General features: G+C 46.6%; 1 protein-coding gene across 1 annotated transcript; it reads right to left on the minus strand.

The window, feature by feature from the left end:
- Positions 1-24,315: 24,315 nt before the first annotated feature.
- LOC144508223 (CD177 antigen-like) lies at positions 24,316-65,579 on the minus strand. The gene is made up of 6 exons (XM_078236035.1): positions 64,773-65,579; positions 55,093-55,209; positions 42,991-43,122; positions 36,171-36,287; positions 33,283-33,423; positions 24,316-24,669 (listed from the first exon to the last, which is right to left on the minus strand). The coding sequence occupies exons 1-6, from the start codon at positions 64,819-64,821 to the stop codon at positions 24,614-24,616; spliced, it is 612 nt and encodes a 203-aa protein (XP_078092161.1). The 5' UTR covers positions 64,822-65,579; the 3' UTR covers positions 24,316-24,613.
- Between the last annotated feature and the right edge of the window lie 44,834 nt (positions 65,580-110,413).

The following is a 110,413-nucleotide window of genomic DNA, read 5'->3' on the forward strand; positions in this document are numbered from 1 at the left end:
ACACTCGTCAGGAAGGTCGCCGCGAGGATCATCCTCCAAGTGGTCCACATGGTTCTGGAGAGGGGTTGGGGGAGGATATATAAAACCTGGTGGCCGCCAGTCGTTAGGTTCATATTAGGTGATGAACTTGTCTTACTTATCTTTTCTTATTTCTATCTACATATATACATTCATGCCTCGGTTGGCATATAGTTCCTTTAGTGTTGGAAAATAAAGGTTGTTATTTCGATTTCCGCTGTAAGGACAAAGATGGTTAAGGGCCAATACGTGGAGTGGACGGAGCATCCTCTGTCCTTTCAGTCAGTCTGCTCTGTCCTCTTTCCCCGTGGTGATAGGATTTTAATTGCGACCAATGTTTCCATCGGCCTTTTCCTTTCACATCGACACACGCACATGTATCGCTGGTAAGGATAACCTCGTGGGGTCCCATCCATTTCGGTGCAAACCCGGGTCGGTCTGGGGCAATCCGAATCAAAACCCTATCCCCTACTCGAGGGAGGGTGGGGGTATGACTGACATTTTCCTTTTTAGCCTGGTCTCTAATGGCTTGCTGGTCCCTGGCTGTGTGGTGCAGGTCTCGGAGTTGTGAATCTAAGTGTTGCACATATCGTTTGAGCTTGTCCCGGAGGGGTGTCATTTCTTCCTCTCCCACGGCGATGTTTTCGGGGAGTCGCATTGCTCTCCCGGTCATTAGTTCGAACGGGGTGAGCCCTATGGTTTGACCTGGGGTGGCCCGTAGGCGCATCAGGATACAGGGAAGGACATCTACCCACCCCTGACCTGTTTCTGCGATAGTTTTTGCTATCGTGTTCTTGAGGGTGCGATTCATTCTCTCTACCATTCCAGCACTCTGGGGGTGGTATGGTATATGGAACCGCTGTCGGATCCCTAAGGTTTTACATGCGTGTTTCATTACCTTGCCTGTGAAGTGTGTCCCCTGGTCGGAGTCCAGTTGTAACGGGACTCCCCATCTGGGTATTATCTCATATGCTAAGATGTGGGCTACAGTGGTTGCCCCGCAATCCCGGGTTGGGAAGGCTTCTACCCATCGGGTGAACTGGTCAATGAGGACCAGGCAGTACTTCTTCCCACGACTGGTGGGTAGAGGGCCGATGAAGTCAATTTGGAGGTTTTCCCAAGGTCCCTTTGGTCTGGGTTAGTTTGCTAGTTTAACCTTCAGGGGCCGGCCAGGGTTATGCTGTGCGCATATGATGCATCTTTGGCAGTGCTTAGCTACATCCCGCCCCATCCCTGGCCACCACCAATCTCCTGATAAACGAGCTAGGGTCCCATCCCGTCCGGAGTGGTTTGGTTCGTGGTGGAGTCGAAGTAGTTCCGCCTGTATGAATGAGGGGGCGACTACTTGATGTCCTTTCCTCCATATACCATCTTCGTCTAAGGACGCCCCGGTCTGTTTCCACCGCGCCACCTCGTCTGGGTCAGCGCTACCCTGTAGTTTATGAACATCCATCTCTTCCATGGGGGAAGAGGTGATGGCAGCTATCTGTGGGAGGGCTTCCCCTGCTGCAGCTTTAGCAGCGGCATCTGCTAGTTGGTTCCCCTTCTGCTCTACAGTCCTTGTCTTTTGATGGGCTTTTATTTTAATTACGGCTGCTTCTGAGGGTAGTCTGGATGCTGTGGCCAGGTCTCGAATTATATTTTCATGTTTTATGTGTCCCCCCACTGCGGTAATGAATCCGCGCCTATTCCATGCTATCATATAGTCGTGAACCACCCCGAACGCATATTGACTGTCCGTGTATATGTTTACCCTTTTGTCCCTTCCTGCGCTAAGGGCCTTTGTTAATGCTATAAGCTCGGCCACTTGAGCAGAGGTCTCCCCCCCCATGGTGCCCTTTGCTATTAGTGTTCCTTCCTGATCTACCACTGCCCATCCTGTGCGGTACTGTCCCTCCACCTGCCTTCGGGACCCGTCTACGTATAGTATTATATCGGGGTTCTCCAGTGGCTGATCACTAATCCCATCCTCTGTATCCATGTCTGGGTTAATCGGACAGTGATGTGGACTGCCGTCTGGAAGGAACCCCTCTGCTGGGTTTCTTCCGGTATCTCGTACGATTTTAATAGATTGGTCCTGAGGAAGGAGCACTGCCTCCCAAGTTGCCCTTCGAGCATCTGAAACAGTTCGGAGTCGACCTGTGTTTAATAATTCTACTATTGTATGTTTTGTGTGCAGGATGATCTGTCCTAACATAGTAATGGGTTCGCACACCCTGACTGCCCATGCGGCACAGTCCAGGGCTGCCACACATTTGTGTAGTCCTTTGGCTATCGGGGACTGCCGCACCGAATAATATGCTACAGGTCTCATGGTGCCCCCACTTTCTTGAGTCACAACGGAGCTATAGAATCCGTCCTCCGCATTATAAAAAAGATGGAACGGTTTCGCTATGTTGGGCAGGCATAAGGCTGGGGCCGCTAATAATTCTGATTTCAGGTGGGAGTATGCTGTTTCTTGTTCGGGTCCCCATTCAATGATTTCTGCCCCCGGCCTCCCCCCTTTTACCAATCGCTGGATAGGTTCTGCTATGGATGCAAACTGATCGATGAAATTCCGACAGTAATTAAAGAGTCCCATTACCCTACGCACCCCCCTAACTGTGTTCGAACGGGTCATGTTGGCAATTGCTGTTTTTCGGTCCGTGGGAAGGGTTTTCTTTCCCTGACTTATGTAATGCCCCAGATATCGGACCTCTGGTTTTGCGAGTTGTGCTTTGGTTGGGTTAACCTTAAATCCTGCTGTTTGTAAGCCCCGCAGGATTACTGACAGGGCTCCCAAATGCCCCGTCGGGTTAGTGGAGGCGATCAAGATGTCATCCACATATTGGAGAAAAGCGCTCTCATAGGGGGATAAGTTACAATTTTCGAGGGCTTTGCTCATAACCCGGTGGAATATGTTGGGGCTATTGTGGAATCCCTGGGGGAGACGGGTCCAGGTGTACTGTCTACCTCCACAGGTGAAGGCAAACTTCTCCTGGGAGTCTGGGTGGAGTGGAATTGACCAGAATCCGTTTGCTATGTCTAGCACGGAGAAGATACAATATTCAGGTCGCAGTCCGTTAAATATAGTGGCCGGGCTCGCAACGATAGGGTGTTCCTTTGGGGTGACCTTATTCAGGGCGGTATAGTCGATGGTTAGTCGGTAGTTCCCGTCTGGCTTACGGACGGGCCACATCGGGGAATTTGTGTGGGACACGGTGGGTCTCAGGATGCCCCGTTTAACCAAAGCCTGGACGATTGTTTCGGTTGCCTGTAACGCCTCGGGTTTTATGGGATATTGTTTATGAGGGGCATGGGCTGGTCCTTGCATTTGTAAAGGAAGGATTGTGACGAGACCGCAGTCTTGCTTGCCTGTAGCCCAGACCCGGGGTAGTGCTTGACATAAGAGTCCCACTAGTCCCTCCTTCTTCCAGTCTCGGGCCGTCGGAGCCGGAGCCCCCATGCCTATGGCTGCTACGTTCTTATTAGGGACCCAGTATCCTTGGATCCCGCTCTTGTGTTCTTTCCTTGCCGTCCACAGCAGGCGCTTATTGAAAGCGTCCACCACTGCTCCTAACTCTCCCAGGAGGTCTATTCCCAAAATTGTCCCTTCTTCATTTGGGCCCACCCAGAAGTGTACGGGGAGTATGATCCCCTCTACCTCAAGTAACACTGCTTCGCTCTGATATGCTATAGTCCTATCCCCCCCTATTCCTACTACTACTATGGAACGGTGGGTGGTGGGTAGTGCCATGTTGGTGAGGGATATCGAAGCCCCCGTATCTATTAATATTTTGCATCGCCGGCCCCCTAACGATGCATTCACCCAGATACGGGGGTCCGTTCCCGGGGCGGGGGCCGATGCCACTCATGCAGATTTTTGTGCCGCCAAGGTTTGTATAATGTCCAGCAGCTGCTGGTGGCTGAGGTGCGCTGGGTCCGAAACCACCTCATTCTCCCTTATATCTGGGGCGCTTGCCGGGGTTTTCTCCAGTCTCTTCGGGGGCGCTCCCTTTCTCCTTGGGATCCTTCTGTCTTTGCAGGTAGATTCGGTGTGTCCGATTCTGCCGCACTTATTACATGTATTAGGAGGGTGCGGGATTATAGCTCGGCATTCCCTTTTGAAATGGCCTAATTCCCCGCACCTGTAGCAATTTCCTCCTTCAGTTCCTACCGCTGATATCCCTGCTCTGGCGCCCTGTGTTTTCCTTTGCTGGTTGTCTACAGTGACAGCCCAGTTTTCTAATTCATCGAAGGTGTTAAAGTTTACCAATCCTGTCTTTAGGATAGCTTGGTGTGCTGGGCTCAGCCCATCCCTATATAACTGGAGGAATGCCGGGTTCTGTCTATCTGCATCTGGCATTCCTCCGTGGGCTACAAAGGCATCGAATTTTCGTCGCCCGTATTCCTGAGCCCCTTCCTCCTTTTTCTGCGTTACTCCTACTATTACACTCCAACTCACGGGGACCTCCCCCATGGTCAGGATGATATCGTTTTTAAAGCCTGTCAGAGCCTGTTCCTGCTCCCGGCGGCTCCCGTCTAGGTCTGCACACCAAGTCCCATTCTGGTGTTCTGCCCGGAGCCGAGCCCAGTGATTCTCGGGCATCTTGGCTCTTACTAACCCTGCTATATCTCGGTTGTGTAAGTTGTGGCACAGTTGCATCTCTTTCATCTTTTGCCAAAAAATTGCGTTACTGTGCCTGGGCTGCAGGGTTGGGAGCTTTTCTAGTAATTTCATAGTGTCCCCTGGCGAGAGTGACACATAAGTCATTTTAATTTGGGCCTGCCTTCCTCGCCCGTCTCTCCCTTGTCCCCCTGGGATACATTCGATCTTAAGAGGTGCTGCTTTGGCGTTTGGGGGATCGGTGGTTACCGGGGGACTCCCCCCTGTTGGGCACCGAGGACTTGTCTCGTCTATTAAGCACTCCCAATCGGGACATTCCTCGTATGGGGCTTCACGGGAGAAGTCGGTCAGTGCCGGCAACACGGGGTTAATAGCCATCACAGCAGCATGCTTTTTCTGTTCAGCCTTTTCTTGTTTATCCTGAACGTATTTATGGACTCGCCCTGCTAGGGTGAGGTGTGCCTTCAGTATGAGGATCCAAGCCTTATCATCCTTGTTCCTCTTTTCCGTTGCCCACCATTCCCGTTGGCTCTCAAGGGGGTCTTGGGGTTTCCACCCTGTTTTAATCATGCTTTTAATTAGGTTCTTGTTTTTATCTGCTAGATAGCGGGTGAGGGACCCTTCCGGCCCCCATTCAAAAATGGTCTCAATGCTATCCATGTCGAATCTCTTAGCTAAGATCAGTGGTGTACTAATCCTGGTTTGGTGCTTCCCACAGATACTTGTGTAGGTATCCCTGGGGTTCCTGGTTTGGTGTTTCCACTGTCAGTACCTTTAAACCTTCAGCAGTAACACGCAGAGCCCGTCCTGCATGTAACGGGGAGATCACCGCTCACAGAGACAGGGGGGGGGGGGCTCTGACCACGACTACAGGGGCCGGGGGCCACTCTTTCCTGACCAAATCCTACCGCTAAATCAATCCACAGAGGCTCGCCGTTTCCCTATCTCCCCGGGAATCACCCTGACCTGGGTGCGGACAAGCGTGGGATTGACCGCAGGTAGGAGTTCCCCCGGCGTGTAGCCGTTCTTTCGCGCTACCAGAGGTCTCCTGCTTGTAGTGCCCGAAGCACTCACAGAGGCTCCAGACTTAGTAGCGCCCGGACATGTAGCAGACTCCTCGCGGATCTGTTTCCAGTGGCCCAGACTTTCGCGCCTGCAGAGGTCCTACCCGACTTGCAGCGCCCGGACTTAAACCGAACTTCGTGAGTCCGCGTTCATTGGCCCTAACCCTGGACGTCCTCCCGGCCTCCCGGCCACTTAACCCTTGTCTTCCTTAGGTACCTTTTGGGTCAGCTAATGTCTGGTCGGGTCCGCTGTCAGGGATACACGGAATGCAACAGTACACAATCAATTACAATTCGCGACCCCGCTCACCCGCCCAAAGAAGAACCTACCCCGCTGTGCAGCTCTCGATCGGGCTCTGTTCACAAGTTCAGATCGCGGCAGCCGTGGAACACCGCTGGCACTGGGAATTCCCGCGGACTTTAAATGAGTAAAGATACTCACCCAGTGTTTGAGAGGCGATGTTCCAGCGGCGGTCACTATCCCGGACGAGCCCCCAATTGTTAGCACGAGTGAACAGATACCACACCACTCGCACCCAGAGCCAAGATCGATAACAGCACAGTTTATTATAGTTTTTTACGTCGACGGAGGTACAATCAGGACACAGACAAGACAGTCCCGCAAAGTACTCTGCCTGCCTGCCAAAACGGAGTATAGTTATAGTAACGATCTGTTTTGATATGTAAATGGTTTGTGAGTGGTTTCCTGATATAATCATCCTGTTTCAATAGGTTTGTGGGTGTGGAGTTTGATGTGTAAATGGTTTTCTTTTATAGTTATCCCGTTAATGGGTTTTCTGGTCTAGAGTTTTAATATGTAAAGTTTGGTTTAAGAGTGTGATAATTGCTTTATGTCTCTGAATTCCTTTGGACAATGGGTGTTTGATGGGATGTCAGGAAGTTTTCCAGGTCTCAAGATATTTTCTGAATAGCATATTGATGCGAGTTCCTGAGTCTTTGTCAACCTGGTTTCTGTGTTTAAAAGATGCCTGCTTGCCTTACTCACACCTTTCTGGCTGAATGCTGTCCTGTTTTGCTTCATTTATCGAGTTATAGTTTAAGAAATATTCTAATCCTAATACCCACAAAATTTATGCCCGCCTACAGATTCATGAAAGAGATAGATAAATATTTGATCAAAAGTGAGATAGAGGACTATGGGAAAAAGGCAGCGAACTGGAGTTAGGATAAGATGGAGATCAGTCATGATCATACAGAAGGCGCAGCAGGCTCAAAGGGTTGAATTGTCTATTCTCACGCTTAATTCCTATGTTCTCTCGAGTTCCTATGTACTTTTTCATTCCTGAGTAGAGTCATAGTGGACTTGAAACATTAACTCTGTTACTCAGTCCTCAGATGATTCCAGACCTGCTGAGTTTTCTCAGCACTTTGTTTTGAAGACCAATGTGACATTTGTCTTGTTGTAAGCTGACCCCATTCAATCTAGAGCTGCTATCACCTCCCACACCTTAACCATGGAGCCAGCTAGGTGAGATTGACTGATACCTCTTCCTTCCAGTCACCTTTACCTGTTTCCTCACTTCCACTTTTTTCACTAGCTGCACATCCCAATTTCTGCCTTATCAAATTATGCTGAGGATGAGACATTACTTCATGAAGCTCACTGCAAGATGCAACATGCAGTAGTCCAGGGCATCTTTATAACACCCTGCACCCTGTGCCATGATTCATCTACTACTACATCAGAATAGCAAGATTAATAAATTCAGTTGTCTCGGTAGACACAAGGCAGCAAAAGGGAGAGGGAGATGGACTTCATCACTCAGAGATTGGAACATTGGCTGGAAGAGAAGAGACCTCAGGGAGAGTTAATGAGAAAGGAACTAGCATGACAATGGAGAAGAGGGAATGAAAAAGGGGTAAGACTGGAAAAGAAATATGTTAATTGGGATGGGGCTAAATATAAAAACAATCAGACCAGATACTCTGTGGAAAAATAAGACTAAGGGAATGATATAATGAGTCACAGAAGAATTGTAGAAAAGTGGAAAGACACATTTGGACTAAAATTGGTAATGCTCTGGGGACCTGGGTTTGAATCCCACCTTGGAGAAGTTGAAAGTTCAATTCAGTTTTAGACTGCACATCATGGTTGGAACTGCTGCCTCACAGCACCAGGGATCCAGGTTCAATTTTGGCCTTTGGTGACTGTCTGTGTGGAACTTGTACGTTCTCCCTCTGTCTGTGTTGGTTTCCTGTGGGTGCTCCAGTTTCCTCCCAAAGTCCATAGATGTGCCAGTTAGGAGGATTGGCGATGCAAAATTGCCTCTTAATGTCCCAAAATGTGTAGGTTAAGGGATTAGTGGGGTGGGTAAGTGGGGTTACAGGGAAAGGGCCTATTTGGAATTCTGTGTTGGAGAGTTGGTTGGGCTGAATGGCCTCCTTCGGCACTGTAGAGATTCTATGAAAATCATGATGTGGAGATGCCGGCGTTGGACTGTAAACACAGTAAGAAGTTTAACACCAGGTTAAAGTCCAACAGGTTTATTTGGTAGCAAAAGCCACAAGCTTTCAGAGCCTTAAGCCCCTTCTTCAGGTGAGTGGGAATTCTGTTCACAAACAGGGCATATAAAGACACAGACTCAATTTACAGAATAATGGTTGGAATGCAAATACTTACAGCTAATCAAGTCTTTAAGGTACAAACAATGTGAGTGGAGAGAGCATTAAGACAGGTTAAAGAGATGTGTATTGTCTCCAGACAGGACAGCCAGTGAGACTCTGCAGGTCCAGGCAAGCTGTGGGGATTACAGATAGTGTGACATGAACCCAATATCCCGGTTGAGGCCGTCCTCATGTGTGCGGAACTTGGCTATCAGTTTCTGCTCAGCGATTCTGCGCCGTCGTGTGTTGTGAAGGCCGCCTTGGACAACACTTACCCAAATATCAGAGGCCAAATGCCCGTGACTGCTGAAGTGCTCCCCAACAGGAAGAGAACAGTCTTGCCTGGTGATTGTCGAGTGGTGTTCATTCATCCTTTGTCGCAGCGTCAGACCATTGTCCGCAGCAAACTACCCAGCCTTCAGGAGAACAGTGACCACGACACCACTCAACCCTGCCACAGCAACCTCTGCAAGGCGTGCTGGATCATCGACACAGATGCCATCATCTCACATGAGAACACCATCCACCAGGTACACGGTACATACTCTTGCAACTCGGCCAACATTGTCTACCTGATACACTGCAGGAAAGGATGTCCCGAGGCATGGTACATTGGGGAAACCATGCAGACGCTGCGACAACGGATGAATGAACACCGCTCGACAATCACCAGGCAAGACTGTTCTCTTCCTGTTGGGGAGCGGTCATGGGCATTCGACCTCTGATATTCAGGTAAGCATTCTCCAAGGCAGCCTTTACAACACACGGCGGCGCAGAGTCGCTGAGCAGAAACTGATAGCCAAGTTCCGCACACATGAGGACGGCCTCAACCGGGGTATTGGGTTCATGTCACACTATCTGTAACTCCCACAGCTTGCCTGGAGTCTCACTGGCTATCCTGTCTGGAGACAATACACATCTCTTTAACCTGTCTTAATGCTCTCTCCACTCACATTGTTTGTACCTTAAAGACTTGATTAGCTGTAAGTATTTGCATTCCAACCATTATTCTGTAAATTGAGTCTGTGTCTTTATATGCCCTGTTTGTGAACAGAATTCCCACTCACCTGAAGAAGGGGCTTGAGGTTCTGAAAGCTTGTGGGTTTTGCTACCAAATAAACCTGTTGGACTTTAACCTGGTGTTGTTAAACTTCTTTCCATGAAAATCAGCAGGACAGCTTAAAAGATTAGTGACACTACGATGAAAGAAGAGAGAGAAAGAGGTTCAAAGATACAAGAGCATGAGAATGAATAACAGGAGGCCGAGCAGATTAAAAGGGAAAGAGAAATTTAGCGCCAAACAGGATTGTAAAGTGTCTGGTGAGACAGACTGAGAGAAGTGAGAAACAACATTGGGAGTTACATAATGGGAGGTGCCACACACAGAGGGGGAAGTTTAGCAGGAGAGTAGAATTAGAGGCAGGATTAAGCAGAATCCTAAGGCATTCTATTCATACGTTAGGAACAAAAGAGTTGTCAGGGAGAAAACGGACCTCTCAGGGACAAAGGAGGGGAATTATGCTTGGAACCCAAGGGAATAGGGGAGATCCTAAATGAATATTTTGCATCGGTATTCACGAAGGAGAGGGGCGTGTTAACCGGGAGTGTCTCGGAGGGAGGTCTTGACCCATTAGAGAAAATCTCCATTACAAGAGAGGAAGTGTTAGGTTTTTTAGGGAACATTAAAACTGACAAAGCCCCAGGGCCTGATGGCATCTATCCTCGACTGCTCAGGGAGACGAGAGATGAAATTGCTGGGCCTCTGACGGAAATCTTTGTCGCTTCTTTGGACACGGGTGAGGTCCCTGAGGATTGGAGGATAGCGAATGTGGTCCCGTTGTTTAAGAAGGGTAGCAGGGATAACCCAGTAAATTATAGGCCGGTGAGCTTGACATCCGTGGTAGGGAAGTTGTTGGCGAGGATTCTTAGAGACAGGATGTATGTGCATTTAGAACGGAACAATCTCATTAGTGACAGACAGCATGGTTTTGTAAGAGGGAGGTCGTGCCTTACAAATTTGGTGGAGTTTTTTGAGGAAGTGACAAAAACGGTTGATGAAGGAAGGGCCGTGGATGTCGTCTATTTGGATTTCAGTAAGGCATTTGACAAAGTCCCACATGGCAGGTTGGTTAAGAAGGTTAAGGCTCATGGGATACAAGGAGAAGTGGCTAGATGGGTGGAGAACTGGCTTGGCCATAGGAGACAGAGGGTAGTGGTCGAAGGGTCTTTTTCCGGCTGGAGGTCTGTGACCAATGGTATTCCGCAGGGCTCTGTACTGGGACCTCTGCTATTTGTGATATATATAAATGATTTGGAAGAAGGTGTAACTGGTGTAATCAGCAAGTTTGCGGATGACACGAAGATGGCTGGACTTGCAGATCGCGAAGAGCATTGTCGGGCAATACAGCAGGATATAGATAGGCTGGAAAATTGGGCGGAGAGGTGGCAGATGGAGTTTAATCCGGATAAATGCGAAGTGATGCATTTTGGAAGATATAATGTAGGGAGGAGTTATACAATAAATGGCAGAGTCATCAGGAGTATAGAAACACAGAGGGACCTAGGTGTGCAAGTCCACAAATCCTTGAAGGTGGCAACACAGGTGGAGAAGGTGGTGAAGAAGGCATATGGTATGCCTGCCTTTATAGGACGGGGTATAGAGTATAAAAGCTGGAGTCTGATGATGCAGCTGTATAGAACGCTGGTTAGGCCACATTTGGAGTACTGCGTCCAGTTCTGGTCGCCGCACTACCAGAAGGACGTGGAGGCGTTAGAGAGAGTGCAGAGAAGGTTTACCAGGATGTTGCCTGGTATGGAGGGTCTTAGCTATGAGGAGAGATTGGGTAGACTGGGGTTGTTCTCCTTGGAAAGACGGAAAATGAGGGGAGATCTAATAGAGGTGTACAAGATTATGAAGAGTATAGTTAGGGTGAACAGTGGGAAGCTTTTTCCCAGGTCGGAGGTGACGATCACGAGGGGTCACGGGCTCAAGGTGAGAGGGGCGAAGTATAACTCAGATATCAGAGGGACGTTTTTTACACAGAGGGTGGTGGGGGCCTGGAATGCGCTGCCAAGTAGGGTAGTGGAGGCAGGCACGCTGACATCGTTTAAGACTTACCTGGATAGTCACATGAGCAGCCTGGGAATGGAGGGATACAAACGATTGGTCTAGTTGGACCAAGGAGCGGCACAGGCTTGGAGGGCCGAAGGGCCTGTTTCCTGTGCTGTACTGTTCTTTGTTCTTTGTTCTTTGTTCTTAGAGACATCAGAAATACGAAAGGATTTGAGTGAACCTGCACTTTTTGCTCACTATACTCCTACTCCAAATGTGGGAATTCGCTATAACTGTCGTGGACATTCTATTGATGAGAGTATGTTGTAAAAGAACTTACAGCAACGTTACAAACATTCTAATTCACATTTATTAAATTGCGTTCAGTAAATCACCAGGAAAAGATTGAAATTGGAAATCCAACTTTGCCTTTAATTTATGTCGTAGTCTACTGAATATTTATATACATGAAGAACTTTCATTTACATAGCATCCTTAATATAGTCAAATATTTCAGGCTTTTCAAAGCCTCTTTATCAGCTAAAACATGAGACTAAATTACATAAATGAGATGTTAGGATGCTGGATAAGGGTTGTTGGCAGAGGAAATATATAAGACGCACTGTCAAGAGGAAAGGAAGGTATGGAGCTGGAGACACTTGTGAAGGGATTCTGGGGGCTGTGTGTCGAGGCACCTGAAGACTCAAGCACCAAAGGTAGAGCCCATAAAATCAGCATTAGACTAAAGGAAAAAAACCTAGAGGATCTTCAAGTTTGCTGACGACACTACCATAGTGGGTCAGATCTCAAACAATGACGAGACAGAGTACAAGAATGAGATAGAGAATCTGGTGAACTGGTGCAGTGACAATAATCTCTCCCTCAATGTCAACAAAATGAAGGAGACTGCCATCAACTTCAGGAAGCGTATTGGAGAGCATGCCCCTGTCTATATCAACAGAGATGAAGTGGAAAGGGTCGAGAGCTTCAAGTTTTTAGGTGTCCAGATCACCAACCTGTCCTGGTCCACCCCACCCGCCCCTCCACCACCCCCCACCCCCACCCGCCCCCCACCCTTTGCTGACACTATCATTAAGAAAATCCACCAATGCCTCTCAGAAGACTAAGGAAATTTGTTATGTCAGCTACAACTCTCACCAACTTTTACAGATGCACCATAGAAAGCATTCTTTCTGGCTGTATCATATGTTGACATGGCTCCTGCTCTGCCCAAGACCTCAAGGAACTACAAAAGATCGTGAGTGTAGCCCAATCCATCACGTAACCCAGATTCCCATCCATTGAATCTGTCAACACTTCCTGCTTCCTTGCCAAAGCAGCCAGCATAATTAAGGACAGCATGCACCCCGGACATTCTCTCTTCCACCTTCTTCCATCAGGAAAAAGATACACAAGTCTGAAGTCATGTACCAACCAACTCAAGGACAGCTTCTTCCCTGCTACCGTCAGACGTTGGAACGGACCTAACTTGCATTAAGTTGATCTTTCTCTACATCCAAGCTATAGCAGTAAAATTACATTCTGCACTTTCTTGTTTCCTTCGCTATGAATGGTATGTTTTGTCTGTTTAGCGCACAAGAAATAATACTTTTCACTGTATGCACTGTTTTCACATATGACAATAATAAATCAAATCAAATCAAAACTAATTGTTTTACGGGTAGAGGATATTACAGAGACAAGACACACAGGGATAAGAATCCTTTCTGACAGTTGGAATAGAGAATTAAGAATACTCTGAGCACTCAGCAACTGCTAAATGGAGTCAGTGAGAAGAAATATAGAAAAGAGAAATGGTTAGGGCTAAGGTAATAGTTAAAAAATGGAGTGTACAAGCTTACTTTTCAATGTCTAAGTGTTGTACAGCAACGGTGCAGTGCCTTCACACAGTTGAACAGGAGATGATGACAACTCTTCTGATTCTGTTGAGAATTCACAATGATCCTTGCCTCTGGTTTTCACAAGACACACTATCTTAAAATTGCACAATCCTCAGTCTTTGTCCCACTCGGGGAGGTAGTAAATTGGATTAGACACTGGCTCAATGGAAGAAGCCAGAGAGTGGTTGTGGAGGATTGCTTCTCTGAGTGGAGGCCTGTGACTAGTGTGTGCTGCAGGGATCGGTGTTGGGTCCATTGTTTTTTTGTCATCTATATCAATGATCTGGATGATAATGTGGTAAATTGAATCAGCAAATTTGCTGATGATACAAAGATTGGAGGTGTAGTGGACAGTGAGGAAGGTTTTCAAAGCTTGCAGAGGGATTTGGACCAACTAGAACAATGGGCTGAAAAATGGCAAGTGGAATTTAACGCAGACAAGTGTGAGATATTGCACTTTGGAAGGACAAACCAAAGTAGAACGTACAGTGTAAATGATAGGACTCTGAACAGTGCAGATGAACAGAGGGATCTGGGAATACAGGTACAGAATTCCCTAAAAGTGACATCACAGGTGGATAGGGTCGTAAAGAGTGCCTTTGGTACATTGGCCTTTATAAATCGGAGTATCGAGTATAAAAGTTGGAGTGTTATGGTAAGGTTATATAAGGCATTGGTGAGGCCGAATTTAGAGTATTGTGTACAGTTTTGGTCACCTAGTTACAGGAAGGATGTAAATAAGGTTGAAAGAGTGCAGAGAAGGTTCACAAGGATGTTGTCGGGACTTCAGAAGTTGAGTTACAGAGAGAGATTGAATCGGTTGGGACTTTATTCCCTGGAGCGTAGAAGAATGAGGGGAGATTTGATAGAGGTGTACAACATTTTGATGGGTATAGATAGAGTGAATGCAAGCAGGCTTTTTCCACTGAGGCTAGAGGAGAAAAAAACCAGAGGGCATGGGTTAAGGGTGAAAGGAGAAAAGTTTAGAGGGAATATTAGGGGGGGCTTCTTCACGCAGAGAGTGGTGGGAGTGTGGAATGAGCTGCCGGATAAAGTGGTAAATGCACTTTTAACATTTAAGAAAAACTTGGACAGGTTCATGGATGAGAGGGGTGTGGAGGGATATGATCCAAGTGCAGGTCAGTGGGACTAGGCAAAAAATGGTTCGGCACAGACAAGAAGGGTCAAAAGGCCTGTTTCTGAGCTGTAATTTTCTATGGTTCTATGGTTCTATCTATTGTGCCATTTATGATGAGTTCCACCAACCAATTGTGAGTTACGCACTTCCTAGGAATGGGGAACTCATCACATTTTTTTGTATTAATTTGTGGGACATGCGGGACTGGCTGGCCAGCATTTATTGCCCATCCCTTGTTAGCATTGAAAAGGTGGTGGTGAGCTGCCTCCTTGAAACACTGCAGTCCACATGCTGTGGGTTGACCCTCAATGTCATTAGTGAGGGAGTTCCAGGATTTTGACTCAGCAATTGTGAAGGAATGGTGAAATATTTCCAAGTCAGGATGGTGAGTGGCTTGGATGGGAACCACCAGGTGATGGTGTTCCATGTATCTGCTGTCCTTGTCATTCCAGATGGAAATGGTCATGGGTTTGAAAGGTATTGTCTGAGGATCTTTGGTGAATTGCTGCAGTGCAAATTGTAGATACTGCTACTACTGAGCATAAGTGGTGGAGGGAGTGGATGTTTGTGGATGTGGTGCCAATCAGTGGGTTGTTTTGTCCTGGATGGCATCAAGCTTCTTGAATGTTGTCGGAACTGCACCCATCCAGGCAAGTGGGGAGTATTCCATCACACTCCTGACTTGTGTCTTGTAGATAGTGGACGGGCTTTGAGGAGTTAGGAGGTGAGTTACTCACCGCAGTATTCCTAGCCTCTGACCTGCTCTTGTAGCCATTGTGTTTACGTGGCGAGTCAGTTGATTTCCTGGTCAATGGATGCTGACAGCAGGGGGTATAGTGATGGCTACACCATTGAATGTCATAGAGTAGTGATTAGAATGTCTCTTATTGCTGATGGTCATTGCCTGACATTTGTGTGGCACGAATGTTACTTGCCACTTGTCAGTCCAAGCCCGGATATTTTCCAAATCTTGTTGCATTTGAACATGGACTGCTTCAGTATCTGAGGAGTCACGAATAATGCTTACCATTTGCAATCATCGACGAACATCCCCACTTCTGACCTTTTGACGGAAGGAAGGTCATTGATGAAGCAGTAGAAGATGATTAGACCTCGGACACTACCCTGCGGCACTTCTACAGAGATGTCCGGAGCTGGGATGACCTATTCCCCACAACCACAATGCAAGGTATGACTCAACCAGCAGAGAGTTTGACCCCTGATACCCATTGATTCTTCATTTGCTCTGCTCTTTGATGCCACACTCAGTTAAATGTGGCCTTGATGTCAAGGGCTGCCACTCTCACCTCATGTCTGGAATTCAGCTGTTTTGTCCTTGCTTGAACCAAGGCTTTAATGAGGTTAGGAGCTGAGTGACCCTGGCAAAACTCAAGCTGAGCATCACTGAGCAGGTTATTGCTGAGCAACTATTGCTTGACAACACTTTTGATGACCCCTTCCATCACTTTACTGATGATTGAGAATGGACTGATGGGCAGTAATTGGATGGGTTGGATTTGCCCTGTTTCTTGTGTAAAGAACAGACTTGGGTAATTTTCCAGATTGTTGGGTAGATGCCAATGTTGTAACTGTACTGGAAGAGCTTGGCTAGGCACATGGCACTTTCTCGAGCACAAGTCCTCAGTACTATTGCTGGAATGTTGTCTGTAGCCTTTGCAGTATCCAATGCCTCCAACTGTTTCTTGATATCATGTGGAATGAATTGATTTGGCTGGAGACTGACATCTGTGATGCTGGGGACCACTAGAGAAGGCCGAGATGGATCATTCACTTGGCACATCTGGCTGAGGATTGCTGTGAATATCTCAGCCTTATTTTTTGCCCTAATGAGCTGGGCTTCTCTATCACTGAGGATGGGGATGTTTGTCAAGCCTCCTCCGCCAGTGAGATTTTTGATTGTCCACCACCATTCATGAGTTGATGTGGCAGGAGTGCAGAGCTTGGATCTGATCCATTGGTTGTGGGATCGCTTAACTCTGTCTATCACTTGCTGTTTTTGCCATATGGCATGCAAGTAGCCCTGTTTGGTCTTCACCAGGATGACACCTCATTTTTAGGTATGCCTGATGCTGCTCCTGGCATGCCCTCCTGCACTCTCCATTGAACACTCGCTTGATTGTAATGGTTGAGTGGGAGATAAGCCTTCCCATGAGGTGCAGATTGCTGGAGTACAGTTCTGCTGCTGTTGACAGCACTTCATTGATGCCCAGTCTTGAGTTGCTGAATGTTTTTGAAGTCTACCCATCTAGCACGATGATAGTGGCACACAACAAAATGGAGGTTATTCTCAATGTGAAAGCAAGACTTCACAAGGACTGTATTGTGGTCAAGCTCACCAATACTGTCCTGAACAGATGCACCTGCAGTGGCAGGTTGGTAAGGATAAGGTCAAGTATATTTTTCGCTCTTGTTTGTTCCCTCACTACCTGCTATAGGCCAGTCTAGCAGTTATATCCTTTAGGATCCAACTTACTTGATCAGTAGTGCTGCTGCCAAACCACTTTTGATTGTGGACATTGAAATCCCCCACCCAGAGTACATTTTGCAGCCTTGCCACCTTCAATGCTTCCGCCAAGTGTTGTTCATAGAGGGGTACTGATTCATCAGCCAAAGGAGGATGGTATGTGATAATGAGTCGGAGGTTCCCTTGCTTATGTTAACCTGAAGCCATGAGATCTCATGGGGTGACATAGGCTTCTGTGAAAATGACTGTCAGGCTGTTGCTTGACTGGTCTGTGAGATAGTTCTCCCAATTTTGGCACTAACCCCTGATGTTACTAGGTGAACTTTGCAGAGTCGACAGCTGTTTGTTTTACCATTGTCTTTTCGGTGCCTCAGCCGAAACCTAGATGTAGCGATTGATACAGCTTAGTGGCTTGCTAGGCCATTTCAGAGGGAAGTTGAGGGTCAACCACATTGCTGTGGTTCTGGAGTCACATGTAAGCCAGACCAAACAAGGAGAGCAGATTTGCTTCCTAAAGAAATTAGTGAACCAGATGGGTTTTTCTGACAATCAGCAATGGTTTCCTGGTCATCAGTAGATTCTTAATTTCAGATAATTTTTATTGAATTCAAATTCCACCATCTGACATGGCGGGATTCAAACCCAGGTCCCCAGAACATTAGCTGAGTTTCTGGATTAATAGTCTCGTGATAATACTACTCGGCCATCACCTCCACGTGGTGTTCCAAAACAATGTTCTTACATTGTAACTTCTTGTCCTCTCTGTGCTATTCCCAGTTAACATAATTGATTCAGAGTAAACCATTGAGTCGGCAGCCCCTTCCTGAATCCGTGCCACTCTGTGACCTATGAGCTTCAGAGTTGTGCATCCACACATCCCCTGCATAGCTGTTTAATTTAATTTAATTTTGAATTCAATCGCCTCCATCCATTCATCCTCAGAAATGTGTCCTTCACATTTCTTTCTATTTACATCCATGTGTCTGCTCACTTCACCAGTCTATTCATCTGAACCCCATTACTGTCCTCTTTGCTATTTTTGACATTTCCGTGACTTGTGTTATCTGAAACATTTACAGTTATGCTGGTGATAAATCAATATAATTCACGTTTAAGAAGTCATCTAAATACTGATGGCAGGAAGTGTCACATCACAGCCCTCAGACCAGGTCATGACTTGCAGCAGCTTTATGACCTGTTTGATGATAACTTGATCAACATTCCCAGCATGCTTAACTCTCAGTCCCCAACTTGCAATTTAAAGCCAATGTCACAGTTAGAACATAGAACATAGAACATAGAACATTACAGCGCAGAACAGGCCCTTCGGCCCACGATGTTGCACCGACCAGTTAAAAAAAAAAACTGTGACCCTCCAACCTAAACCAATTTCTTTTCGTCCATGAACCTATCTACGGATCTCTTAAACGCCCCCAAACTAGGCGCATTTACTACTGATGCTGTTTTTGTTATCATTGTTGTAGTCAGGCCTCCGACCACACCATCTGATCATTGAAAGTATTTTAGTACGTGGGGTATTATTGTGTATCACTCCATGTCCATTGATCAAATTTCTGTTTGTGGGAATCTTTCTGTGGTTCACAATCTGACCTGCTGTGCATTGCGATCTGATCAGAGATCAAACTCCAGTTTATAGAATCTTCAGATCCACAGAATCAGAATAGGGTGCTGAAGAGGTCTTTCAGCCCATCGAGTCTGCACCAACATGTGAGAACACCCAAACTACCTGATCGCATTTACCAGCACTTGACTCATAGCCTTGAATGTTATGACGTGCCAAGTGCTCATCCAGGTACTTCTTAAAGGATGTGAGGCAATCTGCCTCCACCACCCACCCTGCAGGCAGCGCATTCCAGACCGTCACCACCCTCTGAGTAAAATTAGCTTTCCTCACAACCCCCTTAAATCTCTTGCCCCTCACCTTGAACTTGTATCCTCTCATCACTGACCCTTCAACTATGGGGAACAGCTGTTCCCTATCCACTCTGTCCATGCTCCTCATAATCTTGTACACCCTGATCAGGCCACCCCTCAGTCTTCTCTGCTCCAATGAAAACACAAGCCTATCAAACCTCTCTTCAAAACTTAAGTGTTCCATCCCAGGCAGCATCCTGGTGAATCTCGTCTGCACACCCTCCAATGCAATCACATCATTCTTATAGTGTGGCGACCATAACTGAACACAGTACTCTGCTGTGGCCGCAACAAAGTTCTATACAACTCCAACATGACTTCCCTGCTTTTGTAATCTATGCCTTGATTGATAAAGGCAAGTGTCTCATATGCCTTTTTCACCACCACAATAACATGCCCTTCCACCTTCAGAGATCTATGGACAAACATACCAGAACCCCCTGGTATCATGCTGTTCATTGAATACTTCCTTGTCAAATAACTCCTGCTAAAGTGTTTTGCCTCACACTTTTCAGAGTTAAATTCCCACCAGTTAGCAGCCGATTTGACCATCCCATCAATATCATCATCTAACTTCACTGTTAACCACCCTTACTGTGCATCACTATTTGATCAATGATCATATTCCTGTTTATGGGATCGTGCTGTGCATCTATCTGATGATTCATCACATTGCTGCTTGTGGGATCTTACAGTGCATCACTATATTGTGGTTAATCACACATATATTTGTGGGATGTTCTTGTGTACCACTAACTGATCATTGATTATATTGCTGTGCGTGGGATCTTGCTGTGTATCACTATCTGATCATTGATCGCCTTGCCCTGCATGGGATCTTATACAGCAACATAGAAAATTGAATCAGGAATAGGCCGTTCAGCCCTTCGAGCCTGCTCCGCCATTCATTACGATCATGTCTGCTCATCAAATTCAATATCCTGATCCCCTTCCCCTCCCCATATCCCTTGAGAATTTTAGTCCCAAGAGCTACATCTAATTTCTTCTTGAAATCACACATTTTGTCCTCAACTACTTTCTGTGGTAGTGTATTCCACACATTCACCACCCTCTGCATGAAGAAACTGCTCCTCACCTCAGTCCTACAAGGATTACCCCTTATCCTCAACCAATGAGCCCTAGTTTTGGAACTCCCCTACATTTGGGAACATTCTTTCTGAATCTACCCTATAATCCTGTTTGAATTTTATAACATTCTATGAGATGTCCCCTCACTGTTCTAAACTGCAGTGAATACAATCCTAACCATCTTAGTCTCTCCTCATATGACACACCTGCCATCCCAGGGATCAGCATGAAAACTTTGGTGCACTTCCTCTAAAGAAAGTACATTCTTCCTCAAATAAGGACACCAAAACAGCATACAATACTCCAGGTGTGGCCTCACCAGTGCCCTGTTCAGTTGCATTAAAACATCCCAATTCCTATAAATAAATCCTCACGCTATTTGCCTTCTTTACTGCCTGCTGCAACTTCGCGCTTACTTTCAGCAACTGATGCATGAGGGCACCAAGGTCTTGCTGAGTATCCACCTCACTCAATTTACACCCATTCAAATAATAATCTGTCTTTCTATTATTGCTACTGAAATAGATAACGTCACATTTATTCATATTATACTGCATCTACCAGGCAAATTCTCACACATTGAGCCTGTCCAAATCACATTGAAGCATCTCTGCATTCTCCTCACAGATCACACTCCCACTCAATTTTGTATCATCTGCAAATTTGGAGGTAATACATTTGGGGTCCCAGCACAGATCCCTGTGGTACCCCACTAGTCAATGTCTGCCAATCAAAGAAAGACCCATTTATGCCAAGGGGACAATAGAAGGGCAAGGGCAGCAGATACCTGGGAACACCATCACCTGCAAGTTCCCTTCCAAGCCACTCACCATCCTGACTTGGAAATATATTGCCCTTCCTTTGCAGGCACTGGGTCAAAATCCTGGAATTCCCTCTCGAATGACATTATAAGTCAACGCACAGCACATGGACAGCAGTGATTCAAGAAGGCAGCTCACCACCACCTCCTCAAGGACAAACAGCATGGGCAATAAATGCTGGCCAGCCAGTGATGCCCATGTCCCACGAATGAGTTAAAAACTCTTTGCTTCCTATCTGCTAACCAGCATTCTATCCATCTCAAGACATTGTTTGCAATCGCATGCGCTTTATCTTTACATAGTAGTCTGCTATGTGAGACCTTGCTGAAAGCCTTCTTAGAACACACAACATAGAATAGTACAGCACAGAACAGGCCCTTCGGCCCACGATGTTGTGCCGAGCTTTATCTGAAACCAAGATCAAGCTATCCCACTCCCTATCATCCTGGTGTGCTCCATGTGCCTATCCAATAACCGCTTAAATGTTCCTAAAGTGTCTAACTCCACTATCACTGCAGGCAGTCCATTCCACACCCCAACCACTCTCTGCGTAAAGAACCTACCTCTGATATCCTTCCTGTATCTCCCACCACGAACCCTATAGTTATGCCCCCTTGTAATAGCTCCATTCACCCGAGGAAATAGTCTTTGAACGTTCACTCTATCTATCCCCTTCGTCATTTTATAAACCTCTATTAAGTGTCCCCTCAGCCTCCTCCGCTCCAGAGAGAACAGCCCTAGCTCCCTCAACCTTTCCTCATAAGACCTATCCTCCAAACCAGGCAGCATCCTGGTAAATCTCCTCTGCACTCTTTCCAGAACTTCCACATCCTTCTTATAGTGAGGTGACCAGAACTGCACACAATATTCCAAATGTGGTCTCACCAAGGTCCTGTACAGTTGCAGCATAACCCCACGGCTCTTAAACTCCAACCCCCTGTTAATAAAAGCTAACACACTATAGGCCTTCTTCACTGCTCTATCCACTTGAGTGGCAACCTTTAGAGATCTGTGGATATGGACCCCAAGATCTCTCTGTTCCTCCACAGTCTTCAGAACCCTACCTTTGACCCTGTAATCCACATTTACATTAGTCCTACCAAAATGAATCACCTCACATTTATCAGGGTTAAACTCCATTTGCCATTTTTCAGCCCAGCTTTGCATCCTATCTATGTCTCTTTGCAGCCTACAACAGCCTTCCACCTCATCCACTACTCCACCAATCTTGGTGTCATCAGCAAATTTACTGATCCACCCTTCAGCCCCCTCCTCTAAGTCATTAATAAAAATCACAAAGAGCAGAGGACCAAGCACTGATCCCTGCGGCACTCCGCTAGCAACCTGCCTCCAATCCGAAAATTTTCCATCGACCACCACCCTCTGTCTTCGACCAGACAGCCAGTTACCTATCCAATCGGCCAACTTTCCCTCGATCCCACACCTCCTCACTTTCATCATAAGCCGACCATGGGGGACCTTATCAAACGCCTTACTAAAATCCATGTATATGACATCAACTGCCCTACCTTCATCAACACACTTAGTTACCTCCTCAAAAAATTCTATCAAATTTGTGAGGCACGACTTGCCCTTCACGAATCCGTGCTGACTATCTCGGATTAATCCGCATCTTTCTAAATGGTCGTAAATCCCACCTCTAAGGACCTTTTCCATCAATTTACCAACCACCGAAGTAAGACTAACCGGTCTATAATTACCAGGGTCATTTCTATTCCCTTTCTTAAACAGAGGAACAACATTCGCCATTCTCCAGTCCTCTGGCACCATCCCCATGGACAGCGATGACCCAAAGATCAAAGCCAAAGGCTCTGTAATCTCATCCCTTGCCTCCCAAAGAATCCTAGGATACATTTCATCAGGCCCAGGGGACTTATCGACCTTCAGTTTATTCAAAACTGCCAGGACATCCTCCCTCCGAACATCTATTTCCTCCAGCCTATTAGCCTGTAACACCTTCTCTTCCTCAAAAACATGGCCCCTCTCCTTGGTGAACACTGAAGAAAAGTATTCATTCATCACCTCGCCCATCTCTACTGACTCCATACACAAGTTCCCACTACTGTCCTTGACCGGCCCTAACCTCACCCTGGTCATTCTTTTATTCCTCACATAAGAGTAAAAAGCCTTGGGGTTTTCCTTGATCCGACCCGCCAAGGACTTCTCGTGTCCCCTCCTAGCTCTCCTAAGCCCCTTTTTCAGCTCATTCCTTGCTAACTTGTAACCCTCAATCGAGCCATCTGAACCTTGTTTCCTCATCCCTACATAAGCTTCCCTCTTCCTTTTCACAAGACATTCCACCTCTTTCGTGAACCATGGTTCCCTCACTCAGCCATTTCCTCCCTGCCTGACAGGGACATACCTATCAAGGACTTCCAGTATTTGTTCCTTGAAAAAGTTCCACTTTTCATTAGTTCCTTTCTCTGACAGTTTCTGTTCCCAACTTATGCCCCCTAATTCTTGCCTAATCGCATCATAATTACCTTTCCCCCAATTGTAAACCTTGCCCTGCCGTACAGCCCTATCCCTCTCCATTGCAATAACAAAAGACACCGAATTGTGGTCACTATCTCCAAAGTGCTCTCCCACAACCAAATCTAACACTTGGCCCGGTTCATTTCCCAGTACCAAATCCAATGTGGCCTCACCTCTTGTCGGCCTATCCACATATTGTGTCAGGAAACCCTCCTGCACACACTGCACTTCTTGTTATGCATTGGGATATAATCATTGGTCGTATTGCTGTTTTTGGGGTCTTGCTGTGCATAAATGGGTTCCTGTGTACGCTGCATTACAGCAGTGACTACAGTTTAAAATTGCTTTATTAAATATAGTGTTTTGTGATATGCTCGACAAAAATGGGAGGATTTTCCCCCTCTTTGAAAGTGTATCAAAAATTCTGTCTTCCATTTTTGTTTCTATCTTGGTTCATTCTTTATTCCACATTCACTCCCTCTCGCCATCATCAGTGAATTAGAGCTGAGAGATATACACAAACCATAACTTTCCCTACTTCATCCTAATCTGCTTGAGCTCATCGCTGAGCAATTGTCATTGGGCCATCAGCCATTGGATATTGGTGATCAGGAAGCAAATTATGTGACTTAATCCTGAGCAAGGTAGAGGCTGCATGGTGACACAGTGGTTAACATTGCTACCTCACAACGCCAGGGACCTGGGTTCGATTCCCGGCTTGGGTCACTGTCTGTGCAGATTCTGCACGTTCTTCCTGTGTCTGCGTGGGTTTCCTCCCACAGTCGAAAGATGTACTGGTTAGGTGCAGTGCCCATGCTAAATTCTCCCTCAGTGTACCCAAACAGGTGCTGGAGTGTGGAGACCTAGGGGATTTTCACAGTTACTTCATTGCAGTGTCAATGTGAGCCCATTTGTGACTCTGATAAAAATACATTTTAAACAGCGGGAATGGAAGATCAGACTGAGTTCAGGCAATCAGTAAGACAGAGAGAGGGAGATAAGACAGTGCTCAGCATCACAGGCGTGTGTCACACTTTCATTCACAGCTTCATATCTCCAGCAACAACCAACAATTCATATTCTCAAACAAAAGAAAGGCACATTTATTTCATTCTGGGAATTTGCAAGTGAATCTGTGTATTACAGAGTAGAGTGAAATATTACAAAATGCATAATCAATATAGCCCTATTACAAGTCACAGGAACATCCCCCACCAAATTAAGCACAATAGGAGAGAGGACATGATGCTCCTCTAAGCTAGATCATTGATTTGAATTTATAATTTTAAAAAGCTGCTGTAAGGAGTGAAATTCCTCCTGCTGCAAGCATGAGTCCCTCAGCAATCTGCTGCTTCGAAGGAAGTGTCACCATCAAATCGCCATTCACAGAAATGATGGAGCTACGAGGATGAGTGGGATAAAAAGAAGAATCCAAGAACCTGGAAGAAATAAACACTTAAAAACATCAAGTAGAAAGAAATCACTCCAAAAGATTAAACACTGAACTCCAACTACTATATAATTACAACTTGAAATTATGCATCACCTTTAATGACAGAGGTGTTGGAAAGCAGAGTAACACAAGAAAGGTTGTCACTGGGCCAGAGTGAAAAAATAACGGGAACAGGAGAAGAAGTGTTGAAAAAGATTAGCCTTAACACATTGTGCCTTAATGCGCAGAGAATTCGCAGTAATGTGAATCATGCAAAGATGTAAATAGCAATGATCATCCGCATGGTGGCACAATGGTTAGCACTGTTGCCTCACAGCGCCAGGGACTAGAGTTCGATTCCCGGCTTGGGTCACTGTCTGTGCGGAGTCTGCACGTTCTCCCAGTGTTTGCGTGGTTTTCCTCTGAGTCCTCTGGTTTCCTCCCAGAGCCCACAATGTGTGCTAGTTAGGTGCATTGGCCATGCTAAATTCTCCCTCAGTGTACCCGAACAGGCGCCAGAGTGTGGTGACTCGGGGATTTTCACAGTAACTTCATTGCAGTGTTCATATAAGCCTACTTGGTTCAACAACAGACACATTTTAAAATGATATAGTTGGGATCAGGGAGACATGGCTCAGGGCTAGATAGGACATTCTATATGGAAAAGGCGCTCGGGTTGCATTGCCGGTTAAAGAGAGAAAATTAACACAATAGTGAGGAAGGATATTAGCTCCGACGATGCGCAATCTGTATGGGTAGACCTGGAAATAATAAGGCCAAAAACATTACTGGCAGTTATAAATAGACAGTAGTGATGTTTGAATTGGCATTCAACAGAAATTAGAGACTTATGCAATAAAGGAACATCTGCAATTATGGTTGATTTTAATCTGCTTATAGATTGACAAATCAAATTAGTCACAGCATGCTGGAGGAGGAATTACTAGAGTGTGCACAGGATGGTTTTCTGGACCAATACATTGAGGAACCAACTAGAGAACAGGCCATCCTAGACTGGGTTTTGTGAGAGGGAGGTCATGCCTCACTAACCTGGTGGAGTTTTTTGAAGAAGTGACCAAAATGGTTGACGAGGGAAGGGCCGTGGATGTCATCTATATGGACTTTAGTAAAGCGTTTGACAAAGTCCCTCATGGTCGGCTGGTGAAAAAGGTTGGATCTCATGGGATAAAGGGGGAGGTGGCTAGATGGGTGGAGAACTGGCTTGGTCACAGAAGACAGAGGGTGGTAGTGGAAGGGTCTTTTTCCGGCTGGAGGCCTGTGACTAGTGGTGTTCCGCAGGGCTCTGTATTGGGACCTCTGCTGTTTGTGATTTATATAAATGATCTGGAAGAAGGTGTAACTGGGGTGATCAGTAAGTTTGCGGACGACACAAAATTGGCAGCACTTGCAGATAGTGAGGAGCATTGTCAGAAGCTACAGAAGGATATAGATAGGCTGGAAATTTGGGCAAAGAAATGGCAGATGGAGTTCAATCCTGATAAATGCGAAGTGATGCATTTTGGTAGAAATAATGTAGGGAGGAGCTATATGATAAATGGCAGAACCATAAAGGGTGTAGATACGCAGAGGGACCTGGGTGTGCAAGTCCACAGATCCTTGAAAGTGACGTCACAGGTGGAGAAGGTGGTGAAGAAGGCATATGGCATGCTTGCCTTTATAGGACGGGGCATAGAGTATAAAAGTTGGGGTCTGATGTTGCAGATGTATAGAACGTTGGTTCGGCCGCATCTGGAATACTGCGTCCAGTTCTGGTCACCACACTACCAGAAGGACGTGGAGGCTTTGGAGAGAGTACAGAGGAGGTTTACCAGGATGTTACCTGGTATGGAGGGGCTTAGATGTGAGGAGAGATTGGGTAAACTGGGGTTGTTCTCCCTGGAAAGACGGAGGATGAGGGGAGACTTAATAGAGGTGTATAAAATTATGAAAGGCATAGATAGGGTGAACGGTGGGAAGCTTTTCCCCAAGTCGGTGGTGACGTTCACGAGGGGTCATAGGTTCAAGGTGAAGTGGGGGAGGTTTAACACAGATATCAGACGGACATATTTTACACAGAGGGTGGTGGGGGCCTGGAATGCGCTGCCAGGCAAGGTGGTGGAGGCGGACACACTGGGAACGTTTAAGACTTATCTAGACAGCCATATGAACGGAGTGGGAATGGAGGGATACAAAAGAATGGTCTAGTTTGGACCAGGGAGCGGCGCGGGCTTGGAGGGCCGAAGGGCCTGTTCCTGTGCTGTATTATTCTTTGTTCTTTGTGTAATGTGCACTGAGAAAGGAATAATGAGCAATCTAGTTGTGTGATGTCCCTTGGTGATGAGTGACCATAACATGATAAAATTTTACATCAAATTAGAGAGTGAAATATTTGATTTTGAGACTAGGGTCCTGAATCTAAATAAAGGGAACTACAGTGGTCTGAGGCATGAGTTGGATATGATGTTTAAAATTACATGCTGATCATTTATGTGGGACCTTACTTAAAATGTTACTGAAAGGGATGACCGTGGACAGGCAATGGCAAAGAGAGTGCATGGGTGAACTGCAACAATTGTTTATTCCTGTCTGGCGCAAAAGTAAAACTAGAAAGCTTGTAACACCATCGCAAGGAAAATTTGAGATAGTATTAGAGAGAGAGGCATACAAATTGGCCAGAGATAAACAACAGACGTCAGGATTTGGAGTAGTTTAGAATTCAGCAAAGGAGAACAAAGGGATTGATGAAGAGAGTAAGCCTTTGGGGAATATAAAAATAGTCTGTAAAAGCTTCAATAGGTAGGTGAAGAGAAAAGGATTGCTGAAAACAACTGTCAGTCAGAAATGTGGGAATTTATAGTGTGTGTTTGTGCGTTAGTATGTATGTGAATAAGTGTATGTGCAAGCTGTCTCTATTTATAAGTATGTGGGAGTGCGCGTGTGCAGGATTGCACGTGTATGCAAGTTGCCTCTGTTTGTAAGTGTGAGTGTCAGTGTGTGTGCACATGCATGTGTGCATGTATGTGTGTATGTGCAATTTTATGTATATGTAAATGCGTGTTTGTGCATACATTGTATGTGTACAAGTGCCTATCTGTGTCTGTGATTGACAGTGCATGTAAATGTGTGTAACCTATTTGTGTGTGTGTACGTTTGTGTGCATATGTGTCATGTATGCGTGTAAGTTGTATATGTAAGGACATTTCTGTACAAATGTGTGGGCCTGTATGTGTGTATAAGTGATGTGTGTAAGTTGTGTGTAAGTGTATGTGATTGTCCATGTGTGTAGGTTTGTGTGTGTGCATGTGTATAATCATTTGTGTGTGTACGTTCTGTCTGTGTAAGTGTGTGAGAATGTCAGAGTGGGTGTGTAAGCATGTATGTATACATGTGCATTTCTGTAAGTGCATGTGAGTGTCAATGTGTGTTTGTGTGGGTGTGTGTATAAAATGCTGCGTGTGTAAGTGCTTGCAAGTGTCAGTGTGTGTATGCAAGTGGGTTTGTATATAAGTGCATGTGTAAGGGTGTGCAAGTCTGCGCATGTAAGTTGGCTGTGCGTGTAAATGTGTGTGTCTAAGTTGTTTGTGTTGGTAAATGGTTCTTAGTGTCAGTGCTTGTGTGTGTATATTTGTGTAAGTTGTCCATGTGTATAACTGCCTGTGAGTGTCAGTGCATATATGAGTGTATCTGGGCATACCAGTGTGTGTGCGTAAGTATGTGTGTGCATGAGTGTGCGTGTGTGTGTGCGGGAGTGTGCATGTGTGTGTGAGTGTGCATGTGCCTAAGTGTGCATGTGCGTCAGTGTGCATGTGCCTAAGTGTGCGTGTGCCAAAGTGTGTGTGTGTGTGCGTAAGTGTGCGTGTGTGAACGTAAGTGCGTGTGTGAGCATAAGTGTGCATGTGCGTGAGCGTAAGTGTGTGTGCGTAAGTATGCATCTGTGTGTGTGTGTCCATGTGCATAAGTGTGTGCAAGTGTGCGCAAGTGTGCGCGTGCATAAGTGTGTGTGTGCATAAGTGTGCCTGTGCATAAGTGTGCATGTGCATAAGTGTGCGTGTGCCCCTAAGTGTGCATGTGCGTAAGTGTGCATGTGCGTAAGTGTGCATGTGCGTAAGTGTGCATGTGTGTAAGTTTGTATGTGCGTAAGTGTGCGTGTGCGTAAGTGTGCGTGTGCATAAGTGTGCGTGTCGTAAGTGTATGTGCGTAAGTGTGCATGTGCATAAGTGTGCATGTGCGTAAGTGTGCATGTGTGTAAGTGTGTATGTGCGTAAGTGTGCGTGTTCGTAAGTGTGCGTGTGCGTAAGTGTGTGTGCGTAAGTGTGCATGTGTGCGCGTGTAAGTGTGTGTGTGTGTCCATGTGCATAAGTGTGCACAAGTGTGCATGTGCGTAAGTGTGCATGTGCATAAGTGTGCATGTGCATAAGTGCGCATGTGCGTAAGTGTGCATGTGCGTAAGTGCGCATGTGCGTAAGTGTGCGAGTGCAGAAGTGTGCATGTGCGTAAGTGTGCGAGTGCGGAAGTGTGCATGTGCGTAAGTGTGTGTGTGCATGTGTGTCTACAAGTGTGTGTGCACGTGAGCGTACGTGTGCTTGTGCGTGTGTGCGTAAATGTGCGTGTGCATAAATGTGCTTAAGTGTGCTTAAGTGTGCATAAATGTGCATAAGTGTGCATAAGTGTGCATGTGCGTAAGTGTGTGTGTGCATGTGCATAAGTGTGTGTAAGTGTCCGTGTGCGTAAGTGTGCATGCGCGTGCGTAAGTGTGCATGTGCATAAGTGTGCATGTGCATAAGTGTGCATGTGCGTAAGTGTCCGTGTGCATAAGTGTGCGTGTGCATAAGTGTACATGTGCGTAAGTGTGCATGTTCATGTGTGTAAGTGCGCGTGCGTGTAAAACTGTGTGACCGTAACATCATAAAAATGTGTATGAGTGAATGCATGGATGTGAATGTCGATGGCTGCATGTGTGAGTATGTGGGTGTGTTTGTAAATGTGTCTGCGTGTTTGAGTCTTTGATCTGTGTATGTGTGTGTTTGCATGAGTATAAGCATTTGTGTAAGTGCATGTGAGCGTCGGTGTGTGTATGTTTGTGAACAGTGCCTTTAATAGCGAGTGTCAGTATGTGTATGTAAGTGTACGTGTGTTTGTGAAAGTGTGTGAATGTGCATTTGTATAAGTGTGTATATGTGTCAGTGTATGTGTTTGGGCATAACTGTGCATACATGTGCGTAAGTGTGTGTGTGTGTAAATGTGTCTGAGTGTCAGTTTGTGTCTATAAGTGTGTGAATGCAAGTTGATTCTAAGCGTAAGTGCAGGAGTGTGTGTTTGTGTATAAGTGTGTAGGTTGTCTCTGTTTGTAAGGGCGTGATCTTATGACCTCTTCCTGCCCGACGCACCTGGTTTCTTGCCTCCGCTGATTGTACCAGCCTAGTTTTGCCAGCGAAATCAGCTTCGTTCCACAAAAGGGCAAAATGAATGACATAATTTAAATATCATAAACGAATCCCGGACACAATCGTCCGGGCTCACTTACCTTAACCACCTCGCCGGTCGAGCTTCTCACCAGCGAGTATCTCAGATGGTCTCCACCTGCAGAGACCAGATGAGATGGCTATGCCGGGGGGGGAAATTGGAGGCCATGGGTGGTCAGGGGCAATGCCAGGCAGTGACCCTGGGGCAGTGCTAGACTGGCAGTGCCAATCCAGCATCCTGACACTGCCCATTTGGAACCCTGGCACTGCCCATTGGGCACCATAACTGTGCCACCTGCAGTCCCAAGGGGTGGGGCTGAGAGGCGACAGAGTATGTGGGGGTGGAACTATGACAGGGGGAAGGGAATGAGAATTCTGCAGGGAGGCAATCAGGGAAGGAAGGGAACTCTGCACTCTGCAGGGAGGAGTGATCAGGGAGGGAGGGAGGGAAGGAACTCTGCCTAGGTGGCAATCTGGGTGGGAAGGATATCTGCTGGGTGGCAATCAGTGTGGGGGAGTGGAATTCTGCCAGGATGGCAACAAACGGGATTAGGGGGAAACTCTGAAGATGGGTGCTATCGGCGGAGGGCAGATATGGTGATGTGGGTTCGGAGAAAGAGTGTAGACTGGTAGGGAGCGTAGGGAGATGAGGGGCCCGATGTCCATGTGCGGGGAGCCTGCAAGAGACCACTGGGAGACTGGGGTGCCTGCGCAATGGCACAGCAACCAGCTTCCCCAGCAAGCCCTGACTCTCTGCCCCCTACTGGTGAGAATCGCATCCTCTCACTTTTCTTTGCACTAAGTGCAGTAAGATTGTGACTCACAGCTCGCCCAAAAAAACAGTGTGAATTCTCACTCGTTCAGCATTGAGAATTATTTTTTTAAGATCACGCCCTAAGCGCGTGGGACTGTTATGTGCGTGCAAGTGCGTGCGTGTGTGCGCGCATGTGTGTGTATGCGTGCCAGTGTGAGAGAATGCCAGTGTGTGCATGAGTGTGTGCGTGTGCCAGTGTGTGCATGTGCGCATGTGTGTATTTGTGTAATGTGTGTGTGTTTGTGCCTAAGAGTGTGGGTTTGTGTCTAATTCTCTGTGTGTGTAAGTGAAAGTGTGTGTGTGAAAGTGGGTGCATAAGTTGTCTCTGTTTGTAAGTGTGTGCCAGTGCCAGTGTCTGTGCAAGTGTGTGCACGATATCTGTGCATGTAAGGGCATTTGAGTGTCAATCTGATTGTCAGTGTGTGTGAGTTTCCATATGTGTAAGTTGTGTGTAACTTGTCTCTGTTTCTAAGTGAGTGGGAATGTCAAGGTGTGTAAGCTGTCTCTGTAAGTGAGTGGGATAGTCAGTGTGTGCAAGTGTGTGTGTTTCTGTGTGTTCGAGTGACTGTGGGTGTAAGTGGATGTGTAAGTTGTCAGTTGGAGTGGCTGTCAGTGGGTGTGTATGTGCAAGTATGTTTGTAAGCTGACTGTGCATAAGAGTGTGTGAGGTTCCGTGTGTGTCTGTGTGTAAGTTTGCTGGTGTGTGCACGTGTGTGTGCGTGTGTGCATGTGTGTGCATGCACATGTCAGTTTCTGCGTGTAAATGCATGAGAATGTCAGTGCTGTGTGTTTGTGGTTTGTTTTAATATGTGCAAGTCTGTGTGGGTAAGTGTGTGAGTGCCATGTGTGTGTGTGCGTGAGTGCCGTGCGTGCATGAGTGCCGTGAGTGCCGTGCATACGTGAGTGCCGTACGTGCGCGAGTGTCATGCGTGCGTGAGTGCCGAGCTCAAGTGCATGTGATTATCTGGGTGCACAAGTGTGCATGTGTGTGAGAGTTTGTATTTGTGTAAATCTGTGTGCGTGTGTGTGACAATAAGGCCATAGGTATACAAGTATGTATGAGGTTGCAAGTGAGCATGGGCTGTGTGCGTCTGTGTTTGTATGTGTATATCTGTGTGTTTACATGTGTGCTTGTGATCTGTATATGTGTGTGTTTGTGTGTGTATATATGTGAATTTCTGTAAGTACTGTGTGTGTCTGTGTGCAAATGTGTGTGTAATAGTGTGTGAGTGTCAGTGTGCGTGTGCAAGTTGTCTCTGTTTGCAAGTGCGTGGGAGTGTCAGTGTTTGTGTTATTGTTTGTGTGTGAGTGAGGGTGTGTGTAAGTTGACTGTGTGGTTAAGTGCATGGGAAAGTCAACACTTGTGTGTGTGCGTGTGTATGCAAGATCATCTGTGTGTTTTGTAAGTATTTGTTTAGTTGCATGTGAGTGTCACGTTGTGTGTGTTTGCATGTATGTGTGTTTGTACATTGTTTGTATGCACGTGTCTGTGATTGTCAGCGTGTTTGTGTGTAGGCATGTGTGAATGTGTGTAAGTTGTGCATGAAAGTTGTCTATATGTGTAAATGCATGAGTCTCCATGTGTGAGTAAGATGCGGTGTGCGTGAGAGCAAGTGTGCGCGCGCAACTGGGTATGTAAGTGGTCTCTGGTTGTAAATGGGTGAAAATATCTGCGTGTGTGTGTGTGTGTGTGTGTGCATATGTGTGTGTGTGTGCGTGTGCATGTGAAAGATTTGTGTATGTGTAAGTGGATGTGTATGTGAGAGTGAGGATGCGTGTGCAAATGTGCAGATAAGTGCATGTTAGTATTTGTGTGTGTGCACGTGCGCGAGTGTCTGTGATTAAGTGTGTGTACGTGTGTAAGTTGTCTGTGCGTAAGTGCATCTGAGTGTGTGTGTGTTAGTTGTTTGCGTGTAATTGTAAGTGTGTGTAATTGTGTAAGTCTATGTCTATGTCTAATTACGTGAGTGTCAGTTTGTGTGTGTGTGTCTTTGTGCAAAATTGTGTGCACAAGTTGTTAGCGTTTAAGGATGTATGATTGCCAGTGTATATGTGTGCATGTGTGTGTGTGTGTAAGTTGTCTGTGCATGCATATATGTGTGTGTGTGTGTGTGTGTGTGTGTATACATGTGTTCATATGCCTATGTGTGTGCGTGTTGTGCATGTATGTATTCCTCTGCATGCATGTGTACGTGCATATTAGCGTGTGTGCTTGTGTCTTAAGAGCTAGACAGGGTGGGTGTCTGTTCCTATATGTTGGTAAATGTACTGACAATATGAAGATTCATGTTTAATAAAAAGTTGCGGTCGACAAGGATATTAATCTCCTGCATGTTATTATTACCTGGAAGTTTTGTGCCTTTATTGCACAGGCCGTTTTCACAGCAGTTAATAGCAGAATAGATTTCCATTCCAATTGTTGATGTATCAGACATCTGGCAAAGGTTCTTTGACCCACAACCTTTAACTTCAATGGACGTGTCACCTGTTGGAAACACAAACACAGTATCATTTATAACACACTGGAAATATTTATTCAGTTTGAATAAACGTCTGGTTTCAATTCAGCTCAGCCTCAATTCTGGGTATCAGTAATTTCACAATGCTGAACTTGCTAATAAATTGAATTAAAGAATCCCAGAAACTGGGATTCCAGCTCCAGTCTAGCTACCAGTTATAGGGTGACACATTCCTCACATTTTCTCACAGATTATCTGAATTGAAGTTAGCTGCACTTCAAATAAAAAATATTCAGATGGTTTCAAACTGGCTTCACACTGCTGCTGTAGAACGAGAAACAACTTCACTCTCGCTATCTCTAGATGTGCAAAGATGCAAGGGAAGAGGGTGAGGGGGAAGGTAATCAGGAGACAGAGAGGAAGGGGAAATGGTGGTTGACGATATGCGGAAAGAGAAATGAGTGGAAGGGGAGGGAGGGGGAGTGGCGATGTGAATCAGGATATGGATGGAGATGGGCAGGAGGAGGGATGGGGTGGTGTTGGGGAAGTGGGGGTAATGGGGTAGTGGAGAGGATAGGGGGAAGCAGATAGGAGGGAATGGCGAGAGGGAAGGGAGGGAATGGGGCAGTTGCGGATGGGAAGGTGAGGGATGAGAGGAATGGGGCAGTGTGAAGTGAGGGATGAGGGCGCGCGTGAGGGGAAGCTGAGGGATGGAGTGGGAAGGGAGATGACGGGTGAATAAGTAGGGAGGAGAATGCCAGGGAAGAGGGAGTGGGGGAGGCGGGAGGGGGAAAGGGAAAGATAGGGGAATGGGAAGGGATAAAGGAGTGGGCAAGGGTGAGCTGAATGATGACATGGCAAGGGAGGGGAAATTGAGGGGTGGAGAGGTTGCTGGTGAGAGATGCAGAGGGAATGGTGCTAGCAAGGTGGCCATTCTAAAGATATGTAGGTTAAGGAGATTACTGGGATAAATACATGGGGCTAACGGGATAGGGCCTGGGTGGGATGCTCCTTTGGAAAGACGGTTGATGGGATGAATGGCCTCTTTCTGCACTCTAGGCATACTACTTTGACTATTAAATGGAGGATAACAAGTGAGAATGTAGAATAATGAGTGAGAATGGGAGATAATGGGTGGGATTTTACAGCCTCACTTACCCCGAAACCAGAAAATCCCACCCAAGGTCAATGGACCTTTTCATGGTCCGCCCTTCACCCGCTCCTATTCCCATGGTGGGCAGGATATTAATTTTGCAGCCAATGAGTTGAATGATCGTTGTGAGTGAGAAAGAGGGTTGATGGATAATGAGTGAGAATGGGGGTAATGAATGAGAATGTGAGATAACGATTGAAAATGTTCGATAATGAACAAGAATGGGAGATACCGATTGAAAATGTAGGTTAATGAGAGGGAATGCAAGATTGAGGGTGGATTGGAAGTATTGAGTGAAAATGGCAGACAGCGAGCAGGAAAGGGAATTAATGAGTACATATTGGAAAAAAAAATGGTTATCTGTCAATAATTTGTAAGAATGGGCAAATATTCTTACAATATGTGGGAATTGGATGTAATGTATGAGAATGAGGGAACATTGAGTGAGAATGGGTGAAACGAGTTGGAACAGGGCTTGATAAATTAGATTGTGGATGGTGGGAGTGAACAGGGGCTGATGAAAATGAATTAGGGTAATGGATGGAACAGATGAAAATTGGAAAGGATGAGAATGAAGGAAAAGATCATGGGATGAGGAGGATTGGAGGTGGTGCTGTAGAATGACAATGTGGTTAATGGTGAGAGTGAATGAAATGGGGAGGACTGGAGTGTATGTAAATCTGCTACTCTTGATCAATGATGCTGAAGTGTCAGGGGATAATCTTAGAATCGCTATAAAAATGCTTTTATTCATAAGCTGTACACACTGGGCTGATCTTAGAATCTCGGTACTTACATTATTTAGTTGCACAATTAATTTCCAACACTTATTACCTTGATTCAATGGATTCATAGAATCCCTACAGTACAGAAGGAGGCCATTCAGCCCATCGAGACTGCACCAACAACAATCCCACCCAGGCCTGATCCCCATAACCCCACGCATTTATCCTGCATTAATCCCCTTGACACTAAGGGGCAATTTAGGATGGCCAATCCACCTATCCCACACATCTTTGGACTGTGGGAGGAAACTGGAACACCTGGAGGAAACCCATGCAGACATGGGGAGAACGTGCAAATGTCACACAGTTGCCCAAGGCCGGAATTGAACCCGGGCCTGGCGCTGAGGCCGCAGTGCTAACCACTGTGCCACCATGCCGCCCGTTTGATAAGGCAATATTTGTTTCTGCTTGTCAATGAGGGCTTGCATATAAAATGCCATCTACAATCTCTTTATAGTAAATCCAATAAGGTTTTAAAAAACATTTTAAAAGGGGAAGAGTGTTAATTCACTCATGAGTTTACTCTACACATGCTGTGTCTGGCTAGATTGTGAGACAGTCAATAAATATTGAACACAACCAATTTAAGCAGTTGGAATTCAAGGGATCAGAGTTCACTAAAGATCCTTTGTCGAACAGTCCTGCAGTGGATTATAGATTCCCCATTCTTTCCATCCTTACTGCGCTACCTGAAATAACTGAGATGGGAATCACAGTGGAGTTTGATTTGTATTTGGCTCAGTGGCGTCTCAATCATCAAAGGAGTTATCTCCCCTCATCATCAAAGCAGTTCAAGCTGTTACCATACTTCTTTAGTAGTTAAACTGATAGTTACCAGCTTTGATAGTGAATTTCAAGCAGCGATCCTGAATGCCTGAACATTTCACAGTCGATGGATTCAATCCATACATTTCCCCATAACATGTGAGACCATTAGGTTGCTCATTTTTATCTGAAATGTGACAAAAGAACATTGAAGTTGACAAAAATTTTGATATGGAGTTGAAACATTTCCAGATCCATTGATTTTTTGAATTCAAAATGAATGAATCTAAAGCACACATTTACATTGAATCTGTTCGGAACCAGATTGGAATATCCAAAGTATGTCCCAGAAATCCTGAAGGGGGAGGGAGAGGAGCCGAAGGTCGTGATGCATATAGGTACTGCTGACATAGGTAGGAAGAGGGAAGGGGTCATGAAAAGAGAATATAGGGAGTTAGGTAGACAGCTGAGAAAGAGGAATGCAAAGGTAGTAATCTCGGGATTGCTGCCTGTGCCGCGGGAGAGTGAGAACAGGAATCGGTGGAGAATGAATGCGTGGCTGAGGGACTGGAGCAAGGGACAAGGATTTGGGTACTTGGATCATTGGGACGTCTTTTGGGGCAGGTGTGACCTGTTTAAAAAAGACGGGTGGCACTTGAATCCCAGGGGGACCAATATCCTGGCGGGAAGGTTGGCTAAGGCTACTGGAGAGACTTTAAACTAGAAAGGTTGGGGGGAGGGAATCGAAATGAGGGGACTGAGAGCGAGGAGGTTAGCTCGCAAATAGATAAGGAATGTAAACAGGGTAAGAGGGAGGTTAGACGAGTGATGGAGAAGGGAAGTGCTCAGGCTGAAGGTCTGAGATGTGTCTATTTTAATGCCAGGAGTGTAGTGAATAAAGTGGATGAGCTTAGAGCGTGGATTGCTGCTTCGAATTGTGATGTGGTGGCCATTACGGAGACTTGGATGTCTCAGGGACAGGACTGGGTGCTTCAGGTGCCGGGTTTTAGATGTTTCAGGAAGGACAGGGAGGGAGGCAAGAGAGGGGGGGGAGTGGCACTGTTGATCAGGGATAGTGTCACGGCTGTAGAGAAGGTGGACGCCGTGGAGGGATTGACGACGGAGTCTCTGTGGGTGGAGGTTAGGAACAGGAAGGGGTCGGTAACGTTGCTGGGTGTTTTCTATAGGCCGCCCAATAGTAACAGAGATGTTGAGGAGCAGATGGGGAAACAGATCCTGGAGAGATGTAGGAATAACAGAGTTGTCGTGATGGGAGATTTTAATTTCCCAAACATAGATTGGAATATCCCTAGGGCTAGGGGTTTGGATGGAGAGGTGTTTGTTAGGTGTGTCCAGGAGAGTTTCCTGACACAGTATGTGGATAAGCCTACTAGAGGAGAGGCTGTACTTGATCTGGTGCTGGCTAATGAACCTGGACAGGTGGAGGATCTCTCGGTGGGTGAGCATCTTGGGGATAGCGATCATAATTCTATCTCCTTCATGATAGCATTGGAAAGAGATAGGATCAGGCAGGCTAGGAAAGTGTTTCTCTAGAGTAAAGGGAAATACAGTGTCATCAGGGAGGAAATTAGACGGGTAAATTGGAAGGAGGCATTCTTGGGGAAAAGTACCGAAGGAAAGTGGAGGATTTTCAAGGAATGTTTGTCTGGAGCTCTACATGACAACGTTCCGATGAGACAGGGGGGTGTTGGTAGGGTACGGGAACCGTGGTGCACGAAGGTTGTGATGAACCTGGTGAATAAGAAAAGAGAGGCGTACAGAAGGTTCAGAGAGCTAGGAGGTGTTAAGGATTTAGAGGAGTATACGGGATGTAGGAAGGAGCTTAAGAAGGAAATTAGGAGAGCGAGAAGGGGTCATGAGAAGGCCTTGGCGGGTAAGATTAAGGAGAACCCCAAGGCTTTCTACAAATATGTCAAGAGTAAAAGGATGAGATGTGAAGGCATAGGACCCTTAAAAGGTGAAGGGGGAAAGGTTTGTGCGGAACCGTTAGAAATGGCGGAGCTGCTTAATGAATACTTTACCTCGGTATTCACGGTGGAAAGGGATCTGGGTGGTTGTACTGCTGGTTTGCGGTGGACAGAAAGGATCGAGCATGTGGACATAAAGAAAGAGGATGTGTTGGAACTATTGAATGGCATCAAGGTTGGTAAGTCGCCGGGACCGGATGGGATGTACCCCAGGTTACTGTGGGAGGCGAGGGAGGAGATTGCGGAGCCTTTGGCGATGATCTTTGCATCGTCGATGGAGACGGGAGAGGTTCCGGAGGATTGGAGGATTGCAGATGTGGTCCCTATATTCAAGAAAGGGAACAGGGACAGCCCGGGAAATTACCGACCGGTGAGTCTAACCTCAGTGGTTGGTAAGTTGATGGAGAGGATCCTGAGAGACAGGATTTATGATCATCTAGAGAAGTTTAGTATGATCAAAAGTAGTCAGCACGGCTTTGTCAAGGGCAGGTCGTGCCTTACGAGCCTGGTTGAGTTCTTTGAAAATGTGACCAAACACATTGACGAAGGAAGAGCGGTGGATGTGGTCTATATGGACTTCAGCAAGGCGTTCGATAAGGTCCCCCATGCAAGACTTCTTGAGAAAGTGAGAGGGCATGGGATCCAAGGGGCTGTTGCCTTGTGGATCCAGAACTGGCTTGCCTGCAGAAGGCAGAGAGTGGCTGTGGAGGGGTCTTTCTCTGCATGGCGGTCAGTGACCAGTGGAGTGCCCCAGGGATCTGTTCTGGGACCCTTGCTGTTTGTCATTTTCATAAATGACCTGGATGAGGAAGTGGAGGGATGGGTTGGTAAGTTTGCTGACGACACCAAGGTAGGTGGTGTTGTGGATAGTTTGGAGGGATGTCAGAAGTTGCAGCGAGTCATAGATAGAATGCAAGACTGGGCGGAGAAGTGGCAGATGGACTTCAACCCGGATAAGTGTGTGGTGATCCATTTTGGCAGATCCAATGGGATGAAGCAGCAATATAATATGAAGGGTACCATTCTTAGCAGTGTAGAGGATCAGAAGGACCTTGGGGTCCGGGTCCATAGGACTCTTAAATCGGCCTCGCAGGTGGAGGATGCGGTCAAGAAGGCGTACGGCGTACTGGCCTTCATTAATCGAGGGATTGAGTTTAGGAGTCGGGAGATAATGCTGCAGCTTTATAGGACCCTGGTTAGACCCCACTTGGAGTACTGCGCGCAGTTCTGGTCACCTCATTACAGGAAAGATGTTGAAGCCATTGAAAGGGTGCAGAGGAGATTTACAAGGATGTTGCCTGGATTGGGGGGCATGCCTTATGAGGATAGGTTGAGGGAGCTTGGTCTCTTCTCCCTGGAGAGACGAAGGATGAGAGGTGACCTAATAGAGGTTTACAAGATGTTGAGAGGTCTGGATAGGGTAGACTCTCAGAGGCTATTTCCAAGGGCTGAAATGGTTGCTACGAGAGGACACAGGTTTAAGGTGCTGGGGGGTAGGTACAGAGGAGATGTCAGGGGTAAGTTTTTCACTCAGAGGGTGGTGGGTGAGTGGAATCGGCTGACGTCGGTGGTGGTGGAGGCAAACTCGTTGGGGTCTTTTAAGAGACTTCTGGATGAGTACATGGGATTTAATGGGATTGAGGGCTATAGATAGGCCTAGAGGTGGGGATGTGATCGGCGCAACCTGTGGGCCGAAGGGCCTGTTTGTGCTGTGGCTTTCTATGTTCTATGTTCTATGTTCTATGTTACAAAGTTAGCCTACACCTGAAATTTATTGACATTGTCACCAGGGCGAGAATAAAATGTTTCGCTCCAGATATGATTCAATTGACCCACTGGGAACCTTTCATTAAAATAAACTTCATTTAACACTGTTAAAATATAACAGAAAATAATTAGCAATTTTTACCAATTGAAGTAGTTAAACATGACAAGATATAATTCTTAACATATCTCTATAGTTCCAATGTATGCAATAACCCTCAGACATAAATCCCTCTTCAGACTAAGTTAGTACAAACAAAATATAAAGGCTCAAGTGGTTGCTAAACTTCCAGCCTTTTAATTCCTCTGGACATTTGCAGAAAGACACCTGTCTTCTGATTTCCATATAGCAGCCTCCAGGGAAAAAGACTCATTTCCTTGCAGATCCTAGTCTTCAAATATGAGAGAAAGGAGAGAGGCACTTCTCTCTGACAATTCTAAACAGCAACTGAGCTTATTTCTCTGTGTAAGCCTAGTCCCACCCAGTTACATGATTTTTCCTGTCAATCAGCCTAATCAAACCATATCCTGCAAAAAAAACTAAGGGAAAACACTGAAATAACAGTACTGCATTAGTCCAGATTAAAACAAACACTTTAGCAATTAAGATCAATTATGCTGCTGCAGTAACAATAGAGACTGCCAGTTACAGACAAATCAGTGCTGGTTAATGGATCTGATTGTTAAGACAAATCCTGCACAAGAAACATGACACAAATACATTTCTTAAAGGCACAGTACTGACATACAGCATACGTACAGCATACAAACACATTATACCCACACAGTATTAACGCATAGTATATTCACAAAGTATACTCACACAGTATAAACACGAGTCAAACCCATACAGTGCACTCACACAGTATGCACCCAGTATATTCAGACAGTGTACTCACATAGTATGCTCACAAAATACACTCACATATCATATGCACACAGTGTATGTACATAGTACACCCATAGATTATATTGTCACAGTATGCTCACACAGTATACACACACAACATACTCACACAGCACACTATGGTTGGAGAGATGACTACACCAACAACTGCAACAGCAATGGCAATATTGGCTTTCAAGAGCAATTGGAGCACTGAGAGTTAAGCATGCTGGGAATATTGGCCAAGTTATAATCAAAAAAGCTGCAGCTCATAAAGTTGCTGCAAGTTGTGACTGGCCTATGAACTGTGACCTGACACTTCCTGTGCTGACCAAATATGGGAGGACGGGGGGTTTGGGTAATGCTAGACTCTGTGGTTCTGAGATTTCCTGCCATACCCATATATGCGTTAAGGCTAGGTGATCTGTATCCAATTTGGATTAAGCATTATGGAGTTGTTTGTGAGTAACTCCATTGGCTGTGATCGAACAATGTAATTGGTTTTCAATGATATAATTGGCTGAGTGCCAGAGAATGTTCTAGCAGTTTGGGACAGTTTGGGGATAAAAGGTATGTTTCAACCTTTATCTTCAGCAAGAACACGAGACCAACCATCACAAGCATGCCCTAAAGGAACATCTTAAGAGAAGACAAAGAAGTATGAGGACGAATCTACATTGGGAATCGGCTTTGCCACTTCATTCTGAACCAAGTAGTATCCGCTTTCAGATAGAGTTTCAGTTCACAGTTAAAGTTGAAGTGTAAGAGTTACAGTGTTGCAACTGATGTAAATACCTAAAGTGTTAAAGAAGCAGAAGTTTGCTTAAGAGAATGAGTGTCTATTCCCGCCCTTTGGTCTGTAATACTAAATATCTGGAAAGTAGTTTAGATTTGGAATCGAATAACTATACTCACAAAGTATAGTTACGCCACAGGTGCATGCGGCATAATCACACAACTGTGAGTGTACACACACACAGCACCAAAATGGCACTCAGGGAAAGATGTTCAGTATGTACACACACACACCACCAAAATGGTATTGAGGGAAAGATGTTCAGAGGGTAGACACACACACCACCAAAATGGCATTCAGGGAAAGATGTCCAGAGTGTACACACACACACCACCAAAATGGGATTGAGGGAAAGATGTTCAGAGGGTACACACACACACCACCAAAATGGCATTCAGGGAAAGATGTCCAGAGTGTACACACACACACCACCAAAATGGCACTCAGGGAAAGATGTTCAGTGTGTACACACACACACAGCACCAAAATGGTATTCAGGGAAAGATGTTCAGAGTGTACACACACACAGCACCAAAATGGTATTCAGGGAAAGATGTTCAGAGTGTACACACACACAGCACCAAAATGGTATTCAGGGAAAGATGTTCAGAGTGTACACACACACAGCACCAAAATGGTATTCAGGGAAAGATGTTCAGAGTGTACACACACACACCACCAAAATGGTATTCAGGGAAAGATGTTCAGAGTGTACACACACACAGCACCAAAATGGTATTCAGGGAAAGATGTTCAGAGTGTACACACACACACCACCAAAATGGCACTCAGGGAAAGATGTTCAGAGTGTACACACACACTGCACCAAAATGGTATTCAGGGAAAGATGTTCAGAGTGTACACACACACACCACCAAAATGGTATTCAGGGAAAGATGTTCAGAGTGTACACACACACACCACCCACACACACCACCACCACACACACCACCACCACACACACAACCACACAGCACTGAAATAGTATTCAGTGTAAAATATTCAGATTATACAAGCACTGCATCAAACTGTTCTCCAGCATACAATGCTGAGTATACATACACTGCACCAAAATGGTATGCAGTGTAAAGTGCTGAGTATACGCACACAGCACCAAAATGGTATCGAGTGTACAATGCTGCGAGTATACATACACTGCACCAAAATGATATCTATTGTACAATGCTGAGTATACATACACTGCACCAAAATGGTATCCAGTGTCAGATGTTCAGAGTATACACACACTGCACCAAAATGGTATCCAATGATATTCAGAAGCTGTATGGTAGTAATATTGTTGATGGTATATGTGTTACAGCATTGTTGAATTATATGATTGAATGAAAATTAAAGTGATGTGCTTGGATTATTTTGTTAGTTGTGGGAAATGCCATGAAAGGTAATGCTGGGAAAATCTCGACTGCTTCAATCAGTAGACTCTGTATCTCCTTACCATAACTCTGTTGATTGTTGCATAAATCAGAACTGCAACATTTTCCGGATGTTTGGACAAGACCAAAGTTCATCGAAAATTCTCCAGGACAACCATAGCAACCTTTAACAAATGAGTTGTTCACAATCCCACCTGAAAAAAACCAGAAAATATATTTCATTTTCCAACATTGTGGGCATAGTTTACACTTTATTTTTTGACATCAACCCTTCCAAATTTCCATCCATTTATTTATCCATGTGTTTATCTGTCTATGCATTAATTTATTTATTCACTGATTAATTTTTCAATTCATCAAATTAATTCACCAACCATTGACAAATTATGTACTTCTGCTTCCATTCATAATTTGCCGAGGTAAGCAGCAATCTATGTATTTATATATCCATCCCTCATTGTGTTTATATATCTAATGACTCTGCTATCATATATCTATCCATGTATTTCTAGGTACATCTGTACGTTGATTTATCTACACAAAGAACAAAAAATAAAGGTAAGTACCGCACAGGAACAGGCACTTCAGCCCTCCAAACCTGTGGCGATCATGATGCCCAACTAAACTAGAAAACAAACCTTCTGCTTACTTGGTCCATATCCCTCTATTCCCTCCCTATTCACGTACCTATCCAGATGCCCCTTAAATGTTGCTAATGTGCCTGCTTCCACCACCTCCTCTGGCAGCGCATTCCAGGCATCCATCACTTTCTGCATGAAAAACCTCCACCACACATCTCCCTTAAACTTTCCCCCTCTCACCTTGAACCTGTAATTGTAATTGACACTTCCACTCTAAGAAGAAGCCTTTGACTATCAATCCTGTCTTTGCCTCTTATAATTTTGTAGACCTTTATCAGGTCTCCCCTCAGCCTTCGTCTTTCCAGTGAAAACAATCCTAGTTTATTCAACCTGTCCTCATAGTTAACACTCTGGAGGCCAGGCAACATCCTGGTGAACCTTCTTTGCACTCTCTCCAAAGCTTCCATGTCCTTCCGATAGTGTGGTGACTATAACTGCATGTGATACCCCAAATGCGACCTAACCAAGGTTTTATGTAGCTGCAACATGATTTCCCAACTACAATTTACTTAATTGTTTCTCCATTCATCCATCATTACATTTATTTATTCAATTATTAGCCTGCTATTGATTCATCCAAATATCCATGAAGTTATCCACCCATCAAGTTATTGATCAATTCTGTAAGAAGCTGCTGTAAAAAATCTCCTAAAACACCTTATATAATCCAAAATCAATTAGCATTATAGAAATCCCTGTCCTTCTCTCTTTCGCAAGTTTGTCAACCCAAGTTTCTGCATGAAATAAATTGTTGGCCATTAGCACTGCCAAGGACACATCCTGAACACAGATGCTGAAAGGCAATGTTCACGTTCTATCTAAAACAAGATATTTGGAAACACGATTTGGGGGATCTTATTCCTCACATTTAAACTGACTGTCTGAATAATGGTTAAACACATGTTCTCGCAATTAATAAACTGCGAGACAGGCTTCTGATGAAAATAGCAGGTGTTACCTTGAACATATTGATTGGTAATGGAATATTCACTGAACAATTGACACAAGACTCTCAAACTTTTCCAGATGTACCATAGAAACATCCTTTCCAGATGTATCACAGCTTGGTATGGCTCCTGCTCTGACCAAGACCACAAGAAACTACAAAGGGTTGTGAACGCATCCCCAGTCCATCATGCAAACCAACCTCCCATCCATTGACTCTGTCTACACTTACCACTGCCGTGGAAATGCAACCAATATAACTAAGGACCATACACGCCCTGGCCATACTCTCTTCCACCTTCTTCCATTGCGAAAAGGATACAAAAGTCTGAGATCACGTACCAATGACTCAAGAACAGCTTCTTTCCTGCTGCCATCGAGCTTTTGAATGGTCTAATCATATATCAAGTTGATCTTACTCTACATCCTAGCAATGACTGTATCACTACATTCTGCACCCTCTCCTTTCCATCTCCCTTATGTACTCTATAAACAGCATGCTTTGTCTATGTAGCCCGCAAGAAACAATACTTTTCACTGTATACCAATACATGTGACAAAAATAAATCAAATCAAATCAAAGCAAACCCAGGAAATATTTGCAATTGATCTTGCAATGGGGAATGGACCAGAGCAGATAAGAGAATTAAAGAGAATTGGCGGCACGGTAGCACAGTGGTTAGGCGGCACGATAGCACAGTGGTTAGGCGGCACGGTAGCACAGTGGTTAGCACTGCTGCTTCACAGCTCCAGGGACCTGGGTTCGATTCCCGGCTTGGGTCACTGTCTGTGCGGAGTTTGCACATTCTCCTCGTGTCTGCGTGGGTTTCCTCCGGGTGCTCCGGTTTCCTCCCACAGTCCAAAGATGTGCGGGTTAGGTTGATTGGCCATGCTAAAATTGTCCCTTAGTGTCCTGAGATGTGTAGGTTAGAGGGATTAGCGGGTAAATGTGTTAGGATATGGGGGTAGGGCCTGGGTGGGATTGTGGTCGGTGCAGACTCGATGGGCCGAATGGCCTCTTTCTGCACTGTAGGGCTTCTATGATTCTCTGATTTCTATGATAAAGCAGGGAACACCTCGGTATAGTGATAATAATATAATACGCTTTAAAATGATCACCATAAAGGACATCAGTATGATAGAAACCTAGATTACAGCTTAGAGAAAAGCTGATGTTGAAGGATTAGAAGTTGACTAAATGAAATGAGCAACAATATGGGGAAAGGTCACGTAGAAGCAGAATGGGGAATGTTTAAAATACTGTTTGACAGAGCACAGGTAAAATTTACCAATAAAATGAAAGAACAAACTAAACATGGGTCCATGGCGCTGTGAGGCAACAGTGCTAACCACTGTGCTGCCAGGCTACCTCAAGTATCATTAAGTATTTGAATCAGAGTTGTGCAGAATAAGAAGGAATATAAAGCAATTAAGAGAGAAGTTTTAAAATTAGGAAGGCAAACGGAAAATATGCAATTAAATGAATAAGGAAGATAAACCAAGTGTAGTAAAATCTGTTAGAGGTAGATCAATGAAAAAGAGAAGGTTGTGAGCAAATCAAATCATCATGGGATAGACAAAAGGTAAAGTAATGATTGTGAGCTGGCAGAAATATTAAATAATTATTTAGCTTCATTATTTACCAGAAAGATAGACATGGCGTTGAATGTTGAGATTAATAACGAGGTCAATGTAATGAAAATAAAGATGTGGTTGTATTGAATAAAGTAAATATGATCAAAGAGATGAAAACCCCTGATTCATACCAATTGCATCCACAAATTTGGAAAAGATTCTTAGGAACCTAAATTTCTTCCTGAATTCCTCTTTAAAGGCAACAACAGGAGAACAATTAGAAATGTAAAATTATAATACCGAATAGTCAGTCAACAAGGGAAATTTTACCCGAGTGACCTTCTTGGAGCAGGTAACAGACACAGAAGACCAGGGTAATGTAGTTGGTTTAACTTATCTGGAATTTCAAAAGGTCTTTGATAAGATGCTCCATAATAGAATAATAAATAAGGTCAGAGAATGGGAGTCAGAGAGAATGTGGCAGGAAGTATTGCCATCTGGTTTGAAGACAACAGTAAGAGTTTTAACAACACCAGGAGAAACTCTTACTATGTTCACCCCAGTCCAATGCCGGCATCTCCACATCTTGAAGACAACAAACAGAGATCAGGATTAAAGGGTGGTTATTCAACATGTCAGAATGTGGGAGGTGATGTTCCATAGGGGTCAGTGCTGGGACCACAGCTGCTCGCAACAGGGGAAGCGATGGTCTAGTGCTTTTATTGCTGGACCATTAATCCAGAAACTCAGTGAAAATTCTGGGGACCCGGGTTCGAATCCCGCCACAGCAGATGGTGGAATTTGAATTCAATTTAAAATATCTGGATTTAAGAATCTACTGATGCCCATGAAACTATTGTCAGAAAAGCCCATCTGGTTCAATAATGTACTTTAGGGAAGGAAATCTGCCGTCCTTACCTGGTCTGGCCTGCATGTGACTCCAGAGCCACAGCAATGTGGTTGACTCGCACTGCCCTCTGAACAAGGGCAACTAGGTATGAGCAATAAATGCTGGCCAGCCAGCAACACCCATGCCCCATGAATGAATAAAAATAATTGACGTTAACAACTTGGACCTCAGAACCAAAGATACAATTCCTAACTATGAAGACGACACCAAGTTGGGGCGGAGAACAAGGAAATGGTCAATACTGAGGAGGAATGCACAAACATTCTGCATTACATGAATAAACTTGCAGAATGGGCAAATAACTGTTAAATAATCACAAATTAATGAGTAGTGTGTTTTGCTCGGAACATGAGCAAATTCAATTGCTACTTGGAAGATTGTAATAATAAAGGATCACAGAGTGCAAATCCAGCAATCACTAAACATTGTGAAACAAGTTAGAAAGTTAACTCGGCCACAGAAAACAAAGCTTCTTATTGCAGATGAGAATCTTCTTATTGCAGAGTTTTCTTATTGCAGAAAACAAAGCTAGGCTTCTTATTGCAGATGAATTGTACTGAAAAGTCAGGAAATTATATTAAACATGCAGTGATTTATTTATTATTGTCATATGTATTGGGAGACAGAGAAAAGTATTGTTTCTTGTGCACTATACAGTCAAAGCATACCATACATAGAGAAGGAAAGGAGAGGGTGCAGAATGTAGTGTTACAGTCATAGCTAGGATTCAGAGTAAGATCAATTTAATATGAGGTAGGTTCATTCAAAAGTCTGATGGCAGCAGGGAAGAAACTGTTCTTGAGACGGCTGGTGCGTGACCTCAGACCTTTGTATCTTTTTTCCCGACAGACATGAATGGTGGAAGAGAATACGTCCGGGTGCGTGGGGTCACTAATTATGCTGGCTGCTTTTCTGAGGCAGCAGGAAGTGTAGACAGAGTCAATGGATGGGAGGTTGCTTTGTGTGATGGACTGGGCTTCGTTCACAACCCTTTGTAGTGTCTTGCGGTCTTGGGCAGAGCAGGTGCCATATGAAGCTGTGATACAACCAGAAAGAATTCTTTCTATGGTGCATCTGTATATGTCGGTGTGGAAGGATTAGGCCAGGTTGTTGGTGATCTGGACATCGAGAAACTTGAAGCTCTCAAACATTTTGACTTCATCCCCTTTGATGTAGACAGGGGCATGTCCTCCACTATGCTTTCTGAAGTAAATAAATATCTCTTTCCTTTTGCTGTCATGAAGAGAGAGATTAGTGTCGTTGTACCAGTTCATCAGATTCTCTATAGCTTTCCATCTCATCATTGTTTGACATCCAACTCACTGTGGTGGTGTCATCAGCAAGCTTGAAAATCAAGTTGGAGGGGAATTTAGCCACACAGTCATAGGTGTATAAGGAGTATAGTAATTGGAGAGAAACAGGGACTCACTCCCACAGGGAGTGGGGGGAATGTGGGACTCGCTCCCACAGGGAGTGGGGGGAATATGGGACTCGCTCCCACAGGGAGTGGGAGGAATGTGGGCCTTGCTCCCACAGGGAGTGGGGGGAATGTGGGACTCGCTCCCACAGGGAGTGGGAGGAATGTGGGGCTCGCTCCGACAGGGAGTGGGGGGAATGTGGGGCTCGCTCCGACAGGGAGTGGGGGGAAATGTGGAGCTCTCTCCCACAGGGAGTGGGGGGAATGTGGGGCTCGCTCCCACAGGGAGTGGGGGGAATGTGGGACTCGCTCCCATGAGGAGTGGGGAGAATGTGGAACTCATTCTCATGAGGAGTGGGGAGAATGGGGAACTCGCTCCCATGAGGAATGTCTGAGGTGAATATTGTGGATGTATTTTGGGGAACTTAGACCAATGGGAACCGATCATTATGATTCAGGTGAGCAAAGATAGGAGGCGGCTCGAGTGGGAGCCCTAAATCCAGCATGGACTGCCTGACCATTTGGTCTGTTTTTTGGCTCTATCTTACATAATCCTATTATTTAGATGGACTGTTTAGATGGAAAAGTCATTTTGGATGGAAAAGGGCATCCGAGGTTTACTCTTCCTGGCTCCCATCTAAAACCTTGGTTAGGTCACAAGGTTTTCTGATAGAAAAGAACTTCTCAAGTTACCAGTACTGGCTTAGGCTGAACACTTTGGCGCGTTCAGGAAACTCAATGGCACCACCATCACTGAATCCCTCACTGCCAACATCCTGGGGGTTCCCACCGACCAGAAACTGAATTGGACCCAGCCCTATAAATACTATGACTACCAGAGCAGGTCAAAAGCTGGTAATCCTGCAGTGAGTAACTCTCCTCCTGACTCCCCAAATCCTGTCCAAAATCGACAAGGCATAAGTCAGGAGTGTGATAGAATGCTCCCTACTTGTCTGGATGAGTGTGTGATGATTTTGTGGGTGCGATCTTGTCTTCCCGCTCTGTCGGCCAATGGGCCAAGCCAGCTGGTAAGATTGCAAAAGAGCCAAGAAATCAGGTTCGTGCCCAATTTCTCACCTTTCGTGACCTTACTGGCACCGGATATCCAGCGAGATCAGCCTTGCACCCAAAAAGCTCTCCAAAGTGCTGCTAATGATAGGACGCGAATGGCCTCCTTCTGTATTGGAGGGATCCTATGATTCTATCCATTGATCTTCTGTCTGTCTATCTGTCATCCATCTATCTTAAAAAAGGGGGAAAAAAAGGGTGGTACGGTGGTTAGCTATGCTGCCTCACAGCACCAGGGTCCCAGGATCAATTCTGGCCTCAGGTCACTGTCTGTGTGGAGTTTGTATGTTCTCCCTGTGTCTGCATGGGTTTCCTTCAGGTGCTCCTGTTTCCTCCCACAGTCCAAAGATGTGTGGGTTAGGCTATTTGGCCATGCTAAATTGACCCTAGTGTCAGGAGAGTAGCAGGGTATATATATGGGGTTATAGGGCCTGGGTGGGTTTGTGGTCAGTACAGACTCAATGGGCCAAATGGCCTCCCTCTGTACTGTAGGGATTCTAGATATCATCAACCAGAGGTTCTCAGCACAGCACTGCACAACCTAACTGACGGTAGCGAATAAGGTCTTTGGTAAGGTCTTGGGCTGCCAGGAGCTGCCGGTCCAATCAGAGCTCTGACTTCTCAGCACTGCCACCGGGTGTGGAGGTCACTGCTGGGTCTACAACTGCAGAGGAAGAGAGCTCATTGATACTTTGCTTCAGATCCTCAGTAAGTTACGGATGGATCTCCCTTGCTAAGTTTCTGCTTTTTAATGGGATTCATTTTGTTAAATATTTACTTATATCATTAAATCTTTCACCTTGTAACTAAGTAATGGGGTGTGTTTAAATTCAATTTCTTGTTTGGGACCGGAGTGTTTCACTTTCAAGTTCAACATAGAATTTAATCATATGATGACCATTTTTCCAGGGGGATCTTTACTCTGAGATTATTGATTAAGTCAGCACTTTTCACAATACTTCATATAAAATTCATTTATCCTCATGAAGATTTAGGTCCTCCCACAATTACTTTGTTACACTTTCTAATTACTTGGTGCTAAATTCTCTGTCCAAAGATCATAAGAACTAGGAGCAGGAATAGGCCATCTGGCCCCTCGAGCCATTCAGGAAGAACATGGCTAATCTTTTTGTGGACTCAGCTCCACTTACCTGCCTGCTCACCATAACCCTTAATTCCTTTACTCTTCAAAAATCTACCTTTGCCTTAAAAACATTCAACAAAGTAGCCTCAACTGCTTCACTGGGCAGGGAATTCCACAGATTCACAACCCAAGAAGTTCCTCCTCAACTCAGTCCTAAACCTACTCCCCCTTATGTTGAGGCCATGCCCCATAGTTCTAGTTTCATCTGCCAGTGGAAACAACCTTCCTGCATCTATCTTATCTATTCCCTTCATAATCTTATATGTTTCTATAAGACTTCCCATCATTCTTCTGAATTCCAATGAGTATAGTCCCAGTCTACTCTGTCTCTCCTCATAAGCCAACCCTCTCAACTCTGGAATCAACTAAGTGAATCTCCTCTGCACTCCCTCTAGTGCCAGTATATCCTTTAAATAATGTTAGGATGGCTGATAACTTACTCACACCAGCCTTTTTTATCTTTCTTATATCTACCATCCGCCTGTACTGATTGCTCTACAGGTCACTCTTTTACTATTTGGGCCACTCTTCATCCATTTCTACTCTGTCCATCTTTTCAGAATATTGTCTAAAACGGAGTTGGATTTTAAAGATAGCGGCTGAGATTCTCCCAAAAATGTTCTAAGTGCCAAATTTGCATAAAAAATGGAGTAACTCCCGATGTTTTTTAGTGGGATTTTCAAAATGAATCTCCCACACTCTGAGCACTGCAGAGAACCTCAGGGTGATCCACTCTGAAAATAATTCACCGGGGCCTATTCCCACTGGAGAGGTCGGCACTATAGCACTGAGCGGGCCACTGCGCATGCACCGATCTGTCAGCATCGAGACTGATGCATATGCAAGAGCGTGCTGGCCTCTTGACCGCTGGCCAGCCCCATGACCCCGCATCGATGCCCCTCCGACCACCCACCCCCTGACCGCTGACCTCCAGGCTAGCCCCGATGTCCCCCCACGACCCCTCAGCCCCGATCAACCTGACCACCTCCCCCAGCAATCCTGGCCGTCCCCCACCTGGCAGTCCTGGACCCCGTGGAACCACCTGATCTACCTCGATGACGAGCTCCAATCAGCCCCTTCCTTCCCTCTGCCACTGATCCCGACTGCAGAGTGGCAGCGGGACCCGCTCACCCTCACTGATCTCCCCCCTCCCAATAGGCCCCACTTCTCAAGAGCCCATCCCCTTGGCACTGCCCAATGCCTGGTGGGCAGAGCCAATATGCCCCTTGGGCAGTGCCAGGGGGCCAGGCTGGCAATGTCAAGGGAACCTTCCTTACATCCGACCTCCTTGGGGAGTCCTCCGTGTCTTCCCTTCACTTCAGCGGAGTCAGGCTGCCAGCTCCCCATTAGTAAACCCCAATGGAGTGAACCACTCCTGGCGAGGGGGAGGGGTGGCTAGCATGCCCAGGACACAAATACAAATTTAAGTATGGAAATCAGCACCACACTGATGATGCCGAAAAGCCTGTGCCAAGCGGGGAGCCTGCTAGATGGCCTCTGTTGATGTCTCCGAGCCCGTTGCACTGCTAACGCAGTGGTCTGGGAGATTCTCCCCCAGCGAATGATCGATGCTTGGCATCCAAAGAGTCAGTGCGTAATGCGACAGAACCACAGAATCGCTACAGTGCAGTCAGAGGCCATTTAATCCAGAGGCCCCAGTGAACTCTGAAAGAACTGTTCCTGCAAGACAAGCCTTCCACTGTGGCTGATCACTGTGGTGTGGCTGCTCTCTGCTCAGTTTCACTGGATGGCAAATTCCTGCACTTGTATTTTCTGCGCGGATGAGTGACAGGCACAAAGTTGCAAAGTGCAGAAGAGGCCCTTCAGCCCACCGAGTCTTCACCAATACATGTGAAATTCACCTGACCTCCCACCTAATCCCATTTACCAGCACTTGGCCAATGGCCTTGAATGTTATGACTTGCCAAGTGCTGATCCATACTTTATAAAGGTTGTGAGGCAACTTGCCTCTAATACCCACCCAGGCAGTGCATTACCACCCTCCAAGTCAAAAAGTTTTTCCTCACATCCCACTAAACCTCCTGCCCTTCACGTTGAACCTATGACCTCTTGTGACTGACCCTTCAATTAAGGGGAGCAGCTGCTCCTGATCCACCCTGTCCATGCTCTTCATAATCTTGTACACCTCGATCAGGTCGCCTCTGTCTTCTCTGCTCCAATTAAAACAACATAAACCTTTCCAACCTATCTTCAAAACTTCCCAGGCAGCATCCTGGTGCATCACCTCCTTCCTATAATACAAATAGAATCATATCCTTCCTATAATGTGGCGACCGGAACTACACACAGTACTCTAGCTGTGGCCTTATCAAAGTTCTACACAACTCCAACATGACTTCCCTGCTTTTGTAATCTATACCCCAATTGATAAAGGCAAGTGTCCCATGTGCCTTTTTCACCACCCCAATAACATGCCCCTCCATCTTCAGAGATCTATAGATAAACACGCCAAAGTCCCTTTCTTCCACAGAAGCTCTTAGTGTCCTGCCATTCATTAAATACTTTCTTGTCAAATTACTCCTTCCAAAGTGTTTCACCTCACACTTTTCAGGGTTAAATTCCATCTGCCCATTTGACCACCCCGTCTATATCTTCTTGGAGACCAAAACACTGAGCCTCACTTAACCACCCGGCCAATATTTGTGTCATCCGCAAATATATTAATCCAACCCACTCATAGTGATCTATAATGTTGAATAATAGAGGAACCAGCATAGATCCCTCTGGTACATCATGGACACTGGCTTTGAGTCACAATGTGGATTCATGGGCGGCACGGTATGGGCGGCATGGTAGCACAGTGGTTAGCACTGCTGCTTCACAGCTCCAGGGACCTGGGTTCGATTCCCGGCTTGAGTCACTGTCTGTGTGAAGTTTGCACATTCTCCTCGTGTCTGCGTGGGTTTCCTCCGGGTGCTCCGGTTTCCTCCCACAGTCCAAAGATGTGCGGGTTAGGTTGATTGGCCATGCTAAAATTGCCCTTAGTGTCCTGGGATGCGTAGGTTAGAGGGATTAGTGGGTAAATATATGGGGGTAGGGCCTGGGTGGGATTGTGGTCGGTGCAGACTCGATGGGCCGAATGGCCTCTTTCTGTGCTGTAGGGATTCTAAGATTCTAAGAATTCTAAGATGAGTAAAAATGATCTTAATTACCTTTGGAATCACGTCAAATGCTTTCCTACCAAGCCCATGGAGGTTCCCTGTTAGCAGTGGCGGATTAACCATTAGGTTGAGTAGGCTTAAGCCTAGGGGCCCGGAAGGGAGGGGGGCCCGAGAGCAAAAAAAAAATTAGTTTAACCCTTTTAAGAGTGAATAAATTTTCATAGCTATACCCCATGGGTGAATTAATATAACAAATACCTATAAATAGAGGAGCTTCACCCCTGGACTTGTACTACATGCAAATAAATACAAAATAAATGCAACGAAGAGTTTGTTGTCATGCTATAACATGTATACATACTTATTTTAGTGCATACTTAGTTACATATAATACTTTTTTCAACATTCACCCTTACGTAGTATTAGCCCCACACCACAGCACGATGACTGTCACCACTGCCCCCAGTGCTATCAATGTATCACCAAATTGATTCACACATTGAATCAGACATGCTTCCATCTGTTGATTTACATGCTGTTATCGACACTTTTGTAAACCAAAAAACACGGAAGCTTTTAAAAGTACAAATGTAAAGAAAATGAAAAATAAATGAATAAAAGGGCTGTAATTGATTCATATAACTTTATGATATTATACATGTAGTACATTATACATAGTACAATGATATAATTTATCTAATGTCACTTAATGTCACTTTATTCCATTCAACGAAGGGTGGGGCAGGGGGCAAGGTCAGGAGGCCTTACTAAAGCTCAGCCTAGGCGTCCGGGTGGTAGTTAATCCTCCACTGCCTGTTAGACCTCAGCCCCGGGAAATCTGGAAGAGGGTGGCATGAAGTTGGGATTCCCCAGAATGCCAGTTTGCAAGATCTTCCAGCTTGTGCCATTGCCCTCTGTTCTGATGGCCATGGAGGTTCGTCAATAGATCTCCTTGTGGGCTTCTTAGAACATATGAGCTGGCTCTTAGGTGAGTGAGTGGAGGCTCACCCAATGGGGAAGGAGCTGTGTGGGATTTAAAACCAACTGACTCCACTCTGACTGGCAGTCAAAAGACTTTGGGGCTGACCTGTACTCTATAGCCTCTGAGTGGCACTTTGACCATGTTGTAAATGAAGGGTCTTGGTGATGGAGGTCTGGCCTCAGTAAGATTATTACACGCGCATGCATACACTGGCCACATGCTGCCCCGTCAGTTTAAAATTTCACTCTTTGTATTGTCAATCACTACAAAGAAGCTAAAACCCAAGAAAGAATGGAAACTTAACTGGATTCAAACGAAATAACAACAAAACAATGCAGATTATAATTATCAAAGCCTTACCAACATTGACTGTGCTGATAGCTGTTAGGCAGTTGTTCACCCCAGCTGGACAAGTTTGTTGCTGGTCATTACATGTAGTTCCAACTCCAGCACAGGAGTAACATTTCAGACATCGCACTAGAAAAAGAAACAGACAAATTCAAACTCATCCTGAGTTTCAGTTAGCGGTGTTAATGTCTTTGGTGATATGACCCCAAATGTGCCTTTCAGTCAGTTCTGTCCTCTTTATTGGAACATTTCAAATTTTCATATTTGGCTCATAGCAGCAGATAACAACTTTGATTGATTATTTTTATCAACGCTGATGTTCAGAGAAGGACAAGAGCAGCAGGGAACACCATCAGCTGGAGGTTCCCCTCCAAGCCACTCACCATCCTGACCTGGAAACATATTGCCGTTCCTTTGCAGTTCCGTACAGTGGGGTGCCCGCGATCTTTATGAAGCTGAGTTCCTGGCCAGGGGGTGAGGGTGCTGAATTGGAGTGCCATTCTGTACACAATGCACTGGGAGATGTCACCCCCGCCCCCCCCCCCCCCCCCCGGTCCTTCCCCACCCCCACCCCCGCACCGCTCCCCCCCCCTCCCACTCCCCCCAACAGCCCCGCCCCCCCAGACAGCACTCCCATTTGCCGCCCCCAATTACCACCTCCCGATCATTGCCCCAGCCAATGACGATCCTCACCCCCACCTTTGCCGCTCCAGCCGATTCCCACCTCCCCATTGGAGAGTAACTCCTTTCCTCCCCTCCTAAGTGACTTCCTTCCTGTCTCCCCCATCATGGCTCCACCCCCATTATGGGCCCGCCCCCCTGTCATGTCCCCCCTCTGGTCCTGCCCCTTTTACCGGCTGGTGCCCAGTGGGCACTGCCAGGGTGCCCAGCTGGCATTTCCCAGCCCTGCCCCTGACCACCTTGGGGACCTCAATGGCCTGCAGTCCCATTGGTGGGGATCAAATGTGATCCTCACCAGTGAGGACCTCGACCGAGGAGCAGGTAAGTGCAATTGAGCCTGGTCCATAGCGTCCAGGACTCACTAATTATATTTAAATGAGGTTTAATATGTTGAAATCAGCTTTGCCCCCTTATCGGGCATGAATTCGATTTTTCACCTCTCGCCCCATCTCACCAGCTCGTCATGCCGATCAACCGGTCGGACGAGCTGGTAAGATCGCGCCCTACAAGTTTTGGGGGAAAGTTCTGCCCAAAAACCTTCAGTGCACAAAGCTGATAATAATGGCTATGAGAGAATATTGGGAAGTCAAACAGTACATAGAATCATAGAATCCTACAGTGCAGAACGAGGCCATTCGGCTCATCGAGTCTGCTCCAACTAGAACCCATGCAGGCCTTATCCCTATAACTCCATGCATTTACTCTAGCTAGTCCCCTGACACTAAGGGTCAATTTAGCATGGCCAATCGACCTAACATGCATATCTTTGAACTGTGGGAGGAAACCGGAGCACCTGGAGGAAACCAACGCAGACACGGAGGGAATGTGAAAATCCCACACAGACAGTGACCCAAGCCAAGAATCGAACCCGGGTCCCTGGCGCTGTGAAGCACCAGTGCCAACCACTGTGCCACCGTGCCGTGGTGTGGGAATAAAATTAGAGAGATGAATATGCGGCTCAGAGGATGGTGTGGGAGAAATGGATATAGGTTCCTGGGCCATTGGCATCAGTACGGGAAACTGGGGGTTGTAACTTTGGGACGGCCTTCATCTGGACCGTGCTGGGACTAATGTTCTTGCAGACGCTATGGGAAGTAGAGAGGGTTCAATCTAAAGAATGGGGGTGAGTGTTCATTTGCATGGAAAATTGAGAGGTCAAAGTTAAAAGTAGGAGTGCAGATGAGTGATCAGTTTGAGTGTCAACAGAAAGTGACAGGTAGGGACAGATCATATGAATATTATATTAAATCAAGGACTCATACACGAACCCTAATTGGAGGGGGGAGATAAGAAAGAAAGATTTAAAGAATCAGAGAATATTAGGGAGCGGTGGTTCAGGTTAGTGAGAGGGATCTTCAATGTCATCGTTTTACAGCCTGAGGCGGGAAACATGAGCAAATATGTGCAACATAGAGAGAATCCAGAGTTGTAAACAATTGTAAAATATCAAAACTAAATGTTTTTGTTTGAATCCCGAAGCATTTGCAACAGAGAAATGTGCTGATTGCACAGATGAGTATAATGTATTAGCTATTACAGAAACATGGTTGCAGGGTGACCTGGTCTGGATCCTCAACATTCCAGAGTATACAATGTCCCAAAATCATAGAATTGCTACAGTGCAGAAGGAGGCCATTCGGCCCATCGAGTCTGCACCAACCACAATCCCACCCAGGCCCGAAAGTTTATTTATTAGTCACAAGTAAGGCTTACATTAACACTGTAATGAAGTTACTGTGAAAGTCCCCTAGTCGCCACAGTCCGGCGCTTGTTCTGGTCAATGCATCTAACCAGCAGGTCTTTCAGAATCTGGGAGAAAATCGGAGCACCCGGAGGAAACCTACGCAGACACAGGGAAAACGTGCAAACTCCACACAGACACTGACCCAAGCCAGGAATCGAACCCGGGTCCCTGGCGCTGTGAAGCAGCAGTGCTAACCACTGTGCTACCGTGCCACCCCCTATTCCCATAACCCGACATACTTACCCTGCTAATCCCCTGACACTTGGGTCAATTTAGCATGACCAATCAAACTAACCCACACATCTTTGGACTGTGGGAGGAAACCGGAGCCCGAGGAGTAAACCCACACAGACACGGGGAGAATATGCAGACACCACACAGACAGTGACCCGAGGTCGGAATTGAACCCGGGACCCTGGTGCTGTGAGACAGCAGCGCTAACCACTGTGCCACCATGCTTCCCTTAAAATTACAGGCCAAAGAGCAAGGAGGTGTGGTAGCACTGTAAATCAAGGAAGGTTTCTAAACAATGGTGAGTTACGATATAAAGGCAGTAGATAGTGATGTTGAATCAGTTTGGGTTGAAAGCATGAATAGCAGGAAGGAAGACAAGGGTTGGAGTAGTCTCTGGACTCCCAGAACGTGACCGCTCCAAAATATCAACGGCATGTTTGAAGGGAACTGCAATTATCATGGGAGATTTAAATCTGCATATTGATAGGGCAAAACAAATCGGCAAGGGGAGCATGTAAGAAAAATTTATGAAGTGTATCAGGGATTTCTTTTTAGACCAGACATTGTGGAACCGAACTGGGAACGGGCTACTTTAGATTTGGTTTTGTGTAATGAAGAAGGATTTATAAGGGATCTGGTGGCTAAGGATCCCGAGAGAGTAGTGACCACAATATGACCAGTTACAGTTTGAGGGTGAAAGCCATAGGTCCATAATTAGTGTCTTCAACTTAAATAAGGGCAATTATAATGGTATGAGAGAGGAGTTGTCTAAGGTAAACTAGGTGAACAAGCAAAGATACAGGTCTGTAAATGGGCAGTGGGCGTATAGTGGCACAGTGATGAGCACTGCTGCCTCACAGTGCCAGGGACCCAGGTTCAATTCCAGCCTCGGGTGACTGTCTGTGTGGAGTTTGCATGTTCTCCCCATGTCTGCGCGGGTTTCCTCCAGGTGCTCTGGTTTCCTCCAACACGATGTGGAAATGCCAGCGTTGGACTGGGGTAAACACAGTAAGGAGTCTAACAACACCAGGTTCAAGTCCAACAGGTTTATTTGGTAGCAAACGCCACGAGCTTTCGGAGTGCTGCTCCTTCGTCAGATGGAGTGGAAATCTGCTCTCAAACAGGGTACAGAGAGACAAAATCAAGTTACAGAATACTGATTAGAATGCAAATTTCTACAGCCAACCATTCTGTAACTTGCTACCAAATAAACCTGTTGGACAGAGAGATCTTGGGGTTCATATCCACAGATCTCTAAAGGTTGCCACTCAAGTGGATAGAGCTGTGATGAAGACCTATAGTGTGTTAGCTTTTATTAACAGGGGGTTGGAGTTTAAGAGCCGTGGGGTTATGCTGCAACTGTACAGGACCTTGGTGAGACCACATTTGGAATATTGTGTGCAGTTCTGGTCACCTCACTATAAGAAGGATGTGGAAGTGCTGGAAAGAGTGCAGAGGAGATTTACCAGGATGCTGCCTGGTTTGGAGGGTAGGTCTTATGAGGAAAGGTTGAGGGAGCTAGGGCTGTTCTCTCTGGAGCGGAGGGGGCTGAGGGGAGACTTAATAGAGGTTTATAAAATGATGAACGGGATAGATAGAGTGAACGTTCAAAGACTATTTCCTCGGGTGGATGGAGCTATTACAAGGGGGCATAACTATAGGGTTCGTGGTGGGAGATACAGGAAGGATATCAGAGGTAGGTTCTTTACGCAGAGTGGTTGGGGTGTGGAATGGACTGCCTGCAGTGATAGTGGAGTCAGACATTTTAGGAACATTTAAGCGGTTATTGGATAGGCACATGGAGCACACCAGGATGATAGGGAGTGGGATAGCTTGATCTTGGTTTCAGATAAAGCTCGGCACAACATCGTGGGCCGAAGGGCCTGTTCTGTGCTGTACTGTTCTATGTTCTATGTTTTATTGACTTTAACCTGGTGTTGTTAGACTCCTTACGGTATTCCTCCAACACTCCAAAGATGTGCGGGTTAGGTTGATTGGCCATGCTAAATTGACCCTGAGTATCAGGGAAATTAGCAAGGTAAATACGTGGGGTTATGGGGATAGGGTCTGGGTGGGATTGTTGTCAGTGCAGTCTTGATGGGCTAAATGGCCTCCTTCGGCACTGTCGGGATTTTATGATTCTCGATTCAAACAGCTGGTCCAGAATGTCCAATAGGAGTTTTTCCCAATCAAAAAGAGAGATTTCATGAGTAAGAAGCAAGTTCTATGGTTTACACAGGAGGTCAAGGATAATGTTAAATTAAAAAGCAGGATTTCCACTGGCAAGGGATAGTGGTAGAGCAGAGGACTGGGAATGTTTTAGGATCGAGCAGCAAAATACTGAAAAGTTAATAAGAAAGAGGAAAATAGATTCATACACCTGCAGTGACTAACTCACCTCCAGACACCTCAAAGCCTGTCCACTATCTACAAGGTACAAGTCAGAACTGTGATGGAATACTCCCCACTTGCTTGGATGGGTGCAGCTCCAACAACACTCAACAAGCTCAACACCATCCAGGACAAAGCAGCCCCGCTTGATTGGCACCCCATCCACAAACATTCACTCTCTCCACAATCGATGCGCAGTGACAACCCTGTGTAGCATCTACAAGATGCACTGCAGCAAATCACCAAGACTCCTTAGGCAGCACCTTCCAAACCCATGACCTCTACCATCTCGAAGGACAGGAGCAATAGATACCTGGGAACACCACCACCTGGAGGTTCCCCTCCCACTCACTCACCATCCTGACTTGGAAATATATCATCATTCCTTCACTGTCACTGGGTCAAAATACTGGAAGTCGCTCCCGAACAGCATGGTGGATGTACTTACACCCCTGGGACTGCAATGGTTCAAGAAAACAGCTCACCCACCACCTTCTCATGGGGCAATTAGGGATGGGCAATAAATGCTGGCTGTGCAAATGATACTCACATCCCAGGAATGATGGAAAGAATAAGGAACAATCAGGGCCTTTAGCTATCATTTCTCAAACTTCTCAGGCCACAGGCTTCGTTTGGCAGGACCGGAGAACTCTTATCTTTAAGCTATGTTGTGATATACACACTGCACCATCATTTTAATAATGACAGACTAATGGCAGGCATGGTGAGGTTGGTATGTAGCACTTAAGCATGAATTGAACTGTATCACATCGATACAAGAATCAATCGTTCTGGGTTGCTCAGTAATGTCTGCACATTGGGGTTCACCCTGGCTGCTCAGTAAGCCAGTAACTTCCCCAGGTTCCAGGGAGTGACCAGACCTCTCTTCCAAATGTAATATAGATCTGACCCTGATTGTAGTTAGTCTTACTTTGGTGATGGCCATTGGAATCAATCCTGAGGGATGGGATATATTGCCACGTGGAAAGACATGGACTATTCAGGGATAGTCAGCATTTGGCAACGTCCCGCATGGCAGACTGGTCAAAAAAGTAAAAGCCTATGGGATACGGGGTAAATGTGGCAAACTGGGTCCAAAGCTGGCTTAGGAACAGGAAAGAAAAGATAATGGTCAATGGATACCCTTGCAAATGGAAAGCTGTTTCAGATGGTGTTCCACAGGGCTCAGTGTTAGGACCCCCGCTGTTTGTTCATATATTAATGATTTGGACTTGAATGTGGGGGTGGGGGAGGGGGAGGGGGGGCGGGCAGGGGGCACAACTGGGAAATTTGCAGCTGTCACAAAAATTGGCTGTGTGTTGAGTAAGGATAGTGATGAGCTCCAAAATGATATAGAGTTATAGATTTATAGAGGTTTTCAGCATGGAAACAGGTGCTTTGGCCCATGTTGTTCATGTTACCCTTTTTATTAACCACTAAGCTAGTCCCAATTGCCCACGTTTGGCCCATAAGGATTGATTGGTGCGGCGGGCAGGAAAGTGGCAGATTGAATTCAACTCTGATAAGCGTGACGCAATGCACTTAAGGAGTTCAAACAGTAAAAAGGAATACACGTTAAATGGGAATATACTGGGGGGGGTAGACAAAGTGAGAGATCTTGGCATGCAAGTGCATAGGTCCCTAAATGTACAGGTAGATTGTAAAAAAGGCATATGGAGTGTTTTCCTTCATTGGTAGAGGTATGGAATACAAAAGTAGGGATATAATGATGAAACTGTCCAAGATACTGGTGAGGCCACAACTGGAGTATTGTGTGCAGTTCTGGTCACCACATTACAGGAAGGACACTCTGGAGAGAGTGCAGAGAAGATTTACTGGAATGTTCCCAGGGTTGGAGAATTGTAGCTCCGAGGAGGGGTTAGAGGGGTTGAAGTTGTTTTCCTTGGAACAGAGAGGGCTGAGGGATGACATGATTGAGGTATACAAAATTGTGAGGGGTAGAGAGAGAGCAGACAGGAGGAACCTGTTTTCCTCGGCAGAGAGTTTAAAATCCAGGGGTCATAGTTTCAAGCTAAGTGGCAGAAAGATTAGAGGGGACATGAGGATTTTTTTTAGGCAGAGACTGCCGGGTGTCTGGATTTTGCTTTGAGTTGGTGGTGGAGGCAGAGACCCTAAACTCCTTTAAAAAGTACCTGGGTCTGCACCTTAATTGCAGAATGCTACAGGACGATGGGATGGGTGCAGGACGGTGGGATTAGAAAGGGTACCTGGGTTCCTTTCACTCGGCATGGACAAGATGGGCCGAATGGCCCCCTTCTGCACTATATCATTTTGATGGTTCTAATCGCAATCTTTCATTCCAAGTTTCAATTTATTGTCAACCTTTAACACTGAAAAAAGAGTTATTTTACTGACATAAAGACTATTTGAAGTGTCTTTGAAACCGCTTTAGCCACACTACTCCCATTGCCCTTGTACACAACAGTTTCCTGTCACACAGGCTGTTCCAATCTCTGGATGTCTTCACTCAGTCTGTTTTTTTTCCAGAACCCAGTTTCTGACCACTGCAGCTGAGGCTAAACCACAACCATTTCTCATTTCCATACCACCCAGTTTGTTCCCCTTTTGCGGATTCCCAAAACGTATCAGCTGACTAACAGCATCCGCTCTTAAATGTATCATTTCACTTCAGAGTGCTACTGGGCTAATCCTTGAGTGAGCACGTTCTCTGATGAGGAAAGGTTCGAGAGGCCAGGCTTGAATCCTCTGGAGTTCAGAAAAATAAGAAGCAACTTGACTGAAACCTATCAGAACCTGAGGGGAAGGGCGACACGGTGGGACAGTGGTTCGCACCTCTGCCTCACAGCACCAGGGACCAAGTTTGACTCCGGCCTTGGGTCACTGTCCGTGTGGTGTTTGCACATTCTCCTCGTGTCTGCGTGCGTTTCCTCCGGGTGCTCCATCCAAAGATGCGCAGGTTGGCTGCGCCGGTCATACTAAATGTGTGAGGTTGCGGGGCTAGGGCAGAGGGGAGGGCCTGGGTGGGATACACTTGCAGAGATCAGTGCAGAATTGGATGGGCTGAGTGGCCTCATTTTGTACTGTAGGTTCTATGGATGTGGAGAGGATATTTGCTCTTGAGGTAGAACCTAGAGCTTGGAGACACCGTTTAAAATCAGAGGTCACACATTTAAAGTTCGCTAGTGTCACAAGTAGGCTTACATTAACACTGCAATGTAGTTACTGTGAAAATCCCCCAGTCACCACATTCCGGCGCTTGTTCTGGTACACGAAGGGATAATTTAGTACGGCCAATCCACCTAACCAGCACGTCTTTCAGACTATGCGAAGAAACCGGAGCACCCAGAGGAAACCCAAGCAGACACGGGCAGAATGTGCAGACTCCGCACACACAGTGACCCAAGCCAGGAATCAAACTCAGCTCCCTGGTGCTGTGAGGCAGCAGTGCTAACCTCTTTGCCAATGTGCCGCACCAGAAATTCTGCCCCAAATTCAGACCTGCGCAGTTCTATCATTCCCCTCTGCACTTGGAATTTCTCCTTTAGCTGGACTGTCTGCCATTGACACTCCCGATGCTTTGTCTGTTCAACATGGTTCTCTTTTCAATTGCTTCATCAGTCTATTCACTAGAGTTTCGCTTTCTCAACTCACAAGGCACAGCAGCTGCTTTGCAGGCTGTTCGCAGTGGGGTTCAGCAGGCGTCACTACTGGCTCCCTCACTCTTTGTTTTACATGACATTTTTATAGGCACTGTCATTGAGAGGTTTGCCGATTATATCAACATGACCGTTGGTTGATAATGAGAAAAAAAGCAGTTTCTGCGGGGAGACATTAACAGATTGAGTTGCATCTTGTCTCTTTGGAGTACAGGAAACTGAGGGAGATGTGACTGTGGTGGATAGATTGTGTGGACAGGAAGGACATATTTGCATTCGCAGAGCAAAAACCAGGGGCAGAGGTTGAAAGTGAACTGGCAGAAAGGTTAGCGGGGGGGTTGAGGAGAAATTCTTTCACCCAGGTAGAATTCACTGCCTGAAAGTGTGAAAGACGCACAAACCCTCATCACTTAGATGTGCACTCGAAATGCTGAAAACATTGAGGCTACATAGCAGAATGAGAAGAGGGGTTAGAAAGACTGTCCCCTCCTTTTCTAAACAGGAGGACCCTGTGAAGTTTTGGTGAACTTGTTCACCCAGAAAGTTACTGAATGGTAATTCAATTTCAAAAGGTTCAGGGAGCTCTCAGGGGCAGCATGGTGGCTAGCACTGCTGCCTCACAGTTCCAGGGACCTGAGTTCGGCTTGGGTCACTGTCCATGTGGAGTTTGCACATTCTCCCCTTGTTTGGATGGGTTTCCTCTGGGTGCTCCGGTTTCCACCCATAGTCCAAGGATGCACTGGTTAGGTGCATTGGCCATGTTAAATTCTTCCTCAGTGTACCCGAACAGGCACCAGAGTGTGGCGACTGGGTAATTTTCACAGTAACTTCACTGCAGTGTAAATGGAAGCCAAACTTGTGACTAATAAATAAAACATTAACTTTAACTCCCATTCTCACTCTGAGCTACATCTGACTTCCCGAGCACTTATTGCCTCAGGGTTTCGAAACCGTCATTCGCACTGACAGATAAATCCCAACAATCCATTCAAAAAGATTCTCACCTTCAGCAATCCCAGTATAGAGGAAGACAACACTGAGAAACAGCTTCATTCTGCGACTTGATGGTTGTGTGAACCTTCGTACAGATCGCGAGACCCTCTCTCTTTGCAAACTGCCTTCAATCTATGCAAATAGCAAGATTAAGGAGCTCTGCTTTTGGCTGCTGCCTCTTCCTCTGTACAAGTAAAAACTTGCCCTCTCTTTCTTACTGTCAACCCCTCCTTCTTTCTGACGAATGCAGCAAATTTTCCTGATGTGCCAATGTGAATGGAGAGAGGGAGCAAGTTAATGATTTCAGGCAATGATCTTTCCACAGAGCTGGGCAGTTAGGAATAGATTCGAATTGGTGAAGTGGGAATGGTGGAGAACGTGAAAACTTGTCAATATTTGTGACAGAGGGGAAGGCATGAGGAGCATTAAAAGATGAAAGAGTTGGTGCGACAAAGGCACAGGGAGTCGGAATGGGATTACAAAAGAGAATGAAGGGTGTGTCAGAGTTAGTGAGGGGATCAGGCAAATGAACAAGTTCCATGAGAAAGAAAACCAAGAGAAAAGCAATCAGCAAAAATAGTGTGCAGTTTTCACAAGCCAATGTGGAGGGGGTGACTCTCCCAGTGCAGCGGGCGGGGAAACTCAAGTGTAGCCATGTGGCGGGCTTCCCGCTGGGCACCACAGCCTCTGCGCATTCCGGCGCCGTATGGCACAGAGCTGAATAAGTTATTTAAATGCACATTTCCGTATAATTTGAAGGCCCAGAGATTTCAGTTCCCCCCAGGCATCTCCCCCCTCGCAAACCTCGCCCGCTCCTCTCAGCCAGGAGTGTTTACAATAGCTCTCCACTTGCAGGGAGCTGGCAGCCCAACCCCGCTGGAGTGAGGGGGAGGCACCCAGGACTTCAGGGATAAGAGGGTGACCCCTGAGCATTGCCCGCTTTGCAGTGCCAGCCTGACCCCCAGCACTGCCCAAGGGACAAAGTGCCAGTGCCCAAGGGGCATCTTGGCACTGCTCACTGGGCATTGGGCAGTGTCAAGGAGATGGGGCCTCTAGTGGGGGTGATCAGTGGTTGGTGGGGTGTCCAGCTGCCACTCTGCGCTGGGATCAGTAACAGAGGGAGGAAGGCCAGCAATTGGAGCTGGCCACTGGGATGGTGGGGGTGATGGGGAAGGGAAGAGATCAGGACTGCCGGGAGGGTGGGTGCGGCGATCAGAGAGATCGAGGCTGGCTGGGGTTGTGGGGTAGTGACGGGGAGAATGGAGGCGGTTGAGGCTGGCCTGGACACGACCGGGAGGCCAGCAATTGTTGCGGGCGAGGTGGGGTGTCGCACGGCCAGCGATTGGGCAGTGATCGAGTTGGCCAGCAATTGGGAGCTCGGTTGTGCAGGGCTACTGTGCATGCACCGTTCAGGCTCTTACAGGTCGGCGTATGCACAGTGGCCCACTCAGCGCAATGCTACCGGCCTTTCCAGCAGGAATAGGCCACGCCTTCTGATTTTTAATGAGATTCATGATGGGGCACTCTGTGATGCACACATTAAAAAAAACAGTAGGATAGCTCCAGTTTTTACGCAAATTCGACAATTATGTGGGGAGAATCCCATTCATGGAGCTGCACAATTTCAGACTGGACTCTGCCATTCACAGGGCTATATTTATGTCTTTATCTTGTTCACTTTTCCCTTCATTCCTTTGCCATTCACACATAAAAACATTGGAAATGGAAACTAGAGGGATTTTTGAGACACTCAAGCCTGCGTTACCATTTGATAAGATCCTGGATGATCTGATTGAGGTCTTAACTCCACTTTTGTCTGACTGCAATAAGCAGAAATTCTGGTGTCGTCAGAAATCAGTCAAACTCAAACTTGAATCTGTTCGATGACCCAGCCTCCACCTCTGGGGAAGAGAATTGTAAAGATTCACAATACACCGGAGCATCCGAAGGAAACCCACGCAGACACGGGGAGACTGTGCAAACTCCACACAGATAGTTACCTGAGACCAGAATTGAACCATATTCCCTGGCGTTGTGAAGCAGTGGTGCTAACCACTGTGCCACCGTGCTGTCCCAAATTCCTGCTCATCTACATGGTAAATGGAGAACCCCTGGATTGTGAACTATGCCCATTGTTCTAATTCTCCCAAAACAAGCATCATTCATTCAGCATCTAGTTAGCCCTCTGAACATATCTTTAACTCATTTACTGCCCCATTACTATTCCCTTTGCCTCTTCCCCACCAAATAATAGACATTTAATCTCTCTGCTTTTCCAACACTTTACAAAACTCCCATTTCAATTTTTCTGCTCTTACTCCAATTTGAATAGGGGTACCGGGGCACAGTGGTTAGCACTGCTACATCCCAGCTCCAGGGATCCGGGTACAATTCTGGGCTTGGGTGGCCGTTAGTATGGAGTTTGCGCATTCTCTCCATGTCTGCGTGGCTTTCCTCCGGGTGTTCTGGTTTTCTCCCAGAACCCAAAGATGTGCAGGTTAGGTGGATTGGCCAAGCTAAATTGCCCCTTAGTGTTCTAAGATGTGTAGGATAGGTGGATTATCTGTAGCAAATGGTTGGGTTTCGGGCAAGGGCTAGGAAAGCGGGTATGGGCATGGGTGGGATGTTCTGCTGAGAGTTGGCGCAAAATAGGTGGGCTGAATGGCCTTCTTCTGGACTGTAGGGATTCTATCAACCTCCTTTTATCTTTATGTTTCTAACATTTCCCAAATCTGACTAAAGGCCATTCAGTTGAAGAATCCTGTATCTCTCTCTATTTGCAGAGCTGATGAGGATTCCTAAGTTCTCTGTTTTTATCTCCCATTTCCAGCATCTGTAATGTTGGTCTGTACTGACCCGGGGATCCTTTCTCTTTGTTAACAAGCGGACCACTGTGAGTATGCTGCCCAGGGATACATTTGGCGCCAGAAAAGCAGATTCTCCTTGTGTCTGGGTGAAAAGCATTTCCTTGTTAGTAAAATGCTCGACCTCAGTACAAAGCTCAGGCGGAATCAAAGAAAGAGAAGCAAATGCACAGACAAACATCACTGAATTATAATCAGTGAGCGCTGTATTTAACAAGTGATCAAGTTGTTGGAGTTCACCTTCCTGTGTGGTTACATGTCAACAAAATTAATCTGACCTCTGGTAGCGCAATTTCTCAAGAATTCTGTCAATGTAGCATGCAAAGAATTTCATGTTGGGTTTTAGAAACAGAATGGAAGCTCATTACTGACAGCACAAGATGAACGAAAGTGACTCACTGGCATGAGTTAAGCAACACCTTTGTACAATATTCAACTTCATTACAAAACAAAGTGGGCAAATGTTAAACGGTGCAAATGTTAAAATTCTTTAATTTTAAACTTATTTATTAGTCACCAGTAGTCTTACATTAACACTGCAATGAAGTTACTGTGAAAATCCCCGAGTCGCCACACCCAAGCGCCTGTTCGGGTACACTGAGGGAGAATTTAGCATGGCCAATGCACCTAAACCAGCACGTCTTTCAGGAAAGTATGGGATTAGAGTGGGCTGGATATTAAAGGATGTGGGGAGTGAGCAACAGAGTGGGATTACATTGTGTGGTATAGTGCAGGGTGTGGGAGGTGAGCGGGAGAATGCGATTTGACTGGGAGGGATTTTAAATGGTGCAGGGACTGAGGGGAAGAGATTGGGATTAGAGTGGGTGGGATATTAAATGGTACAGGGACTGAGGGCAGAGAGTGGGATTAGACTGCGTGAGATATTAAAGGGTGTGGAGTTTGATGGGGAGAATGTGAGTATTGATGGGAGCTGTTCGGAGGAGGAGGAGGAGCAGTCTCTGGGTGAGTATAAAAACTCACTTTAACCCGGGGATCTAGGCCTAGTTTCGGGAGCAGTTCGGAGGAGGAGGAGCAGTCTCTGGGTGAGTATAAAAACTCACTTTAACCCGGGGATCGAGGCCTAGTTTCGGGAGCAGTTCGGAGGAGGAGGAGCAGTCTCTGGGTGAGTATAAAAACCTAACGGTAACTTCCTGTTTTCCACTTTTTCTTTCTTCAAAAGTGATGTCAGAGGGAAGCTGTGATCTGATTGGTTGATAGCAAATCTGCCCCAAATTTAAAAAGAACACAGCTAAACTCGTAAACTTAAAGTAAACTAATTAATTAATTAGAGATGGCTGGTCAGGTGATGTGCTTGAGCTGCTTGATGTGGGAGCTGGCAGATCCCATTGCGAGCTACAGCGACCACATCTGCAGTAAGTGTTGGCTGCTTGAAAAACTCCGGCTCAGAGTTGATGAGCTGGAGTCTGAGCTTCAAACACTGAGGCACATTCGGGAGGGGGAGACTTACCTGGACACTGTGTTTCAGGAGGCAGTCACACCTGTCAGAGTAAATAGTTTAAATCCTGCCAGTGGCCAGGGACAGCAGGGTGTGACTGCAAGTCAGGCAGGTAAAGGGAACCAGCAGTCAGGAACTCAGGAGCCTCAGCCCTTGACCCTGTCCAACAGGTACGAGGCACTTGCTCCCTGTGTGGATGGCAAACAGGGCTGCAGGAAGGATGAGTCAGCTGACCAAGGCACCATGGTTCAGCAGGCCATTCAAGGGGAGGAAGTAAATAGGCAAGTTGTAGTTGTAGGGGATTCTATTATCAGGGGGATAGATAGTATCCTTTGTGAGCAGGATAGAGTGTCCCGCATGGTATGTTGCCTGCCCGGTGCTAGGGTGCGGGACATCTCTGACCGGCTTGAAAGGATACTGGAGAGGGAGGGGGAGGATCCAGTTGTTGTGGTCCATGTTGGTACCAACAACATAGGCAAGTCTAGGAAAGAGGACCTGTTTAGAGATTATAAAGAGCTAGGATTCAAATTAAAAAACAGGTCCTCAAGGGTCATAATCTCCGGATTACTGCCCGAGCCACGTGCAAATTGGCATAGGGAGGCAAGAATAAGGGAAGTTAACACGTGGCTGAAAGAGTGGTGTGGGAAAGAGGGGTTCTTTTTCATGGGACACTGGCATCAGTTTTGGGGCAGGGGGGACCTATACCGTTGGGATGGTCTCCACCTGGACCGAGCTGAGATCAGTGTTCTGGCGAAGAGAGTAAATGGGGTGGTCAATAGGACTTTAAACTAGAGATTGGGGGGGAAGGGAAAGTCAGGGAACCAAGAGGTGAAGGAATCAGTGGGAAGCGTAGCTGCTTAGGATTACAAAAAATCACGAAAAGACAGCACTCAGGAGAGGTTACGATAGTCCCCATCTCACAAAATATGACAGTGTCTGGAAAGGCTCAGTAAACCAAGGTCCACCACACTACGAAAACAAAAAGGGACGGTCAATAGGGAATTAAAGGTGCTATATTTAAATGCCCGCAGTGTCCGGAACAAGGTAGATGAGCTTGTGGCCCAGATTGTGACTGGCAGGTATGATGTGGTAGGCATCACAGAGATATGGTTGCAGGGGGTTCAGGACTGGCAGTTAAACATCCAGGGATTCACAACCTATCGAAAAGACAGAGAGGTGGGTAGAGGGGGCGGGGTTGCCTTGTTAATTGGAAATGAAATTAAATCAATAGCACTAAACGACATAGGGTCAGACGATGTGGAGTCTGTGTGGGTAGAGTTGAGGAACCACAAAGGCAAAAAAACCATAATGGGAGTTATGTACAGGCCTCCTGACAGTGGTCAGGACCAGGGGCACAAAATGCACCACGAAATAGAAAGGGCATGTCAGAAAGGCAAGGTCACAGTGATCATGGGGGATTTCAATATGCAGGTGGACTGGGTAAATAATGTTGCCAGTGGACCCAAAGAAAGGGAATTCATTGAATGTTTACAGGATGGCTTTTTGGAACAGCTTGTGATGGAGCCCACGAGGGAACAGGCTATTCTGGACTTAGTGTTATGTAATGAGCCAGACGTGATAAAAGATCTTAAAGTAAGGGAACACTTAGGAAGCAGTGATCATAATATGGTAGAATTCAGTCTGCAATTTGAAAGAAGGAAGGCAGAATCAGATGTGAAGGTTCTACAGTTAAATAAAGGTAATTACAGGCGCATGAGGGAGGAACTGACAAAAATCGACTGGAAGCAAAGCCTAGTGGGAAAGACAGTAGAACAGCAATGGCAGGAGTTTCTGGGAGTAATTGAGGACACAGTGCAGAGGTTCATCCCAAACAAAAGAAAGGTTATCAGAGGGGGGATTAGGCAGCCATGGCTGACAAAGGAAGTCAGGGAATGCATCAAGGCAAAAGAGAGAGCCTATAATGTGGCAAAGAGTAGTGGGAAGTCAGAAGATTGGGAAGGCTATAAAAACAAACAAAGGATAACAAAGAGAGAAATAAGGAAGGAGAGGATCAAATATGAAGGTAGGCTAGCCAGTAACATTAGGAATGATAGTAAAAGTTTCTTTAAATACATTAAAAACAAACGGGAGGCAAAAGTAGACATTGGGCCGCTCCAAAATGACGCTGGTAATCTAGTGATGGGAGGCAAGGAAATGGCTGAGGAACTTAATAGGTACTTTGCGTCAGTCTTCACAGTAGAAGACATGAGTAATATCCCAACAATTCAGGAAAGTCAGGGGGCAGAGTTGAATATGGTTGCCATCACAAAGGAGAAAGTGCTAGAGAAACTAAAAGGTCTGAAAATTGATAAATCTCCGGGCCCAGATGGGCTACATCCTAGAGTTCTAAAGGAGATAGCTGAAGAAATAGTGGAGGCGTTAGTGTGGTGAACCATCGTTGGTTCCCACTGTGGGGTTGTTCTAATGTTGTTGGGCTAGGGTGTTCACACTGTGGGATTGTTCTAATGTTGTTGTTGGGCTAGGGTGTTCACACTGTGGGATTGTTCTAATGTTGTTGTTGTTGGGCTAGGGTGTTTACACTGTGGGATTAATACACCTGTGGTTGTTGCTGTTGTGACACATCCCAGTCGGGCCCCGCCTCCTGGGAGAGGTATAAGACCCCCTGCTCGGGCGGGACCTCGTCAGTCTGGAGTGGTGTACTTATGTTCTAATAGTTCCATTGTTAGGCAATAAAAGCCTTCAGTTACCGAAGCCTTGTGTCTTGTGCTCGATTGACGTGCATCAGTTAGTTATGATCTTTCAAAAGTCATTGGAGTCAGGGAAAGTCCCAGAGGTTTGGAAAATCGCTGTTGTAACCCCACTGTTCAAGAAGGGAACAAGAAAAAAGATGGAAAATTATAGGCCAATTAGCCTAACCTCAGTTGTTGGCAAAATTCTAGAATCCATCGTTAAGGATGAGATTTCTAAATTCTTGGAAGTGCAGGGTCGGATTAGGACAAGTCAGCATGGATTTAGTAAGGGGAGGTCGTGCCTGACAAACCTGTTAGAGTTCTTTGAAGAGATAACAAATAGGTTAGACCAAGGAGAGCCAATGGATGTTATCTATCTTGACTTCCAAAAGGCCTTTGACAAGGTGCCTCACGGGAGACTGCTGAGTAAAATAAGGGCCCATGGTATTCAAGGCAAGGTACTAACATGGATTGACGATTGGCTGTCAGACAGAAGGCAGAGAGTTGGGATAAAAGGTTCTTTCTCAGAATGGCAACCGGTGACAAGTGGTGTCCCGCAGGGTTCAGTGTTGGGGCCACAGCTGTTCTCTTTATATATTAACGATCTAGATGACGGGACTGGGGGCATTCTGGCCAAGTTTGCCGATGATACAAAGATAGGTGATGGGGCAGGTAGTATTGAGGAGGTGGGGAGGCTGCAGAAAGATTTAGACAGTTTAGGAGAGTGGTCCAAGAAGTGGCTGATGAAATTCAACGTGGGCAAGTGCGAGGTCGTGTACTTTGGAAAAAAGAATAGAGGCATGGACTATTTTCTAAACAGTGACAAAATTCACAATGCTAAAGTGCAAAGGGACTTGGGAGTCCTAGTCCAGGATTCTCTAAAGGTAAACTTGCAGGTTGAGTCCGTAATTAAGAAAGCAAATGTAATGTTGTCATTTATCTCAAGAGGCTTGGAATACAAAAGCAGGGATGTACTTCTGAGGCTTTATAAAGCACTGGTTAGGCCCCATTTGGTGTACTGTGAGCAATTTTGGGCCCCACACCTCAGGAAGGACATACTGGCACTGGAGCGGGTCCAGCGGAGATTCACACGGATGATCCCAGGAATGGTAGGCCTGACATACGATGAACGTCTGAGGATCGTGGGATTATATCCATTGGAGTTTAGGAGGTTGAGGGGAGATCTGATAGAAACTTACAAGATAATGAACGGCTTAGATAGGATGGACGTAGGGAAGTTGTTTCCATTAACAGGGGAGACTAGGACGCGGGGGCACAGCCTTAGAATAAAAGGGAGTCACTTTAGAACAGAGATGAGGAGAAATTTCTTCAGCCAGAGAGTGGTGGGTCTGTGGAATTCATTGCCACAGAGGGCTGTGGAGGCCGAGACGTTGAGCGTCTTCAAGACAGAAATTGATAAATTCTTGATTTCTCGAGGAATTAAGGGCTATGGGGAGAGAGCAGGTAAATGGAGTTGAAATCAACCATGATTGAATGGTGGAGTGGACTCGATGGGCCGAATGGCCTTACTTCCGCTCCTATGTCTTATGGTCTTATGGTCTTATACTGGGTGGGATATTAAACGGTACATGGAGTGAGTGGGGAGGGTGGGATTAGACTGGGTGGTGATAGGGTTAAAAACCACACATGTTTAAAAATCACATCAGCTGCAAGCTGAATCTCAGAGAAACCTACATGAAAACCGTAGGTCTTGATCAAAGCAGACCCAGATGAGAGTCAAGGACCATTGAATTGAATGATGTGCAGCTGCAGCTCATGTTTGGCCATTAGAGCAAGGAAAAATGGAAAGGGAGGTTGACATACCATTAGTCAAAGATATCGCTATCATCATTTGATGATACAATTGGGAAAACATGCACAATTTATAATTGGACAACTATAACCTTATGTATGTATGATGTAACCTTAATCAATAACTGAGTGGAGAGAGATAACTCCCATGCATTGATTGATATATGCTAATTACTTGAAATTGGATTTGTAACCATAATAGCTCGATTATTTCTGAATTCAGCACTCTGACTGGTGTTAAAGATTCGGTCAGGGTCCTGTCTTGCCTTAATGACTATCGGCCGGTGGCTCTGACATCTATCATTATGAAGTGCTTCAAAAGGCTCGTCGTGGCACGAATCAATTCCAGCCTCCCAGACTACCTGGATCCATGACAGTTTGCCTTCCGCCGCAACAGGTCCACAGCAGATGCCATCTCCCTGGCCCTGCATTCAACCCTGGAACACCTAGATAACAAGGACACCTATGTCAGACTCCTATTTATTGACCACAGGTCAGCCTTCAACACTATTATTCCCATGAAACTCATCTCCAAACTCCGTGGCCTGGGGCTCAGCACATCCCTCTGCAACTGGATCCTGAACTTCCTAACTCACAGACCACAATCAGTAAGGATAGGCAACAACACCTCCTCCACAATCATCCTCAACACTGATGCCCCACAAGGCTGTGTTCTCAGCCCTCTACTATATTCCTTATAAACCCATGACTGTGTGGCCAAATTCTCTTCCAATTCGATTTTCTAGTTTGTTGACGACACCACCGTAGTGGATCAGAACTCAAAAAATGACGCGACAGATTACAGGAATGAGATAGAGAATCTGGTGAGCTCGTGTCGCAACAATAATCTCTCCCTCAATATCACCAAAATGAAGGAGATTTTCATCGACTTCAGGAAGCGTAAAGCAGACATGCCCATCTACATCAATGGGGACAAAGTAGAAAGGGTCGAGAGCTTCAAGTTTTTAGCTGTCCAGCTCACCAACAACCTGTCCTCGTCACCCCATGCCGACACTAAGTTAAGTAACCGAACAAATGCCTCTTTTGTAGAAGACTAAGGAAATTTGACATGTCAGCCACGGCTTTCACCAACTTTTACAGATGCACCATAGAAAGCATTCCTTCTGGTTGTATCACAGCTTGGCATGGCTCCTGCTCTGCCCAAGACCACAAGTAACTACAAAAGGTCATGAATGTAGCCCAATCCATCATGCAAACAATCCTCCCATCCATTTACTCTGTCTACACTTCCCGCTGCTTTGGCAAAGCAACCAGAATAATTAAAAGCCCTTCTCACTCCAGATATTCTCTCTTCCACCTTCTTCCATGGAGAAAAAGATACAAAAGTCTGAGGTCACATACCAACCGACTCAAGAACAGACTCTTTCCAGCTGCTGTCAGACTTTTGAATGGACTTACCTTGCACTAAGTTGGTCTTTCTCTCCACCTTAGCTCTGACAGTAACACTACATTCTGCACTCTCTCCTTCCCTTCTCTATGAAAGATCTGTTTTGTCTGCATAGCACGCAAGAAACAATACTTTTCACTGTATGTTAATACATGTGACAATAATAAATCAAATCAAAGTCACTGTAGTACCACTCTGTGACTTTGTCTGGCTACCTGAGGGGAACGATAGTCTTAACTACAACAAGAAAATCATTGTGACAGCCCCTTAACAGATGGGTCATTAAAGGATGTGGGGAGTGAAGGATTAAACTGGGTGAACTATTCAAGGGTTTGGGGACTGAGAGGGGAGTAGGGTTAGACTGGGCAGGCTATAAAAGGGTGTGGGAGTGAGGGGGAGAGTGGGATATTAAATGGTGCAGAAAGTATGGGAGAGATTGAGATTAGACTGGGTGGGGTTTTAAATGGTGTGGAAGTGAGGGGGTGAGTAGGATAAGTCTGGCTGAGATACTAAAGTGAGCAGGGAGTGAGCGGGTGTGTTGGATCAGACTGAGTGGGATATTACAGGTCCGGGGGAGGGGGAGAGTGGAATTCGACTGGGTGTAATATAAAGGGTGCAGGGAGTGAATTAGAGAGTGGGATTGGAGTGCATGGGATAGTAAAGGGTGCGGGGAGGGAGGGGTAGAGTGTGTGTAGACTAGATGGAATATTAAAGAATGCTGGGTGTGAAGGGGAGAGAGGGATGGGATATTAAAGAGTATGGGGAGTGAGGGAGAGAATGGGATTACACTGGATGGGGTATTGAAGGGTATGGAAGTGAGAGGGTGAGATATTAAATGATGTGGGGATTGACAGGATCGTGATATTAGACTGGGTGGGATGTAAATGGGTGCAGGGAGTGAATTGGAGAGTGGGATTAGACTGGATGAGATATTAAAGGGTATTGGGAGTGAGGGAGAGAGTGGGATTAGACTGTGGGGTACTAAAGGGTGTAGGGAGTGGGGTGGAAAGTGGGGTATTAAAGAGTGAGGGCGAGCATGGGATTAGACTGGCTGGGATTTTGAATGTTGTGGGGATTGAGTGGGTAGTGGGATTAGACTGGATGTGATAAAGTGTGCGAGGAGTGAGGGGAGTTTTGAGGTTCGACTCTGTAGAATATTAAAGTTTGTGGGGAGTGAGAGGGGAGATTGGGATGAGATTGGTTCGGATATAAAGGATGTGGGGAGTGATGGGTCGAGTGGGATTAGACCAGGTGGGATATTATAGGGTGCGGGGAGTGAGGGGGAGAGTGGGATTAAACTGGGCGGGTTATTAAAGGAGTTGTGAGTGAGGAGACTGTGAGTTTAGTCTGGCTGGGTTGTCGAAGGGAGGAGGGAATGAGGAGAGAATGCATGCCTCAGATTCCTGGGGCATTGGGCCCAGTTTTGGAGAGGAGAGACCAATATAAACTGATGGATAACACGTGGGCAGGACTGGGATTGATGGTGTGGGGGAATATTTGCTGCAGTGGTTGGGGAGGTTTTAAACTAAAATGGCAGGGGGATGAGAACCAATGCAAGGAGTCAGAGGAGGGGGAATCAAGGACAAGAACGTTTTTTGGAAGAGCTTTGTAAAATTATTTTAAAGTCCTCTCGGCATGACAGAGTGAGTCAGGGGATTTATGACGGTAGGGCGGGGGAGGTGGTTGGCCTGAACCCACCTGAGAGGCCAGTAACTGACTGCATAGGGGGGCAAGAAAGTTGGTTGAGCTGCGCTTCCCTCCCCCGCCATTGCCAACCTCCCGATTGCCAGCAGCGACCCTCCCCACACTCACACGACGATGGCCAGTCTCCCAGTGGCCGGCGCTGCCCTGCAAGTGCCTGGCCCGAGCCTCCCAATCGCACCCCCCCACCAGCCCCCCCCCCTACCGATACCAGCCCCTGATTCCACCCCCCCATCCCCCCAAATATCCCCGATGTCTGGTCTCCCATTCCCCCACCCCCTCACTCCCTCCACACCGCTGAACCCAATGGCTGGCTTCTGAGCAGCCCCACCAGCAGACCCCCCTCTCCCGCCCACCCCACCCCTCCCCCCCACCCCCAATGTTTGGAAACAAAAGTTTAATGCTGAAACCAATGTCAACTGTTCCTTTACAGAAGGAAATGTGCTCCAGACCCACAGTGATGTGGTTGAATCTGAAGTAGTCTCACAAAGAATTCATTTCAAGGGCAGTTAAGGATGGAGAATCAATGCTGACCCAGCCAGCGATGCCCACATCCCCGGAACAAATAAACAAAAATTGAGCGGAAAATAGAAAATGAGAGTAAGCTTGCTGGGAACATAAAAAACGATTGCTAAAGTTTCTATACGTATGTGAGGAGATAAAGATTGGTGAAGACAATCTTTCACCTGAACTGGAGGGGAACTAATATCCTGGTAGAGAGATTTGCTGGAGCCACTCAGGAGGGTTTAAACTAGTTTGGCAGGCGGGGTGGGACCCAAAGCAGGGGGGAGAAAGAAGAGAAGGTTGAGGACAGCACAGAAGTTAAAGAGAGCACATTAAATAGTAAAGGCAGTGTCAGTGATCCTAGTACTCGACAGATCAGGCAAAAGCAGGGCAGGGAGCATTTATTTCAATGCAAGAGGCCTGACGGGGAACACAGATGAACTCAGGGCATGGATGGGTATGTGGAACTGGGATATTATAGCAATTCATGAAACATGGCTAATGGAAGGACAGGACTGGCAGCTCAATGTTGCAGGGTACAGATGCTATAGGAAAGATGGAACAGGAGGAAAGAGAGGAGGGGGTGTTGCACTTTTGATTAAGGAAAACATCATGGCAGTACAGAGAGGGGATATATCCAAGGGTTCGCCCACTGAGTCTATATGGGTGGAAGTGAGAAATAAGAAGGGGGAAATCACTTTGATAGGGTTGTACTATAGGCCGCCGAATAGTCAGTGGGAAATTGAGGAGCAAATATGTAAAGAGATAACATATTTAAGGAAATATGTAAGTAGCTCCAAGAAAAATAGAGTGGTAATAGCAAGGAATTTTAACTTTTCCAACACTGACTGGGACAGCCATAGTATTAGAGGCTTGGGTGGAGAGAAATTTGTTGAATGTATTCAGGAGGAATTTCTCATTCAGTATGTGGATGGCCCGACTAGAGAGTGGGCAAAACGTAACCTCTTCTTGGGAAATAGGGAAGGGCGGGTGACAGAAGTGTTAGTAAGGGATCACTTTGGGACCAGTGACCATAATTCATACATAATGACATCACAGGCATTCAGCCTCTGATCTTCGGGTAAGCGTTCTCCAAGGTGGCCTTCATGACACACGACAGCGCAGAGTCGCTGAGCAGAAACTGATAGCCAAGTTCCGCACACATGAAGACGGCCGAAACCGGGATGTTGGGTTTATGTCACACTATCAGTAACCCCCACAGCTTGCCTCCTGGACTTGCAGAATCTCACTGGCTGTCCTGTCTGGAGACAATACACATCTCTTTAACCTGTGCTTAATGCTCCCTCCACTCACATTGTCTGTATCTTTAAGACCTGGTTGGTTGTAGAGATTCGCATTCTAATCAGTATTCTGTAACTTGATTTTGTGTCTCTGTGCCCTGTTTGAGAGCAGATTTCCACTCCATCTGACGAAGGAGCAGCGCTCCGAAAGCTAATGGCATTTGCTACCAAATAAACCTGTTGGACTTTAACCTGGTGTTGTCAAAACTCTTACTGTGTTTACCCCAGTCCAACGCCGGCATCTCCACATCATGTTCGATGGGGACAGTGTAGAGGGAGACTCACTCTATGGGCCCGATTTTACCACTTCAAGACTAAGTCCCGGGTGCGGGCGCCAAACAGTTTCGGGCCCGGAGGCCGGGCTCCAGCGCGCCCATACGCTTTTTTCCGGCGCCTGTCCAGTGGGCGGGGCTTAGCGCATGCACAGTTCGGAAAAAACCTGACAGAACGCGCTCGGGCGCAAGAATAAAAAGCAGAGAGCGGAGAGAGCCTCTCTGCCATTCATCCTCTGGTCAGCGGGGGAGGCGGAGGGGGGGGAAAGGGGGAGGGGAGTGGGTGTGATCTTTCATCCCATGGGGGGGAGGGAGAGGGGGTGTGACTCTCATCCTCTGGCCGCAGACACAGCGGAACCCCCCGACCAGAGGATGGAAGTCACACCTCCTCTCCCCCGCCCCATGGGATGATACATCACACCCCCTCTCCCCCCCCGCCCCATGGGATGATACATTACACCCCCTCTCCCCCCCTCCCCCCCGCCATGGGATGATATGTCACACCCCCTCTCCCCCTCCCCCACCCCCAGGGGATGATAAGTCACACCTCCTCCCCTCCCAGTACCCCCACCCCCAAAAAGGTGATGTGGGCCTGCCCCTCTCCTCATTCCCCCCCACCCCACCAGAGTTCCAACTGGGCCCGCCCCCTCCCCCTCCCCCTCCGGCAGACGCCAGCGGAGCTTTGTGAAGCCCGGTCCCTTCAGCCGTGGCTCGAAGTCAGTTTTGAGCAACGTGCTGCAGGCTGTCGAAGGACTGAAGGTGAGCGGGAAGGATGGTGGAGGGAGACCACGATCAAGGTAGGTTAGGGGTGTGCTCTGCCGGGGGCGCCTGCCTCCCAGAGGGGTCTAATCCCGGGGAGAGGGGGAGGGCGCCTGCCTCCCAGAGGCGTCCGATCCCAGGGCGAGGGGTTGGGGGGGGATTATGCCGGGGTGGTTAGCCGGGGGGGAGGGGGGTCGGGGGGGGGGAGGTCTGCGAGGGGTGGTTAGCCGGGGGGGAGGGGGGTCGGGGGGGGAGGTCTGCGAAGGGTGGGCCTCGGCGATTCCCTGCTGAATTAAAGTCCAAATCGGACTTTTATACAGCAGGTCGCTTAATGCGCGGATGCGAATTGGGCCGTACGGTGGTAGAGTGGAAATCGGCGGTAGAGTTGGGCGGGAGCTTCATTAAGACGATTTAAATGCATGCAAATGCATTTAAATCGCCGCGCCAGTCGATTCGGGCGCGCATCGCGCACCAAAATCGGCTGTCGGTAAAGGCGCGATTTGCAAAAACTCTGGTGTGGATCGCGTTTTAGGCCCGACGCCTGACTTTACCGCGATTTCGTGCCCGTGTTTTTGGTAAAATTGGGCCCTATATCGAACCCCATGTTTTACTTGTCCTGGGAGTGTTTAATGGGGAACAGTGTAAAGGTAGCTTTACTCTGTTTCTCACCCTGTGCTGTACCTGTCCTGAGAGTATTTGATGGGGACGGTGTAGAAGGAGCTTTACACTGTACCTAACCCGTTTGTACCTGCCCTGGGAGTGTTGAATGGGGACGGAGTAGAGGGAGCTTTACTCTGTTTCTCACCCTGTGCTGTACCTGTCCTGGGAGTGTCTGATGGCAGTGGATAAAGTGAAAGTGCCGTTTGATGATGTTTTTGTCAGTTAATTTCTGCTCGGAGACCGGAAGTTGTGGTTTTGATTGTGATTGTAGTTTCTGTTTTTCTACAAAAGCATGTATTCTTTTGGTTGAGTTATAATTTCCTACAAAGTTGTGGTCAGTGATTCATTCTGATGTTCACTTGTGTTTTTGATTCAGGGTGTGTGGAATTGAGAAAGGAGGAAATTGAAACTGATATTGGCCCAGTGGTTAGCACTGCTGCCTCACAGCACCAGGGACACGTGTTCAATTCTAGCCTTGGGTGACTGTGTGGAACTTGCACGTTCTCTCCGTGTCCACATGGGTTTCCTCCGGGTGCTCCGGTTTCCTCCTTAACCCAAAGATGTGCAGGTTTGGTGGATCGGCCACGATAAATTGCTCCATAGTGTCCCAAGATGTGTAGGTTGGATGGATTCGCCATGGGAAATGTGTGTGGTCCCAGGGATAGATTGGGGGAAAGAACCTGGGTAAGGTACTCCAACAAAGAGGGTCAGTGCAAACCCGATGGGCTGAATGGCCTCCTTCTGCACTGTAGGGATTCTATGATAAGGCCGAGGGTATAAATCTCTGCAATATTCTCACCCATCCACCCTCTTTTCCCTCAGACTCTCCCCATACCAGTCATTTCATTCCCCCAATAATAGATCATTCCTCCACGACTCCCTCTCCAGTCCATCCAGCAGGATTTGCTGCTATTCCCTTTCCATCTCATGGTGTTTTGATGATCTGACCCACAAACCACAGCCGAAATCTGCTGATCACAAACCCGAGTTAGCCACTGTTTCACAGACACTCAGCAAATTGAACCCAACGCGGATTGAACCAAGGTCCAGTCACCCACAGCCAAAGGGCAAGCTTCCCACAGGAAGGTCTTGTGTAGCAGACAGGCAAGTGATCAGTGCAAGCTGATGTTCTCTCAGTGATCAGATTCATAGAGAGAGGGCCAGAGAGAGAGAGAGACAGTGAGGGAGGGGGCGGGGGAAGAGGGGCAGGATGAGGGCAGTGAGTGCTTCAATACAAAAAAAAGAGAGACAGAGAGATATAGAGACAAATAGAGAGCGAGAGAGGACGGGCAGAGAGAGAGAGAGCGAGAGAAGACGGACAGAGAGAGAGAGAGAGAGGAGGGCCGGTGGTAGAGAGAGAGAGAGAAACGGGCGGCAGAGAGAGAGGCGGGGGGCAGAGAGAGAGAGAGAGGGGGGGCCAGAGAGAGAGAGAGAGAGGGGGCCAGAGAGAGAGAGAGGGGGCCAGAGAGAGAGAGAGGGGGCCAGAGAGAGAGAGAGAGGGCCAGAGAGAGAGAGAGAGGGCCAGAGAGAGAGAGAGGGGGCCAGAGAGAGAGAGATGGGGGCCAGAGAGAGAGAGATGGGGGCCAGAGAGAGAGAGATGGGGGCCAGAGAGAGAGAGATGGGGGCCAGAGAGAGAGAGATGAGGGCCAGAGAGAGAGAGATGGGGGCCAGAGAGAGTGAGATGGGGGCCAGAGAGTGAGATGGGGGCCAGAGAGTGAAATGGGGGCCAGAGAGTGAGATGGGGGCCAGAGAGTGAGATGGGGGTCAGAGAGTGAGATGGGGGTCAGAGAGTGAGATGGGGGCAGAGAGAGAGGAGGGGCAGAGAGAGACGGAGGCAGAGAGAGTTGTAAATTTGGGACAGCCCGCATCTGAACCGTGCTGGGACTAATGTTCTTGCGGACTCGATGGGAAGTAGAGAGGGCTTCAAACAAAGAGTGGGGGTGAGTGTTCATTTGCATGGAAAATTGAGAGGTCAAAGTTAAAGGTAGGAGTGCAGATCAGTGATGAGTTTGAGTGTCAACAGAAAGCGACAGGTAGGGACAGATCATATGGATGTTATATTAAATCAAGGACTCAGACAAGAACCCTAACTAGGAGTGGGGAAGTAAGAAAGAAAGATGTAAAGAATCAGTGAATATGAGGGAGCGGTGGTTCAGGTTGGTGAGGGGGATCTTCAATGTCATCGTTTTACAGCCTGAGGCGGGAAACATTAGCAAACATGTGCAACATAGAGAGAATCCAGAGTTGTAAACAATTGTAAAATATCAAAACTGAATGTTTTTGTTTGAATCCCGAAGCATTTGCAACAGAGAAATGTGCTGATTGCACAGATGAGTATAATGTATTAGCTATTACAGAAACATGGTTGCAGGGTGACCTGGTCTGGATCCTCAACATTCCAGAGTATACAATGTCCCAAAATCATAGAATTGCTACAGTGCAGAAGGAGGCCATTCGGCCCATCGAGTCTGCACCGACCACAATCCCACCCAGGCCCTAAAGTTTATTTATTTGTCACCAGTAAGGTTTACATTAACACTGCAATGAAGTTACTGTGAAAGTCCCATAGTCGTCACAGTCCAGCGCCTGTTCGGGTCAATGCACCTAACCAGCACGTCTTTCAGAATCTGGGAGAAAATCGGAGCACCCGGAGGAAACCTACGCAGACACGGGGAGAATGCGCAAATTCCACACAGACACTGACCCAAGCCAGGAATCGAACCTGGGTCCCTGATGCTGTGAAGCAGCAGTGCTAACCACTGTGCTACCGTGCCATCCCATATTCCCATAACCCTACATACGTACCGTGCTAATCCCCCGACACTCGGGTCAATTTAGCATGACCAATCAAACTAACCCACACATCTTTGGACTGTTGGAGGAAACCGGAGCCCGAGGAGTAAACCCACACAGACACGGGGAGAATATGCAGACACCACACAGACAGTGATCCGAGGCCGGAATTGAACCCGGGACCCTGATGCTGTGAGGCAGCAGCGTTAACCACTGTGCCACCATGCTTCCCTTAAAGTAACAGGCCAAAGAGCAAGGAGGTGTGGTAGCACTGTAAATCAAGGAAGGTTTCTAAACAATGGTGAGTTACGATATAAAGGCAGTAGATAGTGATGTTGAATCAGTTTGGGTTGAAAGCATGAATAGCAGGGGAAGGAAGACAAAGGTTGGAGTAGTCTCTGGACTCCCAGAACGTGACCGCTCCAAAATATCAACGGCATGTTTGAAGGGAACTGCAATTATCATGGGAGATTTAAATCTGCATATTGATAGGGCAAACCAAACCGGCAAGGGTCGAATGGAAGAAAAATTTCTGAAGTGTATCAGGGGTTCGTTTTTAGACCAGACGTTGTGGAACCAAACTGGGAACGGGCTACTTTAGATTTGGTTTTGTGTAATGAAGGATTTATAAGTGATCTGGTTGCTAAGGATGCCCAGGGGGTAGTGACCACAATATGACCAGTTACAGTTTGAGGGTGAAAGCCATAGGTCCATAACTAGTGTCTTCAACTTAAATAAGGGCAATTATAATGGTATGAGAGAGGAGTTGTCCAAGGTAAACTAGGTGAACAAGCTAAGATACAGGTCTGTGGATGGGCGTATAGTGGCACAGTGATGAGCACTGCTGCCTCACAGTGCCAGGGACCCAGGATCAATTCCAGCCTCAGGGGACTGTCTGTGTGGAGTTTGCATGTTCTCCCCATGTCTGCGCGGGTTTCCTCCGGGTGCTCTGGTTTCCTCCAACACTCCAAAGATGTGCGGGTTAGGTTGATTGGCCATGCTAAATTGACCCTGAGTATCAGGGAAATTAGCAAGGTAAATACGTGGGGTTATGGTGATAGGGCCTGGGTGGGATGATTGTCAGTGCAGTCTTGATGGGCTAAATGGCCTCCTTCGGCACTGTAGGGATTTTATGATTCTCGATTCAAACAGCTGGTCCAAAATGTTCAGCAGGAGTTTTTCCCAATCAAAAAGAGAGATTTCATGAGTAAGAAGCAAGTTCTATGGTTTACACAGGAGGTCAAAGATAATGTTAAATTGAAAAGCAGGATTTCCACTGGCAAGGGATAGAGGTAGAGCAGAGAACTAGGAATGTTTTAAGATCGAGCAGCAAAATACTGAAAAACTAATAAGAAAGAGGAAAATAAATTCATACACCTGCAGTGACTAACTCACCTCCAGACACCTCAAAGCCTGTCCACTATCTACAAGGCACAAGTCAGAACTGTGATGGAATACGCCCCACTTTCTTGGATGGGTGCAGCTCCAACAACACTCAACAAGCTCAACACCATCCAGGACAAAGCAGCCCCGCTTGATTGGCACCCCATCCACAAACATTCACTCCCTCCACAATCGATGCGCAGTGACAACCCAGTGTAGCATCTACAAAATTCACTGCAGCAAATCACCAAGGCTCCTTAGGCAGCATCTTCCAAACCCATGACCTCTACCATCTAGAAGGACAGGAGCAATAGATACCTGGGAACACCACCACCTGGAGGTTCCCCTCCCACTCACTCACCATCCTGACTTGGAAATATATCATCATTCCTTCACTGTCACTGGGTCAAAATACTGGAAGTCGCTCCCGAACAGCATGGTGGATGTACTTACACCCCTGGGACTGCAATGGTTCAAGAAAGCAGCTCACCCACCACCTTCTCATGGGGCAATTAGGGATGGGCAATAAATGCTAGCTGTACAAGTGATACTCACATCCCAGGAATGATGGAAAGAATGAGGAACAATCAGGACCTTTAGCTATCATTTCTCAAACTTCTCAGGCCACAGGCTTCGTTTGGCAGGACCGGAGAACTCTTATCTTTAAGCTATGTTGTGATATACACACTACACCATCATTTTAATAATGACAGACTAATGGCAGGCATGGTGAGTTTGGTAAGTAGCACCTAAGCATGAATTGAACTGTATCACATCGTTACAAGAATCAATCGTTCTGGGTTGCTCAGTAATGTCTGCTCATTGGGGTTCACCCTGGCTGCTCAGTAAGCCAGTATCTTCCCCAGGTTCCAGGGAGTGACCAGACCTCTCTTCCAAATGTAATATAGATCTGATCCTGATTGTAGTTAGTCTTACTTTGGTGATGGCCATTGGAATCAATCCTGAGGGATGGGATATATTGCCACGTGGAAAGACATGGACTATTCAGGGATAGTCAGCATGTTTTGATCAGGGAAGGTCATGCCTTGAAAATTTGATTGAATTATTTGAGGAAACAACAAGGAGGATCGATGAGGATAGTGCAGTGGACGTTGTCTGCATGGATTTTGTAAGGCATTTGACAACGTCCCACATGGCAGACTGGTCAAAAAAGTAAAAGCCCATGGGATACGGGGTAAATGTGGCAAACTGGGTCCAAAGCTGGCTTAGGAACAGGAAAGAAAAGATAATGGTCAATGGATACCCTTGCAAATGGAAAGCTGTTTCAGATGGTGTTCCGCAGGGCTCAGTGTTAGGACCCCCGCTGTTTGTTCATATATTAATGATTTGGACTTGAATGTGGGGGTGGGGGAGGGGGAGGGGGGCGGGCAGGGGGCACAATTGGGAAAGTTGCAGCTGTCACAAAAATTGGCTGTGTGTTGAGTAGTGTAAAGGATAGCGATGATGTCCAGAATGATATAGAGTTATAGATTTATAGAGGTTTTCAGCATGGAAACAGGCCCTTTGGCCCATGTTGTTCATGTTGCCCTTTTTATTAACCACTAAACTAGTCCCAGTTGCCCGCGTTTGGCCCATAAAGATTGATTGGTGCGGCGGGCAGGAAAGTGGCAGATTGAATTCAACTCTGATAAGCGTGACATAACGCACTTAAGGAGTTCAAACATTAAAAAGGAATACACGATAAATTGGAATATACTGGGGGGGGGGGGGGGGGGGTAGACAAAGTGAGAGACCTTGGCATGCAAGTGCATAGGTCCCTAAATGTACAGGTAGATTGTAAAAAAGGCATATGGAGTGTTTTCATTCATTGGTAGAGGTATGGAATACAAAAGTAGGGATATAATGATGAAACTGTCCAAGATACTGGTGAAGCCACAACTGGAGTATTGTATGCAGTTCTGGTCACCACATTACAGGAAGGACACTCTGGAGAGAGTGCAGAGAAGATTTACTGGAATGTTCCCAGGGTTGGAGAATTGTAGCTCCGAGGAGGGGTTAGAGGGGTTGAAGTTGTTTTCCTTGGAACAGAGAGGGCTGAGGGATGACATGATTGAGGTATACAAAATTGTGAGGGGTAGAGAGAGAGCAGACAGGAGGAACCTGTTTTCCTTGGCAGAGAGTTTAAAATCCAGTGGTCATAGTTTCAAGCTAAGTGGCAGAAACATTAGAGGGGACATGAGGATTTTTGTTTCAGCAGAGACTGGCGGGTGTCTGGATTTTGCTTTGAGTTGGTGGTGGAGGCAGAGACCCTAAACTCCTTTAAAAAGTACCTGGGTCTGCACCTTAATTGCAGAATGCTACAGGACGATGGGATGGGTGCAGGACGGTGGGATTAGAAAGGGTACCTGCGTTCCTTTCACTCGGCATGGACAAGATGGGCCGAATGGTCCCCTTCTGCACTATATCATTTCGATGGTTCTAATCGCAATCTTTCATTCCAAGTTTCAATTTATTGTCAACCTTTAACACTAAAAAAAGAGAATTATTTTAAGAACATAAGAACATAAGAAATAGGAGCAGGAGTAGGCCATCAATCCCCTCGAGCCTGCCCCGCCATTCAATAAGATCATGGCTGATCTGATAGTGGTTTAGTTCCACTCACCTGCCCGCTCCCCATAACCCTTAATTCCCTTATTGATCAGAAATCTATCTACCTGTGACTTTAACACATTTAATGAGGTAGCCTCCACCGCTTCAATGGGCAGAGAATTCCAGAGATTCACTACCCTCTGAGAGAAGAAGTTCCTCCTCAACTCTGTTCTAAACTGACTCCCCCTTATTTTGAGGCTGTGTCCTCTAGTTCTTGTTTCCTTTCTAAGTGGAAAGAATCTCTCTGCCTCTACCCTGTCTAGCCCCTTCATTATCTTATATGTCTCCATAAGATCTCCCCTCAGCCTTCTAAACTCCAACGAGTACAGGCCCAATCTACTCAATCTCTCCTCATAAGCTAACCCCCTCATCTCCGGTATCAACCTGGTGAACCTTCTCTGTGCTCCCTCCAAGGCCAATATATCCTTCCGCAAATAAGGGGACCAAAATTGCATACAGTACTCTAGTTGCAGCCTCACCAGTACCTTGTACAATTGCAGCAAGACCTCCCTGCTTTTATACTCCATTCCCTTCGTGATAAAGGCCAACATTCCATTTGCCTTCTTGATCATCTGCTGCACCTGCAAACTGAGTTTTTGCAATTCATGCACAAGGACCCCCAGGTCCCTCTGCACAGTAGCATGTTGTAATTTTTCACAATTTAAATAATAGTCCATTTTACTATTATTCCTTCCAAAGTGGATAACCTCACACTTGTCAAGATCCTCGCCCACTCCCTTAGCCTATCCAAATCTCTCTGCAGACTTTCCGCATCCTCCACGCAATTCACTTTCCCACTCATCTTTGTGTCATCCGCAAACTTTGTTACCCTACACTCGGTCCCCTCCTCCAGATCGTCTATGCATATGGTAAACATTTGAGGCCCCAGCACCAATCCCTGCGGCACGCCACTGGTCACCAACTCTCTGCTTCCTGTTAGATAGCCAATCCTCAATCCACGCTAACACTTTACCCCCAGCTCCGTGTACCTTAATCTTCTGCAGCAACCTTTTGTGAGGCACTTTATCGAACGCCTTCTGGAAATCCAAAAACACCACATCCACCAGTTCCCCTCTGTCAACTGCACTCATTACATCTTCATAAAAATCCAGTAAATTCGTCAAACACGACTTTCCCTTCATGAATCCATGCTGCGTCTGCCTGATCGAACCATTTTTTTTCCAGGTGTCCTGCTATTTCTTCTTTAATGATGGATTCCAGCAATTTCCCAACGACAGACATTAAGCTAACCGGCCTGTAGTTACCTGCCTTTTGTCTGCCTCCTTTTTTAAACAGTGGCATCACATTAGCTGTTTTCCAATCAGCCGGCACTTCCCCCGAGTCCAGCAAATTTTGATAAATTACAACCAACGCATCTGCTATTACTTCTGCCATTTCTTTCAGTACCCTGGGATGCATTCCATCTGAGCCCAGGGGCTTGTCTACCTTTAGTCCCATTAGCCTACCAAGCACTACCTCTTTAGTAATAGTAATTGTTTTAAGGACCTCACCCCCTACAGTCCCATGACCATCAATTTTAGGTCAGCTATTTGTGTCCTCTACCGTGAAGACCGACACAAAAAACTTGTTTAAGGCCTCGGCCATTTCCTCGTTTCCCATTATTAAATTTCCCTTCTCGTCTTCTAAGGGTCCAACATTTACTTTAGTTACTCTTTTCCTTTTTATATATTTGTAAAATCTTTTACTATCAGTTTTTGTATTTTGTGCTAGTTTAGCTTCATAATCTTTCTTTCCTTTCTTTATCGCTTTCTTAGTAGTTCTTTGTTGTTTTTTAAAGCTTTCCCAATCTTCTAATTCCCCACTAGTTTTGACCACTCTGTACTCATCAGTTTTTAATTTAATACTCTCCTTTATTTCCTTAGTTATCCATGGCTGGTTATCCCTTTTCTTACATTCCTTCTTTATCACAGGAATATCTTTTTGCTGAGTACTGAGAAAAATCTCCTTAAAACTCCGCCACTGTTGCTCAGCTGTACTACCAACTAGTCTGCGCTCCCAGTCGACATTAGCCAATTCTGCCCTCATCCTATTGTACTCCCCTCTGTTCAAACAGAGGACACTGGTTTGGGACCCTACTTTCTCACCCTCCATTTCTATTAAAAATTCAACCATATTGTGATCACTCATTCCAAGAGGATCCCTCACAAGAAGATCATTAATTTTACCTGTCTCATTACACAGGACCAGATCCAAGATTACTCGCTCCCTCGTAGGTTCTGTAACATATTGTTCGAGGAAACTATCCCGACAACGTTCTAAGAACTCTTCCTCAAGTCCACCGCATCCGACTTGAGTCAACCAATCAATATGCAGGTTAAAATCCCCCATGATTATTGCTGTTCCGTTTTTGCAAGCATCCATTATTTGCTTGTTTATAGCCCGACCCACCTCAAAGTTATTATTTGGGGGCCTATAGAACATGCCCACCAGTGACTTTCTCCCCTTACTATTCCTTATCTCCACCCACAACGATTCCACATTCTGCTCCTTAGAGCCTATATCGTCTCTCACTACCGCCCTGATGTTATCTTTAATTAACAGAGCTACTCCATCTCCTTTTCCTTCCTGTCTATCCTTCTGAAATGTCTGATACCCCTGGATATTCAGTTCCCAGTCCTGGTCACCCTGCAACCACGTTTCTGTAAAGGCCACTAGATCATACCCATTTGTACTGATCAGTGCCATCAACACATTCACGTTGTTTCGAATGCGACGTGCATTCAGGTAAAGTGTCTTTATGCTAGCCTTTATATAGACCCGATTTGTTAGTGCATTCTTTTGATTGCACGCTCTGTCCCTACCTGTCGCAAACTGGTTATCGTTCCCCAGACCATCTCCTTGCACTGCGTTGACCACCTCCCTTCTTGTGTTTGTCACCTTTTTTACTCTGCTGAGCCTTTGACTCTTTTAACTTGATGAATGTCCTCATCATTAACCTGCACTCGTACCCTCTCCTTTACCTTTGATTTTGTCATTCCCCATACCCCTGAACCCTCCCCCCCACTATTTAGTTTAAAGCCCTATTTACAGCCCTCATTGTACGATTTGCCAGGACTCTGGTCCCAGCACGATTCAGACGAAGACCATCCCATCTGAACAGGTCCCATCTTCCCCAATACTGGTGCCAATGTCCCATGAATTCAAACCCATTCCTCCCACACCAATCTTTGAGCCACGCATTTACCTCCTTAATCTTATTGACCCTGCGCCCATGGGCGCTTGTGGCTCAGGTAGTAATCCAGACCACCCAGTTTGTTACCCTTTTGCGGATTCCCAAAACGTATCAGCTGACTAACAGCATCCGCTCTTAAATGTATCATTTCACTTCAGAGTGCTCCTGGGCTAATCCTTGAGTGAGCACGTTCTCTGATGAGGAAAGGTTCGAGAGGCCAGGCTTGAATCCTCTGGAGTTCAGAAAAATAAGAAGCAACTTGACTGAAACCTATCGGAACCTGAGGGGAAGGGCGACACGGTGGGATAGTGGTTCGCACCGCTGCCTCACAGCACCAGGGACCAAGTTTGATTCCGGCCTTGGGTCACTGTCCGTGTGGTGTTGGCACATTCACCCCGTGTCTGCGTGGGTTTCCTCCGGGTGCTCCATCCAAAGATGCGCAGGTTGGCTGCGCCGGTCATACCAAATGTGCGAGGTTGCGGGGCTAGGGCAGAGGGGAGGGCCTGGGTGGGATACACTTGCAGAGATCAGTGCAGAATTTGATGGGCTGAGTGGCCTCATTCTGCACTGTAGGTTCTATGGATGTGGAGAGGATATTTGCTCTTTGAGGTAGAATCTAGAGCTTGGAGACATTGTTTAAAATCAGAGGTCACACATTTAAAGTTTGTTAGTGTCACAAGTAGGCTTATATTAACAATGCAATGAAGTTACTGTTAAAATCCCCCAGTCGCCACACTCCGGCACCTGTTCTGGTACATGGAGGGAGAATTTAGTACGGCCAATCCACCTAACCAGCACGTCTTTCAGACTATGCGAAGAAACCGGAGCACCCGGAGGAAACCCAAGCAGACACGGGCAGAATGTGCAGACTCCGCACACACAGTGACCCAAGCCAGGAATCAAACTCAGCTCCCTGGTGCTGTGAGGCAGCAGTGCTAACCTCTTTGCCAATGTGCCGCACCAGAAATTCTGCCCCAAATTCAGACCTGCGCAGTTCTATCATTCCCCTCTGCACTTGGAATTTCTCCTTTAGCTGGACTGTCTGCCATTGACACTCCCGATGCTTTGTCTGTTCAACATGGTTCTCTTTTCAATTGCTTCATCAGTCTATTCACTAGAGTTTCGCTTTCTCAACTCACAAGGCACAGCAGCTGCTTTGCAGGCTGTTCGCAGTGGGGTTCAGCAAGTGTCACTACTGGCTCCCTCACTCTTTGTTTTACATGACATTTTTATAGGCAATGTCATTGAGAGGTTTGCCGATTATATCAATATGACCGTTGGTTGATAATGAGAAAGAAAGCAGTTTCTGCGGGGAGATATTAACAGATTGAGTTGCATCTTGTCTCTTTGGAGTACAGGAAACTGAGGGAGATGTGACTGTGGTGGATAGATTGTGTGGACAGGAAGGACATATTTGCATTTGCTGAGAGACCAGAAACCAGGGGCAGAGATCGAAAGTGAACTGGCAGAAAGGTTAGGGGGGGAGTTGAGGAGAAATTATTTCACCCAGGTAGAATTCACTGCCTGAAAGTGTGAAAGACGCACAAACCCTCATCACTTAGACGTGCACTAGAAATGCTGAAAACATTGAAGCAACATAGCAGAATGAGAAGAGGGATTAGAAAGACTGTCCCCTCCTTTTCTAAACAGGAGGACCCTCCGGTTCTTTTGGCTAAGATCAAGTGTAGTACGGTCGGCAGCCCATGGTTAGCCGCACTTGGTTGAGGTCATTAGGTTGCACTGAAGCTTCATATGTTTCATACGAAGCAATTTTTTAAAGCGGCATCTCGGCCTTTTGGCTAGGATGCAAATGAGCTCAAGTCTTGGAGGAGGAATCTCCCCCTTCTCCAATCAGCTTGGCTCATGTAGATCGGGCCCAGGACAGGGTGGTTTGGCCGCTCGCCCTGTCTTGTCAGCCTGGATCTGAAATGTCTCAACTTGTTGAGACTCTGAATTAGATTTGATTTGATTGAATTGGAAAAGTATTAAAAAAAAACAGGAGGACCCTGTGAATTATTGGCGAACTTGTTCACCCAAAAAGGTACTGAATGGTAGTTGAATTTCAAAAGATTCAGGGAGCTCTCAGGGGCAGCATGGTGGCTAGCACTGCTGCCTCATAGCTCCAGGGACTTGAGTTCAGCTTGGGTCACTGTCCATGTGGAGTTTGCACATTCTCTCCTTGTTTGGGTGGGTTTCCTCTGGGTCCTCCGGTTTCCACACACAGTCCAAGGATGCACTGGTTAGGTGCATTGGCCATGTTAAATTCTCCCTCAGTGTACCCGAACAGGCACCAGAGTGTGGCGACTGGGGAATTTTCACAGTAACTTCACTGCAGTGTAAATGGAAGCCAAACTTGTGACTAATAAATAAAACATTAACTTTAACTCTCATTCTCACTCTGAGCTACATCTGACTTCCCGAGCACTTATTGCCTCAAGGTTATGAAACCGTCATTCGCACTGACAGATAAATCCCAATCAGCCATTCAAAAAGATTCTCACCTTCAGCAATCCCAGTATAGAGGAAGACAACACTGAGAAACAGCTTCATTCTGTGACTTGATGGTTATGTGAACCTTCGTACAGAGCGGCACGGTAGCACAGTGGTTAGCACTGCTGCTTCACAGCTCCAGGGACCTGGGTTCGATTCCCGGCTTGGGTCACTGTCTGTGTGGAGTTTGCACATTCTCCTCGTGTCTGCGTGGGTTTGCTCCGGTTTCCTCCCACAGTCCAAAGATGTGCGGGTTAGGTTGATTGGCCATGCTAAAAATTGCCCTTTGTGTCCTGACATGCGTAGGTTAGAGGGATTCGTGGGTAAATATGTGGGGGTAGGGCCTGGGTGGGATTGTGGTCGGTGCAGACTCGATGGGCCAAATGGACTCTTTCTGTACTGTAGGGATTCTATGAGATCGCGTGATACTCTCTCTTTGCAAACTGCCTTCAATCTAGGCAAATAGCAAGATTAAGGAGCTCTGCTTTTGGCTGCTGCCTCTTCCTCTGTACAAGTAAAAACTTGCCCTCTCTTTCTTACTGTCAACCCCTCCTTCTTTCTGACGAATGCAGCAAATTTTCCTGATGTGCCAATGTGAATGGAGAGAGGGAGCAAGTTAATGATTTCAGGCAATGATCTTTCCACAGAGCTGGGCAGTTAGGAATAGATTCGAATTGGTGAAGTGGGAATGGTGGAGAACGTGAAAACTTGTCAATATTTGTGGCAGAGGGGAAGGCATGAGGAGCATTAAAAGATGAAAGAGTTGGTGCGACAAAGGCACAGGGAGTCGGAATGGGATTACAAAAGAGAATGAAGTGTGTGTCAGAGTTAGTGAGGGGATCAGGCAAATGAACAAGTTCCCTGAGAAAGAAAACCAAGAGAAAAGCAATCAGCAAAAATAGTGTGCAGTTTTCACAAGCCAATGTGGAGGGGGCGATTCTCCCAGTGCAGCGGGTGGGGAAGCTCAAGTGTAGCCATGTGGCGGGCTTCCCGCTGGGCACCACAGTCTCTGCGTATTCCAGCGCTGTATGGCATGGAGCTGAATAAGTTATTTAAATACACATTTCCGTATCATTTGAAGGCCCAGAGTCTTCAGTTCCCCCCAGGCATCTCCCCCCCCCCGCCCCCCCCCCCACAGCTCCTCTCAGCCAGGAGTGTTTACAATAGCTCCCCACTTGCAGGGAGCTGGCAGCCCCATCCCGCTGGAGTGAGGGGGAGGCACCCAGGACTTCAGGGATAAGGGGGTGACCCCTGAGCATTGCCCGCTTTGCAGTGCCAGCCTGACCCCGGCACTGCCCAAGGAACAAAATGCCAGTGCCCAAGGGGCATCTTAGCACTACTCCCTGGGCATTGGACAGTGTCAAGAAGATGGGGCCTCTGGTGGGGGTGATCAGTGGTTGGGGGGCTGTCCTGCTGCCACCCTGCGCTGGGATCAGTAACAGAGGGAGGAAGGCCAGCAATTGGGGCTGGCCATTGTGGTGGTGGTGGCGGGTGGGGGGGGGGCAAGAGATCAGGACAGCCGGTAGGGTGGGGGCGGGGATCAGAGAGATCGAGGCTAGCTGGGGGTGTGGGGGGGTCCGGGAGGCCAGCAATTGTCGGGGGGGGGAGGGGGGGGGAGGCGGGGGAAGTGGGTTGTCGCACAGCCAGCGATGTGAGGTCGCGGGGCTGGGCAGTGATCGAGTTGGCCAGCAATTGGGAGCTCGGTTGTGCAGGGCTCCTGTGCATGCACCGTTCTGGATCTTACAGGTCGGCGTATGCACAGTGGCCCACTCAGCGCAATGCTGCCGGCCTTTCCAGCAGGAATAGGCCACGCCTTCTGATTTTTTATGAGATTCATGATGGGGCATTCTGTGATGCACAGAGTGTGGGATTTTCATTTTGAAACTCCCACTGAAGAAAACAGCCGGATAAATTCCAGTTTTTACGCAAATTCAACAATTATTTGGGAAGAATTCCACTCATGGAGCTGCACAATTTCAGACTGGACTCTGCCATCCACAGGGCTATATTTCTATCTTTATCTTGTTCACTTTTCCCTTCATTCCTTTGCCATTCACACATAAAAACATTGGAAATGGAAACTAGAGGGATTTTTGAGACACTCAAGCCTGCGTTACCATTTGATAAGATCCTGGATGATCTGATTGAGGTCATAACTCCACCTTTGTCTGACTGCAATAAGCAGAAATTCTGGTGTCGCCAGAAATCTGTCAAACTCAACCTTGAATCTGTTTGATGACCCAGCCTCCACCTCTGGGGAAGAGAATTGTAAAGATTCACAATACACCGGAGCATCTGAAGGAAACCCACGCAGACACGGGGAGACTGTGCAAACTCCACACAGATAGTTACCTGAGACCAGAATTGAACCATATTCCCTGGCGTTGTGAGGCAGTGGTGCTAACCACTGTGCCACCGTGCCGTCCCAAATTCCTCCTCATCTGCATGGTAAATGGAGAAGCCCTGGATTGTGAACTATGCCCATTGTTCTAATTCTCCCACAACAAGCATCGTTCATCCAGCATCTAGTTAGCCCTCTGAACATATCTTTAATTCGTTTACTGCCCCATTACTATTCCCTTTGCCTCTTCCCCACCAAATAATAGACATTTAATCTCTCTGCTTTTCCAACACTTTACAAAACTCCCATTTCGATTTTTCTGCTCTTACTCCAATTTGACCAGGGGTACCGGGGCACAGTGGTTAGCACTGCTACATCCCAGCGCCAGGGATCCGGGTACAATTCTGGGTTTGGGTGGCCGTTAGTATGGAGTTTGCGCATTCTCTCCATGTCTGCGTGGCTTTCCTTCGGGTGTTCTGGTTTGCTCCCAGAGCCCAAAGATGTGCAGGTTAGGTGGATTGGCCAAGCTAAGCTGCCCCTACACATCTTAGGATAGGTGGATTATCTATAGTAAATGGTTGGGTTTTGGACAAGGGCTTGGAAAGTGGGTATGGGCATGGGTGGAATGTTCTGCTGAGCGTCGGCACAGATTAGGTGGGCTGAATGGCCTTCTTCTGGACTGTAGGGATTCTATCAACCTCCTTTTACCTTTATATTTCTAACATTTCCTAACTCTGACTGAAGGCCATTCATTTGAAGAATCCTGTATCTCTCTCTATTGTAAGAAGTCTCACAACACCAGGTTAAAGTCCAACAGGTTTATTTGGTCGCAAATACCATAAGCTTTCGGAGCGCTGCTCCTTCGTCAGATGGAGTGGAAATGTGCTCTCAAACAGTGCACAGAGACACAAAATCAAGTTACAGAATACTGTAACTTGATTTTGTGTCTCTGTGCACTGATTGAGAGCACATTTCCACTCCATCTGACGAAGGAGCAGTGCTCCGAAAGCTTATGGTATTTGGAACCAAATAAACCTGTTGGACTTTAACCTGGTGTTGTGAGACTTCTTACTGTGTTCAGCCCAGTCCAACGCCGGCATCTCCACATCATGACTACCATCTCCCTCTATTTGCAGAGCTGCTGAGGATTCCAAAGTTCTCTGTTTTTATTTCCCATTTCCAGCATCTGTAATGTTGGTCTGCACTGACCCGGGGATCCTTTCTCTTTGTTACCAAGTGGCCCACTTAAACTGTGCAAATGTTAAAATTCTTTAATTTTGAACTTATTTATTAGTCACCAGTAGTCTTACATTAACACTGCAATGAAGTTACTGTGAAAATCCCCGAGTCACCACACTCCAGCGCCTGTTCAGGTACACTGAGGGAGAATTTAGCATGGCCAATGCACCTAACCAGCATGTCTTTCAGAAAAGTGTGGGTTCGAGTGGGCTGGATATTAAAGGATGTGGGGAGTGAGCGGCAGAGTGGGATTACATTGTGTGGTATAGTGCAGGGTGTGGGAGGTGAGCGGGAGAATGCGATTTGACTGGGAGGGATTTTAAATGGTGCAGGGACTGAGGGGAAGAGATTGGGATTAGAGTGGGTGGGATATTAAATGGTACAGGGAGTGAGGGCGGAGAGTGGGATTAGACTGCGTGAGATATTAAAGGGTGCGGAGTTTGATGGGGAGAATGTGAGTATACTGGGTGGGATATTAAACGGTACATGGAGTGAGTGGGGAGGGTGGGATTAGACTGGGTGGTGATAGGGTTAAAAACCACACATGTTTAAAAATCACATCAGCTGCAAGCTGAATCTCAGAGATACCTACATGAAAACCGTTGGTCTTGATCAAAGCAGACCCAGATGAGAGTCAAGGACCATTGAATTGAATGATGTGCAGCTGCAGCTCATGTTTGGCCATTAGAGCAAGGAAAAATGGAAAGGGAGGTTGACATACCATTACTCAAAGATATCACTATCATCACTTGATGATATAATGGGAAAACAGGCACAATTTATAATTGGACAACTATATGTATGATGTAACGTTCATCAATACCTGTGAGTGGATAGAGATAACTCCTATACATTGATTGATATATGCTAATTTCATGTAATTGGATTTGAAACCATAATAGCTCGTTTATTTCTGAATTCAGCATTCTGGCTGGTGTTAAAGATTCAGTCAGGGTCCTGTCTTGCCTTAATAAATATCGGCCGGTGGCTCTGACATCCATCATTATGAAGTGCTTCAAAAGGCTAGTCGTGGCACGAATCAATTCCAGCCTCCCAGACTACCTGGATCCACTACAGTTTGCCTTCCACCGCAACAGGTCCACAGCGGATGCCATCTCCCTGGCCCTGCACTCAACCCTGGAACACCTAGATAACAAAGACACCTATGTCAGACTCCTATTTATTGACTACAGCTCAGTCTTCAACACTATTATTCCCATGAAACTCATCTCCATACTCCGTGGCCAGGGCCTTGGCATCTCCCTCTCTGACTGATCCTGAACTTCCTACTCACAGACCACAATCAGTAAGGATAGGCAACAACATCTCTTCCACAATCGTCCTCAACACTGATGCCCCACAAGGCTGTGTTCTCAGCCCCCTACTATACTCCTTATACACCCATGACTGTGTGGCCAAATTCTCCTCCAATTCGATTTTCAAGTTTGTTGACGACAACACCGTAGTGGGTCGGATCTCAAACAATGACGTGACAGAGGACAGGAATGAGATGGAAAATCTGATGAACTGGTGCGGCAACAATAATCTCTCCCTCAATGTCACCAAAATGAAGGAGATTGTCATCGGCTTCAGGAAGCGTAAAGCAGAACATGCCTGTCTACATCAATGGGGACAAAGTAGAAAGGGTCGAGAGCTTCAAGTTTTTAGCTGTCCAGATCACCAACAACCTGTCCTGGTTCCCCCCATGCCGACACTAAAGTTAAGACACCCAACCAATGCCTCTACTTCCTGAGAAGACAAAGGAAATTTGGCATGTCAGCTATGACTTTCACCAACTTTTACAGATGCACCATAGAAAGCATTCCTTCCGGTTGTATCACAGCTTGGCATGGCTCCTGCTCTGTCCAAGACCACAAAGAACTACAAAAGGTTGTGAATGTAGCCAAATCCATCACACAAACAAGCCTCCCATCCATTGACTCTGCCTACACTTCCCACTGCCTTGGCAAAGCAACCAGCATTATTGAGTGCCCTTCTCACTCCAGATATTCTCTCTTCCACCTTCTTCCATGGAGAAAAAGATACAAAAGTCTGAGGTCACGTACCAACCGACTCAAGAACAGATTCTTTCCAGCTGCTGTCAGACTTTTGAATGGACTGACCTTGCACTAAGTTGATCTTTCTCTACACCCTAGCTCTGACTGTAACACTACATTCTGCACTCTCTCCTTCTCTATGAAAGATCTGTTTTGTCTGCATAGCACGCAAGAAACAATACTTTTCACTGTACTTTAATACATATGACAATAATAAATCAAATCAAAGTCACTGTAGTACCACTCTGTGACTTTGTCTGGCTACCTGAGGGGAACGATAGTCTGAAGTACAACAAGAAAATCATTGTGACAGCCCCTTAACAGATGGGTCATTAAAGGATGTGGGGAGTGAGGGATCAAACTGGGTGAACTATTAAAGGGTTTGAGGACAGAGAGGGTAGTAGGGTTAGACTGGGAAGGCTATAAAAGGTGTGGGAGTGAAGGGGAGAGTTGGATATTAAATGGTGCGGAGAGTATGGGGGAGATTGAGATTAGACTGGGTGGGGAATTAAAGGGTGTGGAAGTGAGGGGGTGAGTAGGATAAGTTTGGCTGAGATACTAAAGTGAACAGGGAGTGAGAGGGTGTGTTGGATCAGACTGAGTGGGATATTACAGGTCGTGGGGAGGGGGAGAGTGGAATTAGACTGTGTATAATATTGAAGGGTGGGGGGAGTGAATTGGAAAGTGAGATTAGAGTGCGTGGGATAGTAAAGGGTGCGGGGAGGGAGGGGTAGAGTGTGTGTAGACTAGATGGAATATTAAAGAATGCTGGGTGTGAAGGGGAGAGAGGGATGGGATATTAAAGAGTATGGGGAGTGAGGGAGAGAATGGGATTGCACAGGATTGGATATTGAAGGGTATGGAAGTGAGGATGTAAGTGGAATTAGATAGGGTGAGATATTAAATGATGTGGGGATTGACAGGGTCGTGATGTTAGACTGGGTGGGATGTAAATGGATGCAGGGAGTGAATTGGAGAGTGGGATTAGACTGGATGGGATATTAAAGGGTATGGGGAGTGAGGGAGAGAGTGGGATTAGACTGTGGGGTACTAAAGGGTGTGGGGAGTAGGGTGGAAAGTGGGGTATTAAAGAGTGAGGGCGAGCGTGGGATTAGACTGGCTGGGATTTTAAAGGATGTGGGGATTGAGTGGGCAGTGGGATTAGACTGGGTGTGATAAAGTGTGCGAGGAGTGAGGGGAGTTTGAGGTTAGACTCTGTAGAATATTAAAGTGTGTGGGGAGTGAGAGGGCAGATTGGGATTAGATTGGTTAGGATACAAAAGGGTGTGGGGAGTGAGGGGGAGAGTGGGATTAAACTGGGCGGGTTATTAAAGGAGTTGTGAGTGAGGAGACTGAGTTTAGTCTGGCTGGGTTGTCAAAGGGAGGAGGGAATGAGGGGAGAATGCATGCCTCAGATTCCTGTGGCAGTGGGCCCGGTTTTGGAGAGGTGAGACCAATATAAACTGGATGGATAACACGTGGGCAGGACTGGGATTGATGGTGTGGGGGAATATTTGCTGCAGTGGTTGGGGAGGTTTTAAACTAAAATGGCAGGGGGATGAGAACCAATGCAAGGAGTCAGAGGAGGGGGAATCAAGGACAAGAACGTTTTTTGGACGAGCTTAGTAAAATTAATTTGAAGTACTCTCTGCATGACAGAGTCAGTCAGGGGATTTATGCCGGTAGGGCAGGGGAGGTGGTTGGCCTGAACCCACCTGAGAGGCCAGTAACTGACTGCAGAGGGGGGCAAGAAGATTGGTTGACAAGCGCTTCCCTCCCCCGCCATTGCCAACCTCCCGATTGCCAGCACCGACCCTCCCCACACTCACACGACGATGGCCAGTCTCTTAGTGGCCGGCCCTGGCCTGCAAATGCCCGACCCAAGCCTCCCAATGGCACTCCACCCCCCACACCACCGATACCCAGCCCCCTATCCCCCCCCACCCCCAAATATCCCCGTTGTCTGGTCACCCATTCCCACACCCCCTCATCCCCTCCACACCACTGAACCCAATGGCTGGCTTCTGAGCAGCCACACCAGCAGACCCCACATCCCCCTCCTCCTCCCCTCCCCCCCTCCTCCCCCTCCCCCCACACCTCCCCCTCACCCCCACCTCACCCCCTCCCCCTTCTGCCCCACCTCCCTCTCGCACCCCCGACCTCACCCCCTCCCCCCACCTCCCCCTCCACATCCACCTCCCCCTCACCTCCCCCTCGCACCCCCCGCCTTCCCCCCCACTGCCCCCCTCCCCCTCCCACCCGCTGCCCCTTCCCCCTCCTCTCCCCCTCCCCTCCCCCCTCCTCCCTCCCCTCCCTCCCTCCCTTCCCTCCCTCCTCCCCTCCTCCCCTCCTCCCCCTCTCCCCCTCCCCCCACCTCCCCACCCCCCCTCCCCCTCCCCTTCCTCCCTTCCCCTCCTCTCTCCTCCTCCCCCCTTCCCCCCAACCCCCCTCCCCTCCCCCCTCCCCCTCACCCCCTCTCTCCCTCCCCTCCTCTCCCCACCTCCCCCCCTCTCCCCCCGCCCTCCCCCTCCCCCTCCCCCCACCTCCCACCTCCCCCCCACCTACCACCTCACCCCCACCTCCCACCTCACCCCCACCTCCCTTCCCAACTCCCCCTCCCACCCCCCCCCCCCCACCTCCCCCCACCACCCCCCCCACCCCCCCTCCCAATGTTTGGAAACAAAAGTTTAATGCTGAAACCAATGTCAACTGTTCCTTTACAGAAGGAAATGTGCTCCAGACCCACAGTGATGTGGTTGAATCTGAAGTAGTCTCACAAAGAATTCATTTCAAGGGTAGTTAAGGATGGAGAATCAATGCTGACCCAGCCAGCGATGCCCACATCCCCGGAACAAATAAACAAAAATTGAGCGGAAAATAGAGAATGAGAGTAAGCTTGCTGGGAACATAAAAACTGATTGCTAAAGTTTCTCTTCGTATGTGAGGAGATAAAGATTGGTGAATACAATTTTTCACCTGAACTGGAGGGGAACTAATATCCTGGTGGAGAGATTTGCTGGAGCCACTCGGGAGGGTTTAAACTAGTTTGGCAGGCGGGGTGGGACCCAAAGCAGGGGGGAGAAAGAAGAGAAGGTTGAGGACAGCACAGAAGTTAAAGAGAGCACATTAAATAGTAAAGGCAGTGTCAGTGATCCTAGTACTCGACAGATCAGGCAAAAGCAGGGCAGGGAGCATTTATTTCAATGCAAGAGGCCTGACGGGGAACACAGATGAACTCAGGGCATGGATGGGTACATGGAACTGGGATATTATAGCAATTAATGATACATGGCTAATGGAAGGACAGGACTGGCAGCTCAATGTTGCAGGGTACAGATGCTATAGGAAAGATGGAACAGGAGGAAAGAGAGGAGGGGGTGTTGCACTTTTGATTAAGGAAAACATCACGGCAGTACTGAGAGGGGATATATCCAAGGGTTCGCCCACTGAGTCTATATAGGTGGAAGTGAGAAATAAGAAGGGGGAAATCACTTTGATAGGGTTGTACTATAGGCCGCCGAATAGTGTCGTGGTTCCCCAGGACGACAATTCGTTCACATCAGTTTAAAACAGAGAGTCTGAGCAGCGATCTTTCAAGCAATAGACTTTATTTCTCAGCACAAGAGACAAAGCCGGGAACGTCCGGAACACTCCAAAGAGCTCTTGGGCTTACACTCTTTTATGTACATTTCAGCCTCCTATCTCAAGATCCTTATCTCCCTTTTACTGCCTGTCCTTGGTTGTAATCTTACCCTACAGCCCGCTCTTTCTCTGGCCATCATTATTTTAGTTGACCCTTTATCTGTTTTCTTTGCAATTGGTCATTCACTGTTATATCTCTTCGTTTCTTAAACCATGGTGGTTATAACTCTTGCTGTTATCTGACCTTTTCTGCTTGTACTATAATCGTAGTTTTGTTGATTTAGGCCGAAAGTGTTAGAAAGGACATTCTCTCTGCTGATTTTATGGTTTTATGGTCCACTATTAAGTTGAACCACCGAGCAGTCTTCCTTGTTTTCTTAAGTGACTGTTGTCTGCTTTCCTTAATTAGTGATTGCTATATTACTTCTCTAGTTCCTCCACTTTGATCATATCGACTACACTTGATTATATTAGTTCACACGAAGTTACTTTAGGTTATATACCCATCTCACTACTCACCTAAATCTGCTATATCATTTTACTAAAACCTGTGAATCTGAATTTCATACCTAGCTCATACAATATCTAATACAATTTCCCTTACAAGTGAATCTGAATTTCATACTAAACTCATACAATATCCAGTACAATTTTCCTTACAAGTCCCCCCTTTGAGGCTATTCCCTAGCCTCATCCCAATTACCAAGCTCAAATAATCCCCTCGCTCAATTCCATTTGCATTTCATTTTAATCACTTTTTCAGGCGATGTGGAGGAGCCGACTATTTTGGTCAGGGATCAGTGTCCCTATTCTAACTTTATCATAATTTGTCTATCCCGGTTCTGATTTTTGGGTTGCTCCTCCAGATTGCCTGCCCCTGACAGTCATCAGCCAAAAACCTTCCCACTCTTGTCTAGGGAAGGGAAAAAGACTGATTCCTGTGTACAGACTAAGTTCTCCTGGTTTCGTGCGGACTTCAGCAAGGTGCTGTTGTTTCCACAAGGTGATCTTCCACTATTGTAGTTATTTTACAGAGTGACGAGTTTCAACTTCGACCAAGGTCATTGTGAATCCACTCAGCGGGGGCGGCTCAAGATTTTCCCATTCCTCTGTTTTTTCTCTCGAGCGTGAGCTGCTTATCACCCGCGTCACCATCTGCCGCGCTGCCATTCTGGTAAGGAAGGATCTCAGGGCGGGTAAAAAACAACAAAATATCAATCCCAGAATGATTATTGTTGCGATTGCTACAGCTCCAGCTTTGGCAAACCACGCCCCCCATCTTCCTAATATTCTGTCCAGCCAACTCCATACCTCATGCCCAAACCCAGCATTTTCTTTCACTTCTTTCTTAAGATTTTTTAACTTATTCATGGCTTGTGTAAATGACCCTTCTGGATTAGTGTTATTAGGGATAAATGTGCAGCACTGATCCCCAAACATAACACACACCCCTCCTTTCTCTGCCAGGAGCCAATCTAACGCCTGTCGATTTTGCCACGCCATTTTGCTGGTCGCATCCAACTGCTCTCCTAAGGCCTCCAGGGCATCATTCGTATAATTAATAAACCTCTGCTGATTATAATAGATGTAATTGATCCACTCAGTATTCTTGCTGGGTGTGATCCAAACAAAGAGGGATTCAAACCCTGCAGCTATTTCGTTCCTAGCTTTGAACTCATTCGGGATGCCGCGGGGCTGTCCGATTGCGTCCAATTTTATCGTAGGGTCAGGGGTATATGTCCTCTTAATTCTTTGTGATTTAATTTTTCTTTCCACCGGTAGTATCACAGTGCTCTGGGCAAGCATAACTCGGGCACATAGTCCTTTCCAATTCTGTGGTAATTTTGCCAATAGCCCTTTCTCCGGGCCACAAAGCCACCAGAGATCGGCCAGTTGATTTTCTTGATAGTCTAACACATAAGGAGGGGGTGCCCATCCCTCTCCTGAGAGGATCAGATTAAGAGCATCGGTTGTATTCCAAATCCTTTCACACTCTCCTGTGTAATTTCCCACACTACTTCCTGTGCTACTTTCCTTCCAATAGCAATCTTGGATTTGTAAGTTGGGCTCTACACTCCATTCCTTTGGGACCGCGTCCACTGCCGTTTTTGGCCACTTTGGACATCTGTGGGTCAAGTTGTAGATGCCCTTTTTTACCCCAGCAAACAGGATGCAGTGGTATTGACACAACGGCGACTCACCTTTACAAAGGTTATCACATGCGGATCCGGAACAGTCTATCTTCTCATACGAGTAGTTCCGATTCCCTATCATATGATACCTTATATATGTGGTATATGGACGGCAATTTTCCTTTCTCCAGCTTTGTTTCCTGGTTCTACAGTCTCCTGATCCCCATGGTATATCAGTTACTTGGGTGTTAGGTTTCTCTGATGCACATACTACACACTCTTTCCCATCACTGTTTTTCTGACCTGTATACTCAGCCCATTTCCACCATTTGTTTTTCTGCGCTTTTCCCCAAATAGTATTTGTGCTCACTAATCGTTCACGTTTTGTTCGTCTTAATACTCTATCTTCCTGATTTTGCACCCTTATGTCTTCTGTATCCCATTCTCCTTTTCTATGGGTCACGGAAGTTCCTAAGGGAAATAGTTTCCAACTCCCAGGTGGGGAATGGGGCCCCTTCCCTGTCCTCACCTCCCTCGGCACCTTGACTAATAGGCTCAGGCTGGGCATTTGTATCATCAGCCAGCTCATGCACAGAACTACTTTCATCATCCTCTATTCTTTTTGTTCTTCCTTGGCTCTGTTCCTCCTCCCCACGATTCTCCCCGTGTATTTCTATTTCTTCCTCGCTATCACTTCTGTCCACTCTGTGTACTTCTTCAATTTCCCTTCTCTCCCCTACCCCTGGTACTGTTCTGGTACAATGGTTCAAGTGATACCACAGTGTACTGCCTTCTACTTGCAACGCCGTGGGAGACACTTTGGTGACTTCAAACGGTCCTTCTCGTCTCGGTTCGTTCCAACGTCTGCGGAACTTCCTGATGTATACTCGATCTCCAGGCTTGATCTGATGTTCTGTTACCGGATTCTCCTCCTCCTTGGCTTTTTCCTGTTCAAATATAGTTCTATGTATAACAGTTAATTGTTGTATATATTCTTTTGTGCTTTGATCTAAACATTCTAGCGTAGGACCTCCTGATCCCCTGATCTTAGGTACCGGCATTACTCTTCCTGTCATCATTTCATGTGGGCTCAAATGTGTGATTCTGTTTTCCTGACTCCTGTACTGCATTAGAGCCAATGGCAGAGCATCTATCCAGTTTTTCCCTGTTTCATTGCAAATTTTGCTTATTTTAGCCTTAAGGGTCCCGTTTGCTCTCTCCACCATTCCTTGGGATTGAGGGTGATATACGCATCCAAACTTCTGCTTTATTCGGAGTGCCGAGAGTGTCTCTCTCAGTGCCCTTCCTATAAAAGCAGATCCATTGTCTGAACTTAATTGCGTGGGTATACCAAATCTTGGGATAATTTCTTTTGACAGGAAGTTAATCACCGTTCCAGATCCTTGATCTTTGGATGGCGTTGCTTCTATCCATCTGCTGAATCTATCAATAATCACTAGCATGTATCTTTTCCCTCTTACCACCTTTCCCATATCCACATAGTCCATGCATAGATGTTTAAATGGTCCTTCAGGAATGGGTATATGCCCTATTGGGGCAGTAATGCCCTTCCTGATGTTATTCTGAGCACACACCTCACACTGACTTAGTATGTAGTCAATCGAGTTTTGCAGGTATGGTGACCAGAATCCTTCCTTCTTGATCTTCCTAGCCACTTCTCCTCTTGCACAGTGGTCCACTCCATGCGCTTCGCTAATTAGTACGGTTAGTAATGATGTGGGTGCTATGACCAATCCCTCCCCATTTCTCCATATCCTGTCCTGTTGTCCCTGTAGTGCTCCTCTATCTTTCCACATTGCCTTTTCAGCTACGGAGGTTTCCTCCTGTAATTGTGCTACATCCTCTAATGTGATGTGAGGTTCGATATCCCCCGTACCTGGCCCTGGGTGCGGCCTTGCTATTTCTACTGGGGCTATCGTAGCCTCAATGCATCCTGACGCTTCTTTAGCTGCCTTGTCGGCTTTGGTGTTTCCCTGTGTGATGCTGTCTGCTCCCTTTTTATGCGCCTGACACTTAATTATGGCTAATTCCCTTGGACCCATCATGGCCCTTATTAAAGCCCTGATTTGACCTTCGTGTTGTATTGGTCCTCCTCCGCTTTTCCTAAATCCCCTTTGCTTCCATATTGCCCCGAACAGATGGCAGACCCCGTGGGCATAGGCCGAATCAGTATAAATTTCCAATGCTTCCCCGTTTGCTAGCTCACATGCTCTGGTCAATGCTTTAAGTTCTGCCAGTTGGGCTGAACAGGGCTGTTCACATTTCTCTGCTTCTATGACTTCAAGTGTTTCCCCTTTCTGTTCAACTATGGCATAGCCTGCGTGGTTTCCTAAGTGATCCCTGTAACATGAGCCATCTACATACAGTATCCTTTTCCCTTCTGTCACTAGTCCCTCTGCTCTTAAATCTTTTCTCAGTTTCATAAATGTTTTTGCTTCTCTTAAGCATTCATGTTCTTCTCCTTCATGAGGTAATGGCATGTAATCAGCTGGATTTACTCTGTTGCACTTTATAATCGTGATATCTGGAAATGTGGTTAGCATTCGATAATGATGGATCCTAGCAGGTGTCAGCACAAATTTTCCTTGCTCAATCAATTCAGCTACCTTATGGTATACATGTATGTTTATCGGATATCCCATTGTGACCGTAGCTGCCTTTTCGTACGCCCACCAAGCTGCTGCCAGACCTTGATAGCACGGAGGGTATCCCATTGCTACGTCGTCTAGCTTGGTACTGTAATATGCTACAGCCTGCCTTCGTCTACCCTTGCAATTTTCCTGCATTAACATTGCTGTAGCAAATCCGGCTTCTCTGTTACTCACAAATAAGTCAAAGGGCTTGTCATAGGTCGGTAAGGCCAATGCTGGTGCCTGTGCCATTTCTCTTTTCACGTTTTCAAATGCGTCTGAAGCATCTTTATCCCATTTTAGTTTGGCTTTTAATTCGTCACACCCTGCCTCCTTCATTATCTTTCGTAGTGCCTGCGTTTTTTCGGCATAGCTTTCCACCCATTCTGAACTGAATCCTGTCATTCCCAAAAATGTCATCATTTGTCCCACCGTCTGTGGTTTCGGAACTTTTAGTACTGCTTCTATTTGCTGTGAAGCTATCTCCTTCTGTCCTGCTGATATTTCTCTTCCCAAGTATTCTACCTTTTTCTGGCACAGCTGCAGCTTTTTCCTGGAAACTTTATGACCCCCTTCTGCTAGTCTTTCCAATAGTTTTAAACTATCCTTCCTGCACTGTTCTTGTGTTCCTGTGCATAATAATAAATCATCCACATATTGTATCAGTGTTCCTTCCAACTGTATTCCTTCTAAATCTGCTCTCAACACCTGATTGAATACATGTGGGGAATGTTTAAATCCTTGGGGCATCCTATTGTATGTGTATTGTTTCCCCTCGTACGTAAATGCAAAGAGATACTGACTTTCTTGAGCTAGTGGCACACTAAAAAATGCCGAACATAGGTCTATTACAGTAAACCATCTACTTTCAGGTGGTATATTTGTCATCAAGGTATAAGGGTTTGGAACCTCTGCTGGCATATCTTCCACTACCTCATTAATTGCCCTTAGATCATGCACCAATCTCCATTTTTCTCCGTCCGCCTTTTTCACTGGTAGTAGCGGTGTATTACACCTGCTCCGGGTTTCTTTTAATACCCCTGCTTCTATCAATCCCTTAATTGTCCCTCTAATTCCTTCAATTGCTTCTGTCTTGATTGGGTATTGCGGCCTATACGGTCCCTGACGTCCTATCTTTAATCTGACTTCAACTGGATTAGCGTTTTTGACCCTCCCTACATCCGTGTCCTGTCTGGACCACAACTCCTGCGGGAGGGAGTTCAAATCCTGCTCTAACCTCTCTCTCCACTCCAGTTCCTGTTTCTCGATTTGCACTCCTATTGTTAAGTGCTTCGGTTTCCCAAGCATTTTAACATCCAAAATTATTTTCGTCATTTGTCCATTGCTGGACGTCCAAATATCTACATTGTCTGTCTGGACAAATTCTAAATCTTGTGCTCTCAACACCATTGGTCCTAGGTCTTTTGATCTGTATCCCGGATTCACTTTCAATGTGACATGTGGCTCCGCCCCAGATACAGAGAACCATTTGTTAACCCATTCATTCCTAACAATTGTGAGGGCTACTCCCTCTAGTCCGATTAAAATACTTCCTGACTTTATTTCCTGTTCTCGTCCTGCCTCCCTTTCCCATTTCTCCTGTATCTCAGGTTCCTGCCCTTCATCAAATATCATTGTACTGTGTAATTCTGTTCTTGGCCATTTGGCTTGTGGAACCCAAGTGTTTATAAGCTTTCCCCAAACTTCCCATATCTGTTTTTTAACTTGTTCCTCTATATCTCCCAACCAATATACATTAACCCCTTCCTTTCCTGGTATTTCAAGTGGATACATTCCCATCAAATCAATTCCTTGTTCAGTGCATTCTAATTTCAGTCCTAAACCTAGGATTGCATCCCTTCCCAATAGATTTAAAGGAGTTTTATCACATACTAAAATAGGTACATGGGTTGTCTTATTTCCAATGGTAACAGGCACCGGCGTCGTCATTCGAGCTAATGTTACTTTCCCCGAGAACCCCACAGTTTTTACAAACTGGTTTGACAATGGTAAGTGATCCGCATATTTCGTTTGCATGCACGTACATGTGGCGCCGGTGTCTATCATCATGGGGACCTCGATCCCTCCTACTCTAACGTTAACTATAGGTTCCTGCTCTGCAGTTTCTGTTATCTGTACGTACTGTCCTACCATTTCGGGGTTCTCTGGGCCTCCCTATGGGGAATTCTGATGGTTTACCGGCCCTTGAAACATCGGGATGCTGTTTGGCGATCCTTGGATCAGTTGTTGGCCTGTCTGCTGCTGGTTTTCTCCCTGTCTGGGGAAATTCCGCGGGCAATTCCTTTTTATGTGCCCTGCCTCCCCGCACCCCCAACACACACCTGAAGGGCCAGGCAGTGGTCCCTGTCTCGGAGTCTGATGATTAACCTGTCCCTGTCCTCTCTGATTCTGATAGGGTGGCCTACCACCTCCCTGTCCTTTCCCATTTCTATTCCAGTCAGTCTGACTTTGCAGGGCGTATGGGTTTTGATAATTTAGGCCATAGGCTCCTGGGTTCATGGACAGTGGGAAGGCAGAAATGTTATAGGTTATGACGGGCTGGCCTCCATCTCCGCTCCCCCCTTTGATTAGTGCAGGTATTTCCTCTGGCTTTTGCTCCACCATCATTGGTGCTATTTTTCTGGGTGCGAGATCCTCTTTTGCCTTCAGTTTATCCTTGCTTTTGATCTCCTCCAACTGTGCCTGAAGGAGTTTACGTTGTACCTCCTTCAGCTGTTTGTCTGCATTCTTTTCATCTTTGCGATGTCTCTCTACTGCATGGGCAACATAATCCACAAACTCTCGGTAATTTTTTGAGTCCAAGCCCACCACTTCCTCCAGCCTTGTCTTAGCTGGGGCTGGCAAGCCCTCTAGGATTGCAGCCCGGAACATGGAGTTGGTCAGTGGGTCTATTAAAATGTCCCTCTCCGTGTCCCTTCTCCACCTTTTTAATTGATTCTCCACATACACAGCTGCATTCTCCTCCTCACCCAGTGGCTCTCCCTTTAGGGTTTTTACATCCATTCGATTGGGGTACATATCCCGCAGTGCCTGCCGGATGTCTTGGCGGTACTGGTCCATTAGTATCCCATCCACCGCTGGGTTATAAGCTGCGGTCAGGATGCCAGCACGTCTCATTACTTCCGCCATTTGGTCCATTCCTAGCACCTTTGTCAGGAGAGCTTTGATGTCGCCCAGTGCCATCCTTTTTCCCACCATCCCTGCCTCCAACTGTCCAATCCACCTTCCAGCCCCATCCAAAATATTGGGTAATTCATTAATTAAATTAGGCAAATCCTGACCTGACCAAGGGATATACTGCGGTCTGCCACCCTTCAGAATCACCGGGAATACCCTTTTCCCTCTCCTATCCACATCTGGAAACTTTACAGGTGGGTGCCTTTCCCGCCTTCGTCATCTGTTCTATGTCATATTCTCCCTCAAAATTCATTGTGCCTGATATAACTGGGTACAGTCCCGTGGAGCTCTGTTTCTCTAAGTATGGGGGTGGGGCTACGTTTGGATCTTCCAATTTTGCTTTTTCCTCAAGTTGTACTGGCCTCTGCATTCTACCTCCCCTCCATACCCCTCTTCTCTCTTTCCCTTCTTGTTGGAATAGGGCTAATATCTCTAACTCCTTTTCTCGCTTTTCCCTTCTTTTGCTCGATTTATCCTTAATCTTATAGTTCTTTAT

This window comes from Mustelus asterias, chromosome 20 (assembly GCF_964213995.1).
Source record: "Mustelus asterias chromosome 20, sMusAst1.hap1.1, whole genome shotgun sequence".
Lineage (NCBI taxonomy): Eukaryota > Metazoa > Chordata > Chondrichthyes > Carcharhiniformes > Triakidae > Mustelus > Mustelus asterias.

Excerpts from the sequence above, each read along its gene's own strand:
- LOC144508223 (XM_078236035.1), bottom strand. The coding sequence starts at position 64,821 with ATGAAGCTGTTTCTCAGTGTTGTCTTCCTCTATACTGGGATTGCTGAA. Across the intron at positions 36,288-42,990 it reads CAACAATCAACAGAGTTATG|ATAAAAATGAGCAACCTAAT; the intron begins GTAAGGAGATAC and ends GTCACATTTCAG. Across the intron at positions 24,670-33,282 it reads TAAAGGCACAAAACTTCCAG|GTTCTTGGATTCTTCTTTTT; the intron begins GTAATAATAACA and ends TATTTCTTCCAG.